This window comes from Cervus canadensis, chromosome 10, assembly GCF_019320065.1.
Source record: "Cervus canadensis isolate Bull #8, Minnesota chromosome 10, ASM1932006v1, whole genome shotgun sequence".
Classification (NCBI taxonomy): domain Eukaryota; kingdom Metazoa; phylum Chordata; class Mammalia; order Artiodactyla; family Cervidae; genus Cervus; species Cervus canadensis.
In genome coordinates this window covers 42,571,784-42,715,962 of record NC_057395.1, presented here as the reverse complement: position 1 = coordinate 42,715,962, position 144,179 = coordinate 42,571,784, and positions in this window count along the sequence as shown.

The window sequence follows — 144,179 nt, the reverse complement described above, 5'->3', positions numbered from 1 at the left end:
ACCAGTTCCACATTGAAGCATCAACATCTCTACAGCATGTGCCCTCTTACAACTCAGCCAAAGGGGAGGTCTTTGTATCATTTTCCAGGCAAGCATACTGGAGTGAGTTGCCATTTCCTTCTCCAGGGGATCTTCCTGACCTAGGGATCGAACCCGGGTCTCCCACATTGCAGGCAGATGGTTTACGATCTGAGCCACCAGTGAAGCCAACTTAGTACCATCGGGGATCTCAAATGTCTTCAAGTTGAAACGCACTCCCACTCCACCAAATTCTACCGAACTGATTTTTTTTTTAAAGATATAAATTTTGATTCATGCAGTCATGAGAAAAAAAATTGTTCTCAGAGCAGGTTCCAAAATAGCAGAAGAGATGAAATCAAATCCATACACACCTCATTCCTTACCTTACATGATGATAGAATCTGGTAAAAAAAAAAAAAAAAATCAGATGGAGGTGTGTTAGCCTGCCAGAGCTGCCATGACAACTACCACAGACTGAGTGGCTTGAACAAAAGTTTGTCTTTTCACAGTTCTGGAAGCTAGAAGTTCCAGATCATTTAACCTTTATTACTTCTGTAAAGGCTTTATCTCCAAATATAGTTTGGGGGTGGGGGGAGGGCTCCATTCAGTCCGTAACAGAGTGCAGTCCAGTTAAGTATCGCAGAATGTGGACAACCAAAATATCTGATATCTACGGGTACTGTGACCAGTTACTTTGATGAATCACAAATAATGTCAGGAATTAAAACCAATAACACTTCCTCAGTTTTATGGTTGTGTATATCCTCAGTGGACCCTTGAGAAGGGCATACATCAAAATCAGCCCTTGGCTCAGTTACTAAGAGAGTAAATACCTATCCTTTGTCCTGCCCACTGCTGAGGACCACATGGGCCAGGCTCTTGGTAGAAAGATGGAATCAGGTCTCCACCAGTCACTCAGCAGATTTGTAGACTTCATGGTGCCAGGACCCCAGAAGGAAAAGATAGCTCTCACATGGCTTGTCTAGAGAAGAAGAGGATCAAACACCAGGAAAACATGAGGCTCAGGTTGCTTCTGTAATTTTGGTGTCTTTGACACTTGGGGAGGCCAGAACGAGAGCACTTTCCTCTGCAGCAGCTAAGGCTGTTTGAGCGACAGATCATTAACTCCACTCCCCTGCTGGTCCAGTGATTAAGACTCGAAGCTTCCAATGCAGTGGGCACAGGTTCAATCCCTGGTCAGGGAACTAAGATAATTAACTTGGGCCATTTATTAGATGTTCTTCTCTGATGCTGCTGTGGCACCTAGCAAGCACAACAAGGCGACCTAGAGTTCCTGTCCCTTCTTATCACGAGCAAGAACCTGGATTTGCAGGCATGAGGGCAAGGTTACAGATGCAAAGAGGAGATGGGTCAGTTTCCCTTACCACTGTTCAACCATCCCTGCTGGTCATGGCTATCCATTCCTTGCTAAGTAAAGGGGCTGGCATGCTGAGTCAGGGATGGGAAGGGGTGATGACAGAGAAAGATGGAATAATCTTTCCGCACAGGATGCTCTTATGTCTCTGTTGTCCTTTGATGACAAGATCACACACCTTTAAGGATAAAAGGGGAGGGAACACAGGAGGAATCTAGGGATGCAAAAGGTATTCTAACTTACCAAGGTGCATTTCCCAGCATCCTTTTCTCCTAGTCAGGAAGCATGGGCAAAATAATTGTGAAGGATTGTCTGTGATGATAGGATAATAAAATGAACAGAGCCAGGGCCCAATTCACTGTGAGTAAGGCACGCATCACACATGATGTAACCATTTGTGAATCTATTTTACCAGATATGTACACGTTTTTGCACACAGATTATATGTTCTTGCCTGGCATCTCTCCAGAACAAGTAGCGCATGACTACAAAGCAAAGGGATCTGGTTTGGGGTACAGCAGTCTGTTCCTATGGAATAAAAAGTTCACAGTAGATTCACAGGAAGATTCTGAGGGCGCCTCAGCCTCACACCAGTGTCCTCCAACCACCCTAAGCCAGCTCTGGGCATATTCGGCTCCTGTCAGGCAGACAGGATTGCTCTCATTCCTTCAAAGGAGAAACTTCCTACTGCCCCACACTCACACTTTGTTAGCAAACAGGGAAGGCTAAGAGATGACCCTCGTTCCCCCAATCTGTGTCTTCTTCTGGTAGGCCCGCTCCGAGGCATATTCTGCTCCGTTTCCCGGGACTGCCTCAGGTGTGTGCCCTAGGGCCCATGGTGGAATGCTCTGTCTGTTTTCTCTTCTTACCTGTCTCTCCTCCTGCCCTCTCATAGATTCCTGGGATTCAGTTCAGTTCAGTCGTTCAGTCATGTCCGACTCTTTGCAACCCCATGGACTGCAGCGCACCAGGCTTCTCTGTCCATCATCAACTCCCAGAGCTTGCTCAAACTCATGTCCATTGAGTCAGTGATGCCATGCAACCACCTCATCCTCTGTCGTCCCCTTCTCCTCCTGCCTTCAATCTTTCCCAGCCTCAGGGTCTTTTCAAATGAGTCAGTTCTTCGCATCAAGTGGCCAAAGTATTGGAGTTTCGGCTTCAGCATCAGCCCTTCCAATGAATATTCAGGGTTGGTCTGCTTTAGAATTGACTGGTTTGATCTTCTTGCAGCACAAGGGACACCCAAGAGTCTTCTCCAGCACCACAGTTCAAAAGTATCAAATCTTCAGCACTCAGCTTTCTTTATAGTCCAATTCTCACATCCACACGTGACTGCTGGAAAAACCACAGCTTTGACTTAGACAGACTTTTGTCAGCAAAGTAATGACTCTGTTTTTTAATATGCTGTATAGGTGGAGCATATTCCCGGGATTACCTGCCAATAAACTACTTGTGCCCAAATCCTTGTCTCAGGGTTAGTTTTTGGAAGATTCCAACCGAATGCAGAATCAATTCATCTTTCTCCATATTCGTTCCTCTTTTCCAAACCATCAGAAATTTTCTCTTTTTCTGTTCAGTTCTGTTCAGTTCAGTCACTCAGTCGTGTCTGACTGTTTGCAACCCCATGGCTTTTTCTTATCGGTCTTTGTAAATTCAGATTCCATTCAACAAGATGGACATTCAGAATTGCCTGGTTATGCAGGGATGTCAGGATGTAGTTTCAGAGAAATCTACTGTCTAGAACCAGGATGCCAGAAAAATTGAATGAGAAGGTTCTTAATCTCCCCTCCAGCCCCAGTTCTAAGCCTGAGGCTATGGGTTGCAATTGAAGAAGATATGGTTTCATCCTGTCACTGACTTTTCATTTAAATTATCTTTGATCAAATGTTCCCTGCTTAATTTTTTCGATTCATTGCCTCTTGATATCATTTTGAGTCAACCCTTTCTAGAAATAATATTTCTTTGCAATTTGCAAAATCACAGGATAAATAATAATGCAACCTGATTTTTTTTTATTTCCCCCACAGAGTTTCTATCTCCAAACATTTCAGGAATGACTTTCATATTTCTTCTCTTTATAGTTAACTGTGCCCAAAAGCATGCTTATAACTCAATGTAAGACACCCTTTCCTTTATAAGCTTCACATGCAACCCAATCATACAAATAAGCCCCAATATTTATAATCAATTTAGCCTTTGTATCCCACTTCTGGCTTTGCTTATGCTAGCTTAGTCTCCATCAAAATAATGTTCAAGTTAATTCTGAAAAACGGGCATTTGCCCTAATCTACCAACAACTTCACTCCACTGTGGACATACAGCTAATGTATTTATAACACACACACACAAACATACACACAAACACACCCACATGCTGTTGTGGGTTTATTGTTTTTCTGTAGGGAGTCTGTGCTTTATTTTACTCATAATGATTTTTGGAACTTCATTTTGAAAATCCCCTTGTCAATCATCTTCTAAAATTACACTCTAATGGAATACCACAATGACTTTATACCAATCTCTGGTCTGAAACTTTACCTTGAAAATAGGCTAGCTCTGACACTGAAGGGAGAATCTGGAGGAAAGCAGTTGAAATCAAACTATTAACTTGACCTTCTCCACGTCATCCCCTTGTATTCTTGTGAGCTAGAAGTTCCTGCCCGAACGAGTCTGCGTCCCATGCCTCTCCAAGTTCCCTGCCCCCAAATAAGGAACAGAGCCTGTTAAAAGGTGGAAAATTAAGAAAATGCAGAACACATCATTAACTCATATAGTCAGGAAGCTGTGGCAATCTTTCCCTCTCCTCACATAAGGCCCACTATAAATGAAATATATATTTTAATTATTTCCAGTTTAGATATTCCCAGTGCGCTATACACAACCTCAGCGGCTAACTGTAGAAGAAAGGCAAGTTGGGCGGCAAGAAAGCAAGAAGAAAGTTGCACTTAATGCAGAACAGTTGCAAGGCATCGTCACATCGCCCTGAGCAAAACTCTTCCTTTTATTTTGTAGAAAAAGCAATTGATTTTCCCTACGTACTGCATCTGTATTCATATTCTGTTTACTCATGAGCTGTGACAGGTTTACCCAAAGCAGCTTTGCAAACCAGCTGCTCCCTCACAATCTCTGTGGTTATAATTCTTTTAAGTGGCAGGGATAACTTAAAATGTCCACGTTCCTCTGAGATGCAAGGCAGGCAGCAGGAACTGTTGACATTTTTTTTTTTTAATGTAGCATTTTCAATGCCAGAGAATGGCACAGCCATGAACCCTCATTCGGGACTTCCTTCACTTGACAATCATCAGAAAACACAAAGCAACAAAGTCCCTTCAATTCAGTCTCTTTCCAGAGAACTCTGCCAACTGGCCAGGGATAACACTCCTGACTCCATGAAAACCAAACTGGAGCCCTGAAAGCATAGAGTCGGCACCTGTCCAGCAGAACCATGGGAGGGTCACCCCCAAGAGGGACTCAGTGCAAATCACCACGCAGATGTGACATCACTTTCAAACTCTTCAAGCTACTCAGCCAGCTTCAGCCTGACCTTAAAAAACAAAAGAAAACTGATTTCTTCAAAAGTTCTTGTTACTTGTTCTTATTTTTCAAGCTTACTAACTCTCTAGTCTAAACTTTTATCACAACAATCGCTTATGTTAGATTCCCCACATCTGATTTAGCAGTGGCGTGGCGGGAGTATGTTAACGTGCATCTTGTGCAAGACCTATTTTGTACTTTGAAGACTCCGAGAAGGTTCTCCTGGTTTTATAAAGGTGTTTACAAGCACTGCTTTGGCCTGCAGCCAACTCATGATTATGAAATAAACTTCTACTGCTATTATACCTAAATATGCCCTGGGGGGAACGTATCCTAGAAATTTAAACTGTCGGGGAGTAGAAATGAAATGGTCACAAAGCATCACAAAATGGTTCAGGGTGGGGGGAAATGGTTTTTTAAGATTGATGGAGGCTTAGGACAGCCCCCTCCCCCTCAGGAGTGGCGCTCTCTGGTTGCAGGAATTCCCCCCAGGGTCCCCTAATTTTCATTTCCCTCCATGTGTCTGAGTCTTTGCACAGACTGTTCCAGGAGCCCAGGGTGTTTGCTGTCTTTTCCTAGCTTGGGGAAAGCTTGTGAGCTCATCCCAGCTCATCCTCCAAGCCCTGGATCAGAAAGACCACTGGCCAGCCTCACCCTGAGACAGTGCCCTGCACAGCTGTGGTCCAGCTGAAGCATCCTAGGTCCTCATCCGTGACTTCCTGTGGCTCTGTTCCTGCATCCTTTCCCCCAGCAGCTAAGCCCTCAGCAAATGTGCATGTCTGCACCTCACTCTAGTGTCACAAGCCCTCCGTCAGGTGCCAGGTGAAGAAATTATGTTAAACAAATAAAGATAGCATAACAGTATAAATACTTGTATGCCTATATGTGTATATGCTCATATCCCACTTTAAATACTTGGGGTGGGGAAGGAGATGGGAGGGGGGTCCAGGATGGTGGGGACACATGTATACCTATGGCCAATTCATGCTGCTGTATGGCAAAAGCTGTCATGATATTATAATTATCCTCCAATTAAAATAAATAAAAACTTTTTCAAAAACTAAAAAAATATATATGATTTCAAATCAGCTTCAAGAAGATACCCTTCCAGCCTACAGCTCTCAATTCACCATGAGAAGCTATCACATTTTTCATTTTTCTGGAAGAAGACCGACATTTTTCAGAAAAATATTTGCTTCAGAGATAAACATTATAGTGTCAAAGTTGTTTTAAAATATTCATTGAATTTTAGGCCCCATTTGGTTGCTTGTGTATACCTTTTTTATTTGGTTTATAGACTCTCTGTTGGAAAAAATGTCCATTTGGATGTCTGTGTGTATGTGTGCACGTGTGTGTGTGAGTGTGTGAAATCATCAGTACTTCTCGAATAACTTGGACAAAATGGGTTTGATTTCATAGAATAAATAAAAACATAACATATGGAGGTTAACGCTCAAGTCAAAAGAAAAAGGAGGAGAAGGGGGAAGAAGAAAGAAGGGGAAAAGGGAAGAGGAGAAGGGAGGAAGAAGGAAAGACTTAGAAATCTCCCCTGATCCCAGGTACAGTTTTCACTAAAGCTAACATTTATTAAGCCCAGGCATTTTTTAAAGCACCTTTCACATACTGTCTTATGCAAGCCTCAACCACATTCCGTGAGGCAGGTCCTACATTGTCCCATGTGTCAAAGGAGTCATCAAGGGTGATTCCCCCAAGGTCACCAGCTAGTAAATGGTAGCATCAAGATGTGAACTTGGGCTCCTGGCTCCCTTGGAAGAGTGCTCCAAACATTCCATTTCAATTTCCTCACCTTTCACTCACCATTCACTAACTCCAGACTGTCCTCTGACCCCACTAAGCTAACAGAACAGCCCTAGGGGGTGGGGGTCAGTGGTAAGTTCCATGTCAGAGGGGATATTCCCCAGGCCTCATCAGACTTGACCTCCTGGACCAATTCAATCCTGCTGACCTCCACATTCTGTGTGCTTTTATTCTGGGGCACAATTCTTCCCTGTTTTCCTTCTATATCTCTGCTGGCTCTTTCTCTGGATCCCATCCTGGTGTCTTCTTCTTTTTTTTTTTTTTAATATTTATTTATGTATTTGACTACATTAGGTTTTAGTTATGAAAGCAGATCTTTTGATGTGGCGCACTGACTCTTTAGTTGTGATTCATGGGCTTACTTGCCCCTTAGCATGTAGAATCTTAGTTCCCCCACTAGGGATTGAACCCATGTTCCCTGCATTGCAAGGCAGATCTTTAACCACTGGACCACCTGGGAAGTCCCTGGTATCTTCTTTTTAACACGTCCAGTTAAAAGTTGATGTTGCTCAGGGATGGTCCCAGGGACTCCTTTGTTTTTTCCTCTTATGCAATGTCCTCACCCTAGAATCTAAGACTCAAGTTATTTCATCTAATTCCCAGCTTCCATTATCACCTACAGGTAAACACCACATAAATGCAAAGTTGTAACCCAGACCTCAGACCTGTTTCCTGAGTTCCAGGCCATGTCAGTCCAGGTCCTTACCTAATTGGCTCCTCTTGGATGTGGAGAAGATACGTCCAACTTGCCCATCAAATTATATATTGTTGAGCCTAGCACAATGCCTGCCACACAGCAGTCAATCCATTCATTCTTGTTGAAGGAGTTAAGAAATAAATGGATGAAAACTCAAATGTCCAAAAACAAGCTTATAATCTCCTATTCCCCCAAACCCATCCCCTTCCAGCTTTCCTTCTTTCCAAATGGCACCACCTTTGAAAACTCTATATTCCTCTGTCATCTCAGTACTGAATTTCTGTCAATTTCATTTTCTAGTCATGTTTCATGTTGACCCACTTTGTCTACCTACACAGCCACCTGGGCTTACCAGGTGATGCAATAGTAAAGAATCCACCTGCCAATGCAGGAGACGAAAGAGATGCAGGTTCAATCTCTGGGTCAGGAAGATCCCCCAGAGTAGGAAATGGCAACCCACTGCAGTATTCTTGCCTGGGAAATTCCATGGACAGAGGAGCCTGGTGGGCTAGAGTCCAGGGGTTTGCAAAGAGTCGGACACAACTGAGCAACTAAACAAAACCAAAAAAAGTCACTTAAATGCCAAAAAAAGATGGGGGGGGGAGAGGGAGGAAGGTGCAAGAGAATGGAGGGAGGAAGGGAAGAAAGAAGGAAAAAGAAAGAATAAAAGAAAAGAAAGGAAGGGGAAAGTGAAGGAATTATTACTGATAACAAAGAAATATGAGAATCTGAAATTAGAAAAGCCATTCCCTCCCCTTTCCCTCATGCTATGAGACCCAGATACCTACTGAGCATCCTTTAGAACCAGGGAGCTTGCCCATGACCCAGCTCTTATGATGGGGTCAGAGGCTAAAGATGCTGCTCCGTCCTATTTCTTCCTTCTCCCCTGAATAAAGACCCCACCTTGCTACCATGTTGGAAAGGCCAGAAGAAACCTAGAAAATTTAGTCCTGACAGACTTGAGCTAAATACAGGGCACCAACAACCATCTACTTCCTGACTCCTTGTTTTGTGAGGGGAAAAAAAAAACTGTGAGTGGAGGGACTGAAAGCATTCTTCACTGGCAACGGTAAGTAATAAGGTGAGGACAGGGGTCATATCCATAGGATGGATCTGAATTAACACATAGATGCAGGTACAAATGGGAATTTATTTTATGATGAAGATGTATCAAGACAGTGATGGTAAATTAGGACAGCTTCACAACCAGGTGGAGTAAAGAAAAAAATAAAGATGAAGCCTTTCCCAACTTCTTACAACAAAGTACAGTCTAAAGGATCAACCTGGAATTTTGCCAAGCAAAAGTGGATGGACACAGATTCTGTCATACAGAGTGAAGTCAGAAAGAGGAAACAAATATTGTATATTAATGCATATATGTAGAATCTAGAAAAATGGCACTTATTTCCAGGGCAGGAATAGAGACACAGATGTAGAGAATGTACATGTGGACACAGAGGGGAAGAAGAGGGGGTGATGAATTGGGAGAGTAGCATTGACATATATACACTATCATGTGTAAAGTATATAGCTAGTGGGAAACTTCTGTAAAATAGACGGCTAATGGGAACTCAGCTCGGTGTTCTATGATGACCTAAAGGGATGGGATGGTGGGAGGATAGGGAGGTCCAAGAGGAAGGGGTTATATGTATACATATGACTAATTCACGCTGTTGTGCAGCAGAAACTAACACAACGTTGTAAAGCGATTATCCTCCAATAAAAAATAGCTCCTCAGAAAAAATAAAAATATTAGTACATGTTATTCTGTCCTGAAGCACTCCTCCCAATATTTGGAAAGAAAGTGAAAGTCACTCAGTCGTGTCCAACTCTTTGCCACCCCATGGACTATACACTCCATGGAATTCTCCAGGCCAGAATACTGAAGTGGGTAGCCTTTCCGTTCCCCAAGGGATCTTCCCAACCCAGGGACCGAACCCAGGTCTCCCACATTGCAGGCAGATTCTTTACCAGCTGAGCCACAAGGGAAGCTCAAGAATCCTGGAGAGGGTAGCCTATCCCTTCTCCAGTGGATCTTCCTGATCTAGGAATTGAACCGGGGTCTCCTGCATTGCAGGCGAATTCTTTAACAACTAAGCTACCAGGGAAGCCCCTTTGGAAAGAAATCCCTGCCTTAATGTCCATTTTTTAAACAATTGTAACTGCAGAGCAAGTACAGAAGAAGTCAAATGGAAGTATTACACTAGCTTATTGCACATTTAGAATCAGAGCCCCTTTAAACTGTATTAACCACAAAGATGAATTTGTATTAACTGCAAAGATGACTCAGTGTTTCCCTGAAGTGAACCTAGCAAGGAAATAATTTTTTTCCTGCTGTATTTATGGTTCTGAAACAAAAGCATGCATCTTTATGTTTTTAGTTTTATTCAATCCTTACAAAGTGACTCATGCTTACGACTTTAAAAGTTTTTTTTTTTCAAGAAACAGTTAAGACATAACGGAAAATACGTTTCTTGAATTTATGCTAATAGTTTCTAGAAAAACCACCTGGGCCTGAGTCTTAGGGGACAAGATATCTTGAACCCCCATTTCAATTTTTATCATAACATTTTTATGGTTGTGAGCCTTCTTGGTAATCTTCCTCTAAGACCAATCTTGACAATAACAGTTTCCTAAAAAAATAATCTTATTTCATGAGTTTTTAAAAAATTTATTGGTGTAAAGTTTTTCAGATTGACCCTGATAATTTTTAAAACTATTTCTGCATAGTGTATGTTAACATTATCTGTTCCTAGTATTATTTATATGCTTACTTTCCTTCTCTCTCTCTCTCTCTCTGTTTTACTGTTCTTTTAAAAATAGCATTTGACCTTACTAATTAAGTTAAAGCATCTGCCTCAAACGCAGGAGACCTGGGTTCGATCCCTGGGTCGGGAAGATCCCCTGGAGAAGGAAATGGCAACCCACTCCAGTATTCTTGCCTGGAGAATCCCATGGATAGAGGAGCTTGGTAGGCTACAGTCCACAGGGTCGCAGAGAGTTGGACACAACTGAGTGACTTCACTTTCACTTTTACTTTTGTTTATTTGTTGTTAAATTAATTCTTATTTATCTCCTTTCTGCTACTTGATTTAGGTTTTCGTGTTGTTCCATTTCCCACCTTTAGTATTTGAAATATTATGCAGCTGTTTAGTCGCTTAGTCATGTCCCACTCTTTTGCAACCCCATGAACAGTAGCCCACCAGGCTTCTCTGTCCATGGAATTTTCCAGCCAAGTATACTGGAGTAGGTTGCCATTTCCTTCTCCAGGGGATCTTCCCTACCCAGGGATCAAACCTGCGTCTCCTGCTTGGCAGGCAATTTCTTTACCACTGAGTCACCTGGGAAAGCTCTTAGATTTATTTATTATAAATCTGTCCTTGAAGTACAGCTTGGGATGCCCACCACTTTTTTTTTTTTTAATACAAGGTGCTTTTGTTTGAAATATTTTGTACCATTTCCTTGGTTTTCCTCCTTGATGATTTTTAAGGGAAATATACCTTATAATCCCTCAAGGGTGTTTTTGCTGTTATTTGTTGTATTTTGATTTTATGTATTTTGTGTTCCCTTCCTGGTGACTCAGACAGTAAAGAATCTGCCTGCAGTGTGGGAGACCTGGGTTGAATCCCTGGGTCAAGAAGATCCCCTGGCGAAGGGAATGACTATCCACTCCCGTTTTCTTGCCTGGAGAATTCCATAGACAGAGGAGCCTGGTGGGCTACAATGCATGGAATCATCAAGAGTTGGACACAATTGAGCGACTAACACCACTCCCCAAAAACTTCAGTTTAACTGTGAGGAATGACCTCTTAGTCTAGTCATGAGAAAACATGAAGCACATCCAAATGCAAGAGTATTGTGCAAAATTCTGCCCTCAGAACTGTCAAGTCATCAAAAACAAGGGAGCGCTGAGAAAATATTCAGAGGAAACTAAGGACCCATGACAACCCGATATGATGTGACATCTTGGATGGAATCCTGGAATAGAAAAAAGATATTAGGTGGGGAGTGGTGAACTTCCAAACAAATGTGGAGTTGAGTTAGGTGTAATGGAACCACGCTGGCTCCATGTATGACCAGCGTACTATGGTGACATGCAGTGATGAGCAAGGGAAACTGGATGGATGTTGTATGGGGCTACCCACACCACCTTTACAACACTTCTGCAAATATAAAACCATCTTAAAGTTTGAAAGCTTGTTTTCATTTCAAGTTGAACAAACCAAAACAAAAACCTCTGTGGCTTGCCCTTCACTGGCCTATCACAGGTTCACATTTCACATCCTTTCCATGGCCTTGATGGTCCAGCGTGGTCAGCCGCCCACTCCTAACTGTTGGACCTCCTGGCACTTGCCACCTCACTTTGCTCCACCTGCTTGCCCACCGTGAGATCTGCTCTGTGTCCGGGTCCCACACAGCTCACTCCCTCACCCATTGCATAGTTTACACCAATGTAAATTCTTACACCAATGTACACTTCTTCCACAAAATGATGTCTTTCTGACTACTTGATTTAAAAGTACAGCTTTCTCATGGTTCCACTTTATCCCCTTTTATTTTTTTCTCCATAACACTTAAATCAGCTCCATGTAAGACACACACACACAATTGTGTAGGCATACACAATTTTCTTTATGGTCTAGCTCCACTCCTTAGAATATAAGCTGTCTTTGTGTTTTATCCACGGATGTATCCCTAATACCTATCAAACATCTGCCACATCATAAGAACTCAGTAAGTATTGATCAAGGACAATTAATCAGATAGGATCTTTTGGCAATAACTCAGTGAGAAATAGTGACAGATTGGGCATGATATATGGCAGAAGAAATGGCCAGAGGGGTCAGCTTTGGGACCACTTTGAGTACTTTGGGCTTCCCCAATAGCTCAGTTGGTAAAGAACCCACCTGTAGTGCAGGAGACCCCGGTTCGATCCCTGGGTTGGGAAGATCCCCTGGAGAAGAGAAAGGCTACCCATTCCAGTATTCTGGCCTACAGAATTCCGTGGACTGTATAGTTCATGGGGTTGCAAAGAGTAAGACACAACTGAGCAACTTTCACTTTCACTGTCACACTTTGTGCACCTTGGGTTGAGTAGACACAATACAGATAGACTAGATGCAGGTTTTCCATGAATGACATGAGTGAAGGATGATTCTGAGGTATGTTGAAGGTGGCACCATTTAATGAGATGGGAGCAATTTCAGAGGATTTTGGGGAGCACAGAGCTATGTTTGAAACATGGTGGATTTGACATGCATCTCAAACGTTCAAATGGAGATGTTCCACAAGAGTTAAAGAGAAAACAAAGGATTCATCAAAGAAACCTTACCAAGTAAATGACAGAGACCAATTTATTAATTTAGTCAATAGGCCAAAATGGGTTAAATACCTCTATTAATACAAAAGTTTCTCAGTTTAGACTGAAAAACTGCTTTATTCAACTTGATGATCTGTAAAAGCAAGGCTGTCGAAAACCAAATGATGAATAAAGGATAGTATAGAAATGTGAACTAACAGAAAAATGGACTTTCAATAATGTCCTTCTAACAATTTTACCTCCTGATTGGTGTTTGCGACAAAGGATAACCAAATGGAAAATATTAGCTTTGTTGGACCCCAAGCTTCATGACAGCAGAATCCACACAATGGGGACGTAAGGTAGTGGGGGTGAAGGTCATGGCTCCCTTTAGTTCTTGTCATTGGCAGCCACTACCCTACTTGATTTGAGGTTCCAGAGAAACCTAAACCTGGACACCCCAAAACCCTAAACACAGGACACTTCCTTCTTTGGTTGTAGGTTCTGGGATTGTAAGATATATATAGTAGGAAGTAGAGTTGAGATGTGTTTGGGAGACAAAATCTATAGGAAACATGGGATTTACAGGATATCTATATAATCTTAAACTCAGTGCAAGATTTTTTATTTTCAGTGTCCATGGAACATTTATGAAAATATAAAATTATGGAATTTCCATGAAGAATTTTCACATTTTCCAAAAAGTAGAAATTCTATAAGCACAGGTTTATAACTGCAACCAGCACCGACATTGTTACAAACATTAAACATACAAATGATGACAATAAAATCTAACCCCTTGGAGTTTGAAATAAAAAATATCAAAATTAATGAGAGGGACAAAAAAATAAACATTCAATTTAGTCTCCTCAGAAATAATAATGGCCAGAAAATAATAAATCCTAAGTCATGCCATGTGGCAAATACTGTATTCAAAATAAAATTTATAGCCTTTTTATGAATAAAAATAAAGAATAAAATCAAATGACATGAAATTGTAACCTGAGAAGCTAGAGGGGATAAATAGCCTAATAAAGGAAAAGGAAGGAATTAATAGATATATGCTGAATTTGGTGGATTGAAGAACAGTAAAATTCATATATGAGTTCAGGTGGGGATTCTGTGAGAATTTCAGGGAATTGGAGAAGAACCACTGGCCTCAACCTAAAGGATGCATGGAGGTGGGATGTGGCAACCACCATCCATGGAAACCACTATCCATGGCAACCACCACTCACGGCAACAACTGTACAGTGAGCCGGTGGGAACCAGGGTTCTGCACCAAGGGCCACTATGAGATAAGCTGTGTCCTGGCAAAGCCCCAGAGGAACCCACATTCCTCCCTATCCCAGCCGGTCCCTGAGGCCATGATGGGTCTCAGCTCCCAGAATCTTGGGTACCACCTCAGGAGGAAGAGGAGGGACTGAGCCTTTTGTACAATATGAGAGAATCTTGAACAAAATGGACCAAGTTTACATTACTGAATTAGATTGAGAAATTACACTGATTTTGATGTCTAAAAATGAATAGATTGGGCTTTAGGGACTAGAGAACTAAATAAAGTTCTAAACATATATATATTTAGAACTAAAGAACTAAATATATATATAGAGAGAGATAGATGTATAGATACATGTATAGATAAATAGATAGATAGATAAATAGATAGATGGGCTTCCCTAGTGTAGAAGTAAAGAATCTGCCTGCAATGTGGGAGACCAGGGTTTGATCCCTGGGTTGGGAAGATCCCCTGGAGAAGGGAATGGCAACCTACTCCAATATTCTTGCCTTGAGAATCCTATGGACAGAGGAACCTGGTGGGCTACAGTTCATGGGGTCGCAAAGAGTGAGGCATGATTGAACAGTTAATATATATATGCATATATGTAATTAAATATAAATATACGTAAATTGGTTTTCCTACCTAGGTTAAGAGGTCCATAGATTTCATACCCCTCCATAGATATGAGACTAAATGTTCAACTTCTATAATAATAAAGGAAGCACAATTTATTGTCTATGACAGTGATGCTTGTTTAACCAAGATCTGTCTTCTCCACTTTCTCATGAACTTCACAGGGGCAGAGACATATCTGTTTACATAACATTGTAGGTGAGGGGTAAGGGATTTAGTAGTGTTCACTGAGCATGTGCTAAAAATTTTTTTTAAGAGGAGAGAAAGAAGGAAGAGATGATAGAGGGAAGGAGGCAGAGACAGGAAGAGGAAGGTAAGAAGGAAGAATGAGAGAGAGGAAGGGAGAAAGGAAGGGAAGGAAGGAGGGGGAAGGAGGGAGAAGCAGGGGAAAGAGGGAGACAAAGGACAGTTCTGTGGAATACCATTTGGAAAACATGGACTGTGTTTTCTGAGGTCCTTTGCCCTATAAATATTTATGTTGGAACGTTCTCATGTGTGTTACACCCAGGACAAAGTGGGGTGGGGACTCTGGACTGTAGCGTGGAGTATTGGAATACTCACTCAAGCATCTGGGGTGATGGAAGAAGCTTTAAGCTTTGACAGCCACAGCTGATGGCTTGTATCCCAATGACACAGTGGTGGGACCATCACCAGCCATATCTACTTCTCCTGCCCTCCATATGCTTATCCCCTTTCACAAGTTCTCTGCTCTCCCCTTCAGCTTATCCATCTCCATTTCTGAAATAAAAGTTCTCTAAATCATAACCACGTGTCATCACTTTATATGCTCTGCTCATTCCTTCCCTCCCTCCCCACCTCCTTTTCCCTCACCTCGTTCTGCCTCTCCCTCTTCTTTCCTTGAAGAAATATTTATAGCCAAGTCAACACCATGGCCATTCCTGGTCTGTTTCCCCTCATCTGCACAGTTTTTTTCATTGTGTCTCTGTCCTTCCCGAATCTGGAGAGCTCCCAATGAATGTCCTCCTCCAGATGTGATAAGCCAGCCTGTAGAGCGGGGCAGTCATGTTTCTGGGCCTGAATATTAGATCTTCATTAACCCAGGCTAGAAGTGCATTTGTTTGGGGAAACCCACAACATTTTAGCTCAAGACGTGCTCACAATCAACTGACCCCTCTTGGGTGTTTGTTGGGGGCCACATTGCTCCCATTCTGGGTTCATAGGACCAATTGCTATCATGACAATGTTCAGATGAACTATTCATCCCTCTTACAGTTTTCTCTGTAGCTTTCAGTCTCTCTTTGAAATCAATGAAATCTTTTGCAATCTCATAGTTTATTTGCCTAATAATAGAATGATGTGAGAATTAAATGTCATAGCCTGATAAAAGCAGGACTTAAAGAGTTGACATATTTCATCCACCTAATTCCTTTATGGATTCTATTAGTTTTCCAATGCATTTGTGGAAACTCCAGGCTTTGGAGGGTAAAACTGGGGCCACTTTCAAGCAGAAGAGACTGAAGATGGGCGTTTCCCTCGTTTCAACAAGACCAGTCCTGATCTCATATTTTTCCTATTTCGATATTATGCATGAGATAGGGGGTAGAAAAAGACAAAGGACTGCATTATTCTTAAAACATTTGAAAACCAGTAAATTTTACAATCCACTCCCTGTTGTTTACTTTGAAATGTTAAGGTCATATCACATGTTCTAGTCTCTCTCTTCATGTAGGCTCAGGGGTGAGTTTTCCTTCTCCTCTCCTGGGTGAATCTCCTATTGATTCTCCCAGCTCCTTGCCTTCCAACCTCTGCTGCATCTTTAGTTTCTTCCTCTCAATTAGCAGCATCCTCCTTTCAGCCTGTGGACTGAACATTCATTCTACCCTGGCCCCATCCCAGGCTGCTTCTGCTTCCCCACCCCCTAGCTCTCTCTGGCCTTTTAGTTGTATCTGATATTTGTGTCTCCAGTCCCTCTTCACCCAAGGGCACCACATCTACTTCTCCTGGCTTATTTCCTTGATCCTTCTGCAGCATTTCTTAAAATCTAGTGCTCCTGCTTCAAGAGTCTCCCAGGAAATCTCTCCTCTCCCACAACTGAACTCACATACATTACCACTGTCATGGCCCAGGTTTCAATGTTGTCAACGTTACTTGAATGCTTTACAAATTTGAGATATATCCACATAATCTAATCCAGTCAAACTTGTGGTTTTTGGCATCCATCTATAACATATTAGGTTGAATCCCATAAAATCGCCATTTTGCACATCAAAAATGTACTATAGCTTTGCAAGATGTCACCACTGGGAGAAACTGGGTAAGGCATCCATAAGCTCTTTCTGTATCATTTCTCACAACTTCACATGAATCTATACTTTTTAAATAAAAATTTTAATTAAAAAATGGTCAAATAATTTCATAAGATTCAACGTAATAGCAACCAGAATGTTAAAAACCAAGTGAATTATTTATTTTCCCCTTTGGGATTTCTCCATGGGCTACAAAGTGCTAATTCAGAGAGCCATACTTTATGACTGTTAAATAATTTATGAAATAGAGAATTTTCCTAGGAATAATTAAACTTGATCATACAGTAATTAAGTTTAAGCCTTTAGTAGAAATGTGGTCTTTACACAGTGCCAAATTCTTTTCACAAAAAGCTGATGTTAAAAGATTTTCATTTTGTTTATAAATACATTTTTTCATGTGTTACATAATTTTTAGAACAAATAAATCTAAAGTCAACTGCATGACTTTGGACTTGGGTTTGGATGAAAGAATCAAAACAATTTATTTTTATTCATTTATTTGTTCAGAATTCAAAGATTAAAAAGTTGACCATGGATTAGGTCAAGCATAGATTAAATGCTAAAGGATCTTTAAATTGCAGGATCTCAGTGTAAATGGGGTACTAAGGTCACATGACCTGGTCGCACATACCTTTTCTGCAACTCTACCCCTCAGAGCATCCCAAATCATCCTTGGACATTCCCAGCTGCTAGAAATGTGCTTTATTTTTCATAATAAGGTAGCACTCACACCTCTGAAACTTCGTCTTCACTAGTGTTCTAAGCCTGAGTCAAAGAGACTTAAGCTCGGACTCTTTGTGTTGGACTTGAAAATAGTTGTGCAAGGCCATCTTGCCCCCTTTAGTGAAAGTCATTCAGTCGTGTCTGATTCTTTGTGACCCCATGGACTATAGAGTCCCCATGAAATTCTCCAGGCCAGAATACTGGAGTGGGTAGCCTTACCCTTTTCCAGGGGAATCTTCCCCACCCAAGGATTGAACTCAGGTCTCCTTTATTTTGACTCTTTGCCAAGGCCAATGCTTCCTGGACTCCCAATCCTTCCTCATGGGCATGACATTATTTCTGCTGTGTTGGGTTCCTGTGTGTATTTGTTCACAATGAACGCAGTTCCTGGAATCTCAGCTGTGGTCTAAGCATTCACCTGACCCCTCCATCCATCTAGACAGCAGATATAATTAATGAAGATCTAGATGACTGTCACCCTGATCGGCTTCCCTGATGGCTCATAGCTTGTTGGGTGACTCAGCAGGTAAAGAATCCTACTGCAATGCAAGAGACATCAGAGACACGGGTTCAGTCCCTGGGTTGGGAAGATCCCCTGGAGAAGGAAATGGCAACCTACTCCAGTATCCTTGCCCTGGAAATCTCAGGGACAGAAGGCTACATCCATGGGGTCACAGAGAGTTGAACACACCTGAGCACATTCTCCACATGATCATCTCGGATATTCTCAGTTTTGGTGTCCAAATTCACTGTTAACTCTTCCAACTCTTAACTCCAGGACCAAAATCCCCTTCTCTTCTTTCCCTTCTCTCCTCCACTTCCAGACCACGTTTGAGCTCTGGTGCGTGAAGAATGGCCAACAACAAGAGAAAAACAACTCAGTTCACACACGAATGTCATCAGTTGCTCTCATGTCCTCCCACACTTGAAAGAATACTGCAGAAATAGGTGGTGAAACAAAAAGCACAATGGACCTGGGCCCTCCCCTTGATCTGGTATGATTTTTCAGGTTCAGACTTCTGATTAGCAGAGAGAAGATCAAAAATCTCTTTGAAGGAAACAGCTAGTCAGTGACCAGCTCGATTGGAAGGTGACAGGGATCATTCCAGAGTGTTTTCCATGGTGGGAGGGGAATGCCAGTCTTTCTCTCAAATTATAGAGCGAAACAAACAGTTCTTATTATTTCCAGACAAGCAATGAGGCAATGCTGGACCAAGTTAAAGTTTACAAGGAGCTATGTTATAAGGAAGAAAGGAGAGTAAGTGGTGAGGGTCAGTGTTGGGTGGCTGTAGCAGGACCAGTGAGGGTGGGGTACCCTCCCCCACCGCCCAGGGTGTTCTCAGATGTTACCTGGTGGGGAGCAGGGGACTGCAGGCCTGGAGCCTTCCATGATTCAGAGGGTGTGTGGGGCTCCAAGGAACTAAGCTCCTGTGACTGAGAAATTGAACTCTTGTTGCAGTGGTGGTGGGGAGGGAGAGGTTTACCCTTTAGTTGTGGTCCATGGGCTTCTCATTGTGCTTGCTTCTCTTCTCGTGGAGTGCAGGCTCTAGGGCCCTCAGCCTTTAGCAATTGTGGTGCACGGTCTTAGCTGCTGCTTGGCATGTGGGATCTTCCCGGACCAGGGACCAAACCTGTGTCCCCTGAATTGGCAGGAGGATTCTTGACCCTGCCCCACCAGGGAAGCCTTAGAAAGGAGTTTTATTTGAGCCAAACTGAGGCCTAGCCCAGGAGCCCACTTCCCAGATGACTCTGAGGCACTGCTTTATATCTTGACAGAATCAAAGAACATCAGACAAGTCAGGGATCTATTTCAAGGAAAAAGATAACACCTGCACAGCAAGTCAGCATGACCTTGCACTTGGGAAGGGAGTCTTATCCTCAAAGGTGGAGCAGCATGGGAGTCCCAGGAAGGCAGGCATTTCATCTTTCTTTTTAACATGGATGCTCTTTACTTTTGGCCAATGCGTGCTTTTCTCTACTTATTTAAGCAAATGTGCAATGTATGTTTGACAGACCAAAAACAAGCTATTGTAGTTGCATACAATTCAAGTTAACTCGTATAAAAGACAGAATGGCTTTCCTAGATCCCAACATGTGAAAGTTCCTGTTATCAGCTTCCGTTCAGCGTTTCCCTACTATTTCCCTCAATACTTCAGCCCAAGCTCCACTATATAACTATATCTCTGAAAAGGTTAGATTTAACCTTAAGTAGCATTTGGAAGGGGCTTCCCTTGGGGCTCAGTGGTAAAGAATCTTCCTGCCAAGGCAGGAGACAATCCCTGGTTTAAACGGGTTCAATCCCTGGGGTGGGAAGATCCCCAGGAGAAGGAAATGGCAACCCACTCCAGTACTCTCGCCTGGGCAATCCCATGGACAGAGGAGCCTGAGGGGCTACAGTCCATGAGGTCCTAAAAGAGTAGGACACAACTGAGCGACTAAAGAACACCACCACCGCAACAAACTTCTGGAAGGCATCAAAATATAAGCCATTATCTAGGGACTTGCATTCTAAGAGACGCTTCCTTTCTATCAGCAGGTGGCGCTGTTGCATGAGGCTGCGTTTCTTCTGCCTCTTGAAGTTCATCAGAGGGACCAGGTCTGAACCAGTGTATTTAATTCATGGATCAGATTTACAAAAATAGTAACCACCTTAAGGGAGTGATGAAACGATCGCCCCCATCATGGGACACACCAACTCTGCATCTCTCCTGGTCGGATGCACCATTACCTTAGGGGGTATTTTTGCCCAAAATGCATAACCTGAATTTAACTCTTGAAGCTGAGAGACAGTCACTCAACATCCAGACAGTACCCTTCAAAAATATCACAGTCGGGAAGCCAGCAAACGGTGAGGAATTGTTCCTGATTAAATGAAATTCAAGAGACATAAATAAATGTCCTGTGTGGCCTCTGAATCAAGAGACTGAAACTGCTATGCCAGACATTAGCAGTTATTGGCACATTCAAAGGTGGATTATAAACCAAACAATAGTGTTGCATCAATGCTGAATCTCCCAATTCTGATCATGATACTCTGGTTATGTAAGGGGGTACATACGCCTGGTTCTTAGGAACGGTCTCCTGAAGTACCTGGAGGAAAAGGACATCATGAAGTCACCTTTAACTTATTCTCAAATGTTCAGTTGAAAAAATATGGCTTGGATACTTTACATATGTCAAAATTATATCAAAATTAAAATTATGCAAGAAGTTATGTTTTCTCATTTCCTGGACCAGCTTCTCCTCCCAGCTACTAAAACCAAACACCCAAAGCCGATCCCGCAGAAAGCAGCCCTGTCCTCTCTGTTTCAGCCAGTGCATCGGTTGTTGTAAGTTACTCACCATTGCCCTTCGGGCTCCCAGCTTGTCAGTGTCTTCCTGGAAGACCCTAGGGGAGGTGTTACCTAATGATGTCATTCCTCTGAGATCTCATACTCTTCAATACGTTTTGTAGATTCCCTTCCAATAATCAGTTGATGAAGACATGTTTAGAAAGTCTGATCAGAATGTGGAAAATCAATCTTACCGTAAGCAGCACAGAAGCTTTAGAAGTCATCATTCAAACACTGTCCCCCACTCCCCACCCACCACCCATCTTCAGAAGATGAAGAAAAGGAAAACAATAGGGCTTTGATGACTGTCAAGTTTACAGAGCCACTTAGTTGCAGAACCAGGTAAAATTGCCCAAATTGCCTTTTGTCCAGGACATCGTTCCCTCCTTTTCTCCTCATGCTGGGGACACTGAAGGTGCAAGGTCAGGTGCCAAGGACAGGAAAATACAGAACAACCCAGTGCACTCCTATCTTATAGCAAGAAATTCAGAATATTGTATTACAGTAACATAAACATATGTAAAATCTACCTCAATTTTCAAAATTTAAAAACCAGCAATTCCAGTTCTGGATATGTATCTGAAAAAAAACCACTAATTCAAAAAGATATATACACCCCAATGTTCACAGCAGCATTATGTATAATTGTTAGAGTATGGAGGCCACCTAGGGCTTCCCTGGCTGCTCAGACTGTAAAGAATCTACCTGCAATGCAGGAGATTCAGGTTCAATCCCTGCGTGGGAAAGAGCCCTTGGAGCAGGAAATGGTCACCCACTCCAGTATTCTTGCCTGGAGAGAGGACAGAGGACCATGGCGGGCTAGAGTTCAAGGATTGCAAAGAGTCAGGCACGACTGAGCAACTAACATAACACATGGAAGCAACCTAAGTGTCCATCAACAGATGAATAAAGAAACTGGTACATATGTATGTAGTGGAATACTACCTAGCCATAAATTGAATGAAATATTGCCATTTGCCTCAACATGGGTGGACTTGGAGGGCATTATGCTAAGTGAAATAAGACAGAGAAACACAAATACTGTATGACATCATTTATATGTGGAATCTAAAAAATACAAAACACTGGTGAATAAAACAAAAAAGAAGCAGACTCAGGATCTAGAGAACAAACTAGTGGTTACCACTGGGGGCAGGGAAGGAGGGTGTGGCAATATAGGTGTAGGGGATTAAAAAAAAGTTCATTATAGAATTATATGAAATCAGGTGTGTGAAATTTTGACAATTGTCAAGTACTGTGGGATTTACTATTTCATTCCAAAAAGTTTTAAAAATTAAAAAATAATAACAAAGTAATGCGGAAGAAAAGAAGCAGGCTTGAAAGACACTTTGCACTTATCAGGACTTTTGGGAACTCTCTCCTGGGGGCTCCCTGGAAGCAGAAGCTCTCAGTTAGAAACACCGAGAGGCCCCAGGAACAGCTGAGCTGACCAATGACTCAGTCAGCAGAGCAGCCTCTGGGATCATCTCATCAAGGCCCTTCCCAGTTTCCATGGCAGCAGCAAGAGTCTGTTCCGCTGCTAACAAAGCAGACTCCTCGGTGATCAGAGGCCTCACCCGCATAGAACTTCCAGGTGCTGCTGTGGCCAGGGACACACACACATAGATGGGCCTGGCCTGTGGCTCCCCTGTCGGCCCGAGGTGTTTAAAGCCTGGAGCTTGTCAGGCCCCGCACTTTGGAAATCCAGAGGGGCTCCCCTGTTAATCTTTAGGCAAATATTTTCTCTGCTCTGCTGGCTTCGTGGTGAGTTACCGGCGTTGTGCCTCTGTGGCAAATTAATGGAGCCCAGCTGTCCGCTTGGTGGCAAGGGGACCGAGACTTTCCACCAGCAGGCAGCTTCTGCTCCCAGGGGCGGGGTCTGTCCTGGTACCAACCTCCCAGACGGGAAACGTGAATGTGGTCCTGCTGCCTCTAAGGGGAGCCAGCCCAGGACCCAGGGGACAGGGCTGCCCTGGTGGACGAGGGTCCCCGTTTCTGAATGGGAGACCCTGGGGCTGGCCATCCCCCTGCCTGGCCTTGTGTGTGCAGCACAGGAAGCCGCCTGTGCCGTCCCTCCTGGGGTCGGTGGTCGCTCAGTCTCAGAGGCTGACCACACGAGCTTCTGAACTGGCACACCTCACTCTGCGCTTATTTTATGTTTTGACTTCACTCTGAGTCTGAAATGTCCTCTTACCTTTCCACTGTGGGATACCCTACACACACACACACACACACACATACCTGTCCTCCCTGCCCCACACCTGGATGTCGACTGGCTCAAATTCTCACTCTCACAGCCACCCATACACCCCTCCACAGCGGGAACAGGTCTTAAAAATCCAAGCAAACTGTCCTCCCTCCAGAGGTTCTGCTGAGCAGGTGTGCTGCCATCGGAGGCAGCATTGCCCTGAAACAGGGTTTAATCTGCATCAGCGACACCTGTTTCTACCATATGCCTCCCATGCCCACAAACCCCAGTACATTTGATACAGCAAAACGGGGAGGATGGCACGGCAATGTGTGTCTGCAAGACCCCAGAGTGGGAGATCCTGTGTCTTAGGTTGGGTGAAAAGTGACCCCGGAGCAAGGACTTAGGCACAAGAAGCTGCTTAGAGGCATGATCCCAGGACTCTAGAGAGAGTGACCTGGAAAGCCAGACAAGGAAGAAGAAAGTGCCAAGAAAGAAGGTGTTGACCCGCTCTGGGCACTGGGGCCTCAGTCCCATGGATCCAAACACACCTCAGAACAAGTAGAAGACACCCAGTTGTCCCCAGAGACCTCCAGGAGGACAGGGAGTTCACCCCACTCCCATCTCCACTCCACCCGCTGGTGGCAGAGGGTTGCCGGGGGCCGGGGTGGAGCAGGCATTAACTGTCCTTCCCACCAGCGAGTGGCAGGACTTGTTGGCAACAGGAACAGAGGTCAAGAGAGATGGGAGAACAGAATTGCCTTGTCTGGCAAAAACAAAAACACTAATGGAAATAAAAGCAAAAATAAACAAATGGGACCTAATGAAACTTAAAAGCTTTTGCACAACAAAGGAAACTATAAGCAAGGTGAAAAGACAGCCCTCAGAATGGGAGAAAATAATAGCAAACGAAGCAACAGACAAAGGATTAATCACAAAAATATACAAGCAGCTCCTGCAGCTCAATTCCAGAAAGATAAATGACCCAATCAAAAAATGGGCCAAAGAACTAAACAGACATTTCTCCAAAGAAGACATACAGATGGCTAACAAACACATGAAAAGATGCTCAACATCACTCATTATCAGAGAAATGCAAATCAAAACCACAACGAGGTACCATTACACGCCAGTCAGGATGGCTGCTATCCAAAAGTCTACAAGCAATAAATGCTGGAGAGGGTGTGGAGAAAAGGGAACCCTCTTACACTGTTGGTGGGAATGCAAACTAGTACAGCCACTATGGAGAACAGTGTGGAGATTTCTTAAAAAACTGGAAATAGAACTGCCATATGACCCAGCAATCCCACTTCTGGGCATACACACAGAGGAAATTAGATCTGAAAGAGACACGTGCACCCCAATGTTCATCGCAGCCCTGTTTATAAATGCCAGGACATGGAAGCAACCTAGATGCCCACCAGCAGACTAATGGATAAGGAAGCTGTGGTACATATACACAATGGAATATTACTCAGCTATTAAAAAGAATTCATTTGAATCAGTTCTAATGAGATGGATGAAACTGGAGCCCATTATACAGAGTGAAGTAAGCCAGAAAGATAAAGACCAATACAGTATACTAATGCATATATATGGAATTTAAAAAGATGGTAACGATAACCCTATATGCAAAACAGAAAAAGAGACACAGATGTACAGAACAGATTTTGGGACTCTGTGGGAGAAGGCGAGGGTGGGATGTTCTGAGAGAATAGCATTGAAACAAGTATACTATCAAGGGTGAAACAGATCACCAGCCCAGGTTGGATGCATGAGACAAGTGCTCAGGGCTGGTGCACTGGGAAGACCCAGAGGGATGGGATGGGGAGGGAGGCAGGAGGGGGGATCGGGATGGGGAACACATGTAAATCCGTGGCTGATTCATGTCAATGTATGGCAAAAACCACTACAATATTGTAAAGTAATTAGCCTCCAACTAATAAAAATAAATGAGAAAAAAAAACAAAAAGATACACACATCACGCTGTTCATGGTAGCATTATTTACAATTGTCAGATATGGGGGCAACCTAAGTGTCCATTAGCAGATGGATGGATAAAGAAGTTGTGATATATGTAATGGAATATTACTCAGCCACAAAAAATGAAATTTTGCCATTTGCAACAACATGGATGGACCTGGAGAGTATTATGTTTAGTGAAATAACCCAGGCAAAGAAAGACAAATACTGTATGATGTCATTTATATGTGGAACCTCAAGCAAAGTAGTGAATATAACAAAACAGGAAGAGACTCACAGATATAGAGAGCAAACTAGTAGTTAACTGTGGGGAGAAGGAATGTGGGGAGGGGCAAGATAGGGGGAGGGCATTAAGAGGTAGAAACTACTATGTATGAAATAAATAGGCTCAAGGATATAGCCAGGGAACGTATGCTCAGGGAACATAGCCAACATTTTATAGTAACTATTATTTATAGTAACTATTATTTATAGTAACTATTAATGCAGTATAATCTTTAAAATTACTATGGTCACTATGCTATACACCTGAAACTATTAATAATGTAATATTGTAAACCAACTATACCTCAATTCTATAAAAGGAAAAAAGATGGCTGAAGGTGATATTCAAATAGATGGACTAATGAGGCCCACTCAGAGTCTCCAAGCATCCCCATGGTCCTGATAGCAGCCAACGTGTCCTCAGCCACGTGGGGGTTAACTGATGGAGATGAGTTTGAAGAAGCCCTAACGGCAGGAAGTCTAGGTTGGAGCTGACCCATGTGACAGGAAAATTGACGTGGGCCTCCAACCCAGCCCGTGTAAGGACGGCTACTCCTGCCTTTCCTTGCTTGACCGTTCTGCAGAATGTAACACTGATCTCCACACACCTGGAACTTTCTCTTCCCTTACATTCTGGGACCTTCTTCACTACTGACTCTCCTCCGTCTGCACCCCGCTTCCAGGGACCCCCTGAGTTTTTTCACCATCTCTGCCTGACCCAGGTCCTTACCAGGGCTTTGTCTTCATGACTTATCTCTCTCCTTGATGTTTTCTCTTTGGTCTCTTTGCCTCATTCTACAACTATCACCACAAAATATCAACCTTCACTTTCTCCTCAACCCGGGGTGATGCTCCGAGCTGCCCACCAATGCCTCCAACATAAATGCACAATCCACTTTGTTCCCTTGCCCTCCACACCCACCTGTCCCCCCTGCATCTCCTCCCCACACTGCAAGGCCCTGCCTCTCGTCTCATCAACAAAGGTGAACACTGTGCTCACACCACTGGCTCTCCACTCAGCCCCATGGGTCCACAGGATAAAGTGATGAACACAGCTGTCCCCATTCAATTCTCTTCTGTCTCTGGCTGCATCTTTGTTCCAGTTGATCTTTCACATATTTGCAGACTCTTCCTAAAATGTGATGATAATGTGCACCTACTCTGCTTCAACTTGATGGTGACTTTGACTTTTCACCTCCAGTCCATCTGCTTCTGCTTCACTTACTGTATAGGAGGGCATTTCTTTCTCTGCTGCTCTCTCTGTCTCCCTGTTTCTCTCTCTCTCTCTCTCTCTCTCTCTCTCTCTCACACACACACACACACACACACATACTCATCTCCACACTATTGTCCCCGATGCTCTCAGTCAAACATGCTTAACCTTCCCCAGGCCACTGTTCCATATCCAAACCTCAAGGCTGGTCTCACTTGTCCCCTCCTGGGAGATACACTCCCGAACAGGCTGTTACCCTCCAGACTTACTGAGACACCTCTTTTTTGATGCTCCTGTGGGTCCTTGGCATCCCTTTAAAGAATCCTCACGACTCTACATTACCACGTGGCCTCATCGGGCACACAGGTCTTGTGTCTTCATCTTGATAGTCCCAGCCTAGAGCTAAGCACTTGACACCGGTGGGAGCCCCCAAGTGTCCGATGAATACCTGGAAATATGAACAAATGAGGCCTGATCGTGATAGGCATGTACAGTGTGACAACAGGCAATAGTCATGTGCTCTCTGCTTTTCTCTTCCCCCAGCGTCTCCTAGAACCGACGTGGAGCCGCCAGCCCCCGGCTACCCCAGGTCCTCCTGGCATCCCCAACACCAGCTCTGGGAGGAAGAACAGAGAGGAATTCTGACTGTACCTTGACCGGCGAAGACTTTACAAGTTCGACAAAATTGATTTTTCCAGGCTTGCATGGCTTGGCATAAAAGCCAGACAGATTTTTATTGAATCTGGCCTTAGGTGGTTAGATTTTTGACCTTAACAATGTGGCCAATAGATTCAACCGTGAATAGTTTTTGTTTTCTCATTTTCACCACATAGGCTCACTTCCCCACACAGGCCAGTAGGTTCAGACGTCCTGGTCCCTTCCCTGGGATCTGTGGTCGTCAGTAAGTGGTGGGCACTTTTCTGAGCAGCAGCGTGATGACTGGAATGGCAGGAAATGCCGACCCACTGGTGTTTAGCGGCTGTTTGTGTTTCTCAGTGGCCCCTGTAATTGGGAAGCTGTCTTGCCTTCCAGTTATGCAAAGGGTAATAAAAAGAAAATTAGGGAAAGCGTATGAGTACAACAGCAGATCTAGACCACTGATATTTTGTAATTTTGCACAAATACAATACAGATTTCCCTCCCTCCAAATCCACTCAACTGTAGTGAATACTGAACAGAGAGAACTCAGAAAGCTCCACTTGAAAATCTAAGTACAAATGAGTATCTAATCTTGCCGTCTTTGAACATGATCCAGTCCACCGTGAGCACCAAATCAATTAAGGCAGGAATCCAAGGTTGTTGTTTCCTTTGATGAAAAGCATTCATCAGGAGGATGGAAACACAGCTTGCCACAAGGAAAAAGGATCCCTTTTATGATCCAAGGATTCTACCACATCTTCATGAGATTGTCTGCGGTGACCTCACCCACTCATTCACATGCTACTCTACCTATCTTTAAAAAAATTCAAAAGGAAAGGAAAGAAACATTCTCCTTCTGAGAAGACGAAGAATGCAAGGGTACATTTTCCAGAAAGGAGAACACAATCTGAACATCCCCCTTGTTTCCAAATGAAAAAAAAATCAAAGTTTCTATCCACAACCTACTTCCTGTAGATTCAGCAAAATTATATAATTAAAGGGATTATTTCTTGAGAATGAAATCAATCTATATAAATAACCTAGTAAGTCTTATTTTATTTTGATTTATTTTTGGCTGTGCTGGGTCTTCATTGCTGCCTGTAGGCTTTCTCTAGTTATGGCGAGCGGGGGGCTACTCTCTAGTTGCAGTGGTCAGGCTTCTCTTGCTGCAGAGCACAGACTGTAGGGTGGAAGAGCTTCAGTAGTTGTGATGCACGGGCTTAACTGCTCCACGGCATGTGGAATCTTCCCAGATCAAGGGATCAAACCCATGCTTTCTGTACTGGCAGGCAAATTCTTAACCACTAGACCACCAGGGAAGTCCCACTTAGTATGTCTTAATGTAAGCAAATGGTGAGGTTTTTTTTTTTTTATTTCACTTGGTACTCCTTTGTATTATGAAAAGTGAAAGTGTTAGTTGCTCAGTTGTGCCCAACTCTTTGCAACCCCATGGACTGTAGCCCACCAGGCTCCTCTGTCCATGGAATTCTCCAGGCAAGAATACTGGAGAGGGTTGCCATTCCTTTCTCCAGGGATCTTCCCAGTTGAGGGATCAAACCTGGGTCCACTGCACTGTGGGCAGGTTCATTATCATCTGAGCCACCAGGCCTTTGTATTAAACTTTCTATAAAACACCCTTGAAGGGAACAGGTTACCTAGAACCATCCTCACAGTTCAGACTCTTGGTTGGGAGACAGCATCTCATGGCCTGCTTACAAGCTCACATACTTTTCCAATGCACCTCCAGCATGTTTCAGTATTCTTTTTTTTCTTGCTACACAACTGTAGGGCATGCAATGCAGTTACATAACTAAGCACAAAAACAAAGGCTGTATATACACTGTGCTTTGTCAATGATACCGGCCAGCGTTTTAACATGTAATTTATTTACAATGTTGATGGAGTAAGAAATAGCCTCTGCTATTACTTATGCATTTGTTGATATTTGAGATCTTTGTTTTCCTTAAAGTAGCGAACTTCTTTGCACTGATTTATTGCTTCCTTGGCTTTCTGTCTTCCAGGGCGGCACGTGAAACCCGGAAAGGTGGCTGTCTCTGGACGGCGGGCTGCTTCCTCCAGGTGTAAGTCTCTCCCTTCTGGAGGAGGCACCCTGGACCTCTTTGATTTCCACTCATATCTTTTCCAGAATGTTCCTTGTGTGAACAGAAGGAGGAGAAAGGGCCAGACTCTCGGGGCCCAAGTTTAGCTCTCGATCTTTACAAGCATGTTTGTTCCTACTCTCAGAACCAGCTGGAAATGGCCAAGATGAAGTTTCGACCCTAACATTTTTCTGGCAGTCTACAAGGTTTCTGAGCTTCTTTACTTAACGCACTTAGCATCTGGACCAGCTTAACTTTCCTGCGGCGATGTTTTGGATACTTTAATGGATAGGAAGTGCCTTCTCATTTTCTCTCCTTTGGGGGAACCAAGACTCCTGCACAGATTTTCCTCTCAGGTTTGAATGAGAGGTCTCAAGTCAAAGCCAGAATTTTTTCCTCTTCTGCACATGCCATGTACCCAAGCCCCAGGAACGTCCTTCTGGGGGCGACGGAGGGCACCCTCAGAGTCCCTGTGCAGGTGGCAGGCGGAGACAAGGGCAGAAGATTAGACTTCGTGCTTCGTTATAATTATTTTTAAATTTATGATTCTTGTCCCTTTCAGTCTTGAAGGGGCGTTCTTAAAAGTATTTTTCTTGGCTACCAGCTAAGGTTTGTTGAAAACTAAAGCCAGAGTTAGGGGAAAATTTAGAGGACAGGGAAGCGGATGACCCGCTGGGAACAGTAAGCCTCATTTCCCGGCCTTGTACAGACACTGAAGGCCGAGGACCTCGGAGGGCTTGGAGTCCTCAGCCAGCAAAGCAACGGCCGGTGTTGACAGATGGGCCACCAGAGCTCATGGTGAAGCCAACTGCAGTCAGATGCAGAGAGTTGTGTGTGTGTGTGTGTGTGTGCGTGTGTGTGTAGCGTGTGGTGTCTGTTAGTCACTCAGTCATGTCCGACACTTTGCGACCCCATGAACTGTAGCTCACCAGACTCCTCTGTCTATGGGATTCTCCAGGCAAGGATACTGGAGTGGGTTGCCATTCCCCTCTTCAAGGGATCTTCCAGGACCAAGGGTTGAACCCAGGTCTCTCACATTAAAGACAGATTCTTTACCAGATCTGAGCCACCAGGGAAGCCCCAGATGCAGAGAAGACTCTCTCCTATTTTACACGGAGACAATTCCAAGATGAGGTGTAAAGGCAACTCAAAAAGTAACACGAAATATAGTTTCTCCAAGAAAAACAGAAGCCTTAACAAACTACAAAGTCCCAAAACCAGGGGCCAGTATCCTATGTGGAGAGCTGTCCCACAGTGAAGACCCTTCCCCAGGGATGGCTCAGCCCCTGGAGCTTCTGACAGCTCTTTGAAAACTTCCCTGCACATGAGGTGAGTCTCATCAACCCAAAGGGGACTCTGAGGGAAAGATTCAAGTTCTGTCCTTAATTTCTCTGTCTTCAGTGTCAGGAGCAGAGCCATACGGCCCTGGCTTTATAGTTACCAGTGGAGCCCTCTGTCCACCTCAACCGCTCCACCAGCTGGAAGGTCAAAGGACAAAGGGCAGCCCCATTTTGGAGACTGCTCAAGAATTCTAAAATACTCAGGGGTGAACTGGATGGAAAGGAAAAGGAAAAAACTCTGTGTAGAGTGGAGTGGTGGGAAATTCATTTCCAGAGGAAGTAGAATTGAATGACAGGACTTTCAAAAGAGAATGAAGCCTGCCTAATATCCTAGAACAAATTAAGGCTGCCAGAAACTCATGTGGCTTGCTTGTCAGAACACTTTTGACTAGAGTCTCATTGTAATAATTATAAATTTAGTTGGACAACTCACATCAATTCCCGCTTCTGTTATTTTAAAGATACAGTCTCCGTCACACCCTTTTAATTTTTAGAACAACATTCTCTTTGGCAAAATCAATGCGTTGAGTTTCATACTTGTGTTTTTGGATAAATTGTGGGGCAACAAATTTCCATACTGCTGTGAGAAACTTCTCAATTCATGTTTATATTTTATATTTACTTTTATAGCAATGTGTTCTACTTTTTTTAAATTACAAAATGAGATTGGGCACATAAGAACTACGCACCTGGGTGAATGTGGTATAGGCTTGAAATCACTCCCTGAGCTACACACAGATCTACCGGCAAAGGACAAAGAACTTACGGTCTGGCCAGTCACTGGCTGAACATTAAGTTATGCTGAGCCATTGGTGGCTTCTAGGAATCCAGGATTAAAAATAAAAACAAGGCAATGGGGTCAGGGGCAGCTGAGCTGTGACCTCCAGGCAACACACTTTGGAGAAAGTAGATTTTGTAGAATTAGTCCAGACAAATCATTAAACACATAAACTAACAAAACCAGCAATAGCAAATAAGCCCCCAAGGAGGAGAAGGGATCACTACTGAAAATCCAGAGACGCTACAATTTAAGATTTTCTTTTCCTTTTGATTATTGGAGGCTTATTGCTTTACAGCATTGTGTTGGTCTCTCCATACATCAACATGAATCGGTCAGAGGTGTACTTATGTCCCCTCCTTCCTGAAACCCTTTCATCTCCCGCTCCATCCCACCCCTCTAGGTTGTCACAGGGCACCGAGTTGAGCTCCCTGTATCACACAGTAAATGATGTAGATGAACCAAGAGTCTATTATGCAGAGTGAAGTAAGTCAGAAAGAGAAAGACATATAATATATGATTTTAAATGCCCAGCTTTCATTGGGAGACAGATTGAGGAAGAGAGAGAGAGATGCAAATAAACAAAACAACGTGACCCTTACCCCTTTCCTTTTCCCTGTGACCTTTTCCCTTATTTTTCCACCAGGAAAATGGTGGAAAATAGCAACTGCCTTTGATGAGGGCCAGAGGTCTACGGAAACAGGTAAAATTTTCAAAATAAGTCTTTCAACTAAGCATCTCACAGCCAGCAAGCTATCTTTCAAAAATGAAGGCCAGGAATACTTGACTGATAGAGAGTTGGGCGGTTGACCCAATTTAGGCCAATCTTAGAATTTTTTAAATTAGAAATAAGAAATGGAGTCAAGAAGTTTCCAGTAAAGGAAACTCAGACAGCCAAGATTTTTTTTCCTGGGTTGAGGGAAAAGAATGAAGCTGACAGAGAAGCAGATTTTTTTTTAATACCTCAGTAATGTCATCTGTAAAATGGGGGGTAATTGCATAGCTACTTCCTATGGTTAAGTGAAAGTCGCTCAGTCGTGTCCAACTCTTTGCAACCCCATGAACTGGGGTCCGTGGAATTCTCCAGGCCAGATTACTGGAGTGGGTAGACTTTCTCTTCTCCAGGGGATCTTCCCAACCCAAGGATCAATCCCAGGTCTCCCGCATGGCAGGTAGGTTCTTTAGCAGTTGAGCCACAAGGGAAGCCCAAGAATACTGAAGTGGGTAACCTATCCCCTCTCCAGACGATCTTCCCAACCCAGGAATCGAACCGGGGTCTTCTGCATTGCTGGCGGATTCTTTACCAACTGAGCTATGAGGGAAGCGCTCCTATGGTTATGCAGAGGCTAATAAGTCAATATCTAAAAAGTGCTTAGGAGAGTGCTTTGGACATAATAAATGCTACATAAATATAAGCTACTTATTATTATTCACTGAAATTCTAGTTTTAAGCAGGAGTAAGTGAGAGAATCTTGGCAGCACCGAAGTCTCTGTTTCTAAGATTATGTATCTTGGGAAAGTGGCATTTCAAGAAATTTTTTTTTTTAACTTTCTTCAGTATACCCTCATATTTCTAAATGAATAAAGTGTCCAAAAATGGGGGGGAAAAAGTGAAAGCCAAGGGAAATCAACTCCTCTCATGACAGTATTAGGAGCTCTGATGACCTGCTCTCCAAGGAAACTGATGAGAATTATCTTTTTAAAAACCATTTAAAGCTTCTGGATGTGGTCCTAAGGGCAAATAGCAAATGAAGAGACATCTATTGAAGAAAATCCATGGAACTCCAGTAAGAAAGCATACGGTAAATGAACCATGACCCTTCTCTCTTCCCCTGTCCCAGTTCAGCAAGATTCAGACTCCACTCCAAAAAGCTGCCACAAAAAACACAGGGTTCCCTCCCCCCACCCCTCACCAGCTCCCAGGCAGAGGGCTTTCTTCCCAGAAGGAGCAGGACACCATTTCTCATCCTACCTCAGCTTAAGAATTTGAATTCACACACACACACATAAAAGTAAAAAAGCACCAGTAAGGGGAATTTTGTCATTATATGAAACAGCATAAATGCATGCCTTTCCCATTTCTTTATTATTTTTAAAGCAATTGTATAAAATAAATATAATGTAGCATCTGGCTTAGCAGATATAGAAATATAATATACATGCAATACACTGGCCAATAATAGCACAAAAGGGGTGGAGAATACAAAGCCATTTCCTGAACTTAAAGAAGAGACTACAGATGATGAAGTCATAATTACAGCAATGAATTCTTGGATTTGCAACATTAATAAATGTAATAGATATAACAGCATCATGAAAAAGAAAGGAAAAGATCTATATAGGAGTAACGCTTCTATGAGTGCGTGCTAAGTTGCTTCAGTCATGTCCGACTCTTTGGGACCCAGTGGACTGTAGCCCACCAGGGTCCTCTGTCCATGAGATTCTCCAAGAAAGAATACTGGAGTGGGTTTCCATGCCTTCCTCCAGGGGATCTTCCCAGCCCAGGTATGGAACCTTATATCTCCTTATATCTCCTGCACTGGCAAGCGAGTTCCTTACCAGGGAAGCCTTTTCAGTTCAGTTCAGTCACTCAGTAGTGTCCAACGCTTTGCGACCCCATGAACTGCAGCATGCCAGGCCTCCCTGTCCATCACCAACTCCCGGAGTCCACCCAAACCCATGTCCATCAAGTCAGTGATGACATCCAGCCATCTCATCCTCTGTCATCCCCTTCTCCTCCTGCCCCCAATCCTTCCCAGCATTAGGGTCTTTTCCAATGAGTCAGCTCTTCGCATGATGTGGCCAAAGTATTGGAGTTTCAGCTTCAGCATCAGTCCTTCCAGTGAACACCCAGGACTCATCTCCTTTAGGATGGACTGGTTGGATCTCCTTGCAGTCAAAGGGACTCTCAAGAGTCTTCTCCAACACCACAGTTCAAAAGCATTAATTCTTTGGTGCTCAGCTTTCTTCAGTGTCCAACTCTCACATCCATACATATAACTGTAATTGTGCAAGGGTGAATATGAAGCTGATTCTGATATGTTAAGATGTAAATAACAAACCCTAGAGTGGTGGCTTGAAAAATCAGGAAATGTCATTTGGAGAAACTAATATGCTACATCAGAAAATACCCAACAAAATAGAGCAGTGAAGACAGAATAGAGAAACAAAAGTATCTGAGACAAAAAAAAACAATAATGAGACATTGAAATCAAAAACTAAAATGGTAGATGCATGTCCAACTGTATCAATAATGCAATTAAGGGTGAATGGATTAAATAATCCAATCAAAAGTCAGACCGAATTTTAATAAAACATGACCCAACTGTATGCTGTCTACAGAAGATGCACTTTATACTCAAAGATGAAAATAGATTTTTATATGGATTTCCCTGGCTGTCCAGTGGTTAAGACTCCGCGTGCTGACTCCAGGGGTTGCAGGTCCACAGTCCGTGAGGTGCGGCCAAAAAAAAAAAAATTTTTTTTAATAGGTTTTTTTTTAAAAAGGAGAAAGAAATAAAAACATGTAAAGAACATTGCCATTGTGTGGGTAAAGGGATTAAATGCTACATGTAAACTACCAATTTTTCACTTGAGCAAGAGAGATTACACTGAAGAAGTCCCCAATATTACAAACAAACCAGCATTACCAAGCATTGGCTAGTTCCGTCCTAGCATGACCTGTCCATCCTGAGGGTAACACAGTTCAGGCCCCAAAGTGTTTCTCTGAATTTCATGCCTTATAGCCTCAAAACAGAGGGTGACAGCAAAGGAACCCTTGTGGCCTGTGCCTCTGCCAACCTCAGAGACAGACTTGGCTTCAGAGGACATGGAGGTTTTACTCTGTGGAAGCACTGAGGCAAAATAAGTAAGTGAACAAAGACAAATGAATCTTTCCTCAGAAGGCATGAAGACAAATTCTCAAATAACAAAGCACTATTTCCCAATGGTGCCAGCCAGCCATTTTCTTCCTTCTCTCTGTGCTTCAATTTGTGTTTCCAGAAGCATTCTTGAATTTTCATGGTATTTTCAACATTTCCATATTTTCTCAGGGAACATTTACAATATTAAATGATTCATAGAACCTTTAATTACATATGTATAAAATGTATGTGCATAAAATGTATTTATATTAAATCTATGTAAAATGTATGTAAAGTAAGTACCTACATTTTACACATAAATATGTATGCACATATGTATGTATATATACATATACTTATGTACATACATGTATGTGTGTACATGTATATGTACCTATGTACATATGTGTATATATACATATGTATGTATGTATCAGTATAGACCTAACGTATGATTCCTTAAATTTAGGATGGACATTGAATGTATCTATTATAGGAATTGAAAGTAACACAATCAGGTTGGACAAAGGAGGCATATGTGACCTACATTTTTGCTTAATATGATAGTACGAACATTGTCTTTTACAACAGAATTTCTAACTAATCCCCCATTTCTGGACATCTATGTTGTTCCCAGTTTTTGCTTTTAAAACAAGAGTTGAGATAAATAGCATTACCATCAAAGCTCTGCAAACAGTCATGGGATAATTCTCTGGAAATTACTTGCTGAGGAACTTCCCTGGCAGTCTAGTGGCTGGGACTCCAAGTTTCCAATTCAAGGGGCACGATTTTGATCCCTGGTTGGGGAGCTAAGGTCCCATATGCCACATGATATAGTAAAAAAAAAAAAAAGTTTTTTAAGAAATTATTTGCTGATTTAAAGGTAATTAAAAATGTTTAGCATAAACTATGCTATTTTGCAGTGACTAGTAATTATGTTAGTTTAATAACTTAAAGTATTAGTGTCTTAATTATTAAAAGTCTGTTTATAATAATTGTCTTTTCAGTTTTTTCACATACATAAGCAAATTTAATTAATCACATGAAAAAAGTCATGAATGGCAGGCAATCAAATTATATCTCAGAAAATGCCTGCTGCTTTAGCTATTCTAAAAGTGGGCAATCTTAGTAAGCTGGAATTTTTTAAAAGAGACATCTCACTCCCTCAGGGAGTGAGAATAAGTAAGCAGGTGCCATATGTGCATGTATTTGTTTGTGACATTTTATTTATTTATATATTTATTACTTATTATCACAACACATATGTTTTACAATGACATTTGAGTGAGCAACCGTACCACAGAAATATGCTGTGACTTGGAACATTTCTTCAATCTATAGTTCAAATGGGAACTTTGGGTAAATACTTATTCACAAAAGAAAACTAACAGGAACAAACTTTCTTTCCATTTTTTTTAAAGTCAAGTTTACTTTAAGTGAATAATACTTGTTAATAAGGAGCAGAATCAAAGTTACTGAATAAAACCAGATAACAAAACAGTCAAAGGAAAGCTCATCTTAAAGTATTTATAGCATAACCATCTTCCCTGGTATGAAGGCTCATGTGTGCTATTTGCTTCTCCAGATTATTCCTACCAACACACTAATCCTTCTGTGCTATTTTGAAGGAAACTATTCAACCAAAGTAATATATTCTCATCTATTAAGCTTTACAGTTCACTGACACAAAACATATTTGCCAAATTGTCCAAAATCTGATCGATAGTCATATTTTGCTTCTATTTTTTGAAAGAAAATATTAATACAAATCTTCCTTGACATATAGTGGAGATATGTGCGTGCTCAGTTGTGTCTGACTTTTTGCAATCCTGTGGACTGTAGCCCGCCAGGCTCTTCTGCCCATGGAATTTTCCAGGCAGGAATACAGGAGTGGGTTGCCATTTTCTACTTCAAGGGATCTTCCCAACCCAAGATCAAACCCAAGTCTCCTGTGTCTCCTGCACTGGCAGGTGGATCTTCTCCACTGAGCCACCTGGAAAGCCCCACAATGGAGATACATCCCCATAAATCTATCTTAAGTTGAAAATAGCATCAGTTGAAGGTGCATTTAATACACCTAATATAACAAACATCACAGCTTAGTCCATCCCACCTTAAACATGCTCAGAATGCTTAGATTAGCCTATAGTTGGGGGAAACCATCTAACATATTTTATAATAAAGTATAGAATACTTAGTGTAATTCCCTGAATACAATACTGGACATGAGAAGCAGAGCGAGTGTCTAGGCACAGACCATTGTAAGTATTGGGTTGTTTCCTTCGTGATGGTGATGATTGAAGGGGGTGTTGGGGCTGACTGGGAGCTGTGGCTGCTGCCACTGCCAAGCGTCACAAGAGGACTGGACCCCATGTCTCTAGCTGGGAAAAGATCCAAAGTCAAAGTACAATCTTGACTGAATGCCTATCACTTTCGCTCCCTGGTAAAGTAAAAAAGTTGTAAGTTGAACCATCGTTAAGTTGGGGGCCCATCTATATACTTATCTTCATGTGTGTGCATGCTCAGTTGCTCAGTCATGTCTGACTCTTCTGTGACCCTTTGGACTGTAGCCAGCCAGTCTCCTCTGCCCATGGATATTTTTCAGGCAAGAAGACTGCAGCAGGTTATCTTCATGTGAAAGTGAAAGTCACTCAGTCATGTCCGACTCTTTTTGACCCCATGGACTATACAGTCCATGGAATTCTCCAGGTCAGAATACTGGAGTGGGTAGCCTTTCCCTTCTCCAGGGGAATCTTCCCAACCCAGGGATCGAACCCAGATCTCCCACATTGCAGGCAGATTCTTTACCAGCTGAGCCACAGTGGAAGCCCAAGAATACTGGAGTGGGTAGCCTATCCCTTCTCCAGGGGATCTTCCCAACCTAGGAATCAAACCGGGGTCTCCTGTGTTGCAGGCAGATTCTTTACCAATTGAGCTTGTGACAGCATACTAAATAAAATTAATGAACACTCACCAGGAGTTTCAGACTGAAGTATATATTAGACTGAATAGCACTAAGTCGAATTCTTATGACAGCATGCTGGTTCAAAGCTCAGGTAGTTTAAATACTTACGTGTTAATCTGACACTCATTACTCTGACCTGAGCACCATAAATATGCAGAAACAATACACATTAGACAGCATGAAGACATCATTTCCCCCTACAGACACTTCTTCTATATCTTCTCTTCCAACATCTCCTTGTCTGCTATGATCTGAATGCTTGTGTCTCTCCAAAATTCAGATGTTGAAACCCTAACACCCAATGTGATGTAATAGGAGGAGGGGTCTTTGGGAGCTGATGAAGCCATGAGGGTGGGGCCTCCAGGAATGGAATCAGTGCCTTTATCAAAGAGAACACCCCCTTCCATCATCTAAGGACACAGTGAGAAAGTGCCTGGTATAAACCAGTAAAAAGCTCCTCACCAGAACCTGACCATGCTGGTGCCATGATGTTGGACTTCCAGCCTCCAGGATTGTCAGAAATAAATCTCTGTTGTGTATAAGCCACCCAGTGTGTGGTATTTTGTTTATGATAGAAGCTCAAACAGACTAAGACCCTGACTGTGACTCACTGAGAAATCCTGTGGTTGAATGAAGCTCTGGTGGGTCCTTAGGAGAGGACTTTCAGGCGACAGACTATAGTGTGACTATTAGCCTCTTCTCAGACTATTTCCAAAAAAAAAATGCTGATGATGAATGTCTCAGATCTTGCCTGAGGCCATGAATTGAGGAGTCATGCATCAGTAGAATCCCCATGAGTTATGACTTCAGTCAGGGAACCCACAACTGTAACCCTAGAACTGAGCCAAGGCAGGCCCACGCGGAGTCAGTACTGGAGTGAGAGGGAGCCTCTGAGGGCGGGACTAGCCTCTCTGTGAATATTCCAGTTCTCAGGTGACTCAGGATTTCCTCTGAATCCTAAGACACTTCTCTGCAGAAGAACCTTGGTTTCTCAAAACAACTCAAGAAGACATACAGTGGCCCCCAACAGCTGTCTTGAAAATTAGGATCTTTTCTGCCCTGGCTCCTCTGAGGCCAGAGTTGCTTACCTCGTCCTTGGTCTTATATTTATTTTCTTCCAGATTAACTTCTGGCTATAGTAAAATCAGAAAAGCACTCTGACTCCACCTGCCTCCCACCCCCATTATTGGAAGTTGGACAGAAATATCACCCCTTTAAAAGAATGGCTCTGCTGGAGCATTTATTATTTTCATTAGGCAGGGCTGTATAAAAATTCTTTTTTCTTAAGACAAGGCACTAATAGAAAAGGTGATTTGTCAGGAAGTATAATTATTTTTTGATTAACTACATATTATTGCATCTGCAGGAAAGTGGTGCAATAATTACATCTCTAGACGTTTCCAATCTATATTTTCATAGAGCACATGGAGTTTTATGAAACTGTATGGCAAAGAAGGCAAACCAAAAAAGAAAAAAGAAACCCGCAAGATGGACACGTTCACTTTTAACTTGTAACAGTCTGAAAGCATTTGAAGCTGCATAAATGTGACTATGAGGAAGCAGAGGTTTTTCAGGCCTCCCTTGGGGCTCAAATGGCAAAGAATCTGCCCACAATGCAGGAAATCTGGGTTCATGCCCTGGTCAGGCAGACCCCCTGGAGGAGGGCATAGCAACTCACTTCAGTATTCTTGCCTGGAAAATTCCATGGACAGAGGAGCCTGGCAGGCTACAGTCCATGGGATCGCAAGGAATCTAACACACACACAACATGTTTTGTTTGTCCTTAGTTGTGTGCCTCCCGTAATAAAGAGAAGAAAGCATGTTGAGAAGTTAAGCTGCTCTTTATTTGCTGATTCATCTGTGCTGCCCAGACCCTCAGCAGTGAGATGATGGTGTGAAGCTGACTTGGTCTCATTGGCAATTTGACCTGGTGAGTATGCCTGGCACTGACTCTGCAACTTGTAAGCCGTCATACTGGTCAGTGTGAGAGCATTGGAAGATGGCGCTCTCTCACTGGAGATAAGGAGACAGAGATGGTGATAAGAGCCCAGATTTGTCTGTCCTTTCTTCCCTGTGACTGTTGAAGACTGGGCCATATCACAGGGAAGAGGCAGAAAATAATGCATGTATAACAGAACCTTGGGCTTCCCTGGTGGCTGAGAAGGTAAAAAATCTGCCTGCAGTGCAGGAGACCCAGGTTCCATCCCTGGGTCAGAAAGATCCCCAGGAGAAGGGAATGGCAACCCACTCCAGTATTTCTGCCTGGAGAATCCCATGGACAGAGCAGCCTGGCACACTACAATCCATGGGTCACAAAGAATTGTACATGACTAAGCAACTATCAATTTTACTTTTAATCAGAACCTTAACAAATGGACAAATATATATATGTACATATATATATATATACACACACACACCAGTTAACCACAAATAGAAAAGAGCAAAATATTTTACTAGTCAATTAATCTGAAAAAAATAGTAGTATCAGTGGATAATAGGAATCCAATTCTAAGTGTAGTAGTGTGCAAAATTATTGAATGCTTTTGAGGGCCTGTAACATGAATTATAATTTGTCACTTGGCTTGGAAGTCACCAATTCCTAGAAGGCTTTTAATCTTAAGTGACATAAAAATGGAAGTACATAGTTGTTGCTGTTGTTCAGTTGATAAGTCGTGTCTGACTCTTTATGACCCCATTTTGCTCTGTGCGCCACCATTTCCCAGAGTTTGCTCAAACTCATGTCCATTGAGTCTGTGATGCTAGCTAATCATCTCATTCTCTGTGTTCCCCTTCTCCTCCTGCCTTCAATCTTTCCCAGAAACAGGGTCTTTTCCAATGAGTTGGCTATTCGCATCAGGTAGCCAAAGTTTTGGAGCTTCAGCTTCAGCATTAGTTCTTCCAATAAATATTCAGGGTTGATTTCCTTTAGGATTAACTGGTTTGATCTCCTGGAAGCCCAAGGACTCTCAAGAATCTTCTCCAGCACCACAGTTCGAAAGCATCAGTTCTTTTTTTTTTTTTTTTTAAACCAGTTCTTCAGCCTTCTTTATGGTCTCTCACATCCATCCATCTGACTCTCCCATCCGACTACTGAAAAAATCACAGCTTCAACTATATGGACTTTGTCATCAAAGTGATGTCTCTGCTTTTTAATATGCTGTTTAGATTTGTCATAGCTTTTCTTCCAAGGAGGAAGCATTTTTTAATTTCATGGCTGCAGTCACCATCCACAGCGATTTTGGAGCCCAAGAAAATAAAGTCTGTCAGTGTTTCCATTGTCCCCCCACCTGTTTGCCATGAAGTGATGGGACTGGATGCCATGATCTTAGTTTTTTGAATGTTCAGTTTTAAGCCAACTTTCTCACTCTCCTCTTTCACCTTCATCAAGAGGCTCTTTAGTTCCTCTTTGCTTTCTGCCACAAGTGTAGTGTCATTTGCATATCTGAGGTTGTTGATATTTCTCCCAGCAATATATATGTATACACATATTTATATGTTTCAGGGACTATTTATAGATGTAAAATATATGTAATATATATTATATATATAAATATACATATCAGGCATATATAATATATACACAGACATTCCTCCAAAGTATATATACAAATGAATAGTAAGTACATTAAAAATAGTCAATATTCTTAGTCATTATGGAAATGCAAATCAAAACCACAATGAAGTACCACTTCCCACACACTAAAACAGCAATTATAAAAACAGTCAGAAAATAAATTATCACAAGAATCTGAAGAAAATTAAACCCTCATACATTGCTGGTGAGACCATAAAATATTTCAGCCACTGAAATATTGGAAGAAAGTTTGGCAATTCCTCAAAAAGTCAAATGCAGAATTTTCTTATTACCCATTAATTCCACTCACAGGTATAACCCATAATAACAGTCAAACATATACATGGACATACATGTTCACAGAAGCAGTATTCATGATAGCTAAATATCTCTCCATGGATGAATGGATAAATACATTGTGATATATACATACAATGAAAGATTATTCAGTTATAAGAATGAAGTACTGAAACATGCTACAACATGAGTGAAACCTAAAAACTTTATGCTAAGCGAAAAAATTGATGCTTTTGAACTGTGATGTTGGAGAAGACTCTTGAAAGAGTCCCTTGGACTGCAAGGAGATCCAACCAGTCCATCCTAAAGGAGATCAGCCCTGGGTGTTCATTGGAAGGACTGACGCTGAAGCTGAAACTCCAGTACTTTGGTCACCTCATGCGAAGAGTTGACTTATTGGAAAAGACCCTGATGCTGGGAGGGATTGCAGGCAGGAGGAGAAGGGGACGACAGAGGATGAGATGGCTGGATGGCATCACCAACTCGATGGACATGAGTTTGAGTAAACTCCGGGAGCTGGTGATGGACAGGGAGGCCTGGCGTGCTGCAATTCATGGGGTCTCAAAGAGTCGGACACGACTGAGCAACTGAACTGAACGGACTGAAGCAAAAAAAGGACAGATACAAAAAGTTACATATTGTATGATTCCATTTATGTAAAATATCCAGAATAACTAAAGCAGTAGACACTGATTGCAGATTGGTGGAGTTGAGTATTGGAAAGTGGGGAACAACTGCTTAATGGGTGTGAAATTTTCTTTTGGAGTGTTGAAAGTGTTTCAGAGCTAGAAAGAAGTGGTTGTACAACACTGTGAAAGTGCAAAATGCCATCAGATTGTTCACTTTAAAATGGAAAGTGTTACTTTTATATTATGTCAATTTTACCTCTATTTTAAAAAAGAATATCTAACAGAAAACTAGTGTGGGAATCTCCCAGATAGCTAAAATAAATCAGGGTATCAGAATTTGGGGCTAATCTTTGTTCTGTGATTCCTGGTAACAAAAGTAAATTGTCTCAGTCTGTTGATTGTTTGTGTACATGTTTTCATGTCTCCTTTTGTCATGAAATGATAACTGAACAGATGAGTCACTTACTCTTTGTAAAAGCACCATTATCTTCACTGCTTACGGCACCAAAATGCAGTGAAAATGCATCAAAGCAGCTCTTTGGTAGAAATTGAAAATTAATTCCAAAATTCATTTGGAAATTCAAAGGACCTAGAATAGCAAAAATAACTTTGAAAAGGAAGAAAATAGTTGGAGGACTAAAACACGCTGATTTCACAACTTGTTATAAAGCTACAGTAATCAAGACTATAGTTGGTACAAAGATAGACAAATGGATCAACAGAACAGAAGAGAGAATCCACATAGACTCATGCATATAGAGACAACCAACATTCTAGGTTCAAAGGCAATTCAGTGGTGAAAGGATTTTCAACAAATGGTACTGGAACAATTGGATGTATGCAAAAAGAATAAACTTCAATTTGTACCTCACACCACATAGAAAAATTAATTCAGAAAGCATTGCAGATCTAAATGTAAAATCTAAAGCTATAAACTCCCAGAAGAAAACACAGCATAAAACCTGCATGACTTTGAGTTAAGCAAAGACTTCTCAGCAGGCACCAGAAGCAAGGTCCATGAAGAACAAATCAGTAAATGGTGTTTCATCAAAACAAAGACTTGCTTCTGGACCTACATTGTTTCATTCATAAACAAATGAAAAGGCAAGACTCATGCTGGGAAAATATATTTGCAAAGTATATATCTGATAAGGGAGTTGTATCCATCATACAGAACCTTCAAACCTCAGTAACTTAAATTAACAATGGGCAAAACAGCTATTGCACCAAAGAAGATATATGAATGCTAAACAATCACAAGAAAAGATTTTCAACATCATTGGTCACTAGGGAAATCTGAATTAAAACCACCATTTAGCTATCTCATGGCTAAAGTTAAACATATTGACCATGACAAGTGTTGTCAAAGATGAGGAGCAAATGAGGAGCAAATGTGTACTGCTTGTGAGGATATAAAATGGTACCCCATCACTTTGGAAAACAGCTTGGCAGTTTCTTAAAAAGTTAAATATACACCTTCTATTTGATATAGTAAAAATGAAACCATACACCCATACAAAGACTTATACATGAATATTCATCCACACTTTATTTGTAATAGCCTAAAACTTGGCTATTACCAAATATCCATCCACAGGTAAGTACATAGAATGGTATGTCCATTCAACAGAATATCACTCAGTAATAAAAAGGAATGGGGCTTCCCTAAGTGGCTCATTCAGTAAGGAACCTGCCGGCGGCACAGGAGACCAGGGTTCAATCCCTGAGTCAGGAAGATTTCCTGAGGCAGGAAATGGCAACCCACTCCAGTATTCTTGCCTGGGAAATCCCATGGACAGAGGAGCCTTGTGGGCTATAGTCCATGGGGTCGAAAAGATTTGGACACAACTTAGTGACTCAACCATAATAAATAGGAATAACGTCATGATACATGCAACAGCATGGATGCAGCTCAGAAAAATTATAGTGAGTGAAAGAAGCCCAACTAAGAAAGCCCACCACCCATATGATTCTTATTTACATAAAATTCTAGAAAATGCAGGCTCATCTGTAGATCCATAGTGCCAGAAAGCCGATTTTTATGGAGTGGTAGGAGGTATTTGCAAGAAGGGGCAAGGGAGGTATTTACTAATTTGCACAAAGAAACTGTGTATTATCTTGACTGTGATGCTGACTTCATACAACAAAGCAAATCCCATTATACACTTTAAATAGGAATGGTTTGTTACATACCTACCACATCTTAATGTAACTCCTAAAAGCAGTTCACAAAGCATTTATTACTCATCAGAGGTTCACTAAATTTCTGTTCATCTGTTTCTTGCCCAATTCTTCTCTCCATTTTCTATTCACATCATGAATAAATAGAGTTAACCCTTCTACTTTTTTTTTCATTTATTTTTATTAGTTGGAGGCTAATTACTTTACAATATTCTAGTGGTTTTTGTCATACATTGACATGAATCAGCCACGGATTTACATGTATTCCCCATCCCGATCCCCCTCCCACCTCCCTCTCCACTCGATCCCTCTGGGTCTTCCCAGTGTACCAGGCCCAAGCACTTGTCTCATGCATCCAACCTGGGCTGGTGATCTGTTTTCACCCTTGATAGATTATACTTGGTTTCAATGCATGGTTTCTCTCAGAACATCCCACCCTCGCCTTCTCCCACAGAGTTCAAAAGTCTGTTCTGTATTTCTGTGTCTCTTTTTCTGTTTTGCATATAGGGTATCGTTACCATCTTTCTAAATTCCATATATATGTGTTAGTATGCTGTAATGTTCTTTATCTTTCTGGCTTACTTCACTCTGTATAAGGGGCTCCAGTTTCATCCATCTCATTAGGACTGGTTCAAATGAATTTCTTTTTGACGGCTGAGTAATATTCCATGGTGTATGTCCAAGTTCCTTATCCATTCGTCTGCTGATGGGCATCTAGGTTGCTTCCATGTCCTGGCTATCTATAAATGTGCTGCGATGAACATTGGTGACGTGTCTTTTCAGATCTTGGTTCCTTGCGTGTGTATGCCCAGGACTTGGATTGCTGGGTCATATGGCAGTTCTATTTCCAGTTTTTTAAGAGTCTCCCCACTGTTTCTCCTAGTGGCTTGTACTAGTTGCCTTCCCACCAACAGTGTAAGAGGGTTCCCTTTTCTCCACCCCCTCTCCAGCATTTATTGCTTGTAGACTTTTGGATAGCAGCCATCCTGACTGGCGTGTAATGGTACCTCATTGTGGTTTTGATTTGCATTTCTCTGATAATGAGTGATGTTGAGCATCTTTTCATGTGTTTGTTAGCCATCTGTATGTCTTCTTTGGAGAAATGTCTGTTTAGTTCTTTGGCCCATTTTTTGATTGGGTCATTTATTTTTCTGGAATTGAGCTGCAGGAGTTGCTTGTATATTTTTGAGATTAATCCTTTGTCTGTTGCTTCGTTTGCTATTATTTTCTCCCAATCTGAGGGCTGTCTTTTCACCTTGCGTATAGTTTCCTTTGTTGTGCAAAAGCTTTTAAGTTTCATTAGGTCCCATTTGTTTATTTTTGCTTTTATTTCCAATATTCTGGGAGGTGGGTCATAGAGGATCTTGCTGTGATTTATGTCAGAGAGTGTTTTGCCTATGTTCTCCTCTAGGAGTTTTATAGTTTCTGGTCTTACATTTAGATCTTTAATCCATTTTGAGTTTATTTTTGTGTATGGTGTTAGAGAGTGTTCTAGTTTCATTCTTTTACAAGTGGTTGACCAGTTTTTCCAGCACCACTTGTTAAAGAGGTTGTCTTTTTTCCATTGTATATTCTTGCCTCCTTTGTCGAAGATAAGGTGTCCATGGGTTCATGGATTTATCTCTGGGGGTGATATTTAGTTTTATTTCATATATTTTGGTCCAAGCATGATATGCAGCAATTAGACACACTTACTCCTTAGAAGGAAAGTTATGACCAATCTAGATAGCATATTAAAAAGCAGAGACATTACTTTGCCAACAAAGGTCCGTCTGGTCAAGGCTATGGTTTTTCCATTGGTCATGTATGGATGTGAGAGTTAAGAAAGCTGAACGCCGAAAATTTGATGCTTTTGAACTGTGGTGTTGGAGAAAACTCTTGAGAGTCCCTTGGACTGCAAGGCAATCCAACCAGTCCATCCTAAAGGAGATCAGTCCTGGGCATTCATTGAAAGGACTGATGCTGAAGCTGAAACTCCGGTACTTTGGCCACCTGATATGAGGAGCTGACTCATTGGAAAAAACCCTGATGCTGGGAGGGATTGGGGGCAGGAAGAGAAGGGGACGACAGAGAATGAGATGGCTGGATGGCATCACCGACTGGATGGGCATGAGTTTGAGTGAACTCCGGGAGGTGGTGATGGACAGGGAGGCCTGGCGTGCTGTGATTCATGGGGTCGCAAAGAGTCGGACATGACTGAGCTACTGAACTGAACTGAAGCCTCTACAGATGGTTAAGGATCCAGGTGCAGTTGCTGTCTGAATCAATATTCTTAATGTGTAGGGCTGTGTGCTCAAAGCATTGCTAAAAAAGGGTATTTATGGACCTCAGCCTGACCTGCTACCTCAGAATCTCCAGGGGTGGGCTTCAGGCTGCGAGGTTTTAGATAAGATCCCAGGGGATCCTTGGGTGCTCTGAAACTTGAGAGCAGAAGGACTCCCTTTGCCTTTTACTGTGATTAATTATTAATTCAGATACCTTTCCATCTTCCACATCATAGCTCAGCAAACTTTTTTTCCATAAAGGACTAGATAATTATTTTAGGTTTTGTGGGCCTATGGTCTCTGTCACAAACTATCCAACTATGCCATAGGAGCAAGAAAGCAACCAGAGCCAACACATCAACAAACACTGTGGCTGGGTCCAATAAAACTTTATTTACAAAATAGGTGGGGTTATGAGCCATTGGGCCACAGGTATCATTTTGTGGGCTCCTAGTCTAGACAGTAAATTACTCAACAGGCAAGAGTGTTGAGTGGGGTTTTTGCTCCGTTCAGGTAAGAACAAGAGTGGACCTTCTGAGGCTCAGATTTGGAAGTGGTTCTCGGCTGAATCACTAACACGCAATTCTGGATACAGATTTCTGGACCCTCTTCTCATCTTCTGACTCAAGAGCTCATGGACCAGGGCTCTGAACCTCCTTAAGCCCCTGATGGTACAAATGCAGAGCCAGGAGTGGGGATCCTGAAAAAGGATGCTGCGTGTGGTCACTGGGGTCACCTGAAGTCCCCCACATGTCCTTCCAGGAGTGTCTGTGTTGCTGTCACTGCCAGCACCTGCTCCTCCATCCTGAGCTGTCACCGGAGGGGGAGCTTCCTTTCTGATGTTGTGTGATGAAATCTAGAGCTGACCTGGACCCCAGCCCTTGGGGAAAGCAGAGGCTGAAGGATCCTCCCCAGGAAACTTTGGTGGCCCCAGATGCCAGACACGGAGTGGCAGGGTCCACACGGCCTGTTCCCACCAGTCCCTCCCACATTTCCCAACTTCCACCGCATCCCAAAGGCTGAGATTCTGGGGAACATGTGGGGAACTGAAATAAACATGTGCTTTAGAGTCAGACCAACGAGGTTCCGATCACAGCTCTGCCATGTTTGACCTGAGGGTTTTAATCAACAAATAGGAGATTGTTCTCTCTGGACCTCAGATTCACACAAACTGGATTCATGAATGATATTTGTGCACATAGTTTTATCATTCAAAGCTGTGAAGTGGGGAGAATAATAAATATTTCATAAATTGCTCCAAGGATTTGAGGAGATGATGGAGGTGAAAGCCTGACACGACCTAAACACTCACCTGATGTCAGCGTTTCTAGTGACATTTCCATTGTGGCTGAAAGGATGTGACCTCAAAGGATTATTTTTAAGACACTTTCAATTTCAGAATAGTTTCAGATTCATAGAAAAGTACTGAAGATATTGTGTCTTCCCTGGTGGCTCAGTGGTAAAGAATCCATCTGCAATGCAGGAGCCGCAGGAGATGCGGGTTCGATCCGATCCCTAGGTTGGGAAGATCCCCTGGAGGAAGACATGGCAACCCATGTCAGTATTTTGTCTGGAGAATCCCAGGGACAAGAGGAACCTGGCAGGCTACAGCCCATGGGGTCACAGAGTCAGACATGACTGAAGCGACTTGGCCGGCACGCAGTGAAGGTATTAATGGTAAAGAAAGTCCACAAATGCCCAAAACCCAGTTTCCCTGCTGTCAACATTTTACAACATTTTCCCTGCTGTTCACATTTTATTTTTATCACAACTCATAGATCAGCACTGATCCGTCGTTAGGAACTCAGTTGCACACAATAGCTAGGTTTCCTTGGCTTTCCTCTCCTGTCCTTCTCCATCTCGGGACTCCATCCAGGGCCTCACGTGGCATCCGTTGTCATGTCTGCTTTGTCTCCTCTAGACTGTGACCACTTCTCAGATTCTCCTTGTTTTCCATGACCTGGCAGCCTTGAGGAGTGCTGGCCAGGTGTTTTGCAGGAATGTCCTCTTGTTTGGGTTTGCAGGATGTTTTTCTCATGGTTAGAGGGCCTATGGGTGGTGTTCGTATTTGCCTTCTCTCTGTAGTTTCTACCCCAGTCAATCAGGTCTTTGGGGATGGGCCACACTAATGGCCACACTGATGGGTATGGCTGTCTTAGGTCACCCAGAAAAACAGAGCTGGGAGGGGGAAGATGCCATTATTCCCAGAACTAAAGCAGCAACAGAAAGGCATAGAGGAACAGTGCAATATCACTCTACAGAGCTCGGGTTAGCACACATAATACAGTTCTCACTCGTTCCACATGTGCTTGTAGTAAAGTTCATTTGGGATTTTCGTCTCAGGAATGGGTCCAGTGTAACAGTCCTTATTAATCCCTTAACTCCAGGCAATCACTATTAAGGAAAAGTCCTCACTCATTGTTCATCACCATTGTGGTGCATAATTTGCAGGCAGTTTACATCTCTGTGTCATAAAATTTAAACAACAAGCTACTCTTTCAAGGTCAATGAGCACAAACTTGAAAGATCTGAGTCAGGCCATCAATAAAATGTGGCAAAATGAAATCCAGGTGGACAATCTGTCGGGTTCAAAAGTCTGAAATGAAATATGATCACCAAATGATACAGAAAATTTCAGCAGCTAAAATCCAGCTACATGACTTAGAAAAAGTTGCCTGCACCGAAATAGCATCTGTTGTAAATGCCAGAGATGCAGTCACTATTAAGCTGTATAAAGTGTCCCTCAAGCAAAAGCATTACACATCTTCCCCAACAATTGCCAGGAGCCAAGGCATTTGCATACGATTGCAAAGTGAGTGCAGTTCAGAGGGTGGCTCTAACAGGTTTTGAGGAAGTGAAAGTCAAGCTTAAGCATAACTAAATAGGAGGGACCTGTTTGGGGCATCTTTTACCCCCGCAAAGAACTCCCAGCAATGGCAGGGTGCACATGCCTATCAAAAGCTGGGTATTTGCTCAAGTTATTAAGGGTGAAAATACAGTTTCCTCATTTGTAAAGTGAGCAGGCAGCACTAAATCATCTCCAGGGACCCTTCCAGATTGGACATCCTAACGTCCTGTAATTCCATTATCCCAGCCTTTGATATGGAATCCTCAGTGAGAAGTCACTCATTGAGCTGACTCAAATCAGGCCTGACAGCCAGGATATCATGCGAGGATCAGCCTTCCTACTTCCAGTGCACTAACTGAGTTAACTGTTGTAGGAGGAACACGCGACTCACCCAGACAAATTCCATGCTGAATCTGGTATCAATACTGGGCTGAGGGGGAGTGGGGTAAGGGGGAGGGGAGTTCATTGGGAAACAGAGCCACAAGCGTCCACAGCCGTAATGCCTGGTGAGCACAATTTAGAGAGTGCTAAGTTTAAATCGGCCTGGAGTTTTAAAGAAAAATACACATTGGGAGGGTTTTTTTCCAGGAGATTAGTTGGCTTTTTCCACACTTGCACTTTGAGAATTTGGAAATCAGCCCAAGAGCTCAGAAAGTGCCAGCAAGAGGCAGAAGAGAGCTAAGGGTTGAGGAGTCAGACGCTTTCCCAATGTCCAACACAAACCAGTGACACAGTAGTCAACACAGCCTGGTCTGTCACCCACACTGCCGGCCGCAGTTACTAGTAATACAATGAAAGATGCTGTTATCCAGGCCCTGACCCACAGCGCCAGACACTGAGATTCACATCTTACATAGCTTCCAGCTCCCTGAAGCCAGCAGCCCTGGTCCTGACAGATCCTTCATCCTTGACTCAGGAGATGCCTGAGGGTGGTCATTGAGCTTCCTTGTCCCCTTGCTCCTAAAGATGGAGTATCAGCATTACTCAGGAGCATGTTAAAAATGCAGACTCCTGGGCTCCCCCCAGACCCGCCCATGGGAGCTGATATTAACATTTCCCCAGGTGATTCTGTGTGCATCAGAGGCTGAGAAGCGCAAGCCCAGGGCTCCCCTCTCTTACTTGGGAGAGAAAGCTCTGAGCCAACTTTAGGGACTCAAGGGGCTTTTCTGGAAGCGGGCAGGGTCCTCAGCCTCCTGAGAAGTGGCCCACCAATGGAGAGTGGAAATGGGGGTCTGGATTCTTCTTCACGTAGGCAGGCTAACTTGAGATGGCCCTTTCTTGTTTATGTTCCTGCCATCCACAAGCAGATGGAGGGTCATCATTTGAGGGTGTAGGGACAGGGACGCCTTTCCCTCCAGAAAAGCTGGGCTTCCCACCTGTGCCCTGGGCACCTTGTGCTCTGGGAAGATCCCAGTCATCCACCAGGTTGGAGTGGGGGCTCAGAGTGTCACTCTGTCCCCACTACAGCGTCCATCCTCCCGGAGTCCTGACCCTGAACAGCCGGAGAGCCCAGCAGGACATGAGGGCCTGAAGCAAAGCCAGGTTCGATGCCAGAGGTGGTCCCCGGGGATCGACCTGGTCTGCTTGGTCCTGGGGAGCTGGTTCCACCCCTGGCCACCTTATTGAGAGGCTTTGGCATCTGATCGCCGACTTTCAGTTTTTGAATAGATGGACCCTTGGCTTCACCCTGCCCCTTCTAATATGGTTCCACCTTGTTCTAAACTTATTTACTCAGGGACAGTCCAAGGACAGAGGCACCGGCATGGCTAGGGGCTTGGCCATCAGGAGCTCAGGTCCACCTGGACCTACTGGATCTGAGCATTAATCGCACGCGACTCCAACAATTCACAGGCACAATACAGTGTTGAGAAGCATGCGTGTAAACAACAGCCACTCATCTCAGAAAGTCTGCTAGAGATACTCCATCCTCCCTGCAGTTTCCACAGCTCAGAGCTGCTCACGGGAAGACAGCCAATGGGCATCTGAGCTGTCCAAACATACGATTCCTGGTCTCTTGAATTTCCGTCCCTCTGAAATTTTGTGGAGGAATAGTTCTTATTTTGGCAGGGCACAGTTTACCTTGATGTTCGTACTGTAGGCTGTACTTGGCTTCATTCCAGAACACTTTTTTACAAAATATCAGCCTAAAAAACATATGGAACATTGCACGTAACTTGATAGTCTCTAGTAATACATCAAATTTGGTCCAAATCAGGTGGTCCCTTTGAAAGTTCTTGAGCTGAAAGCAAAATGCTAAAGAGAATTAAAACAGAAGCTCCACATCTCTGGCTAGTCACACTCAGACAGGGACACATTCAATGCCTTCTGGATTCTGAAATCTGAAAACGTGCAGAATGGTGTGCCGGAGCCTTGTAAGCCATTCACGAGGCCATGATGACTTCCCAAAAGCCACCGTTTATTATCATAAATCTTTGCATGTGGATGTCAGCTCTCCAATATGACCTCTCTCTTGAGAGTGGGACTCGTGACTTGAAGTTATTTGCCTTACCAGTGCCACGTGGTACCCAATACTCAGCAGAGTGAGGGTTACATTGGAAATGATGGCAGTCGTGATCACCAGGATGGTTTTGTTGTTCCCAAGACTGGTTAAACTCTTCTAGGGTATAGATTTGTCCTTGCCACTATTCTGTTTTCCAGAAAGAATTCAGTTTGTTGACAACTATGAAGACGGAGAATGTACCAGGAAGGCTTTAGGGTCCTTCAGAAATGGTTCTTCTAACATAAAAAGTTTCTTCCTTTTAGGAAGGAGAGAGTCTAGGAACCTAAGACTTATTTGGCCTAATGTGATTTCATCAACCATCATTTGAGAAGAAGATCCAGGTCTGCCAAGATAGAAAAATCATTCTCCAATCGTAGCAAACTTCTGAGTCTCCCTTCTGCTCCTTTAGATATCTCATTTCCCTACAGACATTAGTCATGCTTATTTTATCTATTTAATAAATGAACTTATACCTAGAGGAAGGAAAGCACCCAGCACGAAGCTTCAAAGTAAAGCCAAAAGAGAGGGAGTCAGGGATGGAGGTGATGGAGCATCCCTGCCTGAGAAGTGAGGCAAAGCATCATAAAAAAAACATGAGCGAGGAGAGGAAAAAGTCAACAGGGAGAGAAGGACTCTGAGCCCACTCAGTTTCTTTGATGCCAATGGAAGTTAATTCCATGATCCCACACCACATCTCGCCAATAAAAATCCAAGCCTTGAAAACAGGAAGCAGTTCTGGACCATAGTGTCAAAAAGCACTCAGCAGGTGCCTGTGCATTCCCTTCCAGCCTCAGTCCAAACCAGTGGTCCTGCTAAACCATTGAAGTTTCACGGACTCACCTCTTAGAGCCTGCATCTGAAAAGGATACCTTTTGGCTGTCTGACCCAACCTCTTGAGCCCATCACTCTTAACAAGGAACCTTTGCTGACACCCACTTCCCTGCAGACTGTGCCTCTCTCCTGGTTTCTGGGGTTCATTCCTTTTGGAACTCTTGAAATTGCCTGCTTACTTGGCATCTTTCCATTGAGACTGGAAACCCCTCAAATGTGGACACGATCTTGTTACAGTCTGACTTCCTGCTGCCTCCCACACTGCTAGGGGGGTGTTGAGCACTTGATATATGTATATTGAATGAATTAACAAATGCTCTACAATACTCATTGGTTAGCATCCTTAAGTAGGCTGTCATAAATGGGCACTTATGTGAAAAGAATTATTTCCTAAATTATTTCTCTCTTTTTCTTTACATTCATCACTTACTCTTCCTCAGAAGTAAAGGAAGGGGAAATGAAACCATGTTACAGCCACAGCTTCCTGTTCACACTCATAAAGCAGCCATTTGGGGTTGCTGGTGGGATGAAGTTTTGTGCAGGCACTTGGAGTTCTCTTTTTCACTCTAGAAGATCCCTCGAGATATGTCCTTTTCTCTCTTTCTTTTCAAATTTAAGTGGGATCTCCTAGAAACTACCACAACCATCTCTTTTCTAACCACTCATGTGGGCTCTGGACATTACCTGTCAGACCTTCTCCTGGCTGTTCGCCCAGAGTTGCTGCTAGGAAGAAGCAGAACATGGTGGGAGGAGAGTTTGGGAGGCCCTCTTTGTGCTGAGGGATTGTCTTTTCCTGCCCCTAAACTCTTACCATCCCTGTGTTTCCCCAGTCCTGCCTACTCTTCCCTGGAGTTAAAGTATCGAGCTGGTGTTGCCTCAATTCTAGAATGAGTGCCTGATTCACAAGCAAACTATTATAAGACCATACATCCTTTGAGTGAAAAATATTGCTTGACTGCAAAGTGATTTGTCAGGGCCTTGGAATTCACAGCATCTAATAGTTACCCCATTCTATGGCTGCTCTCTGACCACCTCCACCATTTTTGCAGAAGTTTGATGTTGTTTTTTTAAGTCATAGCTGTCTTAAAAGGAAAGAAAAGAAGCCTCACAATGACCATAATGATGGTAACCTTCCCCAGGAGAAACTGATGAACTGTTTGATGAACTACTGGTAGACTTAGAGCAAGTTAAAAGGAAGTTAAAGATCACCTGGATCAAATCTCCCATCTTAGAGATGGTTAATGTGAGACAGCTCCTTACCCTGACTTGATGAACTGCCTAAGGGTCAAGACCTGGGTCTTCCATCTGACATTCCTCCCAGCAGTGATTCTCAGAGTATAGTCCACTGATCAGCAGCCTCACTATATCCTAGGGACTTAGAACAGCAGACTTTCCACCCAGTCAAATCCACTGGATCAGAATTTTGGGGGTCAGGCCCAGCAATCTGTTCTCACAAGCTTTCTGGGGGGTTAGATGCACCCCAATCTTGAGAAGCACTGCCGATGTACCACACACCATTCTATGGTTGCTCAAACTCTGGGGCAAGTCTCATCACTCCAAGATTATGTTGACCAGGAAGTGGAGTAGGAAGGAATGTCCTGGAAGTCAAAGGGATCCTTGTCAGGACATCTAGGAAGCAGCTGTCAGTCCTCTACCCAGAACTTGGACATGAATAGAGATTACTCCCCTTAAGAAAGTAAATCTTGAGAAGACACAGGGAGCTAAAGGAACCCTTCAATCCAGTTCTTCTTTAATCCTTGGTTGTTCGACTTTTATAAGATTTTACCAAAAAATAAGACAATGGGAAGTGGAATAGATTCTACTCTCCTAGAACTCATCTGACAGACTCACCTGACAGTTTCCAAAGCCATTCATTAGCAGTTCCCATCAACTCTGTTCTCCTTGTGTGTAGACCTCAAGCTCACCTTCCTTCATCACTGGACAGCATGGCGTCCTTCTTGTGATGGAGAATCACCAGGCTTCTGTCCTCATTGCTCATTTCCTAGGAAGAAAAAAGCTAATCTCATGACTTTCGGCTATCAAAACTGATGGAAGAACTTTTATTAGTCCAGCTTGGTCAGGGATCCTTGGCTTATTCTTCTTCTCTTAATGTCTATGTGATTGTTGATACCTTTGTCCTCCCAGGAAATTAGCTCTACCAGGAGATGATGGTATCCATAGCTTAGACTATGATTTGCTAACAGACAAAAGAGACACCACAATTGGCCAGCCTCAATTTCCCATAAGCAAATAAGGGAGCCCTGCCAGGGTCATGTGACTGAAATCAGTGGGAGGATGTTGCCCTCTAAAGGAAGTGATAGGGAAATGGCTTCCCTTCTCCTCCTTGCAGAAATGGTATTGTGGAGAATCACAGTCAGTGCTACTCTCATTAATTATGGATGGATGTGAACTAACTTTTGTTATTAAATATTTTGCCATCACAAGAACCATCCATGTGATTAACAGATTAGAGAAGATGTGACACTGGGGCTGGGGGTAGTGGCAGGGCAGAGATGAAGTTCTTCATTAAATCAAAACAGTAAATTTTGGTAACACAAATTCCAAAGACAGACATGGTTCATGCTAATTCAGGATCAATATTTCAGAAACTGAAGGGCCCTGAATCTGTTCATCTTTTTAGATCATCATCTATTGTTCTAAATCTGTTAGAGTATTGTCATTCCCATTTTTCCAGGAAGAAGGCTGACATTCAGAGGGCTCTGTAAACTCTGTTAGTGGTCACGGAGTAGAACCAGACCTTAGGGCACCCAGACCCTAGTTCAATGCCCTTTCAATTATTATCATGTTGCTTTTAAAAAAGAAAGATGATCAGGCTACTGAGGTGAGACCATTAGCATTCTGATGACCATAGGAGTAAAAAAGGAAGATCGTCATAAGTAGGAACATTTTCATTTATATGATGCAGAGCAGGAGGTGGACACATGTGACCCACTACACTTTCTTTCTCTGAGTGAATTGCCTAGTAAGAGTTCAAGCGTGGTTCACTTGGGGGTGGACACACTAAAATAAGCAATGTTCATGGATCTGTTGCTGTGTCATATTTTATATCATGTTTTTGACTATTCTCACAATTTTCTATCTGATTTATGACAACTTGGGAAATTGCAGATGGATCTATCACTGCCGAAATATGTGAACACGTGAACATGGATGTGGAGAAAGAGCCTGAATTCACTCAAGGAGGTCACTGAAAATTTGAGGAGGCAAAACAGAGAAAACGTGGAGGAGGCCAGCAGCCAAATGAAACCCAGCAATGTGGGTCCTGAGTGGGAAACCCAGGGGGTCAGAGAAGCAGCAGCTGCACGCAGTCAGAAAATTCAGTGAGTGCTCATTTCAGTGGCCAGTTTTTTAACATATCAGTTTAATTATGATGCATCACAGTTGACAGCAATGCATCTGGAGCCAATTACAGCACATGTTAAAATCAATTATTGCATATTTCAGCGATCCTAAACACTGTAGTGAGTGAGCTGGGCAAGTCTGCAGATTTCAACTCCACTAATCATTTTTACTATCATGGTTCAACAAGAAAAGAAGTACATATAGATAGTTACTATGATATATATACATCTATTTATGCATATACATAAGCACTTAGAAAAGTATATTTTATAACCAACATCTAATGTAAAGCCCAGACACAGTAGCAACAGACAGCGAAACCTCAAAAGTGTGCTCAGACAAAAGTATAACCTTACATCATACTTTTTTTGAAGAGTCATGACAAGAAAATGAAATGCTTTGCTATCTCCAAACCCTCTCATAGTCAATTCCATCCACTTTCCCCACCTTACCAGCAAGTGTCGTCCATCTCCCAAGTGACTGGCTATTTCAGTCTAAAATATTCACCTTAACTGTTGGCCTTGTTTTTGTGGCCTTTTCACCTCCCTCAGATTTCTAGCTTGAAACATTCTCCTTCAAATTCTACAGTTTTTTCATTTTCTGTTTACTTTATTATGCACCAGGAAAGAAGTGGTTTATTGAAGAAGAGGAGGAGGAGGTGGAGGGGTAGGCGAGGGTGAACTAAAGGAGGAGAAGGCCAAAAAGTGAATGTGTTCGTTTCTACTGTACGTCAAAATGAATCAGCCATACATACACATATATCCCTCCAGTCTGGACTTCCTTCCCATTCAGGTAACTGCAGTGCATTAAGTAGAGTATAGCAACTATACCCCAATAAAAATCAATTTTTAAAAAATAATAGTAAAAATTAAAATATCCTACCAAAAAATGTGAGTGGAGGCCACACTGTCTGTCCTAGAACATTCACACATTTTTCTGGTGCCCTGTATGCCTTCAGTTCAGTTCAGTCGCTCAGTCGTGTCCAACTCTTTGCCACCCCATGGACTGCAGCACACCAGGCTTCCCTGTCCATCACCAACTCCCGGAGCTTACTCAAACTCATGCCCATCAAGTCGGCGATGTCATCCAACCATCTCATCCTCTGTCATCCCCTTCTCCTCCTGCCTTCAGTCTTTCCCAGCATCAGGGTCTCTTGCAATGAGTGAGTTCTGCGTGTCACTGTATGCCTTGGTTAGTTCTAAAACGGGTTTATTACGAAGAAGAGTTAAACCCTACAAGCCTGAATTTCTCCTTCTTGTCAACTGTGCACAACATAAGGCAGTTAAAGAAAACCCACAGTCTCTGGCTGGCTTGAGGCCTTCGAGACTCACAGGGGTCCATGGTGTGAGACTCGGTCAATGCAAATGCTCCCACCCTGGGCCGAGGGGCCCAGGCTCTGAGGTGACTGAACATTCCAAGGAAAGCCACAGGCCCGACACAGCTTGGCTCCGGGAGCAGGTGGGTGTGTATCCTGGGAAAGGCATGAGTGATGTCTGAGTCAGGATGAGCTGAGTGGTCCAAGGAGGCAGAGGAAAACAGCCTGTGTGGTTTTGTTAAGAGAGGGCCGGACTGGGTGTCGGGAACTGGTCTTCTCTGTTCAGCTATGAGTCCAGCTGGGGAGAGGCGCTCGATGCCCCACTGTCCTCCTGATGGCCCAGAGGGAAGCAGGCCAAAGATAGGAGGGACCTCCGGATGGGCTGCGACATGTGAGGGGCACCATGGAAGGGAGGGCTGATTCCTTCTGTGGTTTTGAGGATCAGGATGGCGGCCCTTACCTTTGTTGGTTTGTGACTACAGGATGAACTCCAAGTCATGTTAAAGGTCTTTCAGGCATGTGTTTGCACTTTTTTTTAATATTATTGACATATAGTTGGTTTACATAGTTGTGTTAGTTTCTGTAGTATAGCAAAGTGAATCAGCTATATGTGTACATATATTCTCTCTTTTTTTATTTCTTCCCATTTTGGTCACCACAGAGCACTGAGTAGGGTTCCCTGTGAGACACAGTAGATTCTCATTAATTATCTATTTTACACATAGTGTATACACCAATTCATCCCACCCCACTCCTCACTTGGTATCCATACATTTGTTCCCTATGTCCATGTCTCTTTCTGCTTTGTAAATAAGACCATCATTACCAGTTCCTCACCTCCAATACTTTGGCCAGCTGATACGAAGAGCTGACTCATTAGAAAAGCCCCTGATGCTGGGAAAGACTAAAGGCAGGAGGAGAAGGGGATGACAGAGGATGACATGGTTGGATGGCATCACCAACTCGATGGACATGAGTTTGAGCAAGCTCCAGGAGATGGTAAAGGATAGGGAAGCCTGGTGTGCTGCAGTCCATGGGGTCACAAAGAGTCAAACACGACTGAATGACTGAACAACAACAATCCAGAGACTCGCTGATGCAAGAAGCATTTATTTTGAACTAGTCTTCAAGATACCCACCCTTCCCCTGGTAGAGTTAATAAATTTCCAGGGAAGACAAATGTTTCAACAATCATGTGGACATTAAGGGAAGAAGAATAAGCCAAGGACCCCTGGCTTGTGTTCTGGCTAAAGGGAGGATGTCAGTTATATGGTCACATGTCCCTGTCACCCACCGTTCAGAGGGTGTGGTCAGGAAGGGGAGTAGAAGGAACCCAGAACCACACCTTCTCAAGAATCTGATGGTGATACCTCATTGTAGTTTTGATCTGCATTTCTTAGTAATGAGTGATGTTGAACATCTTTCAAGTATTTATTGGTCAATGAATCTATTTACAGAGAAGGAATGGAGAAGGAGATGTAGAGAACAGACTTGTAGACACATCAGGGGAAGGAGAGGCTAGGAGAAAATAAGAACGTATTATAACCATGACATATATACAATATCATGTGTAAAATAGACAACTAGTCAGAAGCGGCTGCATAACACAGGGAGCCCATCCTGGTGCGCTGTGATGACCTGGAGGGCTGGGATAAGTGCAGGAGAGGGAAGTTCAAGGGAGAGGGAGCATATATTTAATTATGAGTGATTTGCGTTGATGTACAACATTATAAAGCAATTGTCTGTGTGTTAGTCTCTCAGTCATGCCCAGCTCTATGCAATCCCATTAACTGTAGCCCGCCAGGTTCCTCTGTCCATGGGATTCTCCAGGCCAGAATACTGGAGTGGGTTGCCATTTCCTTCTCCAGGGGATCTTCCTGACCCAGGGATCAAACCCAGGTCTCCTGCACTGCACGCAGATTCTTTACCATCTGAACTACTAATAAAGACTACCACAACATTATAAAGCAATTATCCCCTAATAAACAATTTTTTTTTATTTTAAACTATTTATTTTAAAAAATCAAAGAATCTGATGGGCCCTTGAGCTGACACTGGAATTCCAATGTGTTCAAAGGTGTCTTGTGTTCCTGTGAGTTGGGATGCAAGTTCTGTGTGTGTAATGACCATTGGCGAGCTGGAAGGCCAGGCCCAGACATAGAAGGGGAGAAAGGGGTTGCAGGGCTTAGGGTCCCCACAGGAGAGAGAATTCACACTATAGTTTAAACACAGAGATTCTGACGAAGGAGCGACAGACAGCCCTGTAGGCAGAGTGACCCAACGAGGGCTAGGGCTAGGGAGAGCCCAGGGTCTCAATTTCCTAGCTTCCAGTTCCAACAACACCACATACCAGCTGCATAACCCTGGGCAGGTTACAGATGATACCTCAGTTTCCTCACCTGTAAAGTGGGCATAGAAATGGCACTGACTTCAATAGATTGGTCTGAGGAGTAAACGAGTTAATCTCTGGAACGTTCTTAGAGTAATTATTACTATTCATCTTCACAGTAGCCACACGTAGTGAATAATAGTTACACATTCAAAAGGGGTGTTATTGTAACACTTACCAACCTCCTTTAAAGTGAAACAGAACAGCACCCTATGGTCCTTGTCCCCCATGCCCTCAGAGCATCTTTTGTCTGTGGAAAAACTTTAGCCAAAGAATGAGTTTCCTCAGAGCAGGGAGAGTATGCAGAAACAGAGGGAAAGAGTCGAAGGAAATCAAACAATAATAGTTCAGTCATTAAGCAAAGTCAAGGACCTTTAGTTCCTTCTCAAGAGCTACAGATAATATTCTGAACCATATCCTGTGAGCTGTCTTGTAGATACTGAAATTCTCACCAGGTGGAGAAGTTAACTACCTGTTGGCCAGAATGTAGCCATGGACACAAGCTGCCACAATTCTGAGAACTGGCTTAAAGAAATGGCAACAAATTGACACTGGAATTGAAGATTAACTGTACTTAAAACAATCAAGATGATGTTGGTGAGACCACCAAGGACCGATTTCAAGATGACCATCCGAGATGGCGATACTGTTTCTGCGTGTAGCCCCTCCCTCAGCCTAAAAAAGCTCTTGCTTATTGATTGTCAGTCGGGAATCAGGGGAAGTCAGACTTTGGAAAGGCATCCACTCCCCCACCCCCACTCCCTTTCCCAACCTGGCTTCTTTATTGGCTTTTGAGTGGCAAGCAGCTGGGCCCCACTTTTGATTACAAAAGGACATTGAAAATATACCCTAGAAAGCACCTTTAAAGAGCTCTGAGCTACAACAAGTCATGATGGGTAAATACACCTTCAAATTCTTGAAGAAAACATGAGGCACCATTGCTGAGCCCAGGGAAGTGGGTTTATCAACACTGTCCAGGGCTGACATCAGAGCGGAACAAAACCAGGTCCCCATTATAAGAAAGGTCATAGCCACATGCTCTCTGGTGAGAAGAACACACTGGGGCTATTTCTAGACCTACGAGGCCTCCTGTGGTGTGCTCAAAGCACTCTAGAGTTAAGCTCTCAATGTCCTGATACCGGCCCAGGAGGGGTGATCAGTGGACACCAGCCCTGAGGCTGCCCATAACCCCCGCTGTTCTGAGTCACTAACAGCTGCTTTCAGAGCCACTGACCCTTCCGCTCCAAAAGATTATCCTTTCCATCCAATCTGACTCACTTAACAGAAAGATGGAGTTTAAATGCTGTGTGGTCTGATCCCTCAAATAAAATGCATAAAGCGTGTCGTGTGTCCATGATGCTCAGCCAACAGTGCGAACTCCTTTCCCCTCCCTGTTTCCTGGGGACTTCCACAGCCCTACAGTTGACATTTGGCCGTTGAAAGCATCTTCCGTAAAGAGATTGGTGGAGGCATTGCAGAAAGTGGAGGCGTGCAAGAGAGGCTTCATGGACTGTGAGCACTGGTGCCTCATGAACTTTGAATACCTTCTCCGTTCAAACGGAGGCAGCATGTTTCTCTGGTCATTTTAGTGATGCAAGCCCTGCCACTCACCACAGGTGTTAATGGCAGAGTAATTTTGAGGTTTCTGGATGGAGCGAGCATTCCAAGTTTGTAGAACAAACATTGAGTGGGGATCCAATGTCAATGTTTCCTAACGATTTTTACCTAATGGCTGTGCTGCTTGAGCTCCCTGGGAGGCTCTGAGGAGAGGGTTGTTGCAGTCCTATCAACCTTGCTGAGTCCCCCATGCTAACTACATCCCTGACACCACAACTGTCCTGTCTCCTCTCCACACCTCAGCAACAACATCTTCCCTCCACATGCCATCCAAACGTCGCTGAAACAGAAGAGGAGCCCCAAGATACTAGGACACATTGGAGAAATTCCCACATGACAACAAAGCATGAAGGTGTTCTCATGACAGGAGTGTTTTAGCCCAGTTGTTCTCACCACGTGATCCTGCAGTCCACCAGGAATCTGTTAGAAGTGTGCCTTCTGGGGTTCCATCCAAGACCTGCAGAAACCATGGGATAGGGGTCCAGCCATCTGTGCAATAACAAGCCCACCCATTCAAACCACCAGAGTCAACACATGAAAAATTACACACATCAAATTGTGGTTTGGAGTGAGCAAAGGCCATAAATTTTCCACACTGCAGAACTCTACAGAATGGAAGTCACATAGGTTGCTCAAGTGAGGAGAGAAAGGGACTGAGAGTCAAAAGGGCAGTAGAAACTTCAAAGCAGGATGGTAAGGAACCACCCCTGTGCCCCTGCCCATCACACGGGACAGGGAAAAGAAAAGTAATTCCGCTCCCTTGTCTGGTGGCCCAAAGGGTGTAACCTGGCCAGTGATCTAAACAGAGAAATTTAATGATCAGAAAGAGGAGTCCCTTGTGGGTAAGAAGGAAGCAGGGAGGAGGAAGGGGCAAGGATGTTTTGGAAGAGACAAGACAGGCACTTAGGTGAGTCAATATGAGCCCAGAGAGAGCATGTTTGTGTGAAAATCTTCACAACAGCTCTGGGACCCCTGTATCTGAGATGGTGGGCACCCCCTCACACCCTGGCAGACCCCAAGACACAGAGAACAGAGATAGATGATACCTAGATTCCATCACCGAGGGATTTAGACAAGAGCTAGAAACTCCAGCTGTATCTTGTGCAGGAAAAACCAGGGAAACCCAGTTCATTAAGATGTTCACTTCCGGGTTGGGGAGGTGTCTGACCTGCCTGTTTTAACCCCGTGTGAACAAAGCTTAGCTAAAGTCAACTTGGGAATTTTAGACATGCCTGGAATTCTATAGTCTAATGTTCTATCATGATTCCAAAAAAGGGGGTCTGATGAGAGCAAAAGGTTTGGAATCCATTTAACAGAGTGGCATCATGCTTGGTAGCAACAGCATTTTGTGTCTAAGATAGCCCAGCATCTACCCTGAGCCTTCACAAAATGGATATGACTTTGTAACCTAGCCTTCGGCATCACCACTTAACACTACAGTGAAGATTCAGTTCATTTGAGCACAACAATGTTTCTGCAGGAACATTGCTAGTATCTATCATAATAGACCATCATAAGGATGTGTTTTTTTTTAATCCTATTAATTGAACATGGAAAATTAACCATTGAGAACAAGCTTTATTTATGCCCATGGCTGTTTCTCAAGGAAATAGTGCTGGAGGTGGGGTGGAGACCCAGCACTAAGCGAGTGGGAAAACGATACCATCCACATTTACGATCCGACTGCTGCTTTCACGTCTCAGCTTCCTTCTGCACTCAGTGAGGGAAAATGGGGTGAGAGAACTGGAATAAGTCTTCCATCCACATGATCGTGCTTGCAAAACTGTTTTTGTGGCAACCAGAAAATAGCCATGGGGTTCATTCCATTCAAGAGAAAGAATTCTAGAATCCGTTCCACTGCCCTCCGTGATGATCAAAAATATTCGGATTGAAAAAGAGAGAGAGAGAGAAAGGAAGAAGTTGGCACTACTGACCCAAGGAGGGCAGACGACTCTGTTGTAACTGATGTTTCCCTCTCTCCTATAATCAAGCTTCAAAGGCCGTAACAGACAATGGCTAAGTTGTCCCAGATGGTAGTAGATGCATGGGGAAGGGAGAGTCAGCTTGAGAGTACACTGACATTAATGGGGAGGTTTCCTGGATGTCCAGGCAGTAGGTGGAGCGGGCCTGGCCAGGCTGGGGCTGCAGACATGAGGAAGGTCCCGGGAAACTGACAGTGAGCCGGTTGAACAAGGCTGCACAAGGCAGCCCTGCCACCGGCCTATGCAGGTTGCCCGATTCTCTCTGCAGCTGGATCTCATGTTCACCAACTCTCTGGAGCCTGGTGCTGCCAGGATGCAATATGAAATCACTTAAACCCCCGGGACTCTGCCTTTCAAGAATCTATTGTTCTTTGCCTTCTTGTTCATGTTGGGCTGCATCATAGCCAGGTAACCTCCCTTGTATGAAATGCCCCACTCACTCCTGGGGTCTGGCTGGGGAGACAGGTCATTGAGAGCACTGGCAATGCATTTTTCTTAAAAGTAAAGCCTGGTATGTAAGATACAAGCCCGGGGTGACTGTTCTGCAAAGAATTCTGAAACTTCCAGGAGAATTTCTCAAAGAATGTTGTTTAACAGGTAGCTTTCTGAGCAAGAGGCAGTTAACATATTGATTTATCTTCAGTTTTAATGACTCTTTTCTCCTTCATCTTTTTATTGTTATTAAATACGTCTACTGAGTTCAAGAGTCCCTTGGACTGCAAGGAGATCCAACCAGTCCATCCTAAAGGAGATCAGTCCTGGGTGTTCATTGGAAGGACTGATGTTGAAGCTGAAACTCCAATACTTTGGCCACCTGATGTGAAGAGTTGACTCATTTGAAAAGACCCTGATACTGGGAAAGATTGAGGGCAGGAGGAGAAGGGGACAGCAGAGGATGAGATGGTTGGGTGGCATCACCGACTCAATGGACATGGGTTTGGGTGGACTCCAGGAGTTGGTGATGTACAAGGAGGCCTGGTGTGCTGCAGTTCATGGGGTCACAAAGAGTCGGACATGACCGAGCAAATGAACTGAACTGAACTGAGTTCATATATTCTTTTTAAAGATTTTTTTATGTGAACCACTTTTTAAGTCTTTTTATTGAATTTGTTACAATATTGCTTTTGTTTTATGTTTTGGTTTTTTTTGGCCACGAGGCAGGTGGGATTTTTAGCTCTCTGATCAATGATCGAATTCATACCCACTGCATTGGGAGGCAAAGTCTTAACCACTGGACCGCCAAGGAAGCCCCCATGTCTTCTTTGTAACTACTGTTTGCTGGGACGTTCCCTTTTTCCATTCATTTGAAGAGCATTCACAGTTGCTTTGGGGCAACAATTCTCCATAGCTGCTTTCAAATCTTTGTCGGACAAATCCAGCATCTCTATATGTTGTCATCTATTGATTGTCTTTGCTCACACAGCAGAGGTTTTCCCAGCTCTTTATGTACTGAGGAATTTTGAAGCATATTTTAAACATCATATTCATTTTGTTGCAAAACTTTGGATCTTGTTTTCATCCCATAGAGAATGTCGATGTTTTTATTTTAGCAGCGTTTGACCTGGTTAGATTCCAATTTGTCTTTTGTGGGCTTGTGGTTTCAATGTCAGTTCAGTTTTCAAAGTTTTGTAGGGCAATTCCATGGAGAAAGGATAGTTTTTCAACAAACGGTGCTGGCACAGTTGGACATCACATGTGAGGAAAAAAAATTATCTAGACACAGAGTTTTCACAAAATGTTCATAGACCTAAATGCAAAATGCAAAACTATAAAATTTCTAGAAGATAAAGTAGATAAATCTAGGTGATCTTGACTTTGGCAATGAATTTTTAGGAACAATACCAAAAGTACAATGCCAGAAAGAAACTGACAAATTGGACTTTATTAAAATGAAAAACTTCTGTTCTACAAAAGAACAGAAAATAAGAGAAAATTGAAAATAAGAAAAAAATAAGAGAAAAACTGAAGACTGGGAGAAATTATTTGCAAAACACATGTCTGATAAAAGGGTTCAACATCCAAGGCAATCTATAGATTCAATGCAATCCCTATCAAGCTACCAACGGTATTTTTCACAGAACTAGACCAAAGAATTTCACAATTTGTATGGAAATACAAAAAACCTCGAATAGCCAAAGTAATCTTGAGAAAGAAGAATGGAACTGGAGGAATCAACCTGCCTGACTTCAGACTCTACTACAAAGCCACAGTCATCAAGACAGTGTGGTACTGGCACAAAGACAGAAATATAGACCAATGGAACAGAATAGAAAGCCCAGAGATAAATCCACGAACCTATGGACACCTTATCTTTGACAAAGGAGGCAAGGATATACAATGGAAAAAAGACAACCTCTTTAACAAGTGGTGCTGGGAAAACTGGTCAACCACTTGCAAAAGAATGAAACTAGAACACTTTCTAACACCATACACAAAAATAAACTCAAAATGGATTAAAGATCTAAATGTAAGACCAGAAACTATAAAACTCCTAGAGGAGAACATAGGCAAAACACTCTCCGACATAAATCACAGCAAGATCCTCTATGACCCACCTCCCAGAATATTGGAAATAAAAGCAAAACTAAACAAATGGGACCTAATGAAACTTAAAAGCTTTTGCACTACAAAGGAAACTATAAGTAAGGTGAAAAGACAGCCTCAGATTGGGAGAAAATAATAGCAAATGAAGAAACAGACAAAGGATTAATCTCAAAAATATACAAGCAACTCCTGCAGCTCAATTCCAGAAAAATAAATGACCCAATCAAAAAATGGGCCAAAGAACTAAATAGACATTTCTCCAAAGAAGACATACAGATGGCTAACAAACACATGAAAAGATGCTCAACATCACTCATTATTAGAGAAATGCAAATCAAAACCACAACGAGGTACCATTACACACCAGTCAGGATGGCTGCTATCCAAAAGTCTACAAGCAATAAATGCTGGAGAGGGTGTGGAGAAAAGGGAACCCTCTTACACTGTTGGTGGGAATGCAAACTAGTACAGCCACTATGGAAAACAGTGTGGAGATTCCTTAAAAAACTGGAAATAGAACTGCCATATGACCCAGCAATCCCACTTCTGGGCATACACACTGAGGAAACCAGATCTGAAAGAGACACGTGCACCCCAATGTTCATCGCAGCACTGTTTATAATAGCCAGGACATGGAAGCAACCTAGATGCCCATCAGCAGATGAATGGATAAGGAAGCTGTGGTACATATACACCATGGAATATTACTCAGCCATTAAAAAGAATTCATTTGAACCAGTCCTAATGAGATGGATGAAGCTGGAGCCCATTATACAGAGTGAAGTAAGCCAGAAAGATAAAGAACATTACAGCATACTAACACATATATATGGAATTTAGAAAGATGGTAACGATAACCCTATATGCAAAACAGAAAAAGAGACACAGAAATACAGAACAGACTTTTGAACTCTGTGGGAGAAGGTGAGGGTGGGATGTTTCAAAAGAACAGCATGTATACTATCTATGGTGAAACAGATCACCAGCCCAGGTGGGATGCATGAGACAAGTGCTTGGGCCTGGTGCACTGGGAAGACCCAGAGGAATCGGGTGGAGAGGGAGATGGGAGGGGGGATCGGGATGGGGAATAAGTGTAAATCTATGGCTGATTCATATCAATGTATGACAAAACCCACTGAAATGTTGTGAAGTAATTAGCCTCCAACTAATAAAAAAATTAAAAAAAAAAAAAAAGGGTTCAACATCATACATATGTCAGTAAGGAATTGCACATTAAAGCAGTGAAGAAGTACCATTTATTACACACTTATTAGAATGACTAAAAACTTTTATAAAACCAACAATACTAAATGTTGGCCAGGATGTGGGGTAACAAGAACTCTTGTTTATTGTCAATGAGAATGCAAAATGGTACAGACACTTTGGAAGACAGTTTGGCAGTTTCTTACAAAACTAAAATTTGCGTTATCATATCATTCTGCAGTCCCAGTCCTTAGTATATACCCGAATAAGCTTGACATGTACATACATACAAACACCTGCCCATGAATGTTGATAGCAGCTTTATTCATTATTGCCAAAGTCTTGATGCAGCCAAGATGTCCTTCAAAAGATGACTAGATAAACAGTAAATGCTATCACCAAATAGCATATCCACACAATGGAATGCTATTTGGTAATGAAATGAGTCATAAAGTCAAGAAAAGACTGGAAGAACTTTAAATGAACATTACTAAGTGGAAGAAGCCAATCTGAAAAAGCTACATACTATAGGATTCCAACTACATGACATTCTGAAAAAAGTAAAACTATGGAGACAATAAAAAGATGGAGTTGTCTAAGGTTAAAGGGAATGGGGAGGGATGACTAGGTGGAGTACAGCGGACTCTTCTGTGTGATGCTGTCATGATGTGTATGTGTCATGATACTTTTGTCCAAACCCACAGAATGCTCAGCCCCAAGAGTGAACCCTAATGTGAACTATGGACTTGAGTTAATATGTTAGTGTTGGTTTCTCATCTGTAACCAATGTTCCACACCAATGCAGGATGCTAATAACAGGGGGAGTTGAGGGGTGTGGAGGGGGGATATGGACACTCTCTGTACCATCTGTTCAAATTTCTGTAAGCCTAGAAGTGCTCTAAAAATAAAGTCTGATAATTAGAAAAATAAACTCAGAAGGCAACAAAAAGCCTTGGCAGTGTCATTTCACTCCCTCCTCCCCGAGGCTAGTCCAGGACTGGGCCAAACTCCATCTCCTGTCAGCTCTCAGCATATTCCTGCACTTATTACGCAAGACCCTTGTGACTCTATGGGTCACCGTCCTCAGCCCTTCCCCCCATGTCACCAGCATTTTTCAGCTCCTGGTTACTCTGCTCTGATGCACTCTTTTGCACTTGCACCTGAGTCAGGGCCGTGAGAAAAGCACAGAGATAAAGAGTGACAGTTACTTCCCCACAGTCCAGGGTAGCTCATATCCTGAGCAGCTTCCACAATTTGCTTCTCAGGATCCCTGGTGAGCTGGTCTGGGCACTTGTCCAGGTTTCAGAGGTAGAAATGGAGAGGAGTGGACTTCCTCTACCTTCCCTGGGACCAGACTCTCTCGCTCTTTATTTAGATGCTCAAAGGATCAAAACCCATTGGATAAAGATTCTATAAAATAAATTGGCCTGTACTCCTCAGATATGCCAATGTCACATCATGCAAAAAGACTGAGGAGCTGTCCAAAATTAAAGAAAACCAAAAAGAAAATTCCTCTAAAGACATTACTTCATGGGCGAACTGACAGAATTTAAAAGTGGTCTATGGATAGAACAGAGCTTACCAGGTGGCACAGTGGTAAAGAATCCACCTGCCAATGCAGGAGATGCAGGAAACACAGGTTCTATCCCTGGGTCGGAAAGATCCCCTGGAGTAGGAAATGGCAGCTCACCCAGTATTCTTGCCTGGAAAATTCCATGATCAACGGAGCCTGGCAGGTTGGCTACAATCTATGGGGTCACAAGGAGTCAAACACAACTGAGCAACTGAGCACACAATATGGACTGAACAACAGTACTGTTTCATTGCTAAATGTGCTGACTGTGATAACTAGATTATGGTTACATAAAAGAATATCCTTTATCTTAGGAAATATAGACTGAAGGGCATGCTACCTCTACCTTAATTTCAAATGGCTCAAAACTCACATAAACGGGACTTCTTGGGTGGTTCAGTAGTTAAGAATCCACCTTGCAATGCAGGGGATGGGGGTTTGATCCCTGCTCGAAGAACTAAAACCCCACATACCAAGGGGCAACTACTGAGTCCTCACACTGCAATCAAAAATCCCACGTGCTAAGACCAGACACAGCCAAATAAATGAATGTTTTTTAAAAATCACATTAACATACATTCATACTTACATACACACACACACACAACCTGTCTGTCTTAGTCAGCTTGGGTAAAACAGAATATTGGGTCAGGAAGATCCCATGGAGGAGGGCATGGCAACCCACCCCAGTATTCTTGCCTGGAAAATCCCACAGACAGAGGAACCTGGGGGGCTACAGTCAATAGAGTCACAAAGAGTTGGACACAACTGAAGCAACTTAGGTCACAGCATATGAAAGAGGAAGGATTTGGACTAGACAAATTTATATTCAAATTATGGCTTTGAGCCATTTAACTACTCTGAGTCTCTGTTTCCCTCTCTGTAAAATGAGATAATAACAGAAGCTACCTTGTCGGCTTATTGCTGACAGGATTCGACGGTATACTGAACTTAAAACACCTGGCAAAATGCCTGGGTGCATTAGACATGGTTGTCCAGAAAAACAGAGCAATTGGGACATATAGAAATATTCATACAAGTACTTATGAGGAGATTTTATTACAGGAATTGGCTCACATGGTGATGGAGGCCGAGAAGTCCCCTGGTCTTCCATCAGCAAGCTGGAGACCCAGGAAAGTCAGGGCTGTAATTCACTCCAAGTCCAAGGTCCAAGTACCAGGAGCCCCAATGTCCAAGAGAAGGAGGAGGTGGACATCCTAGCTCAGGAAGAGAGAATTTGTTCTTTCATAGCCTTTTGGTTCCATTCAGGGCCCCAAAGAATTAGATAACACCTCCAACAGTGATGAGGGCAATCTTGACTCCATCTGCTGCATGAATACATGTTCAGTTGCTTCAGCCTTGTCTGACTGTTTGTGACCCCATGGACTGAAGCCCGCCAGACTCCTCTGTTCATGGAATTCTCCAAGCAAGAATACTGGAGTGGGTTGCCATGATCTCTTCCAGGGGATCTTCCTGACCCAGGGATCGAACTCATGACTGCTTCATCTCCAGCACTGCAGGCAGATACTTTACCCACTGAGCCACCTGAGACTGAGCTAATGCTAATCTTTTAATTAACCATCCCCCCCAGATACAGCCAGAAATCACACTGTACCAGTCTCTGGGCATCCCTCAGGCCAGTCAAATCAACACATAAATTAACCACCACATCAGCCACATCATTTTTAACACTTAATCTCCACTCATGACGTTGAACATGTGAGTGTCACGTTTCAGACAGCTCAAGGTTAACACCATCCTAGTTGCCACTGAATACACAAGCAATAAGCAAATCCTCAGAGTCCACCCAGGACACTTCCTGCTTCTTTCAGAGCAAAGTTTCCACTACAGATGCTCTGGGGTAGAGAAAAAGTCACCCCTTAAATCTACTGGGGTGAGCTCAGAACACAGTTGACTCCTGCAAGTCCTATGCCAGCCTGTTTCATAGACACACAATGTGAGCCACAAAGGCAATAGCAACTTTTCCAGTAGCCACATTACTAAAAGTGAAAGGAAACAGGTATAATGAATTTATGATTTGTTATATGGAACTCAATATATCAAATATTACCACCTCGACATGTAACCAACACCCCCTCCCGCTCCCAATTATTAGTGGTATTCTGCATTCTCACCTTCTTGTTCTCCTACTGAGTCTTGGAAATTCAGTGAGTCCTTGACCTTTACTGCTCATCTCAAGGAGGATGATAAAGTTTCACCAGAAATGCTTGGACTATACTGAAAGTTCATAAAATTGACAGTTGTAGAGGTAGATTTGCCCACCTAAGTTGTCTTCCAAGAACTGAGCTCAATATCCGTGCTTAAACCTAAATTTGAAAATAAATAATTAAAATTAAACAAAATTGCAAACTTAGTTGCTCAATCACACTAACCACATTTCAACTGCTCACAGCCCCACGAAGCTAGCAGCTGGTGCCTTGAGCAGGTTGGGCATTGACAAGAGACTTCCTGGCCTTCAGAACTTTCTACTTGGATTCCAGTGACTTTCCTCTGAAGGGATGTTCATGCAGGGACCACGCATGACAAACAGAAAATCAATTGTCTCTAGTTTCTGAATTATGGACAGCGATCTCTATCAGAAATGCAGCTCTCCCAGGGCAAAATCACCCAATGTTCACTATCATGCTATTCAATCTGTCAATCAATCAATTAGTCACTAATTTGTTATAGATTAATGTGATGTTCGTGGCTCAGCTGGTAAAGAATCCTCCTGCAATGTGGGAAACGTGGGTTCAGTCCCTGGGTTGGGAAGATCCCCTGGAGAAGGGAAAGGCTATCCACTCCAGTATTCTGGCCTGGACAATTCCATGGACTGTATAGTCCATGAGGTCACAAAGAGTTGGACACGACTGAGCAATTTTCACTTTTCAATGTGATGTTTACTAAGAGCCATCCCATGCCCAGCATTGCACTTCAGGAGGATGCCTGAAGTCTGTCTTTCAAGATGAGAAGGAGATGCCAACTCAGCAAGGGGGTGAGCAGTGCCTCCTTCAGGTGTCTGTGGGGAGGGTTCAGTCCCCAGTCTGGAATGTCATCTTTTCAGAAGGCAGCCCCCACCAGGAACATCCAGAAGGAAAAGCCTCCTGAAAGTCCTGCCAGTTCTCAACCTGACCCCATCCGAGGCTACAAGCAAGCAGCACCAGCCAGAATTCCACCTCCAGGCGGAGCTCGGACAGCCCAGCCGCTCAATGTGTGCAGAGGGCTAGCCGGGTCACCTGAACGGAAGTCATCTGTGGGGTGGACATCCTCAGGGACGAGGAGGGAAGGTTCAGAAGCTTGGTCCATGCACCACCCCCAACACACATGCACTCACAAATATACACACCTACACACACACAGACACACCACATATATACACACACTCCCCTCTAGGAGTCATCATGAGTGAGCAGTCTGAAATCTGTACAAGGAGGAGAACAATAGCAAAGCTCAATGGTGGACTTGGCAGCATGAAATTGTGGCTGTGTGGTGTTCATTCATAAATTCATTCATTCATTCACTCATTATTTCACTTATGCACTCATTCACTCACTCATAATGTATTCACTTATTCAACACATATTCAGAGTCAGCAATTGCAAGGAAGTACCAACAATATTCCTCTGAAAAAGACACAGCCCCTTCCCTCTAGAAAACCACCATCTACTGGGGGAGGGTAATTAGAAGAACATATTAGCCACCATCTGGGGAACTCATGTAGAAATTAGAAGAAACTTTGCAGAGGGATGGAAATTTTTCAGTTTCACAGGAACAAGGGAGCCAGAGAGAATCTGTTGAGTGCTGTCAGGTTGCCGTGGGCTTGTTCCCAGGATGGAGGAGTTTGGAGAAACCAGTAGGAGGCAAGAGTTTGGCTGGAGTTCAGCACAGCTGAAAGTCTGGGGGCCTGGAAATGGCAGAGAGAGAATCAGGTCTGAAGGACCCTGTCCAACAGCTAAAGAGTTTGGGTTTTTAATTAGAAGTGATGTATTTCAGATATTAAGACAACGAGCGCAGTGATTCTCAATTCTGACTGCACAACAGCATCATCTGGGAAGCCATGAAATCTCCCCAGCCCGAGTTACATTCTCAGATCCGTAGATGAACATCCCTGAGAGCAAGACCAGGCATCAGTCCTTTTTAAAGACATGATAGCCTTCACTGCAGAGACTGTGGGCCACTCACTCATCTGTGTGCCAGTAAGGAGCTATGATCTTAAGTGGCACCAGTCTCATACTCATACAAGCCAACACAGTGAGGAATCTCTGTGAGGAAACAGGAACTGGAAGTGTGGGTATGGAGCCTCTCTCCAGAGGCTGCCATTGGGAGTTTCAGCTGGGCACCAGCGGCAGGCAGGTTTGTGTGCCCAGCACAAAACCTCAAAGAGATTAGAGCCTACAGGTGGGCAAGTCTCCTTAAGAAGGAAAAGGTCAGTGGCCGAGGAAGGAGAATGCAAAGGAAGTAGGGCGAATTGGGTTGCTAGCCCAGAGCCATCTCCTGAGAGCAGAGCCAAGGCTCCCAGCAAGGCTTAGCTCCCTTCCTTCCCATCAAGGACACCTGCTTGGTGATTTTAAGGAACTCCATAATGTCACATTCATTCAGCTGCAGATTCCCAACCTGGGCACCATGACAAAATGGCATCACTGCTCCTACATTAAGCAGACTCCCTCCCCTTGCCCTCCCCCAACCCCGCCCCTGGAGTACTCATGAATTTTCACAGGAACCTTGCATCTGGGGAAGCCACATGAGCAGCAGGACCTGACTTAGCATCAAATCTGCATTTTATTTCTTTTTATAACCACCCATGCTACACAGTTGTGGTGCTTTATGAAGAGAATAAAAATCACATTCTCAATTTTAATAAGGTAATCAAATCTGAATAAAACAAAGATCGACAAGGGCATTTCATTACTTCCAATCAATTCTTCAGAAGCAGATGTGCAAAAAAAGATTCAGAAATTATTCTGATTGTAATGGCCACCAGAGCATGTTCCAAAAATATAAACCTATGATCATACACTCATTCCTTTATAATGTTAAATAAGAAGCAGGCCATATGTTTATGATTAAATTTGAATTTGGAAGAAGGCATTTTTGAGACTGAATTGAGCACCAAGTCATTAACACAGAATTACCTTTCAAAACCAGCACATAATAAGACGAAACATAATACGAGCTTGTTCAAAAATACAGTGAGTTCAAAAATCTGTGTATCCACATAGGTGAGATGCAGCTAACATTTCCTGAGTGTCTTCTGGGCTCTGTGCTGGCTCTCTATAGAACCTACCATGGATAAAGTTCATATTTCATCATATCTGAAGAAATATATTGGCATCACCATTTAAAATTATAATCATTATCTATATAAGAAAACAAGGACTTCCCTGGTGGTCCAGTGGTTAAGAATATGCCTGCCAATGCAGGGGATACAGGTTCCATCCCTGGTCCAGGAAGATTCCACATGCCACAGGGCAACTAAGTCTGTGCGCCACAACTACTGAAGCCCAAGCACCACAGAGCATGTTCTCTGCAGCAAGAGAGCCCACAATGAGAAGCCCAAGCCTTGCAGCCAGAGAGCAGCCCCTACTCACCCCAACTACAGAAAGCCTCCACTCAGCAACAAAGACCCAGCATATATAGATAAATAAACAGATAATTTTTAAAAAAAGGAAAGAAAGAAAACTAGGTTATGTATGAAGAGGGGCCATTGCGATTAAAATTTTCATTATCAGGGCTTCCCTTGTGGTCCACTGGCTAAGACTTCAAACTCCCAATGCAGGGGACCTGGGTTTGATCCCTGGTTGGGGAACTAGATCCCACACATGGCAACTAAGAGCTCGCATGCCCCAACTAAGATCCAGTGCAGCCAAACTAAATAAATAAATAAATATAAATATGAAAAATTTTTAAATGAAACAATACTATCTTAAAAAAAAAAAAAACCCTTCATCATCATGATACTTCTACACTTTAGAAAAAAATGGACAAAGGAAAGATGTTTCTGTGGGTAAATGAACTTTAGGATTTTTTTTTTGAACTTTAGGATTTTAAGGGCAGTTTTCCTTCATATTTATTTCCACTGAAATTGCCAGAGATACTCACTGAATGACTGGAATTCATAAACTGTACTGGTATACCAATTCGGGGCTTCCCTTGTGACTCAGCTGGTAAAGAATCTGCCTGCAATGAGGGGGACCTGGGTTCAATCCCTGGGTTGTGACGATCCCCTGAAGAAGGGAAAGGCTACCCACTCTAGTATTCTGGCCTGGAGAATTCCATGGACAGTACAGTCTACGGGGTCACAAAGAGTCAGACACGACTGAGCAACTTACACTTTCACTTTCATACCAGTTTGAGTTATCATCTCCAAGAAGGAACCAGGGATCATTAAATTTTCCTGTCATGTGGTATCTGGGGAACTTTCCCACCATTTTACCCAGAAAAGTGTTAACGGTGAACAGAGAAGCATTAGCAGTCTTCCTCAGGTTTTCAGAAGGTTTCCTGAGTTGGGTGACATTTCCCCAACTTAAGGCAAAGGAACATATGAATATGGTCACTGGAAGGTCATGCTTCCCTCCACCCAGACTGGTACCAGATCTTTAGAATCAACGTAGCCTTCCACATGGACTTGGTGAGCTTCTCTGGCACCACAGGGAGCTCGCAAACCAAACCAATGCTTGTATTAACCTCCTCAAGAAGAACCGGCCTTCAGAACCTCTACCAACTCCAGAGGGAAAAAAAAAAGAAATTAAATTAGCATTTACTATGAGGAGTGAGAAAAACTAGCATTTACTATGAGGAGTGAGAAAAATTAGCATTTACTATGAGGAGTGAGAAAGAGACCACAGACCTCTTTAGGGACCTTCACTGATGCCTTGGGGCCTATAACAGGAAGCTGGCTGCCACCAACTGCTATCACCTGCTGTAGCTTCTTGTTACAGAGCTCATAAGACCCAGGGACTTCCTGTCATGCCGCAAATTAAATGCAAAGAAAGCCTGCCTGCTAATTCACTCCTGAGCCTCTCACAAGAGCTCCCGCTACCTGAAGGCTTTCCAAGCACTACTGAAAATGTGCAGGTGGTAAATGATGGCTGGCAGAGCTGGGGTTCTCAGTAGATCATCACTCAAGATCCTTAGCTTGGCCACCACAGCTTGGCAACCCCACCCTCCCCCCAAGTAGGGAAGCTCAGACAATTCTGTTTCCGCAACTGGTTATAAATCAAACCCTCAACAACAGCACAGATTTTTTCCTTTGCTCTCAGGAACTGAGGGGAATTCTCACCACACACTGACTTCATCAGGAGCTGCAAACACATTTTGACTTGGAGCCTTCTACTAATTGTCATATTTTAGAAACAGAAACAAGGAAAATTAATTCTCTTTTCTTCCATGTTTCAGACTAACGTTTTATCTGCTGCTTTTCCAGGCTTTGATCTCATAAAAGTGTTTTTGTTTCTCGTCCCAGAAATTCTATGTAAAATTATAACTAATCCCATCCACTAGGTTTCTTGACAAATTAAATTAATTATGCAAAATTGCTCACTTCCTTTGTCCCCTTTTTCCCAGGGTTTCTCTTGCTTAGCAAGATTCAGCATCTCTGGGCTCTTCTTAATAGAATAAGGAAAATCATAGTCTCTGTCATATCCAACCCATATCAATACCTTTATTTAAACCCTTGGAGTCTATCAACATATACTTCCATCCCCTAAGGAAAACCAAAGCTAAGGGTCAACTCTATGTCATCTATAACAGGCCCCTGAGGAACTCCTTGTTAAAACAGTGGAAAAGGAGGTGAAATCAAAAATCACATGGCACTCTTAACCAACGGCATCTAATATGTCAAAACATACAGTGGCTGGAACATGGCGGGTGGAGGGGCTTTAGAAAGACACAGCTTTCCCCTACCTCTGTTTATAAGTCCTGCTTAGGGCAGCCCAAACACGACTACTTAACCAAAAGACACTTCTTTCAAGCCTTCAAGAATCTTGTTAAAGAGATTCATAGTATTTCCAGGATACAAAAATGAAATAATTCTTTCAAAATAGCATTTTGATGAGTTGAGTGTAAATGAATTAGAAACACACAGATTAAATTTCCCTTGAAATACACATGGGTTTCAAAATTAAGGGGAATTAACTTCTATGAATGTGTTTTCAATTTTGCCTGACCTCAGATGTTTGATGCATGGTTTGATATGGTTGGCCTGGTGCCAGCTTTGCCTATCCTTACCATGGATTTTGCCTAAGAAAATGTTCTATTTCCAGCTCCCTAAGGCCTTCTGAGGGTCTTCCCTGGTGGCTCAGATGGTAAAGAATCTACCTGCAGTGCTGGCAACCCAGGTTCGATCCCTGGGTTAGAAAGACCCCTGGAGAAAGGAAGGGCCTTCTGAAGGTTTAGAGTATTACTAATATTATCTGTAGGACCTAGCCCATTTTAATAAATATTATCCTAGTGAAAAATTGCAGTTTTAGAATGGTGGCCAAGCTTAGCCAATCACCCTCTGATTTAATCCAGCTTCGGGTGGTAAAGAATCCCAAGGCAACCGATCAGTGATTTTATGAAATCTCTGAAAATGTTTTGAGATATTTGATCTTTGATAACAAGTGATTCACATTCTCTCTCACTCTCTTTTTTTTTAAGAGATTAGTGGAATTCTTTTTAAAAAATATTTATTTATTTTTGGTTGCACTGGGTCTTCATTGCTATGTGTGGGCTTTCTCAAGGTGCAGAGAGCCAGGGCTACTCTCTAGTTGTGGTGCACAGGCTTTTTCTCATTGCAGTGGCTTTTCTTGTTGTGGTACACAGGTTCATTGCCTGCAGCATGTGGAATCTTTCCAGACCCGTGATGGAACCAGTATCCCCTGCATTGGCAGGCGATTCTTAACCACCAGATCACCAGGGAAGCCCTCCCGTTTTCTTAAGGGGGATATAAATGCTAAAAATGTAAGACGGTCTTTATTGACAAAGGAATTGGAAATTTTGAAAATTTCTAATTGGTTTTCTCCCAATAGCTTTAAAATTCTTTTATCATGTTTGTTAGACAAACGTTAACTGATTTTTTTTTTAACCTAACAAGAAATTAAAAGTATAGATAATATACCCTGGTCATTGGCATGGAATGTTTGAAGACAAAGACCTTCCTTTGTCTTTATAAATAGATTTTCTTCTCACATAGTGATAAGAGCATCAAAGCAAGTAATCTAGGGCCCAATGCATTCCTTAAGCACTGACTTCATTGAAGAGCTTGCTGTTGGAACCACGCTGAGCTCCAGAAGAGTAGTCTGGTCTTGAGTTCATAGACTTTCCTATCTTTTTCACTCTGCTTTCAAGACAGAAGATGATAGAAATCATGTAGCCAGCAACAACAACAACAACAAAAAAAAAAAAAACCAGAGTTGCCTGAGGTCTCTCTTTTTTGATCCAGGCTCAGCCTGGCTGGGAAATGAGAACAGGAGGTCACAACAAGGGACCCTGGTGAGAATGTGAGGCAGCAAAGTGGGAAGTAGGACAGCCAGGGGCAGCTAGAACGCAACTCCCTGGGGACAGAGTTTCCACTGATTCTCTCCCCAAGAGGAGAGAGCTGAGGTACATATATCCCAGCTTCTGTCCATCACTGGAGTACAGGGAGCAGCTGATATTCCCCAGCTCTCTCTGCTTCCAACACCCAGCCCTGGCCATGGGAGAAAGTGCTCAGGCCAAGACAAGCGGTGTGATTGAAATGGTCACTGATGATGTAATAATTCCTGCCCAAGGTGCTACTCAGCACCCTGAAACATGCAAGTTTTAAGTGTCCTTGAGCAACTGAGCTGAACAGATAAGTGTTTGGCTTGACCAGTCAGCCAATCCCCAGATGCCAAGCCAGGTCTTGGTTCCTTAATTACTCCTTGCTCCACTTTCACATCCTATTTTTCTCTTCTTGTCACTTATTCTTCATCCCATAAAAACATCAGGCCTTCTACCCTTTTCTGTGGTTCTCTGAATCCTTGCAAATGGAGAGTACCTGCTTCATGAGTATTAGAGTCTGTACTACCTAAATTGTCCTCTTTAATCATTTTGACACTGCTGATGGGTCATCTGTAGGACCTGACATTGTTATTACAGAAGGCTGGGAATGGAAAATGTCACCAACCATATCAGTAAACAATGGATGTTGTAGCCACTGCAGCTGGACTGCGCACCCCAAGGGTATTCAGGATGGAGAAAAGCAGGATACTGGCCCCAGATAGTTAAGGTGCATATCAAAGGAATGATTTCAATGAACCCAGACTCTTGCATCTCCACATGTGTAGAAAAGTTGTTGTTCAGTCAATAAGTTGTGTCTCAAAAAAATAAATAAATAAATAAGTTGTGTCTCACTCTTTGTGACCCCATGAACTGCAGCACATCAGGCTTCCCTGTCCTTCACTATCTCCTGGAGTTTGCTCAAACTCATGTCTATTGAGTCTGTGATGCCATCCAACCATCTCATCCTCTATTCCTCCCTTCTCCTCCTGCTCTCAATCTTTCCCAGCATCAGGGTCTTTTCCAATGAGTCAGCCCTTTGCATCTAGTGGCCAAAGTATTAGAGCTTCAGTTTCAGCACCAGTCCTTACAGTGCATATTCAGGGTTGATTTCCTTTAGGATGGACTGGTTTGATCTCTATACTATCCAAGATACTCTCAAGAGTCTTCTTCAGCACCACAATTCAAAAGCATCAATTCTTTGGTGCTCAGCCTTCTTTATGGTCCAACTCATATCCGTACATGACCACTGGAAAAACCATAGCTTTGACTACATGGACCTTTTCTGGCAATGTGATGTCTCTGCTGTTTAATATGCTATTGAGATTTGCCATAGCTTTTCTTCAAAAAAAAAAGCAAGTGTCTTTCGATTTTGTGGCTGCAATCACCATCCACAGTGATTTTGGAGCCCAAGAAAATAAAATCTGTCATAGCAAAGTACTAAATTCATTAACTTGAGATGATTGGCTGTCTTTAATTAACAGAAATCTTTGATGTTCCAACTACCTGGCTTTTGTTGCAAAAACTCTTATGTATCCTGGCTCCTCCCTTACCTCTTTGGAGCAGCCCCTCGGAGCTATCTGAAAGGTTGTCTCCCAGGCTTAAGTCCTCAGTTTTTTTCCCCAAGTAAAACATAATTCTCAACCTTTAGGTTTTTCTTTTTTTTTCTTTTTTTTTCAATTGACAAAGATTTTAGTTGACAAAACTCTTAACTGAACCCGGGAAATACAGTCAGAAGGTGTGTCTTCTATTCCGACAAATCTTGTATTACTGAAGAGACATCTCTCTGGTGCTTTCAAAATTTTCTGAATTAATAAGCATTTTTATTTTTCTGGATCCATTTGGAATCAGTCATTCAAAAGATAGTGGCTATGACTTTGCCAGAAATTTGAAGCCTTCATGCCTAAACTAGTTCCTAAATTAAGTGATAAGTTGTGTCATCCCCACCCCTCACCCCAATTTGAATTAGTATAGATGTTCCGGAAGTGACAGAGTTACAGTGCTATCATGGTTAGGGGGCTGACCTTCGAGGAGTGTAACCATTCCTCCCCACTGTGTCATGGTTTCGCTTAGAGTCCTAACCTGAGTACCAGACACATTGGAAAACTTCAGCTGTTTCAGGGGTAGAAACACCCCATCTGTTTCCCCCACTCAACTGTCCTGGAAGGTACCAGGAAAACTGAAGTCCATATTCATGGGACGACATTCCAGAGCAGAAGTATTTTATTTGGAGCAGGGCAGGAAAGACCCAGGGCCTCTTCACCTTCTCTCGTTTCAGAGTCTAAGTCACGTGCAAATCTGTGGGTCCCCTACAATGCACGGATGTGGCATGTGGCTGAGGCAAGTCCACAGCCTTGCCTGGACCACACCACAGTTTGACAGTGCAGGGTCACATGTGGCAAGAAAGCCTTGTCAATTAGAAACAGAAGCTAAATAACTGCAGAAGAGCCCACACGCCCGCCCCTCACCATCAGCGGAAGACTCTCAGCAAGTCAGGTACAGACAAGGACTAGAGAAAAATCGGTGGCACTTTTCTTAAAAGAGAAAGACGAATAAAATTTGACTGCTACCACCACTGACTTTGCATCTGCTAATTCTTTAGGGCAGTGGCCTCAGAGGGTGGTCCTGGATCTGCTCCAGCTGGGAGTTTGTTCAAAATGCACACTTTGCTCCCCTCCTCTCCCCCAGCCCTGGACCCGCAGATCAAAAACTCTGGGGACAGAGGCTGGGAAGCTGGGTGTTAACAAACACCACCCCTCACACCACCCGATGGATTCTGATGCTTGTTCAAGCTTGAAACGCAATGTTCAAAGCAGAAAAAACAAGTATCAAAGTAAAATGAAAGCTCTCTCTGTTGGATTTAATGATATAAGTAGTTAAATTAACAAGTACATAAAGTTCACCTATAGGTATCACAGTGTTTCTTCAAGATTAACTCTTTTGTTTCCAGAGATCTGAGTTAGACTCAGATTATCCAAACCACATGTGGCTCAACCCAGACAGACCCCAACAGTCACCCGGAAGTGTCGTGTTCCTCCTCAGCCTCTCAGTTGTGTCCGACATTTTGTGACCCCGTGGACTGTAGCCCACCAGGCTCCTTTGTCCGTGGGGATTTCCCAGGCAAGAATACTGGAGTGGGTTGCCATTTCCTTCTCTAGGGGATCTTCCCAACCCAGAGATCAAATTCATGTCTCCTGCATTGGCAGGCGGATTCTTTACCATTGACCCACCAGGAAAGCCTTTTCTGAATGTTCCATAGCATCATACTGAGAGACCAGAGAACAGTCTGATCTTAGCTGAGGCAACTAGAGCTGCCTCCAGCATCTGCCATGAGTTATGGTCTTTCTCTTTTCCTTTCTCCTTGTCATGTGCTTTTACCCCTTAGTCTCATAAGCGTCGCTTACTGTTCTTCATCGTTGCCCCCACATCCATAGACATAGTCAGATGGGACAAGTAAAAGAAGAAAGCTAGGAGAATTTCAATCTGAATCCGGGTATGCTCACATGATAGTCGACAGCCACTGAGCAGAGTAAGTTATTTAGAATCCACTAGAAGACTCTGATTTTGGCCTACAGGTCCACAATTTATTTGAATAGATTATCACTCTGTAAATGAAATGTTTGTCTTCCATTATTTTCTACACTTTAGTTGCTGAATACATTCTCATGTTAGCTGCAGAATCCTCTTACAAATATAATCTCAGGTGGTAAATAGTCGCCTGCAATTCGGGATACCTGGGTTTGATCCTGGATTTGGAAGACTCCCTGGGAAAGGGAACAGTTACCCACTTCAGTATTCTGGCCTGGAGAATACTGTACAGTCCATGGAGTTGCAAAAAGTTGGACATGATTGAGTGAATTTCACTTTTAGATGTGGAATTATAATTATTATTATTATTGTTATTATTTTCTATTCAGCAAGTATTTTCTATTCAACAAGTATTCAACAAGTATTTGCCAAGTTCTAAGTATGTATGAGCCACTGTTCCCTATAAATGCAACCAAAAAAGGAAGAAAGAAAAACTTTTATCATGTGGTTTCAAACCTGGCCCATGAGAGCACAAGGACGTCTCTCAGCATCACCACCTTGGACTCAATATTAGGGACAAGCCCAGGTCTTCTATCTGGTCAGCTGGCCCAGGTAAAGTGACTCAGACAATCAGATTGTAGCCAGTGAGTTTGATCAGATGACCTCACATCCTTTGCCCTGAATATTTAAAACAAAAAGCAGCTATGCCTAAAAGTCATTGAGGTTTTGAATCTTGCGGTTGTCAAAGTCAGAAATACACACTGCCCAGAAGCAGAGAGAAATTGAGTAGCGGAAGCACTTGGCTGGAGACAAAAAAAATCAGTCAGTTAATCTGCAGAATTCTTCCTCAGACAGAATGAACCCGATGGTGGGAGCATCTGTTTTCTTGCTCTTCTCCGCATTCCAACCTCTGGATCCAGAGGTGCGTGTGCGTTCAGCCGTTTTCGCAACTGTTGCAAGAAGCAGCTGAGGAATTTTGCAGGGTTTAAAAACATCACATGAAACTTAAAGTTGTACATACAAAAGTGCTGTTAGGTGAGCATCAAGTTAGATGCTAAAATTGTGACTGGTTATATTTTATGAAAATATTTTTGAAACATATGGCTAAATTTTTACAAAATTCAATATTAAATGTCAGCTTTATTCAAACCATTTAAAAGACTGTACAGGGCAAATCTATGATAATGGTGCTGACATGGTTGGTAAAGAAAAAGATGTAGGGCCATAAATTTGGCTGAAAACCAGCAGCGTTCCTCATGCCATGCGAGGCACATGGTTTGAATTTGTTACTGTGAGACGTGGTCTCAGCTGGGCCAATAGCAATGACATACTTTGGAGCAATTCAAAATTGTATGTGACATTTTCTGGACTTGCCCCAAAATAGAACATCTTGATGAAACACTATCAATTCTAACTTTATGACTTCCTTTGGTCACACAAACAGTATGCTGACTGAACGTTGATAAAGAAATCAGACTTAATTTAGACAAAAGGCAAAAGGTATCAGAAAAGTTAAGTGAAAAGTAGAAGGTGCCCAAAGAGAGAATCCTGGCTTTTGAAAGAAAATGGACTTAATTTTGAATTTGCACTATCTAAAGCTGTTTGGTATGACCTGTGGTTACTATTAATGTTAATGATAATAGAAACAAATCTCTTTGGCTATTTTATTTGATGAAGGTTCATTTTTTGTTAACTTTAGATAAAATAAAAGTATATGTGAACTATGTAGCAAAGTAATTCCTCAGGAAAATAAAAGGGAGAGAAATTGGAATGAAGAAAGAAAACATTTACAATTATGAAAGGGAGGGTACAGGTACAAATCATCCCCAAGTAAGTGTCTACTGACAAGATTTTATAGATGGGCTTCCCTGGTGGTTCAGATGGTAAAGAATCTGCCTGCAATAAGGAAGATCCAGGTTCAGTCCCTGGGTCTGGAAGATCCTCTGGAGAAGGAAATGGCTACACACTCCAGTATCCTTACCTGGAGAATTTTATGAACAGAGGAGCCTGTTGGGCTACAGTCTATGGGATTGCAAAGAGTTAGACACAACTGAGCAACTATCACTTTCCCTTCACTTTCATAGCTTCTTGAAGAAAGATTTCAATAAATTGAATAATAGATTGCTTTTGGGTTTGCTTTGTAATATTCCAGCACTGAAAAATTTGAAAGTAGAACTTGAGGTGAATCTAGATATCACTTAAAAAAGTGAAAATTTCTATAAAAGTGATAGCAATCTACATGATAACATTAAATATATTTTAGTAATTATATTAAATAAATAATATGCTATTATCATCAGCATATCATCTGTGACAGCATGACAGTATTTGAATTTGACATGCCATGTAAATGTCCCTTGAAGAATTGTATTGAAGAAAAAAAAAATGAGAATTGTATTGAAAATCCATTTGCTTGGCCCCAGCAGCAGAAAGTCTCTCAAAATTGAAATTGTTTTTAGGAACTACTGAAGAACCATGATGACTGGAAAAAGTTTGCCAATTTAGCATTAATTTCTATAAATGCAAATAAAAATCTTGACTTTAAAAAAAAGGATTTGTGATTTTGCTGAAATGACAGAAAGAAAATTTTAAGAATGGATAACTTATTTATGAATCATGCACGTCTTTGTTTTATTACACATCTAAATAGCTGGCATGGGCTTCCCTGGTAGCTCAATGGTAAAGAACCCCCCTGTCAATGCAGGAGACACAGGTTTGATCCCTGGGTAAGGAAGGTCCCGTAGAGAAGAAAATGGCAACCCACGCCAGTATTCTTGCCTGGGAAATCCCACAAACAGAAAGAGCATGGTGGGCTGCAGTCCATGAGGTCCCAAAAGAGTCAGACACAACTTAGCGACTAAACAACAACAACAAAATACTTGGCATATGAACAATTATAATGAAATTTAATCATCTTTGATAGTTTACTGACTTTCTTTCACATAAAAACCATAATTGACACATAGTTTTCTATTTTGTCATTGTGAAGACGTATTTGTCAGTATGGAAGAATAGAAACTGTTTTACTGAACAGCTTGCCAGTTTAATTTATAACTTTTGAATATTGCTCTCATAACAGTTGTGCCTCTGTTTGTAACCCCACCCCTCCACCCCACACGTTAGGGGCTGGACTGGTGAACATCCAAGTAAATGAGATGCAATTCCTCTATTCACCAACTTCCATTCTTCATGTTAGAAGTATAAGAAACAGCAAAGCCAGTCTCTAGAGGGGTCCATGGACACATGGGCAGCTAGATGAAAGGGCAGCCAGTAAGCCTACTTAAAGGTGTAACTAGAGATGGTGTAGAAAGATAATTGAGTTAAAGAGCATGAGTTTTAGATACATCCTACTGTCTGGCTCCTATACAGTCTCTGATTCCAAGATTTTCCTGCCTTTCCACAGCCCCTAGCTCCCCCTGGAGTCATCCCTCCCATTCAATGTAGCCCTTCTAACTCCCATCGCGCCCCCAAGCCCCAGAACTGTCCCTCCTACCTCTGATGCCAGTACAAACTCATCTTCATCCAATTCCGCCAGAATCTCAGACTCCCAGACCCCCCAGAATCTCAGGTCTCACGAACCCCAGCCCCTTAGACTCCCTGAACCCCACAGCCTCAGTTTCCAGATGTAGGGTTGGCCTCTCAGCAGTGAGACAGGTAACCCTCCCCTCCATGTTTACTTAATTTTTTTTTTTCATAGTTGCTCAGTCATGTCTGAGTCTTTGCAACCTCATGGACTGTGGCCCGCCAGGCTCTTCTGTCTATGGAATTCTCCAGGCAAGAATACTGCAGTCAGTTGCCATTTCCTCTTCCAGGGAATCTTCCCAACCCAGGGATCGAACCAGGGTCTTCTGCATTGCAGGCAGATTCTTTACCATCTGAGCCACCAGGGAAGTTCCCACATTCACTTGAGGTGTCTCTATTCTTTCAGAGTCTTTACCACAGAGGAGTTATTAGTGATGAGAATTTCAAGAGTTCTGAGGAGTGACTTTTCAGAGCTCCTAAATCTCACATCAGCAGCTCTCAAAGACAGGGCCAATTAACCCAACCTTCCCCCACCCCCCTGTGACTCTGGGTACCTCACAATCAGAAAGTAGATGTAAGATGAGCAGAAACCTCAAATCAGAACCAACCTCACATGCTGCTTTTGCACATCTGGAGCACATTTGGGATGCGGAGAGAAAGTAGAGAAGGTGGGTGAGAGGGACGGGCCCTGCAGAAGTCGGACATCCCGGTGGTCCAGGGCCCCTTATCTGATCTTCCACTGCTCCTTTTCCCAGAAACCCACCATCCTTTCATCAAGAATTTTTGAAACACATGGATCCAAAACTGGCAACGTGCAAGGTTTCAAGTTGTTTCAAAACTTCAAAACCCGAAAGTTGGACTGAGTTCTGAGCCCCACAAAGCTCACATTCCCTCAGAAAGGTCATTTGACTGAATCGCCAAATACTCTGGGCTGGACCAGAGTTCCTGGTAATTGTTTTACATCAAAGACCATGTAACTCTTGTTTTCTGTGATTACACAGCCCTAGTTCATTCCACACAGTCACACTGTATTCCTTATTCACTCCATTCTATAGATGAGAAGATTCCTTTTTTTCCTTCATGATTCCATCCTGGTTTTTGGCACACTCTTGTTTTCAGAGGTCATTCCAAACATGAAGGGATGCAGTTATGCAATTCTTACTAATATTGGCTGTGCACTTCCAACCCATGGACATGGTTCTTATTATCAACTCAAAATCGTTGGCGAGCACCAGTGTCACTGGAATAAAAATAACTTGGACGACAAATGATGATTAAGGAAAGCAAAAATCTTTTTTAGTCAGGCTATAGCCAGCAAGATCATCGTTTCCCTTTGTTTCCGAATCAAACAGTCCGGATATCACATTGGAACATTTTTGTGAAATGCTTTGCAGTTGTATAATTTCCTGCAGCTGCCTTGCATGTTAATGATAATGAATTTAGAACAAATTGCTCTGATGTGCCCTCTCTATAGTGCTGACTTGAGATGGTGAATTATCTGCGCCTGAAAATGAAGCAGCATCTTGTGAGCATCCAGACAGATGATGCAGGCGGACCCCAGGGGTGGCAGGAGCATCAGGGAGGTTTAAAGGCTCTAGAACATGATGGCAGGCAGTATTTCTTTTTATTCAGGATTTGACTCAGTGCAGGCAAACTGCAATTCTTAGGGCACACTGTGCTGTTCAACCAAAAAGAAACGTACCAGCATCCTACACACTCAGGGTGGGTTGTGAACCTTAGTGATCCAGTGTCCAGAAGGCAGTGTCCTTCTCTGGATCACTAATTGTGAGGCTGGAGTTAGCTTTGAAATGACTGCCAGCCCACATAGCAGTTCTTCCCGCATATAAAAACTGAGAGAAGCTCGCTTTGCAGGAATTTTAAATCCACTCTATCAATATCGTGTGTCCCAGAACAAGCATTGTGCCTGAGGTCAGTCAAAAGGGAAGAAATGAAAAGGGCCCTCCAAGCTCACCGGCCAGAACATCACTTGGCAATGAATTGGAGATGAAAAACGACCAGTGGGGAAAGAAAAAGAAACAAGATTCAGAAGTTCAAGTTTAGGAGCCGAAGTCTAGGGAGATTTGGGTAGGACACACTCCCTGAGTGGGAAGATATTACTGACTTTCTCTGGAAGTCACTGCCTGGGAGGGAGAGCTGTCACCTCCTGTGCAAACTTTGGACCAAACGAACTGTGTCAACTGTGTTTCCTTTTCTTAAAAAATTCATCCTTAGAATTTTGACGGTGAAGATGTGCACAGCACCTTCACCGTAAAATACAGACGGGAAGGAGACTGCTCCATGGACCCAGGTTCAGAATCCCTTCCCATCTGGGTTCGTGCAAGCCTTTCACTTAAATGCTGCCCAAGGTTCTCCAAATCTATTATCCACCCAGACTCCTACGGCTGAGCCATCACAAGAAGGAGAGAAGAATCAAGATCAAGGTTCTCCCTGCCTTCCAAGCTAACCGTCCCCGGATGCCAGGTCAATAAATGTGGTATATTAGGAGGCGTTCTGCTGCAACCAGCCCTGGACTGATTCCCTAAACCACTTACCTTCCAAACGTCAGGGGCTCTTTCCTGCCTGTGCTCCAGATCCAGGACTCTGCTCCCAGTTTTCTGGGCAGATTGCCCATTGAGAATGTATCTGCAAATGCCCATGTTGCTTCTGATATCAAAGGGGGAGACAGCAGTGACATCTCTGCTAGAGGAGACCTTTGCAACTTGTTGCCAGAAAAACCACCTTTCTTTTTTCTCCGCTCACAGGTGAGTGATTCACTGGGGCTGACAGCAGCTGGTAGCTTCAGGGCAGCCTCGGTAGACAGAAGATGTGAGTTCAGATTGACGCTGGTGTTGGCTGTGTGTAACATGGGCAAGTCACCTAGCTTCTGCTGCCCGAGTTTCCTCATCTGCAAAATAAAGGGAATAAGAGGCCGGAGCTCAGAAAGCTGTGTGTGGATGAAAATGAGCTAGCTGCACATAAAACATTCAGAGTGGTGCTGGGTACCCTTCAGATCTCAAAAAATGCTATCATCTGCCTTTGCTCCAAGCCAGAGTATTGGGGGAGAAAGGGTGGCTCTACAGGAGAAAAAAAAGGTAATTGCTCTGACACAGTTAAAGAAGGCAGCCTAAGCCCCTACTGGGGTGACTCTGGTCATTAGCACAGCCCTTCCCTCATCACATCCCATCACGCCAGTGCTCAGTGACTTTCACTTTCAGAGTCCAGTGGACAGATTGGTGTCATTTTTTTTTAAGACTTTTTTTTTTACATGGACCATTTTTAAAGCCTTTATCGAATTTATCATAATATTGCTTCCATATTATGTTTTGGTTTTTTTGGACACAAGGCATGTGGGATCTTAGCTCCCCACTCAGGGATCAAACCCTCACCCCCTCCATTGGAAGGCAAAGTCTTAACCACAGGACAGCCAGGGAAGTCCCCACCTCAGTGTCACTTTACGCTACGTCTCCTATGTTCTTTAAGCAGTCATCAACTACATGAAGCAGATGAACAAAGGACTCAGGGCACCTGCTGGTTTTTAAAAGCAAAGGAAGAGAAGGTGGTGATAGAAGAAAGTTTCATTTCAATGGACATATCCAGAAATCTGCAACTGGAGGATGTCAAAGCTCTGAATGCCTGACCGGGCATAGTGAGCATGGCCCTTTGCAGTTGGTTCCTTGTGCCTCACAGGCGCTGGTGGCTTTAGGGACTCTGAAAGTCCCACAGCTGATACTGGGGGGGGTGTCCTGGTCCCCTTTGCCCTGACCCTCCAAAGCACCCCCCAGACATCTGTCCTTCTGCCAGGACCTGCTTCCTTTTGTTAAGGCTTTCCAGCCCTTGGGTGGAGAGACACCCCCACTCTTTCCTGGCAGGTGGGCTAACCCTGAGGCTCAGAGCTTCCCGCAGGGCCTGAGCTTGAGCTGCTCGGTCTGCTGGCTTCGTGATGCACCTCTGAGGGGCTTTCCTTTTCTTTCCTGCTCTTATTTCATTCATAGCCCAGATAAACTGCTCACACTCAAATTCTTGTCTCAGGTTTGCCTTCTGGGATATCCCAAACTTTGGGATCTCTGATCCCAAAGGTCAGAGCCCCACCTGATCTTTTCAGACTTTCTTTGCGCTTCTGCAGCCTTTGGAGTTTAGGGCCCAGCTAAGGTCCCACTGGCCTGGGAGCCAGTCTCCACTCAGACAGTTCTTCCTGGCTGATGTTACTCACCAGCTGCTACCACACGGAGCCTTAGTTCACACCCCTGCATCACCCCTGGCACCTTCCACATATACTTTCATTTCTGATTCAGAAGCAACAAAACTGTCCCTTGCACGCAGGAGGTCAGGATGGGCTGGTGGGCTGTCTATGAGGAATGGGTTAGAAAGGATATAAAAGTGACCGTGTCCATGCACTCACCTGTCACAGGTATGTAATCTCTCAGCCAGTCAGCTGGCAGCCACAGAGGCCATGCCAGCCCCTAGTTAAGGTCCCAGAGAAAAATGTAAGCCCATCTGGCAAGAGTTTTTTTTACCAATTTTCAGTGTAAAGTTTCCCCAGAAACTTTACGGGTCTCTCAGAAGGATGAACCACTTAGGAAAGGATATTCTGAAGAGACTTATATCGAGATGTCTGTGAAATAACAGAATTATATAGCTATTTATTTCTATGGGGAGGTTCCTTAAAACTCTCTACTCTCACTTTGATTCTAATGTGAAATATTATAGATAATATATTTAAAGCCCTGTAGGTATTTTAACAAAACTATTAACATAACATTCTGCTTCTCAGAATATTCCTCCAACGAACATGGAAAGGAAAATAATTTCTCGAGTTTTGGATAGCTGAAGCTATAGTATAACTTTGACACTTATTTGAAGTCTAATGCATCTTAAGACTATCTGGAAATTTCACTGAGTTCAGTTCAGTCGCTCAGTCATGTCCGACTCTTTGCGACCCCATGAACCGCAGCACGCCAGGCCTCCCTGTCCATCACAGACTCCCGGAGTCCACCCAAACCCATGTCCATCAAGTCAGTGATGCCATCCAACCATCTCATCCTCTGTTGTCCCCTTCTACTCCTGCCCTCAATCTTCCCCAGCATCACAGTCTTTTCAAATGAGTCAGCTTTTTGCATCAGGTGGCCAAAATATTGGGGTTTCAGCTTCAACATCAGTCCTTCCAATGAACACCCAGGACTGATCTCCTTTAGGATGGACTGGTTGGATCTCCTTGCATTCCAAGGGACTCTCAAGAGTCTTCTCCAGAACCACAGTTCAAAAGCATCAATTCTTCAGTGCTCAGCTTTCTTCACAGTCCAACTCTCACATCCATACATGACCAGTGGAAAAGCCATAGCCTTGACTAGATGGACCTTTGTTGGCAAAGTAATGTCTCTGCTTTTTAATACGCTGTCTAGGCTGGTCATAACTTTCCTTCCAAGGAGTAAGTGTCTTTTAATTTCACGGCTGCATCACCATCTGCAGCAATCTTGGAGCCCAGAAAAATAAAGTCAGCCACTGTTTCCCCATCTATTTGCCATGAAGTGATGGGACCAGATGCCATGATCTTAGTTTTCTGAATGTTGAGCTTTAAGCCAACTTTTTCAGACAGACTGAAACTACAATCACAGACAACTAGCCAATCTGATCACATGGACCACAGCCTTGTCTTACTCAATGAAATTAAGCCATGCCATGTGGGGCCACCCAAGACAGCCATGTCGTGGTGGAGAGGTCTGACAGAATGTGGTCCACTGGAGAAGGGAATGGCAAACCACTTCAGTATTCTTGCCTTGAGAACCCCATGAATAGTATGAAAAGGCAAAAAGATAGGACACTAAAAGATGAACTCCCCAGGTCGGAAATTCCACTACTCATGTCATTATATATTTTCTTATTCCTGTTAATACAAAATTATGTTCTGAATTATCTTCAGATAACTTTGCATTCCAACATTCCATGGAACTTGCTAGAATATGTTTCCTGAGTAGAAAACTCAAGAGAGTTTTCAAGGGTCACATACCAGCTGTCTAGCCATGTGTTTTGGTGGTGGTGGTGGTGGTGGTGGTGGTGGTGGTTGGTTGGTTGGTTAGGTTTTGTTTGCTTTTTGCAACACAGGATTTTTAAACGATTTAAATTTGCTGATAGCTAGTAATAGTTGAGGGCTTCCATGGTGGTTCAGTGGTAAAGAAACTGCCTGTTAATGCAGGAGATTTAGATTCGATCTCTGGGTTGGGAAGATCTCCTGGAGGAGATAGCAACCCACTCTAGTATTCTTGCCTGGGAAATCCCATGGACAGAAAGAGCCTGGCAGGCTATAGTCCATGGGGTGGCAAAGAGTCAGATATGGCTTAGCAACTAAACAATAGCAGCAATAGTTGAGCAATTAGGCATGTCCATATAAAGAGTTAGAATTTCTCTCTCTCTCTCTCTCTCTTTTTTTTGAAAAGTGGATTTATCTAGAATTGAGTGTTATCTCCTATAAACGGGCATTGTTCTCCCATCTGTGATGCCGGAGAAACCTCCAGAAGCCGTCGGGTTTCTAACCCCTCAACAGTCCTGTGCTATTCTATCTCCGTGCAAAACTGGCACACTGAAGATCATAGACCCGTGTGCATCTCCTTTCACTCTGCTCTTTAGTTCTTTGTAAACGCTCACCTGGTTTACCTCAGGTTGGAGAACTCCTTGCTTCCCTCAAACTTACTGTAGGCTCTGTGTCAACCTCCAGATGAATAATCTTTAGAAAACACCACTCTGAATACAGCATCTCTGCCCAGTTGCAGTTCACAATTCCCCCAGGACTTTGACCCAATGCTTGCAGGACGTCAAGCAAGTGGGAGGTTGAACAGCACCACTCAAAGTGCGGGCTTCAACCATTGCCAGGTTGTTACCTGGCCTGCTATTGGTTTGCAGCAAAGTGAGAAATCACAAGACAGATGCACGTAGAAATTTCTATTGCACTTTGACATTATTGCAACAACCAAGTACGTTTTCTGTGATTGCGGTTTTTGTTTTGTCTGCCCTCTGATGGATAAGGATAAGAGGCTTATGGAAGCTTCCTGATGGGAGAGACTGAAGGGGAAACTGGGTCTTGTTCTGATGGGCAGGGCTGTATTCCCTCCCTGTTGTTTGACCTGAGGCCAAACTATGGTGGAAATAATGCAGATAATGGCGACCTCCTTCAAAAGATGCTGTGCACACAGTGCGACACTCAGTGCCCCTGACCCTGCAGCAGGCCATCACCAACCCACACCTCCACCGGAGACTCCTGGACACTCATGGGCAAGTCTGAGTCAGTCTCTTGTGGCGTCACTGCTCCTTTCTCCTGAGTCCTGGTGTGCACAAGGTTTTGTTTGTGCCCTCCAAGAGTCTGTTTCCCCAGTCTTAAGTTCTGGGGGCTCTATGGTGGTGTTAATGGCTACCTTCTCCAAGAGAGCTTATGCCATACCCAGGTCTGCTGCACCCAGAGCCCCTACCATTGCGGTAGTCCACTGCTGACCCATAACTTCACAGGAGACACCCAAACACTCAAAGACAGGTCTGGTTCAGTCTCTGTGGGGTCTCCTGGTGCACACAAGGTTTTGTTTGAGTTGGCTTAAAACTCAACACTCAGAAAACTAAGATCATGGCATCCGGTCCCATCACTTCATGACAAATAGATGGGAAAACAGTGGAAACAGTGACTGACTTTATTTTTCTGGGCTCCAAAATCACTGCAGATGGTGACTGCAGCCATGAAATTAAAAGATGCTTGCTTTTTGGAAGAAAAGCTATGACCAAACTAGACGACATATTAAAAAGCAGAGACATTACTTTACCAACAAAGGTCCGTCTAGCCAAAGCTATGGTTTTTCCAGTAGTCATGTATGGATGTGAGAGTTGGACTATAAAGAAATCTGAGAGCCAAAGAATTGATGCTTTTGGACTGTGGTGCTGGAGAAGACTCTTGAGAGTCCCTTGGACTGCAAGGAGATCCAACCAGTCCATCCTAAAGGAAATCAGTCCTGAATATCCATTGGAAGGACTGATGCTGAAGTTGAAGCTCCAATACTTTGGCTACCTGATGCAAAAACTGACTCATTGACAAAGACCCTGATGCTGGGAAAGATTGAAGGCAAAAGGAGAAGGGGATGACAGAGAATGAGATGGCTGGATGGCATCACTGACTCGATGGACATGAGTTTGAACAAGCTCCGGGAGATGGTAATGGACAGGGAAGCCTGGTGTGCTGCAGTCTATGGGGTCATAAAGAGTCGGACACCAGTGAGCAACTAAACTGAACTGAACTGAACTGAACTGAAATACGTTGTCAGTAGATTCATCATTGAAATGACTACAGACAAGTTCGCTGATTTCCAAGGATGTGGTGTCATGTGGACAAGGGTCGTGTATAATAGGGCCACACATGGATCCATGATTGATTAGACATTCTCAAAAACTGGTCCCTCACCACTTGGAGGAGCATGGGATTAGTAGAGTTTCAATCATCGGTGATAGCTGATTTAACATTAAATCAAAACTTACATACATAATGGCATAAATACAGTCAACAGAGCATTAAATATAGTTTGATATAATTGTGGTAGAAGTTTGATAAAGATGGTCCTCGAAAATAACTTCATTCCACTTTTTAAGCCACTAGAATCCCAAACAACCTTCCAGGTAGAGTCTTCACAAGGACACATTCCTTCTGCACATTTATTGCAACCCTAAAACTCTCAGCTCCATTTGCCGAGGGGCAGGAAGAAAACTTCGTTGGAGAATTCTGAAGTTCTTCTTGCCTTTAAGTTAAGGAATGAATTTCTCTAGTGCTTTCTAACCAGGATTAAAGCAATTAGTGTGGTTTCACACGGACCCTGCTTGGCCAGAAAACAACTGAATAATTTTTTTTTTTCATTTCCATTATGAATGGTTTACCCGTTGTGACCCTTACTTCTCACTCCTCATGCCTGTGGAGAACAAGACCTTCTGGGAAACATGATTGAAGTCTGAGTTACAAGTTGGACGGGGAGGCACCCCCTGCATTGTTCCCATGTGGAGAAATCCCAGACGGTGGCCACAGCAAGGGATGACTGAAGTCCTCAGAGAGACAGAGCTGCCCCTGGGCTTCCAATGTTCTTTCTATTCACTCGAGTAAAGAAGCAAATGCCCTTGACAATCCATGCAGGGAACTAATGCATTCTGAATGTGCCCTCGTTAAGACCTCCGCAACAGAAACAGCCAATTATGTTAGTCTTCCAGGAGCCGTGTTGGGTTTATAATGACCCGCCCACTCAGGCGCCCCCATTTCTGTGGACAAAGACACATTTCCCCAGACAGGGCAGGGGTGTCGATATAGTGACAAGGACTTTTACTCTGTACAGCACCTGAGTCCATGAGAGAGCGAGCCTGGGACCTTCCTCTCATTAGCAGAATGGCCAGTCCACCAAGCCTGAGAATGCAGGTATGATAACACATGCTTGGGTTTAAAAGCAGCAACCTCTACAGGGGGGCTTCCCTGGTGGCTCAATGGTAAGGAATCCACCTGCCAATGCAGGAGACTTGGGTTCGATCCCTGGGTTGGGAAGATCCCCCTGGAGGGGGAAATGTCAACCCACTCTCATAATTCTTGCCTGGGAAATCCCATGGACAGAAGAGCCTGGTGGACTACAGTCCATGGGGTCGCAAAGAGTCAGACATGACTTAGCAACTAAACAACAACTACCTCTGCAGAGAAGGGAGAGGGATATGGCAGAGCCCCTTTCATGGGCAGACAGGAGGCCAGAGCTCTGGTACTTTAGAAGCATCACTCACATATTTGAATTCACCATAAATGCAACAGCATTACCTCCCTGTCAACATCTTGACCAAAGCGAAATATGTAGATTAATTATAAATGTTACATGTTTTGGAAATTGTGCACACTAATTTTTCATCCAAGAAACCACTTACTCTTGTAGTTATGCTGACACACACACTCAAAAATGTGGCAGCAACCACAGCTCGGGGCAGTTACGTTTGATGGCTATAATTGCTGGTTACAAAGAGGTACACTTGTTTTTATCCCTTGCGTGTTGATACTCTGACACATTTGGAAAGATTTTATGAATATACTTTCATTTCCAAGAAATAATCCTCTCCAAATGTATATATTACAGGAAAAGCATTAATAGACCTTGATGACTTACACCAGCAAGAACAAAAGAGAGGATTTTTGTGTTCACGTGATAAACGTATAAACTGTTTATCTTGAAGCCATGGCAAGATGCCCTATCAAGGGGCATTCACTTGATCATTTTTATCACATGTCTGTATCTGCTTCCATAGTGGTGAGTATGACACATTTGTAAATACCAGAAAAGCATGGTGACCAATTTCATTGCATTGGTTCAGTGGTAGACAATATGTCACTTCATCCTGGGAAAAAGGACACATAAATACCAGTGCCATATTAATCCCCTGTAAACTCAAAAGGCTCAGCTGCTTTAGGTTAGCTTTAATCTGACTTGTCTTATTTATGTCAGTTTGTGGTATTAGAAGCCCCTTCTCTTTGTCTTGCAACACAGAAGTTAACAAGGAAGATCTAGCAGGTTGACTTGTCATTTCTCCCCCTGCTGTTTTGTTTTGTTTTTTTATTAATTCCTCTTCTTGGGTCTCCCTCACAAAGTGCTTGGGAAAGCTAGGAACACGGTCTGTGAATTCTGATCTTTGACTACCACTCTGATGTTTCTAGCTGCCTCTCTCAGGCTCTTCAACTGCCAGGATGCTGGTGATGCTATTGGTTGGACTATGCATCTGGCCTTAGCCTCACGGTGGTCACCCATAGTGCCATCCTCTGGAACAGAAATATTTCCTCTCGGCTGTCTTCCATCCCCAAGATGAAGCAATGCCATCAAGACTGAGGCAAAATCTTGTCTGGGCTTACATTCCTATATACCAGCACTGCTGCAACTACAACTTCGGAAGGAAAACCAGCTGTGATGTCTGACAAGGGTGCGAAGTCTCTGGTGCACGTGGGCAGTTCACAGATGCACCAGCCTAGGGAGAGGGTGACTGGGGAAACTTTCCAAAGAGGGACTTACTGCCTTCAAAGAGGGCACGGCAATGCACGACTGAGGTGTGCTGCTGCAGTGAGCTTGGTGCTCTGGTACCCAAGGACAGCATGGAAGAGATGAAGGCACATCCATTTCAACATGCAAAACACTCCAAATGAGGCAAAGAAGCATCACTGTGTCTCAATGCAAATGTCCACTGAATTGAGATACACAGTATCTTCACATGCTATTTCTGTTCTGAGCCCATGGTCCAGGGTGGAGGTCGTTTCTAGCCATCCATTCATTTTTCCGCCTACTCCAATTTGTTTAGAACAGTTGAAGTTTCATAAAACCCCTACCACATGCCAGATAATGCCAAGGTTTCGTTCACTGAGTTTGTCCTGTGCACTTACTATGAGCCAAGCTCGTAGTAGAGTTACAGGCTCTGGAATATAAAGAGAAAAAACATGGTTCTGTCACCCTCCAGAGGCAGGGAAAGAACAGCAGCACATCTAATGAAATGGACAGAAAGTTTTGTTGAAATGAGACAATATGTGCAAAGTGCCCAGCAAATAATGGGTATCCAATATAGACATTATCAGGCATTTACTAGGGAGAAATTTATAAAGTAATTGCTGTGTGTCTTTGCTCATGTTGTTTTTTTCTTAAATAATATTTCTAAAAACTGAACAACAAATAAAAAGATTCAATGTTTTATGGTCCCTTAATTAACAAATCATTCTCAATATACTATCTCACTTCATTCTTACTAGAACCCTATGATGCAGTTTTCCACTTTTCAACTGGGAAAGTTAATGCACAAATAAATTGAATGATTTGGCAAAAGATTCTCAGTAATTGTAAGAACTATAAGTAAGCCTAGATTTTTTTTAAATTTATGTTTTCACTCCTGGTCCAATGTTTTTCTTATTTTACCAACACTGCCTGTCTTTGTTTTTCAAAGTTCCGCTTGTTCCATTGTTCAAAGCCCTGAGCAAATCTCACCTCCTCCAGGTAGGCTCCCCAGATTGCCACAGGAAATTCCAATCATGTTCTTTTCTACTCCACTTGCACTTTACTTAGACCTCAGTGATCACTTGAGTCAACTTCTCTCTCTCCCTGCAAGAGTCTAAGTGTCTGAAAGACAGAGATTGCCCTTATTCTTTTTGTGATCTCCTACAGTTCCTAGCACAATGCCTGATTCTTCACAGGCACTCAATAAATATTGTGAGAATTTCTGTAAACCACAGAAGAATTTCCAGTATGGGGAAGCAGCTGTAACTGTGGATCTCAGGAACTCTCTTGAGGAAATGCCATTGCAGTTTCAATTATCATTCAACAAACTGTAGTTGAGACAGCAAACGGTCACAGTGGAGGTGGAGAAGTTGATGATGACAAACAGCAGTTCTCTTTGCTCCAATGTCATCTGCGGTTCGCTGATAGTTGCCTTATAACCAGTCATTCAGTGCAAGTGAATATTTATAATATTTGGATGTTAATCTCTGCAGAGTTTCATAGCTCCAGCTGACTAGATGATGGGTAAGAAGGTTGGCTCTGGAATCGGGCTTCCTGGATGGAAGTCCCATTGCTGCTGCAGTCTCTGTCATCTTGGACTGTTCCTTGATTACCCCATGCCTCAGTTTAAAATAGGGATAATATTACTGTCTCAATGACAAGGATGTAAGGATTAAATTGGATAGTTCTTACCCAGTACCTAGTTTATCTGCCAATAGTCATGTTACTTTATTAAGGCTTAGAAATATTTACATGGCAAAGTCTGAAGCAGCTTAATTCACCTTAACAGGCAATGTTATTGGAAGTTTTGGGAAACCTCTGGAATTTTTTTTTTTTTAATTATTTTTTTTTTTCCAGTGGGTTTTGTCATACATTGATATGAATCAGCCATGGATTTACATGTATTCCCAATCCCGATCCCCCCTCCCACCTCCCTCTCCACCCGATTCCTCTGGGTCTTCCCAGTGCACCAGGCCGGAGCACTTGTCTCATGCATCCCACCTGGGCTGGTGATCTGTTTCACCATAGATAGTATACATGCTGTTCTTTTGAAATATCCCACCCTCACATTCTCCCACAAAGTTCAAAAGTCTGTTCTGTATTTCTGTGTCTCTTTTTCTGTTTTGCATATAGGGTTATCGTTATCACCTTTCTGAATTCCATATATATGTGTTAGTATGCTGTAATGTTCTTTATCTTTCTGGCTTACTTCACTCTGTATAATGGGCTCCAGCTTCATCCATCTCATTAGGACTGGTTCAAATGAATTCTTTTTAATGGCTGAGTAATATTCCATGGTGTATATGTACCACAGCTTCAGTTGCCCGCATACCGGTTAACCCCAACCAGACAGCACATCTGCTTTTGTCTTAGAGAAGCACCATGGAACTCCTTCGAATCTTTAGTCTGAACACCATATGGCAGCAAAACGGATACCCTGTGGTTCCCAGAGAGACTTGCCTTTTCCTTGTGTTGTAGGCACTGGATTCCTTCCGGTGAGCCCATCTGAAGCCAGTCCACACATGGCAGGGTGGGGAGTTCAAGGCTATTGCAGACCGAGGTTTGTAAGCAAAGCCTTGCAAAGAGGTATTTCCTCCAGGTGTCTATTTCAGCTTTGTATGAAGCTCAGACTCCCCTCTACCAAAGGGCTGAACTATAAATGAAAAGGCAAACCAACTCCAATGCCAGTGACGGTCACTCTCTAAAGTCCTTGTACTGAATATTCACTCTTGAATTCTATCCTCAATTAACTAAATTAACCACCTCCATCCTGTGCGATGTCTCCTAAGAAACAGAATGGAAAATTATACAATATAACGTCATGCTTTGGGAAATGACATCATTTCTGATGAGACAGGAAACTGGATATTTTATGTATAAAACATGTGATTTTGTGGATAAACTAGTTTAGAATTCATTCTGAGGGACATTGAATAAGCCCTAGCTGGGCAGTAAGGCCTGAGTTGTGTAGCTTGTGATGTTGTGGGGCTGAAGACCACAAAGGCCAGGGTCTTCCCAGGGACCCTTCAGGAAGACCTAAAAGTGCTTCCTTGTAAGCTGTCCATGGATGCCCTGGTTCCATGGATTCCTCCTGGTTCCTCCAGGTTCATCCTGGTTCAGGAGGAATCCTGACAGCTGGCTAACTTGAAAACAGTCATCAGATATTTCACTATACAGCTTTTATTCAAAATCTATTTTGTAGGAAGGAGAAATTGAATCCTGAACTTTAGGAGCAAAAGGGCAATGTGTCCAAGGAGACAATCCCATCAGAGTTGACACTCAAGCATCACCTGATCTGAGCAGAGAGACTACTTTTTAAATATCTGTGATTCCCTTTCACAGCTCTTGTTAGTAGGAGAAACCTCAAAATAGTTTACAAGTTTCTGTTACAGAACAGTCTTCTACAACATGTTCTAACAACTTAGGAGAGTCTAGTAAGAAAGCTATCAAATAGGAATCTAAAGTTATTTCACTTACTTTTGGATGCATGAGACATTTTAAATATTTTAAAAATAAAAACTAAAATTATAAACAGCACTTGCCATAGCATATCCTTGCAAAAACAGAAAGGAAGATTCTCTTTTAAAAGAACACATCTTTTAAAAAGTATTTCATGGCTTTGGGTGATAACGAATAACTAAGGCATGTTTGAAAAATAAGAAAAAGCCTTCAAGAAAGTCTGTACTTTATTATTCCATTCTCCCAGGAGTGCCACAACTTTTTATGGGTCATCTGGGGCCTGAACCCAAAACAAACATGAAGACAGTAAATTACCCCGGCAGGTACTCGATGTCTTTATCAGATTTGCCAAGTGTCAGGGAGGGAAAAACAAAGTTTCCTGGGCATCAAGAGATCAGTTCCACCAATGTGTCAATTTTCTATTAAAACATTTTGTAATTACTGTAGAGCACAGAGAACTATATTCAGTAACCTATGGTAAGCCATAACAAAAAGAATATAAAAAAGAATATATACATGTGTAACTGAATGACTTTGCAGTACACAGAAATTAGCACAACATTGTAAATCAACTATATTTCAATTTTTAAAAATGTATATTAAAAAGCTATTTTGTATCTGTAACCAAAGAGGCCCCCTTTTTTATGGCTAATTATCTTGGGAGCAGGGAGCATGCACAGCAAAAGCTGGATTCCACTCAAGATGAGGGACCACTGATTGACATGTGACTGGTGGTTAAGTACAGTGGATTTAAGGTCCTGAAATATTAGGACTCCATTTTTACTGTGTGTATTTGCTATACAGCTATGCTTCTTGGCACTATTGTTCAGCGGTTGTGCTAGAGATGAATCTATCCTCAATATCTATCCATCAGCGTTAACACTGTCCCTCTTCTTTGATGGTAAGAGCCTTGCGACCATGCGGTCCAGGTGGCGGTCATATGTCTTACATCTACACATGTTATAACCCCCAGTGTTACTATTTTTGCTTTAAACCAAGAGTTGACAAACTTTTTCTGTGAAGAGCCAAATACTTCAGTCTCTGGGGCTGTTCAATTTATGCTATGCTACACAGCTCTGTTGTTGTATCACAGAAGCAGGCTCAGACAACAGGAAAATGAATGGCATGGCTGTGTTCCAATAAAGCTTTATTTATAAAACTAAGCTACCAATCCACAGGGTTGCAAATAGTCAGACACAACTTAGCAACTAAACTACCACAAAAATAAGTATTGGGCTGAATTTGGCCCCAGGCTGTACTTTCCCAGTCCTCACTTTAGAAAGCAATATGTATTTTGAATAAAGGAGGAAATATCAACTGTTCTCTTAAATAATTTTTACCCACGTATTTATTAATTCTTATCTTCCTACAGAAGAGACCGTCCATCTGGTATTATTTCCCTACTGTCTAAAGAATCCCTTTTTGGAGGGATATGTTGTGGTTGAGTCTTTTATCTTAAAACATTCTTATTTTTCCTGTGTTCCTGCAAGATGTGTTTGCTTGATATGAAATTCTATTTTGAGAGTTGATTTTTTCCCTTTTGATGCTTTGAAGATGTTCCACTGTCTCCTGGTCTCCATTCTTTCTGACGAGTCAGCAGTTGTTGAATCACTGTGCCTCTATCACATCCTTAATATCACATTCTTCTAGCTGTACTCATGGCCTAGATTGTAGGTAAGTTGAGAGAATCTTCGAAAATTTATTGCTGGCATGCAGTAAAAGTTCAATGCCTGGTGATAAATGAAATTCAGATCAAGTTTTAGGGATCAGCTCTGAAATAGATACAAGTCGTCCCTGGAAACAATGATTCTAGCTTCAGCCCTGGCCTGGATTCCCGCTGAGACTCCTGGGGATGAGATTTGGAAGCACAAGGGTGGGACATGTGCTACTTCCTCTTTATCTGCCAAGCATGTCCCCAGTGGCTCACCAGACCCACCCCTTCTACCTCTGCCCCCACCCAGCAGAATGGCCACTGCACAGGGGTCTCCAGACTTAAGAGCCTGAACCCTTATGACCCAGAGGCCCAGCTCCAGGTCCACTACCAAGCCCTCCACCTCTCACTGTCTCAATACAAGAGCTGGGATCCATGTTCATCTGCCTGGTTGAGCCCACCTGGGGCCACTCTGTGGCGCCCAAGAGTGAGGCAGCCCTGACCCCACCCTCTTCCTGCAGTGCATTTTGTTGATGCTCATGGCCCCCCAGGAGACTCTGCATTCAGATCCTGTCAGTATTCTTTCGGATTCAGAAACCAAATACAAACAAGTTTCACTAGGAATAAAAAAGAATTGATGATCTCATGGGAAGTCCTAAGAAGTCCCAAGGTGAAGCCTCCATCAGACTTGGCAGAACCCAATCTCTTGGCTTTCCCTGGCGTGGGTCTGACTCTCATTTCCACCTTGGGTGCCCTCAGAAGGCTTTGTATTGGCCTCCCTTCCAGCCTCCAACTCAGCCCTTGCTGTCTGGACTCCTAGGTCTTCTCTCAAGTTGCTTTTAATTCTTGTCACACAGGCATACCCTGACTAGACTGTACACCTGTTGGCTCCTTCCCACGGTGGCAGGAAACCCCTGCAAGACATGGCAGCCCAAGACCCGGTCTTCAGGTCACCCCAAGGTCCCTAGGGTGGTGGCACCCATCCTTGGACCTCTGGGCATCCACACATACTAACGCGCTGATAAGAAAGGCAAGCATAGACTAAGATGACGCTATTTGCTCAGTCAAGAAAGGATGTTTACATGCTGTTCTTTTGAAACATCCCACCCTCACATTCTCCCACAGAGTTCAAAAGTCTGTTCTGTATTTCTGTGTCTCTTTTTCTGTTTTGCATATAGGGTTATCATTACCATCTTTCTAAATTCCATATATATGTGTTAGTATGCTTCTTTATCTTTCTGGCTTACTTCACTCTGTATAATGGGCTCCAGTTTCATCCATCTCATTAGAACTGATTCAAATGAATTCTTTTGAAGCTGAGTAATATTCCATGGTGTATATGTACCACAGCTTCCTTATCCATTCTCTGCTGATGGGCATCTAGGTTGCTTCCATGTCTGGCTATTATCTATGGTGAAACAGATCACCAGCCCAGGTGGGATGCATGAGACAAGTGCTCGGGCCTGGTGCACTGGGAGACCAGAGGAAGTGGGAGGTGGGAGGGGGATCGGGAGGGGATGGGTGAATCTATGTCATGTTGACAAACCCACTGAAATTTGTGAAGTAATAGCCTCAACTAATAAAAAAAAAAAAAAAAAAAAAAAAAGAAAGGATGTTTAACTCTTCAGGTGCTTTTCGTTTTGGACAACAAGCAACCTAAATCCTAATGCAATTCAAATATGTGTAAACCTCACCAGCCTCCCAGGTACCCCTGAGGTCACGTCAACAGTGAGAATTAATGTTTGTGACATTCAGCCTCTACTAGCACTGATGCTCTCTGTACTTCCAACATACTCACAAATCCAGGCTTATGGTCTCTGAAATACTCCCTTCCCCAGTGTAGACACCTGAAGGTGGGCATGGCCACCAACCACTCAGGATTCCTGGCATCTTGCCAGTTCAGCAACAAGAAAGTGGATTATTACACTCTGGGGGCTTCATGGCTGGGTCACTTGGGCTCCAGAGTTTTGTAGAGTTGAGTGAACTGACTTTTTCAGTTCACATGTACAGGCCCCTTTATCTGAAGAACCCACTTATGCCTCCTGAGTCACTGGTTTGGGTCAGGTGATGACATTCTTGGAACAGATAAACAGTTTTCACACCACATCCTATAGTTAAGTGTGGCTGAACTTGCCAGGGTCCTTTCTATGGCTAGTTTTGCATTCAGAGACCTTATCATCTCTTTCATAAGAGCTGGTTCATTTGGGGCCTCCTGCCCATGAAACCAACTCCAAATGGAGACATAGGTAATTCTCTCTTTTCCCAGGAACTCCATATTCTGCACCACATAGAGAAAAAAGAAACTTTTCTAATAGAAAACAGCACAGAAAACACAGAGCTAAAAGACGGACACATTCAATCAGAAGCATCGCTGATTCCAAGCTGCAGAAAACACATCTCAAATACTGTAAAGTACGAATGACTTCCAATTGGCTGTTCAATATCATACTGACTAGTTCTTCCTGTGGATTCTGACTTATTCACAAGCATAAACTTTTAAGAGAAAGTAAGAACATATCTGGGGCTTCCTTGGTGGCTCAGTGGTAAAGAATCCACCTGCCAATGTAGGAGACCCATGTTCGATCCTGGGTTAGGAAGGGAATGGCAACCCACTCTAGTATTCTTGCTTGGAGAATCCCATGGACAGAGGAGCCTGGTGAGCTACAATCCATGGTGTCACAAAGATTTGGACATGATTTAGCAATGAAACAATGACAACAACAATGACATATCTATCTCATGATAAGCTCTTTCCGGAAGAGTAAGGTATGATTCCTGTTGGCTTGTGAACAAAAATAGGCTGGTTAACAGAGGTGCATCCTCATTTGCAAGAAAATAGCATGTGTATTGCACCTTAAGGTTTACCAAATGTTTGTATCCACTGTGTATTCATTCATTTAATTCTCAGAGTGATTCTCTTTGATGGTATTTGTTCTCTTTTACCAATGTGGAAATAGGCTCTGAGAATATACTGGTCTGGCCTGGATGACAGCATTGGTAACTGGAGTGCCAACACCTGAATGCCTGACTTTGGAAGTAAGATCCTGTTGTATTTCCATTATTCATTCCCATGAGAAGCTGGAAATACTTTTTCCTAAAACTAATGATAGTGCAGGTGGCCCTCAGTTGGTACCTGGACAGACAGTGATTCCTGGTCTGTACTTATTTCAGGTCAGCTTTGAATACAGACTTTTTCACTCAGTTGACTTATGCACATTAATGGCTTGAGGACAAAATAAGAAAAACATGAAAAAAAAAACCAGTTTCTGGAAAATGACTTTAATAGAAAAGAAATGGACCTCATCTCTTTTTACTCTGTTATAAAATGAATGCTCTCTAACACATCCTGAGATCCTGACCTCTACCAGATGTGGTCCTTGATCTGAGATGGACTCCTCCCGCCCACACCTCCCAGAGAAGCATCCTACAGATCCACATGCAATTGGCCACAGCGAGTCATCTGGTCAAGACCAGAGTTGACTGCTCTGCCCACAAGAAGCTCATTGTAGGCACATTGACAGCAGGAGGAATGAAGAAATTGGACCAGCAAAGTGGTCTGCCATGGCCAGGAAGTGAGGAAAGAAAACTACAGGTGAAGTTCCAATGAGAAGACAGTTAGTCCAAGGCATAGAAAGTCACTTAGAAAGGCTGGGGCACAGAGGGTAGGAGAGGGCAGTGCTGAATGAGGCCCAAGGTGAGGCCAATGGCTGGATGACCCAGGCCATTGGGAACCATGGCCAGGAGTTTAGGTCTCAACCCAGAGTCAGTAGGAGCCAATGAAGGGCTCCAGCATGAGGAATAGCTGTGCATATTCTGATCTCAGAAGGATGCTTCTGGTTACAGGGAAAGAGTAGATTGGAGCAGGCAAGCCAGAAGGTGGGGAGGTGATTAGGAGGCTCAGTGCTGAGATGCTGGAACAAGAGAAGCAGATGAATCATGATCCATCACCTGCCAACCAAGCACCAAGAGCAGGTGGACACATGCGCACTCTTAATCCTAAAGAAAGAAAAATGAAAGTTATTAACACAAGTCACCAAATGTTCAACCGATGAATTGTTACATGTGTTCCCGATGACAAAAAGAAAATAGCCACAAATGGGTGCTATTGGCACATAGCAAAGTGTGTACACCAAAACCCGAGTGTACAGAACTCACACTCTTAAAATCTCCCATGACACTTTTGTTTTCTTATCTTCAGTGGAAAGTATTATCAGTGGTCTTCCTAGCCCCGGAAAAGTTGTTACACTGAGTCAGTCCCCACAGAACCCTGAGTCACCGATTCCAGATGGCCCCACCCAACAGTGGCGAGCTCTGCAGGTAGAGAGGGTCTACCCGCCCAGCACCGTCCAGAGCCAGAGTCAACAGCATGCTCACCCAGCCACCAGAAGTCATCGTCCCTTGTCTTCCTCATCTGAGTGGTTGGAGCAACATTTTATTAGAAACCGTCACCCATGCAGCTCACATAAGGAGAAAATGCACTTAGAAGGGAGTATTTGCTTTTTGGTACATGTGTCCTTTGGTATCAAGGAAATAAAATTGAGTGCTTTAACATGAGAATTCATACCTGACTGCGGAGGTGCCTGGAGCTGTGACCGTGTTCTAGGGCAAGTTGTTCTTATCCTAGCCATGCTATAGGGTGGGACGGAGTCTGAAAGGGAAGTTGGGGAGTCAGGCTTGGCCCTGGATTTGCTGTGTGACTTTGGAAGAGTCGTTGAGTTTCTCTGGGCTCCAATCTTTCCTCAAGATGATTGCATGCAGTGGTTCCCAGCCCTTTTTTTTATTCCCCAGCACATGTTTTAGAGAAATAACCCATCCCATAAGGAATTGTGTCATTTTAGCAGTAATTCTCAAGCAAGTGAGTGGAGAGGGGTGGATAAGTGAGAACTGAGGGGAAACCATGATTTAGGAAAAGTTTACATGAGGGTCTGATCCTCTTCACTAACCCCCACCGTCCCCAACATGCACACGCACATACACATCATACATATTCACATACATTCACATGCACACGGGCTTCCCAGGTGGCACTAGCGGTAAAGAACCGATCTGCCAATGCAGGAGAAGTAAGAGACATGGGTCGACCCCTGAGTCAGGAAGACCCCTGCAAGAGGCCATGGCAACCCACTCCGGTGTTCTTGCCTGGAGAATCCCATGGACAGAGGAGCCTGGTGGGCTATTGTTCATGGGGTCACAAAGAATCAGAGAAGACTGAAGCGACTTAGCATGCATGCTTAAACGCTCTCTCATAAGCTGGCTAAAAAACATAGCCATAGCCCAGCAGAGACCGATCTCCAATAGACCTACTCTGATGGGCATCCTCTGGGGGTTCCTCTTTAGAAAGGGAAAGGGGCTGGTAAAGGTGCAGGGAGGATGCACAGAGGGTTTACAAAGGAGCCTCCGTGAGGCCCTTCCCTTCTTCTCTGGAGTCCAATCAAAATGGAGCAGGCCTGAGAACACATGGCATCTTCAGAGACAGGTTTGTCTGGTTTCAGGTTACTTTCTCTCTTCACTTCCTTCCTGTACTGCCTTGACTGGAAAGATCCCCCTCCAGCACATCAACCAGCCCCAGCATGGTTGCAGAACATTAGATGGGAAAAGAGATCACTATTGGTCCTTTCTAAAATGACCCTGAGGAATGGGATGGGGAGGGGGGTTCAGGATGGGGGACACATGTACCTCCATGGCTGATTCATGTCAATGTATGGCAAAAACCACTACAATATTGTAAAGTAATTAGCCTCCAATTAAATGATTTTTTTTTAAACGGGGAAACAGTTTCCTTTCCTTTTATAAAGGAAACACAAGATAGTAGAGACTGCTGATGTCAGCGATCTTCATCCATAAGGACATTCATTCAAACTTGGTAAGCTGGGCTGTACATTGATCGAGAAAGACATTGCCCATTGATATGCCATATTCCCATCAACAGTGTAAGACAGTTTCCTTTTCTCCGCATCTTCTCAAACATTTATTTGTAGACTTTTTAATGATGGCCATTAGGACTGGTGAAGGGTGGTAGCTCATCGCAGTTTTGATTTGCATTTCTCTAATAATCAACAGTGTTGAGCATCTTTTCATGTGCCTTTCGACCATCTGTATGTCTTCTTTGGAGCAAAGTCTATTTATGTCTTCCTCCCATTTTTTGATTGAGTTTATATATATACTGAGTTTATATATATACTAAATTTATATATGTATAATATATATTAAGCTGTATGAGCTGTTTGTATATTTAGGAGACTAATATCTTGTAGGCTGTCCATCTCTCAATATATTGGCCTGTCAGGCAGCAAGCAGTACAAACTTGGGTTGAATAACACTATTCACCCTGGGAAAGCCTCATTAGGATACATCACCAAACCCCCCAAGAAGTAGCTTCCCAGGTTCTCTCCCATTGCAAGAACAAGCAGAATCTTAGATTTCTTTGTCAACCTTGTTTACAGCATTATCATCCTGCTGCTATTCAATCTCTTACTCAGAGACTGAAGGAGCTCTATTTCAAAGAAACTGAAAAAATAAAAAACCCTTGTCCAAGCCTTCACTTTCTCCAGCTTGCTCCAAGTTAGTAGCCAATGGAACAATAGCAAAGAGAGAAAAACCATGGAGCCTAGACTTGGTGGAAGACCTAAGGGAATTAATTTTGTTTTCCTTGTGAGGCACCCAGCGAGTTTTCACCCTGGAAGGTGAGCTCAAGTTGCAAAACAGTTTGCAGGTGATGGCTACGTGGACAACAGAAGCAATGGAGGACTTTGAAGGCAACTGAGACTCCTTATAATTTCTGCCTGAAGAGCACTGCTAGCATTGAGCCATCCCCCTGAGAAATTTCTCCTCTCTGATGAATGTTCCCTGGCTTTCAAGTTGAGACATTTACATCCTAACCCCTCATTATGGACTGAACAAGGCTAGGGTGGATGGGTAAATTTGACATTTACACTCAGGGAACATAACATACAAAATATAAAGAAAACTCAACCTCGAGAAATGGATTGGAAAGAGGATGTGCAGGTCACATTCTGCAGTGAAGTCTTACAACAGAAGCTCCCCTGTAACATCTTTTCAAGTGTCCTCCTGGGATCCATCTGTGCAGACTGCTAAAACTGTTAACATACCCAATTAGGTTTTAATTTATCTCAGTTTCCTCAGTTCTGCCATTAAAAGTCACACCACAGAGCCATCAGACAGAGCATTACCAGCCTCACGGTTTGGTCAGGTGCTGCCCAGTGAGTCGAACTCGACACCAGCTGCAGAAACTGGACCTCAGTTCCAGCTAAGAAATGTTGAAATGGGTCAGAAGCATTTACCCTGGACATCTGTGTGTCGCATAACCTAAGGATTTGTCTTAACAAAACAAATAAAGGCTTTCACATTCCCAAGGACAGAAACCATTTAATCTACTTACACGGCTCTTTTAAGAACGTAATACTTTGGCAAGACATATATGTCAAGAAAGCAACAACTCGAGATTTATAGAGGCTAATTTATGTTTGAGTCTGTTAAGATGGATTCCGGGCAGTCCTGCTTGCTCAGGGCAGAATTTCATGCCCCCCCACCCCACCCCCACCGCAGGCCGCCGCTTCATCTCCTATTGTTCCTGTTTATTGCAGCAGTGAGCCTCGTGAGATCACTGATTGCTTAGCACCAGCTGACGGCCGATCCATTTATTACGGAGGGAATCAACACCTCCACTGAGGTCAGCAAGCTCCCTTTGGTGCTCATACTGTAGGTGATGAAATCATGTATTTCTCTACAACGTATTAGATTCACTGGATTGACTAGGGATCAATTTTTGTTTAACCAACTGTGCAGGTTACTGGGTAAGAAGTTTCTTGGTGCACCACTGTGGTATTTCAAAACAGCAGTGAAAATAATTATCTTAATATGGGGCCACTGGGTCTTTCTCGAACACATGTTGGAGGAGCGCTGAAGACAGTGCTTAGAACTAAAAATACCAAACACATGGAAAAGTCGTTGGTCTCCCCCGGCACTGTGGGTTCTTTATGAATTAGGAATGGGACAGTAAACGTGTGGGATCGCTCAGGCCACCAGTGGGCCCTTCCTGCCATCAGTGAACTTGCGACCTTATTTCCTTGGAGGGCTGTTAAAGTGAAGTCAGAGGGCAGAAGAGTTATTTGCAAGTACCCTTTTCACTTGTGTGGTCCGAAGAACTAACAGATTTATCCAAAAGATGGACAGTGTGAGCGGGGTGGAAGAAGCAGCTGGTTAATTCAACATTCGGCTCAAAACACAAAAGCCAGACAAGGACCAGAGCTGCTGTTTGGCTTTGGTGGACAAGTCCTGTTCTGAAAAGCAAGCTTGCTCTGCTGTGTAGACTGACAGCACATGGGAACCCGAGACATCCTTACCAGGCAACGTGCCACTGTGACAAAGGATGGGGCCCTTCTCTCCCATGCTCAGGGTCCACCGGAGCCCTGCATTTGCTCCTGAGAGGAAAGGAGAGGGGGGCAGGCAGGAGGCAGTTAGGAGGGGGGAACTCAGTCTCTGTAGTAAACTCTGGCCATCTGGAGGGGTCCAGCACAGATTGATTTGAAAGATTTGTCCAGATATCTCTACCTAACAGAAAAGAGGGCCAGTTTCAGGCAGAGGCCTGGAGATACAGCAGGAGATGCCAAGGAGTTGAACGCAAAGACTGCTATAAGTAGAGCATCCGTCTGTCTCCCAGGTTCAGAGCACCTCTCACAGAGCCCCAATGGAATTCTTCATAACTTTCACCCCAGATAAGCTGATGTGGACTTTATATGCATTATAATCTAGGAGATCATTACTCTCATGATGGAGAAATTGGGACAGGCTTATTGGCCCTTCTACCAGTGAAGAGAGGAATCTCAGGAGATGAAATTCCAAAGTGGAAGGCAAAGCCCCAAAAGCTTTATATAATCATCTCTGAGTTCAGAGTGCTCATAGTTTCTGATTTCTGAGTTTGATTTAATCTCTAAGAGCTGAAAACGGCCAAAATTTCCAGTCTTTTTCAATTGGCAAGTTGCAAACTATTATAAGTTGTGGGATCAACTTACGGATCCCAACAGACAACTGTCAAATAAGACAGAATGAAAAACAAAGTAGAACATCTCAGAGAACTTTGCCCATAGGAAAAAAAAGTAAATACCGCCTTGACATTTTGTTTCAGTTATGCATCTGTATACTAGGTCTCAAAGTAAAATGCATTTCTTACTCTGGGTCTTAAGAAAAAAATATCTGAAAACCACTCTTTCAGCCCAAAGTTTTCCAAACCCTAGAGGAGGGTGTTGGAGGTATGCAGAGTCTTGGAGATAGGCATAAAATACGTATTCCCTAGACCTGACTCAAGCTTAATTCATCAGATTGTCTGGGGTGGAGCCCTGAAACTTCCCAGGCAATTCTGATATAACCAGTTCATAGACCAGGAGATGGAGCAGATAGAGTCCAGCTAATGAAAGCCCCTGCATTCCAGAAGGGCTGAGGTCCCCAAGACTTCATGGCAGGTCAGCAGGACAGCCCTGCCAGGCTGGTTGTCACCCACCAGGACCCATCAGGTAAGGAGTGGACTTCAGTACTTTTACACCCAATGAGATCTTCAGAACTGCCATGTGAAATATTTTTAACGTTCAAGAGAGCAGCCCTTTGTATTGCATGTGTTAGAACATAGAACCAACATCTTTACGGCTAGCCAACTTTTTCTTTCTCTGGTGAGTTACTATGACATAGCATGTCAGCCCCTGCCTCTCGCTCATGGGAACATACAGACCCTCAGTAAATAGCTGCTGAATTAATTAACAAGTGAAAAATGCATTCAGAGATCCTGAATTCATCTAAAGCAGGTTAAAAAAAAAAAACCACTTCACCTTCTAAGAGTCTTAGTGCTAAAGAAACCTGTAATATCTATCCTTCAGCAGACTCTGGGTTTTCTGGGACAACACCATTTAGTTTCTGTTTTCTCTTGAGTGGTTTCATTAAAGTTTGTACTTGTTCACAAAAACATTTTAATTTTCCTACTTAAAAAATACAAATTACTAACTGATGTCGACTCCATCCATCTTTCGTCAAACTTGAGATTCTAGGGCATCACTGTCCATTAGAAATATAATGTGAGCTACACATATAATTCAAAAATTTTAAATTCACATTCAGAAAGTCTTAAAAAAAACATTTTATCAGGTGGCTCCGTGGTAAAGAATCCACCTGCCAATGCAGGAGATGCAAGGCCAATCTCTGTGTCAGAAAGATCCCCAGGAGAAGGAAATGGCAATCTACTCCAGTATTCTTGCCTGGAGAATCCATGAACAGAGGAGCATGGCGGGCTATAGTCCATGGGGTCACAAAGAGTCATGCATGACTGAGCACAAGCACCAAGCAAGCACATCTGAAATATCATCATTTAAACACACAGTGTGAAAAATGTTAGTGAAATAAATTTTTTCTTATTATCTTTGAGATCCTAGGTGTATTTGACAGTTACAGCACAACTCAACTCAAACAAGCCTCATTTCCAGTGCTCAGTAGTAACATATGGGTCCTAGCTGCCATAGTGGTCAGTACAGATCTGAGCTTTATGGCTTGTTGCAGATATAAGACAATGGCTCTAAAACCATCTGTAGGGCAAATAGTGGAGCAAAAATAATGCCAGTCCACTTTACAGAGAAAACTCTGGTGTCATGTGTGAGGAAACTAGATCTAATATTCCTGAGACTCCATCATCACCTCGAACACTTGTCCACTTGAGTCCACTCGTCAGTCCACTCCCTTTGAGAGGCAGCTGCTGTCAGTGGCCAGAATGTGGACACTGCCATGAAGCCTCCTGAGCTGAAAGCCTGACAATCATTTGTACGTCTCTAGCAAATTTGTCTCCTCTGACTGCCTCATTTCCTCATCTATAAAACTGGCATAATAGTACCAATCTCATACCACGGTTTGGAGGATTCCCTGAGGTTAGACAATAATGCAATTAGAATAGTGATTGTAAGCACTTTGAAAGAAAGAGCTATACTATTTGTCAGAATTAAAATAAAAGCTGTCCAAGTCAGTCATTAGAGCCATTCACCAAATATTTCCATTTCCTTCCAAGTGCAGGGCATGCTTCTTTGCCCTGATAAAGTTATATGTGGCCACTGACTTATTTTGGCCAATGGAATGTGAGTGGACGTCATAATGTGTCACTCCCAGGTGGACATTTTAAGAGCAAGTACTTGGCTCTCAAAGAGCCCAATCACAGCCACCAGCCCTGCTCCAGATGGTGCCACTCCATCAGTCTGAGGCCCCAGAAAAGCCCCTAGTAAGTCCGTTTCTCACATAACATGAGAAAAATCTAAAACTTTTTCTTGCAAACCATGAAGAATATTTGCAGTTCTTCAAATATTGGGAAGTATTTTTTAAACTTACCTAGCCCATCATATGTAATGAATCTTCACTGCTACTTGCTTGAGGGTTTCACCAAGTTAACTAACTCATTCTACTTTCTCTAAACACACTAACTGATGTCCACACAGAATCCTCAAATCTATCCAGGTCCTCTTCAATCCTTGGGACCTATGTACCCACCAGTAGGCTTGTATACTTCATAATTATCAGTTGTGTTAACTTGTGTACAAATTGTAGTCATTATTACATTTAAGTATTACCCACTGATAACCAGTCAATCCTAAAGGAAATCAGTCCTGAATATTCATTGGAAGGACTGATGCTGAACTGAAACCCCAATACTTTGGCCACCTGATGTGAAGAACTGACATTTGAAAAGACCCTGACACTGGGAAAGATTGAAGGTTGGGGGAGAAGGGGACGACAGAGCATGAGATGGTTGGATGGCATCACTGACTCGAAGAACATGAGTTTGAGCAAGCTCTGGGAGTTGGTGAAGGACAGGGAAGCCTGGTGTGCTGCAGTCCATGGGGTCGCAAAGAGTTGGACACAACTGAGTGACTGAACTGAACTGAACTGATTACACACTGATGAAATTTGAGTGAATAAAGAAAGAGAGCATTGTATCTATAAGTGCTCAGTTGAATGCTTTGAATAGACTGAATTAATATGAGTTATTAAAACACCTTCAATTTAGTTGTGCCTGAAATAATTAATGCTGGGGTGAAGTATGTATCACAAAAATATAAAATTATCCCACACCTATCTCTTTCAATTCTTGCTCTACTTTAGAGAAATCCAAACCAGAAATTGGAAAATATATATTTTGGGGTGTGGTCTTTGCAAGAAAGGCAAAACGGAATTCCAAGCAACCACCACACCCACAAAGCAAAGGCTTGACCCTACATCAAAAGACGGATAAATGGGTATGTGGTCTGATGCTTTAAGTTCAATGAAAATATTAGAGGTTTGTATGTATCATTTTTATGTCCACCACCCAAAATCAAATACCTGGATTAACTAATTACTACTCTTAACACTATGAAATAAGGTGTTTTTCTCCTGTAGAAAGATAATTGGATCTTTATGAAATTCAGCAACTCTGATCACTCCCCTAGACACAGAACATTACTTCTTTTTTGTTTTGGGTTATCTTTGGCATATTGTAGGGGCTTGCCTGGTGGCTCAGACAGTAAAGAATCTTCCTGCAATGCAGGAGACCGGGTTCAATCCCTGGGTCAGAAAGATCCCCTAGAGAAGGGAATGGCAAACCACTCCAGAATTCTTGTCTGGAAAATCCCATGGACAGAGGATCCCGGTGGACCACAGTCCATGGAGTCACAAAGAGTCAGGCACAACTGAGCAACTAACTCTTTCACACTTTGGCATATTATACTTTTGGGAAAACACAATCTGAAAAAAAAAATCTTGCTGATGGGTGATGCTCTAGGTTATAAAGGTTCTGCAGGGAAACAGAGGATGGTCCCACAAAAGTTGCATCTGTTCCATCCACCCCAACCCTTACATTTGTAGAATAGACATACCTGCAGTTTAACCACTGCAGCTATGAAATGATGCTCGAAAGTAAAAGGAAGCACGGGCCTTTCTCCTTACAGTCCCCGGAGCCCAGAAACACATGGTCCTATTCTAGCCATACTTCTAACACCTAACATGAAGCACATGAAGCACCACCAACTACTTTCAGCTGTTCCCCAGTGATGAAAAGTTTCAGACATATGGTCCCAGAGATTAATATCTGTGCAGCCCAGAAGTCGTTGGGAACATGTGGCCTGAGACAAACGTAAATTCTGAGCCTGGTGTTTCCCTCTGTGGACCTCTCCCTCCACACCTGGACTCTTAGAATGAGTCACCAGTAGGCTCTGGGAGTGAGGACCACGAAACAGGGATTAGCACGTGTGGAAATTCTGAGCCACCAGTCAGAGACTCCTGGAGGGGCTGTTCTCCTTGGTGAACCCCAAATAAAGTGGGCTTCAGGGGAGGGCTGTTCTTTCGAGGGATCTTCCCAAAGCAAAGAGTCTCCCTGGGCAGTTTGGGGGCCTGTGTTCTAGGGATAGTCTCATGAAATAAGTGATAAAAAAAACTTTTTTTCTAGATTCTTCCACTCTCAGGAGAGGATACGTTATGTGCTGCAATCCTGCATCTCCTCCAGCTATTTCACTATCTCTCAAACAATGTTGCCCCAGCTTTCTGTGACATTAGCCTAAAGATGTTCCTTGAGAAAAAGAGGGGAAACCCTAATACACAGAGTGCCAAGAATTTTCATGGCTGCCTGTACCAAGAGTTTTGAGAAGATTCACAGAGCCATGGCTCCAAAAACACTATTTTTAAATGATTTCAGTTATGGTTAAGAAAACTGCTTTGTATTTTTTTAGAAACACAAGCCAGAAATGATAAGTCAAAGGTGGCATTTCCAGGTTAGGCTTGAAAGTTGGATATTTATTACCATGAGTGGAAAATTTTTTTCTACCCGGGGAAAGGACATATGGCCTTAAGGCAGCTCATGAAGACAGAGAGAGAGACACACACACACTAGAAAATTGGCTTAAATCAAGGGTAAAATTATGTTATAACAAAAGTTTCATATTTGTGCTGGTTTTAAAAACACTTTGAACAACTTCAGTTAAGTTTTTGAAAGACTAGAACTGTACTATCAAGTGATTTAAGCTCTTAAGGAAAGTAGAACTTTAATAAAGTGAAGCTCCAACGTCCTTAATACAAATATTAGACAAAATTTTATTTCCAGAGAAAAGAACAAGGAAGATGCACTCCCCACCATTTCCCAACCACATAAATCATGCAAATGATCCATTCTTTTTGGGATGGTTGCAACACGTGCTAAGTGAAGAGCCCATCACTTTGATATAAAAGGTTGCAACGTGCACGAAGATAAGAGGCTCAGGAGAAGAACCTGGTAGAACTGGATCCCCTGTGGTCTCCAGGGCAGGGAAATAGAGGAGCAGAGTCCTCCACTTGGGCCCTCAGGTATTCCCAGTCTTCCTTAAAAGGAACAAAGTACAAACAAAGGAGTTTTTTCTTTTTTGGTGCCTTTTTCTTCCAACAAATGGTGGATTGCTCAGAACACACTTTTCTACCCACCTTGCAATGACACAAGAACTGGGAGGTGATCAGAGCCCCAATCAGTAAATGTTAGGTAAAGTTTTTCCATTTCCTTAGAAAAGAATTGTAACATAAGCTACTCCAAACTTTAAAAGATCCACTAATATTAATAAACTCAGGCCAATGGTCTAGCTCATCATTCACCAAATTCCTATGTCCAGGGTATGAAAAATCTTGCCCTGTTCTCAGACAAATACAACTAACCTGAACTTTGTGCTCAGTAAATTGGCTTTTAGGTAACACCGTTGAATAAATCATCTGGGTCTCCATTATCTTGTTTTAAGAAAAATATTGAATTATAGGCAAATACTTAAGAAGCAACTCTTGGCTAGAACCCAGAAACTGACACAAGTCTACAGAGAGCAGTAAGTGACAAGGTGCCTACCTGAGATGGTGAGGAGGATTTCTTATTTAAGTCTTTCTGTTTTTTCATTCAAAACAGAGAACACCCAGAAGGACAAGAAAGATTTATGGTTTGAAGCAATGTTGGTCAAAACCCTTTGAAAAGAACGTATTCATAAATGTTCTCTCAACAAGCTTAACTAAGTTTATTGCCCCGTGATTTTTGTCTATCCTTTATAAGCACATCGGTATTACTGTTTTCATTTAGCAAAAGGAAAAGATGTGTTTTTTAAAGAGTTGATCTTTACTCAGAAATTCATCTAGATTCCATTAGAAAAACAATCCACTTAACTGGGAAACCAATCAGTAGCTATAACAATTAGATTTATCTATTGTGTTTGTTAGCCGATATTTCACAACCTGAATCCAAGTCCAGAGAATTTGGAATCCCTGAATGAAAAAATAAAATATCCTTACTGTTCTCAAAAAAGCACCATTCTTTGCTCATCTTGCAAAAGTACATGTTTACTGTAGCAATTTGAAAAAAAAAGACATATTATATCATAAAGGATAACTGCTGCTGCTAAGTCACTTCAGTCGTGGTCAACTCTGCGACCCCATAGCCCACCAGGCTCCCCCATCCCTGGGATTTTCCAGGCAAGTGGGTTGCCATTTCCTTCTCCAATGCATGAAAGTGAAAAGTAAAAGTGAAGTCGCTCAGTCGTGTCCAACTCTTAGCGACCCCATTGTCTGCAGCCTACCAGGCTCCTCCATCCATGGGATTCTCCAGGCAAGAGTACTGGAGTGGGGTGCCACTGCTTTCTCCAATAAAGGATAACTAGCATCACTCAAATTGCCATTAAGTACAGCTACTGTTATTTCAATATAAATCTTTCCAAAATACAATATAAACATAAAATTCAACCGAAATATAAAATTTAGCCAAAGTGGGCTCAAACTGTTTTGGAGCCTGTACTACATTTTCCTTTATATTTCATAAACATTTTATGTTCCTTGGTAGAATGAGTTTGTTGGCTTTACAATATTCTACTGCATTGTTGTAATTCCCTATTGTTAGAGATATCATTGTTCGAGATTTTTTTCCCTGCTATAAACAGAACTATGGTAAAACAGCTACATATTCCTTTAGATTACTACCATAGACTAAATTTTTTCTAAAAGAGAATGTTTGCACCTGGCACTTTTTCTAAGATTCTGATATCCATTGCCAAATTGCTCTCCAGAAATGTATGTGAGTTGATACCTCACGGGAAGTATGAGAGAGTTCTTTTCCTTGGACTTCATTGACCCTGGTTGTTACACGCATATTCCAATCTATACCAAACCAATAGGCAGAAAGATACTTTATTGCTGTTTTACTTAGACATTTCTATTTTTTTTCTTAATTGCTCCATCATGTTCCCTATGTCTTTTCTGTGGTTGATATTCACAACATATCAACCATGGTGGTTTTGAGTACCACCATGTAAAAAAGTAATGCAAAGATACACCAGATGGCACAGAGTTCATTTGCTAGACCAACTACATAAATTCAGGGTATTTAATTTAATTGCCATCTTAAATATGGAAAGAGAGTATGACAAGAACAGAAAACTATGGTGTGGTATCAAGGCTTACAGCCATGCCTACAGTGAAGGATAATGGAGGCACATTCATACAATGGATACTTTCAAGCTTTCCTTAGTTATCCTTCCTCACCCATCAATGGTTCCAAGCTGAACAACCCAAACTGTGTGTTCTCTGGAACTGAGTGAAATAAGAGGCTATGAGACAACAACAGCAAAAAAAATTCACACTTAAACCCCAGCACACTGCTTTTAAGTCCATTACTCCAGAAACGCCTGGAGATACATCTTGGAATCAGGGGGAGAAAGTGACTTCTCTTCCACAGTCTGAGTCAGTACTGGGGCTGCTGTAACGATGATGGAACAACCACATTTTAAAATGCAAATATCACAACAGCATCTGTTCTTCTGAATTTTATGTCCTGAGAGGCATAGACAAAGAGACACTGCATCTATTTAAAAAATAAGAAAATAATGCAAAGTACCTTAATTTCTTAAAATCAATAAGAAAAGACTGCTTCAGCATCATTAGACCCATAAAATTGATAATATAGTCTCTACACACGAGATTATTCTTTATTGCAATGCATGAACATTACCTGAATTTTAAATGTCATTTTTATTCAAGTGATTGAACGCACTAGAGACAATTAGCTATGTGTACAGTAAAACAACAAATGCTAACTATATGTCTGCTTTGTTGTTCAGTCACTAAGTCATGTCTGACTCTTTGTGACCCCATGGATTTCAGCATGCCAGGCTCCTCTGTCTTCTACTATCTCCCAGGGTTTACTCAAATTCATGTCCATTGAGTCAGTGGTGCTATATGTCTGCTACTTTACATCATTACAGGAAAATCCTTGCAATAACCCTAAGGGAAAAGTACTCTTCTGATTATTATTCCCATTTACAGGTTTAAAAATGAGCAAGCAAAACTGAGAGTTGGAAAGGGAAATTAAGAAGTAATCCAGAATCTGAAACTACCTTCTGCTGCTCCCTTATTCTTCAGTTATCGGGGCAGTGGTGTCAACAGAGAAAAAACACAGTGTCCAATGCCCTTATATCTTTACAAGCAGATGGTGAAAAACAAGGAAGCTGCAGAGAGCTTGCTATCTGAAAAATAAAGTCATTTGCAAATAATGGAATATGGATACCAATCTAAGGACCATACTTCCTCTTTATCTCTTGAGTTTGACTCTAAAATATCACCAAAGAGATGTACAAATCCTGCAGACTCTGTACCCCTAAATCTCTGAAGTCAGCAAGACAGGAAAAGGTTGAGGTGACCGGGATTATCCATCTTGCTTCCTCCCTGCTAAATCAGTCATTGGGCTGTTACAAGTGGATGGAAAAAACCTTGTAATCCTCAGGTGTGCCATTTAACTCATAAATTATAAGATTTCTAGGACATTTTATATTACAGTTGACACGGCTCCATGGTATGTTCGAGGATATTTTCCAAGAGAAGCCACTCTATGAAAACATTAAAATGGCCTTTTCACACTCTTCATACTACAGAAAAAGAAACAGATCCAGTTACTTAGTTATGCAGCTAATTCCTACCCAAGTTTCAGTCAACTAAGAATCCTCTACTGCCTTCCACAAAACCACCATCATTTCCTTATGGACCCAGAGTCCAGTAACTGCTAACGGTCAGTTATTTCCATTTGGGCTGTCTGACCCACATACCTTATCAGCCTCTCAGGCTTCAGTGTTCGATTGTATCAAGCTGAACAGAAAAAAGAAAGAGAAAATATGGTTTGAGGTTTTTGAAGTTTATTTATTAACTGACCTATAAATGATAGAGTTTTTTTTTAATGGAACAAAGACATTTGGAAAAAAACTTTTTAATGAAGTAGGACTTTCTAGTCCTACTATATAATGCCTGAAGATGATCCTTTAACATATTGTGAGAATAAAATGTAGACTCATATTTCAGGGTACGGTCAAAATCCTCTGAATTATTAGGCTGTCAGTTGTCTCTTTTGGAAATTTTCATGGAATATTTAGATAATAACATACCAGCAGCTCCTGTTTAAATGCTACTAGAGATTGTTTTCTAAAAAAGAGAGAAAGTCTCTTCCCAACTAAATTACTTGTCCTTCTAAAATTAAGGATTATACTGCCTCACACAGTTTACAGTAGCCAGGACATGGAAGCTACCTATATGCCCATGGACAAAGAAATGGATAAGGAAGATATGGAAGAATCAATATAGTGAAAATGAGTATACCACCTCAAGCAATCTATAGATTCAATGCAATCCCTATCAAGCTACCAATGGTATTTTTCACAGAACTAGAACAAATAATTTCACAATTTGTATGGAAATACAAAAAACCTTGAATAGCCAAAGTAATCTTGAGAAAGAAGAATGGAACTGGAGGAATCAACCTGCCTGACTTCAGACTCTACTACAAAGCCATAGTCATCAAGACAGTATGGTACTGGCACAAAGACAGAAATATAGATCAATGGAACAGAATAGAAAGCCCAGAGATAAATCCACGAACCTATGGACACCTTATCTTTGACAAAGGAGGCAAGGATATACAATGGAAAAAAGACAACCTCTTTAACAAGTGGTGCTGGGAAAACTGGTCAACCACTTGTAAAAGAATGACACTAGAACACTTTCTAACACCATACACAAAAATAAACTCAAAATGGATTAAAGATCTAAATGTAAGACCAGAAACTATAAAACTCCTAGAGGAAAACATGAGCAAAACACCCTCCGACATAAATCACAGCAGGATCCTCTATGACCCACCTCCCAGAATATTGGAAATAAAAGCAAAAATAAACAAATGGGACCTAATTAAACTTAAAAGCTTTTGCACAACAAAGGAAACTATAAGCAAGGTGAAAAGACAGCCTTCAGAATGGGAAAAAAAAATAGCAAACAAAGCAACTGACAAGGAATTAATCTCAAAAATATACAAGCCACTACTGTAGCTCAATTCCAGAAAAATAAACGACCCAATCAAAAAATGGGTCAAAGAACTAAACAGACCAAAGAAGGCATACAGATGGCTAACAAACACATGAAAAGATGCTCAACATCACTCATTATTAGAGAAATGCAAATCAAAACCACAATGAGGTACCATTTCACACCAGTCAGAATGGCTGCTATCCAAAAGTCTACAAGCAATAAATGCTGGAGAGGGTGTAGAGAAAAGGGAACCCTCTTACACTGTTGGTGGGAAGGCAAACTAGTACAGCCACTATGGAGAACAGTGTGGAGATTCCTTGAAAAACTGAAAACAGAACTGCCATATGACCCAGCAATCCCACTTCTGGGCATACACACCGAGGAAACCAGAATTGAAAGAGACATGTGTACCCCATTGTTCATCACAGCACTGTTTATAATAGCCAGGAAGCAACCTAGATGTCCATCAGCAGATGAATGGATAAGGAAACTATGGTACATATACACTACGGAATATTATTCAGCCATTAAAAAGAACTCATTTGAATCAGTTCTAATGAGGTGGATGAAACTGGAGCCTATTATACAGAGTAAAGTAAGCCAGAAAGAAAAACACCAATACAGTATACTAATGCATATATATGGAATTTAGAAAGATAGTAACAATAACCCTATATGTGAGAGAGAAAAAGAGACACAGATGTATAGAACAGTCTTTTGGACTCTGTGGGAGAGGGCGAGGGTGGGATGATTTGGGAGAATGGCATTGAAACATGTATATTATCATATATGAAACAAATCGCCAGTCCAGGTTTGAAGCATGAGACAGTGTGCTCGGGGCTGGTGCAATAGGATGACCCAGAGGGATGGGATGGGGAGGGAGGTGGGAGGGAGGTTCAGGATGGGGAACACATGTATACCCGTGGTAGATTCATGTCAATGTATGACAAAACCACTGCAATATTGTAAAGTAATTAGCCTCCAATTCAAATAAGTAAATTTATATTTAAAAAAAAATTTTTAAGATATGGTACATATATGCAATAGAATACTTCTCAGCCACGAAAAAAGAATGGAATTGGGTCATTTGTAGTGATGTGGTTGGACTTAGAATCTGCCATATCTAGTGAAGTAAGTTACAAAGAGAAAAATGTGTGTGCTCAGTTGCTTCAGTCAGGTCCAACCCTTTGCAATCCCGTGGGCTGTAGCCCACCAGGCTCCTCTGTCACTGGGATTCTCCAGGCAAGAATACTGGAGTGGCTTGCCATGCCCTCCCCCAGGGGATGTTCCCGACCCAGAGATCAAACCTGAGACTCCAGCGTCTCCTGCATTGCACACAGATTCTTTACCACTGAACCACCGGGGAAACCCAAAGAAAAAAATAAATATTGTATATTAATGCATGTATGTGGAATCTAGAAAAATGGTACAGATGAGTCTATTAGCAGAACAGGAATAGAGACACAGACATAGAGAATGGACATATGGACATGGGCAGGGAAGGATGAGTTGAGAGAGTGGCATTGACATGCTTCAGGTTCAGAGATGGCTGATGAAGGGAGCAACCAGAGAACAAAGTCAGGGAAGTGGTGGTGGGAACACAGTAGAAGCAGCTGTGTAAGTGACTCTCCTCCTCCCCCTTCCCCAACAGGCACGGCAGACACAGGGGTGTCAACTCAGGAATGAGAGTGAGCACGGACACTAGATCACAGAAGTAGGGTTGAAAACTGTCCAAACACAGAAGACCAGGGGATAACCAACATATGAAAACCAATCAATATAATATACCACATTAATATAATGGGGAAAGTATATAATTAGGAGACTAATGCAGAAAAAGCATTTAACAAAATTCAAGATGCTTTCATGATAAAAAGGATCAATAAACTATAAATAGAAGGAAATTCCTTCAACATGATAAAAGCTGTATATGAAAAGCCCACATGTAACACTATATACGTGTTAGCCGCTCAGTCATGTCTGATTCTTTGTGACCCCGTGGACTGTAGCCCACCAGCCTCCTCTGTCCATGGAATTCTCCAGGCAAGAATCCTGGAGTGGGTAGCCTTTCCCTTCTCCAGGGGATCTTCCCAACCCAGGGATCAAACCCAGGTCTCCTGCATTGGAGGCAGATTGTTTACCATCTGAGCCACCAGGGAAGCCCTGGTAACACTAAACTCAATGCTAAAAGACCAAAAGTATTTCCCTCTAAATCAGAAACAAGACAAGATACCCACTTTCACCACTTTTACTCAACATGGTATTCAAAGTTCTAGCCAGAAAAATTAGATAAGAATAAGAAATAAACAGAATTCAGATTAGAAAAGAAGTAACATTATTTCTGCTTGCAGATGTCATGATACTAAATGTAGAAAATTCTGAAGATCAGACACACAAGCAAGACTGTTATAAGAATGAATTCAACAAAGTAGCAGCATACAAAGTCAACATGCAAAATTCAGCTGTATTTCCAGCAATGAACAATCCTAAAAGGAAATAGAAAAAAGTTCTATTTATAGGTCAATTATTTCACATGGTGCATATTCCTTCTTCTATACTACACAGTGACTGTTGACTTTGTTGTTGTCTGTCTGTCTTGGTTAGGCTTTCCCTGAAAGCAAACCTCAGACAAACAGGTACAGGCCAGTTACCTAGGAAGTGATTCCAGGAATCAGGAATGAGGAAGGAAGGAGAGTGAAGACAAGAAGGAAACACCGGTTGATGAGCACCATCGAGGTTGCTGCTCGGATGCCAGTTTGGTGAAGACGAGATTTCTAAGGTCAAGCACAGAGTGACCTTGCAAATGTGCCTTGCAAGAAGAGGGGTGGTGGGCTTCCTCTCCAGCTTGCCTCACCCACTGGGTGCCAGCAACACCTCTCCCATTTGACCAGTTCCCCTCGGAGAAGTGGGGGGAGAAGTCTGCACTCCCCCCAGGGGGACTTCCAGTGGCAGGACTATCTACCAAGTGATGGCTGCAGCCAAGGGGAGTAATGGGTAGGACGGGGCATTTACTAAACTGCTCAGGATCTCAAGTCCTCCATTTGAAGGTAACATTGCCTTCTCTTTCTTGGGATGGAGCCCAAGCACCTAGAACCATGTCCACCACATTGCAACCACTTCATAAATATTTGTGAGTGTCTAATGGACTCCAGGACTGTTGTAACTCAAGTGATTAGAGAACCAACACTAGTATTAAAATATTGAAGATCAGCCAAGATACCAGGTCACCAGAGCCAGGTGCCTTAGAGTAGCATAAAGTGTTAGTCACTTCAGTCATGTCTGACTCTTTGAGACTTCATGAACTGTAGCCCCCCTGCCTCCTTTGTCCATGGATTCTCCAGGCAAGAATACTGGAGTGAGTTGCCATTCCCTTCTCCAGGGGATTTTCCCAACCCAGGGATTGAACCCCTGTCTCCTGCATTGCAAGCAGATTCTTTACCATCTGAGCCACCAGTGAAGAGTAGCATAAAGCAAGAGCCTAAAAAGGACCAGTTACCAGGGGGCCAATGGCTTAGAGATTGAAAACCTGTGGAGCTGAACTTATTCTGACTCCTGCTTTCATCCAGGCTGTGGGACTGCCTAGATGTCATCCTTGTCAGGGGCAGCAAGAAGGGGGATCTGTCAGCTACAGACTGGAAAAAAAAAATAAAGAACATGCTGTTGGTAGCTGTTAGTTCATCTGTGGATCAATTACCTTCTCAACTATTCTGACTGAAGCCTTTAGCTAACAATTTTTAAAACTGCCCTTGAACCTTTCTTTTTTCCAGACAATGCAGCTTCCATAAGGCACAATTGGTTGCAAGAAAGAAATGTCACACATTGAAGCAGGCCTTGTCTTTGATCATTGCTATTTTAATCTTCAACTCAATGATATTAACATATGCATTTATTATTGTGCTATTTCGATTATCTCCCTGTACCACTTTAAATCTTATTTTTGCTCAAGCACAAGAATGTTCTTTCCATTGTTTCCAATGTTAGGAAAGAAAAGAATGAAAGAAACCCCTTAAGCTTACTTACAGCCAATACATTAAAAGTGGACCTGATTCATTTTCGAAGAAGAGGTTTTTGTAGTAGGGAAATGTGACCATCTCTGTTGGCAAATGTTTTCACTGAATTATACACATCTTCAAAGAAAGAGAAATTCCCCCAAACTATTTAAAATCGTCATAACGGACCTCCCACAAATGATAACTTCTTTAAAGTAGAAATTCCCCTAAAGATGTACAAATCTTCAAAAAGGAATACCCTTCAAATGATTAGAACCTTACCAAACTCCATCTGGATTTGAGTTCCAATAATAGGGGTCAGAACCTTGTCCATACCTAGTAAAAAAAAAAAAATACTGTAAGAAAGCACATTTTTTAGTATTTCCAGATGTAGACGGAACATTTTTCGTTTTGAAATACAATGAGAAAACTTTTTCATGCTATTTTGGAAACGATATATAGGCCGAAGCAGGCAGAGAAAGTTATTTGAAAGTAGTCAGGCCAAAGACACTTTAAAGCAGGTTGAGTTTGAATTCAGAGCTAGAAACCAGTGGTCTGTCCTCCACTCTTGGCCCCCATCATTTTTTCAGGCCACTTTCATTGGTCACAATAGTGATATTAGATGAACGTTGTTTTTGAAGTTGGGTTCAACTCTAACATGAAGAGTAAAAAGTAACTGAGAGACAATGAAATAGAAAAGCGACAGTTGACTATAAACGAAAGCAGGAAAAGTATTAAAAAGCCATCGTCTGCACCTAGACAGACATGCAGACCCACAAGTACACCCGCACATACCTCCGTTCTCGTTTGGCAAATTGGTCATCTGTGTTTGTTCAGCGATGCATCATTTACAAAAATATTAACGGAAAACAGCAGCTCCATCTTGCTGCCTGTTGGCACACAGGATTCTGTGTCTCCAGTGAACTCTGTTGATCATCTGTCAGAAAGTGTATGGAGGTCTCACCCTGCCCCCCACCCCAGTGAACACACTCCCAGCAGACGCTGCCCCACGAGCCTCAAAGACTCACCCTACAGAGCTGTTTTACCCTGTACTTTTTCTCTCCAAAACACTCCTTAGACAAAGTCAGTTGGAAACTAGCAAGAGAAAAATGAGCTTGCATACAAACATTTGCATGTCTACACAAATAATAGTTTTTGAATTTTTATTTTATATCATGCTTTTGTGTGTTGCTAGTGGGTTTTGTTGTAGGAATTGGGGGTTGTCAGGTTTTGATTTTGTTTTCCTATTGCTATCAGTTTAGTTTGGTTTTTGTTAGCCTACATTCCTACATCTGTTTTCTTCAAGATTGTCCTTTTCTGGGCCTCTCTCAAGGCATTGCCTTGCTACGAACTTACTTGCAAAATCAGTGGCCAGCCACAAGCTGCCAGAGCTTAAAACACCACTCAACCCATGCCCAGAACCTGGAACACATGCTGAAATGTCCCAAGGTAGGACCCTTACAGATGCAAATGAACAAAACAGGAGCAGAGTTCCTCAGTCTTTCTCCCTGGACCAAAGTTGAAGAACTAGAGACCAACTCTCATAGGGGCAATTTCTCTGGACCTTGCTTTTTAAAAAAAAATTTCTCTGGCCCTTGCCTTTTTAAAAAAAAAAAAAATTGACTACACCCCATAGCATGTGGAAATTTACTTCCCTGATGAGAGACTGAACCTGCTTCCTCTGCATTGGAAGGTGGAGTCTTAACCACTGGACTACTAGGAAAACCCCTGGCACTTATCTTTTTCCTTTATGAGCCCTGTCTACTCAAGGGCTATTTGTTGGGTACACACACCAGCCTAAGGCAGGCAGCAGGCACTTCCAGGGTGATGGGAACAGCTGGATTCTGAAGCCTCAGTGGACCAGGTCCAGCCCAGAGGAGTGACTGCACCATGGAGGTGGAACACCTTGAAGGCATCCCAAATGATTCCCCATCCCACAGCAGAAATCCTCCACTCCTAAAAGGAGGATAATGATACTGACAAGTCAACGGTTGTTTGGGGGTCAAATCAATTGATGAAGGGGCTAAGCTTAGGAATGTGCAGGACATGTAGGAAATGACCAGCATGACTGTTCCTTTGACCCCAGCCCTCTGCCTTCAAGTTCTCCCCTGGACATCTTGTCCCTTCTATTCAACTCTAATTTCTATGATTCACAGACTTTTCCCATCACCCCCAAGATGGGGCATGGTTTTCTCTTTCCCATGGCATGGAGGAATGAGATGGAATTTCATTGTTTGGTGTTTCATTCATCTTAGACCTGGCATCCTTCTCATTGCAGAATTCTTGGTGCAGTGCTTTGAGCAAAGCTAAATCCATGGGCTTGGGGACTGAGCCAGTGGTGGTGGCTCCTGTGAGCTCAAGAGGGCCAATTGCTAGCAGTCAGGAATTTTGCTGGCTGGCACTAAACCATTGGTAGCGTGAAATGGGCCATGTGCTGCGAGAGGAGTACTTATACCATGGAAATTGCAAATGCTGCAAATTGGGACATTGTGCTGTGGTGTTGTGTTGTTGTTGGGGGGTTTGAGAGGCAGTTTACCTGCACCGCACCCTGCACCTCCTCTGCCTCATTTTTCATCTGACAACGTTCTCCTTTAGCCAGCTCTCAGCCTTGCCACCACCCAGCTCCCAAGTTTTGGAACGTATCTCTGACATTGACTTTCCAGATCCAGCTGTGTTGCCTGGGAAATCTGAGCTGGGGCATCTTCAAACATATGGTAGATACCACCATCCTCCTCGAGTGGAGACTGACTCCCGCAAGCAGAACCAGGAAGGCTAGGGAGGAAACAAAGGTTGGGGAAAGAGAGGTGAGAAGGAGTGTGTGCTTCACAGTGGAAGAAAGGGAGGTCGGGAGGGGACCTTGGGGGAGGTGTTCAAAAGAAACCTCCAAGTGGTCTTGGGAACAGAGCCCATGTCCAGACCTGCACCCAGGGCTTGAGGCAAGAAGATTCACAAGGCTCCAAGAATGAAACTGTTTTCTTTCTTATGTTTTTCTTTCTCTTTTTGGCCATGCTGTGCAGCATGTGGAATCTCGGTTCTCCAATCTGGGATGGAAACTGTGCCCCCTGCATTATGGCTGAAGAGTCTTAACCACTAGACCAGGGAAGTCCTGGGAACTCTTTTCTTATGTCAGACCTTTCTCCCGTGGCATGCTGTGTTTCCTGGGTTTCCTTCTTTGAACAGCCCCCATTGTCAAGGAACCCATCAAGGAAACTGGAAGAGAACTGAGAGGTACAAGGGAACACACCTTTGCTGCTCTCTCCTTTCAGTGAATCATTGGACAAATGACTCAGACCCACCCTTTCTGAACAACCCAGAGCCCAGAGGTGCCATTACTTCTGGCCACTTTTTTCCTTCTTTCTTATAAGAAACTCCAAAGTGCTGATCAAGATGACTAGCCATGTGGTGCTGTGATGGCTTGGGCTCTTCAAGCATCAACTCAAAGTCTTATTAACTCAATTTCATTGTCTACAATGAAAACTTGTCTACCATCCACTCCACTGTTTTTCTCCAGTTTTGATCAATTATTCGCACAGTTCAAAAATGTGAATTTTGCCCCCCTCTTCAAAATAGCTGCTGAGGAAAACTTTTAAAGCCCTGTTTTGAACAGGAAGACAGCCAACTCATCAATAAAGAATGGTCCCCAGTTTTCACATGGGAGATAATGATAAACATGGGTTTTTAAAAGGGAATCAGCAAGTGTTCAAGTTCACTGTGGTTGTTTCATTTTTATCCAGATATTTTAGTTCTTTCACTGAATTAGCCAGGCCATCAAGTTCAGCTTCTCTTTCTTTCTGCAACTCACCTATGAATGATAAAATTCATCAGACGAGGGCAGAGATTTACCCCACTAACTTGTGGCAGGTGATGAAACAGGTTCATCATTTGTCTCAGCATCGGATCACCTGTCCATTGCCACCTGCCAACTGCCGCCCAGCAACCCCCAGAAGGACCAACCCAATCCCATCTGCCCCAAGGCACTGTGATGTTTTTCCTGACAGAACCTCCCTCTGCAGCAGCCCTGGCTCTTGTTTAGATGTGCAATTTTCAGAAAGTATATTTATAAGCAGGTACCTCTTTGGCAGTGGAGGTCTACGCAGCTTTGTAGTTTCCTCAGTGTATTTTTGTACCCTCTGTCATGAGGACCAGAGGAGAAACAGTGTTTCTGCCCTAATCAGTCTCACAAAAATACTTGGCACACTTTTGCAGGCTGTGTAGACTTGACCCACCGAGGGCTCTCACTTAGAAAGAAACAACTGACTTCTTGGTGGGTTTCTTCAGACTGTTTTGTTGTGTGAGACATCCAGATTTCTCCTCTCCCTTCACAGACATCCCATGAGTCCATGAGTCCCTCCAGCTGTCCTTCTCCTGGGAGGGAGGCTCTGATCCTGTCTGAACTCCTTTGGTTTAAAAGAGTCATTGGGTTTAAACATGTCTCTCCCCTTTTCTCACATCCACTCAGATAAACAAGGGATGATCAGATGTTTCCTTTGTTCTAGACCTGTGCTCCAAAAGGCAGGCAGACCAAAAAGTTCTCCTCAAATTTGCCTTTTACAACATGAGTGGTTTTCTCCAAAGCAATCTGGTTCTCAAACATAGTGGAGAATCTTCAGAGGAATTCAGGCAAAATTAGCCTTCAGTTCGCTTACCCTTCTGCTACAAAATATTCCACTGTGTGGAACTCCTTTTGAAGGGAAAAACTCAGACCATGGCTAATTTTGAGATATACTTTACTTAGCAAATCAATGATAGAGGAAAGTGTATATTGGGGATCTTTGGTTGCAAATAGCAAAGGTAATCATGTCTAAGTCTAAACAGAGAGCAGGAATTTTTGGAAGAGAGACCATATATCTTGCAGCCTAGATGAAGACTGGAGAACTAAATGGAAACAAAACAAAACCCAGGATAAGCTATAGGAAAACCTTAGACACTGAGACAGCAGGAATTAATTGATTTCTTCATCCATATGACTTTGAAATGAGTAAATTCCATCATTTTTTTCCCCTGGGTGCATCTGTGTTAGAGTCAGTGTGATTGAAGTAAGACTGGCTCAAGTCAAGTTCTTGGCTGGCTTGGCAATTTGTTCTAAGGTGATGAGATGGAAGAGCTAGAAGAAGGGACTTTAGGGGCCCCACCTGCTTCCCCGGTGGAGAAGGAGGTGGTTTGTATTTTCCCTCATTCCAAAATGACATACCATGGAGGAAGGGTAAACCCCCAAAAGGAATAAACTCAGGGCATTGTTCAGAAGGGTAAATATGGTGGACAATAGAAACCAACAATGACATACATCTTCCAAAACTGGACACTAGGCTTCCCAGGTGCCCCAGCACATAGGCTACCTCCAGGGTTAGCCCTACTTTCTGAAGCAATAGCCCCCAGTTTTTGGAGTCTTGGGAGCTAAGAGGTCCTGCTCTCCCCTGATTCACACTGTCCATAGAATCTTCTTTTGTAACCACAAGGTCACAAGCACTGCGTCAACTACAAATCAGCACTTGCCACAGGTACTTGTCATCTACCTCTACAAGGATTAAATCACATGCTGCTGTAGCCGCTGACCTTCAACACTCCTGAAGAGAGTTCAGGGTGGAGAGAAGCAATGAGGTCCTCTGTGCTCTGGAAAAATTGGCAGGATAGATCTTCGGATAGCTTGGTATTTTCAGGAGCCAGTTTTATGAGCCCAATTCTTACATCTCCTCATATCTAGAAAAGCCCTAAATTCTTTCATGGTGATGTCTGCTCCTAGTGACTAGCAGAAATCTTCTGCTAAAATATGTGTTTGATTGCATGTATTCCCCCTTCACCAAAATCACACATATACTGAACCGCCCCCTCACACCTCTTTGGAGCAGTTTCTCAGAGCTATCTGAAATGCTGTCTCCTGGGATAGAGTTTTCATTTTGCCCCAAATAAAATGTAACTCACAAATCTCATGTCGTACATTTTTAAGTGACAACTGCACCAGCCCCTTGAATGGCATATTGGTAGGTAAGACCTGAGATTACACTTATGCATCAAATGAAAGAGGCAAGTAGACAAAATAAACAGAGAAAGCAAATCACAGTACATTAAGAGGAAAGGTGGGGGCCAGGACTAGACTGCCCTGGAGGGGAATGAGGGGCAATCTAAGGGAACTTCTTGGAGGATTCAGAATTAGTCCTCCAATTTTTAGGAAGGAAAAAGACTCAAGTTCGTGACTGTCCACAATGAAGGGAGGGTGGACCATGGTTTGGGGCCAATCAAAGGTATGACACTAGGGGTGTGTTGAGGCTACAAGAAGAGTGGTTTGAAAGAAACACAGGACTTGGGTTGACCCAATACTGTGTTGTCAACAGGCTTCATAGGAAAACCAACAATGCGGCAAGGAGTTACCAGAAATTTAAGCCCCATTGAATCAGACAGGAGGCTCAAGGTCACTGTGTCTCATCAACTCAGACAAATTAGTGGAGCCCTTTTGCTTTATGAATTTATAAGATTCTCAGCCAGAGGAATGTAACACCCTTTTGTTGCCCCAAAACTGGCCAGCTGCAATAAAATCACAGAGTTCATCATTCTCCAAACTCCCCAACCTCTGCCAAAAAAATAATAATAATGATTGCTGATATTACTATTTTGTGCACTGGATGAGCGTTTCCAAAAACAATAACAATTAATTTTCTCTGGTGGTGTTAGCCAAAAAAGCAGTGAGGTGCCAGGTTTCCATGATCTTCTTAGATCATCTGGCGCCTGTGAACAATGGCTGCGAGGAACCAGCCCTCAGAGGCTAGTAAAGCTGTGTTATAACCCCAACGTTCGGGGTTTCACATCTTGGCCATCCCACATCACAGCAGGTAGAAAACCCAGGATGGAAAATGTCAGCCTGGATACAAGTTTCCTCCACAGAAATATTGCCTCCACATAGCAGAAATCCTTAGAGATCTTCTCTGTGGAAAGCTTCAAAAACACACCAACCTTGGCTTCAGATGCTTTTTTGACGCTGCTCCAGACATATTTAAGAAATGGGTCTAATTTTGAAGGATATATTTGGGCAGCCAACCAAGGACTAAAAGGAATCAGCTATCCTGATTTTATGTAAAAAGAATTTTTTTTTAAATAAAGGCAGCCAAAACTCTGAAATTTCTGAAGGCATTTACACCCATCTGTCAGTTGTTTTTTTAAAAAATATATTTATTTATTTATTTATTTATTTTTGGCTGTGCTGGGTTTGCATTGCTCTGTGGGCTACTTTCTAGTTGTGGTGAGCAGGCTTTTCATTGCGGTGGCTTCTCTTGTTGTGGAGCACAGGATGTAGGCACGTGGGCTTCAGTAGTTGTGGAACACAGCCTTAGTTGCCTGCAGCATGTGGAATCTTCCTGGATCAGGGATCAAACCTCTGTCCCCTGCATCGGCAGGCCAATTCATAACCACTGGACTACCAGGGAAGTCCCCATCTGTCAATTCTTAAATCGGGTTTTCAAGGTACTGTGAGAGCAATGAGCATGCTACATGGGTCAGGGCAGGGACTTCCCTCTCAGTAATTTCTAAACCATCACTCTAAAGAGGATCCTACATGTGAGGGGCACAACTTATCTCTACTTTCAAGCTTTTTTAAACCCTAGGAAAACCCTTTAAAAAGTAACATTAACAGTAAAATTTGCCAGCAAACAATAAGAGCCTTGTCCTACTTCCTGAAATGAGAAGCGCACATCACATTTTTTCCTAAACTTATTTTTCTACAGTTATCTTTTCTAAAGTAGTTAAAAGATAAAGTAGTTAACTTGTTGGATGGTAGTCAAGTGCTGAAAGTGAAAAACTGTTTCAATAAAGCTGACTTTTAAAATAGCTAGAACAAAAGCAAGAAGAGAAGTGGTTAAGTCACTCCTCTGAGCACCTACTGTAGAAAGGACAGTTCTGAGAATTAAAAAGAATTTATAAAACAAGTACTTTGGCCACCTGATGCAACAAGCCAACTCATTGGAAAAGACCCTGATGCTGGGAAAGATTGAAGGCTAAAGGAGAAGGGGGAGTCAGAGGAATGAGATGATTGGAGTGAAGGACAGGAGAGCCTGGCATGCTGCAATCCATGGAGTCGTAGAGTTGGACATGACTTAGCAACTGAAAAACAACAAGCAACTTAAAAGCAGCTTAAATACAGATTGTAAACAAGGTGTGCATGTATGTGTATATGTACAAAGATGATTGGCAAGTACCAAATGCAAAGTCATGATTGCCACCAGTTATTGAGTGTGTCTCAAGGGGCAGGCTCCACACTACATGTGTTAGCTGTTTGTAGCATTGGCTGGCTGTCCATGCTCCAGCCAGGCTCCCATGGCACTGGGTTCCTGTGGCACTGGGTTCCCATGAGTGCCAACCTGCCCTACTCATAGGACCAGCATTCTGCACTAAGGGCTTCCACTTCCTGCAGAAACACAGCCCCTTACTGGGCAGTTTGTACAGGCAGGGAATTACCCCTGGAAGCAGCCTCAACCAACAATGAACAAGCTTTGGTGGATAAAAATTTAAAGTACAGAAAACTCAGTCTTTTCTTTCTGTCTTGGAAAGAAAGTTTGCTTCATAATAGAGTAATCCAAGCAATGAAATCTATCAAAGTAGATCCCTCCTGGTTGCCTTCTACACGATCCTTTTCTTCCAAGTCCTTATCCACTGTAATTAGACAGTATTTCGTTATCTATTATCCACTTCCCCCACTAGGCCAGAAAGTCCACGAGAACAGGGACTTTTTCTGTACTCTACACTGTTTGATAAATAGTAGCTCAATAAATATTTGCTCAATGAATAAATGAGTGAATAAATTTCACCCAAATATACTTAGACATTTTCTCACACATGAAGTTCTTGATAATATAAGGCAAATAAAAAATACCAGACATAGATGTTCTTTATCATCTTTCAGATTTAGCTCAACAAGAGACTGAGCCACTAGCTTCTCTGGCAAGAATTTCAAAGATGAAGCATCAGATTCAGGCTTATTTTAATTCTGGTGAGTAAAAGTCCAAGTCTGAGATACAATTACATACAGGCATGCATAGGGCACATCGCCTGAGGGCACCCGTTAAAATTCCCGGGAGAACTTTCCGACCTTGCAATCAAATGCTTCAAGGGACAGGATCAAGATCAGAGGAGAATCTGGCATAGAATAATAGCCACTCTGACTCTACACGTGTGTGTTTTAGTCTGTGAATCACTAACAAAAAGTGTGAAACACTAATGGAATGAAAATTTTAAAACCATGAGGCCAAAGGGACAGGTCTTGGTGCCCTCTTTTTTTTTTTTTTTTTTTTTAATTTTTTTATTAGTTGGAGGCTAATTACTTCACAACATTTCAGTGGGTTATGTCATACCCCATGGAGTTACATGTATTCCCCATCCCGACCCCCTTCCCACCTACCTCTCCACCCGATTCCTCTGGGTCTTCCCAGTGCACCAGGCCCAAGCACTTGTCTCATGCATCCCACCTGGGCTGGTGATTTGTTTCACTATAGATAATATACATGCTGTTCTTTCGAAACATCCCACCCTCACCTTCTCCCACAGAGTCCAAAAGTCTGTTCTGTACTTCTGTGTCTCTTTTTCTGTTTTGCATGTAGGTTTATCATTACCATCTTTCTAAATTCCATATATATGTGTTAGTATGCTGTAATGTTCTTTATCTTTCTGGCTTACTTCACTCTGTATAATGGGCTCCAGTTTCATCCATCTCATTAGGACTGATTCAAATGAATTCTTTTTGACAGCTGAGTAATATTCCATGGTGTATATGTACCACAGCTTCCTTATCCATTCATCTGCTGATGGGCATCTAGGTTGCTTCCATGTCCTGGCTATTATAAATAGTGCTGCGATGAACATTGGGGTGCACGTGTCTCTTTCAGATCTGGTTTCCTCAGTGTGTATGCCCAGAAGTGGGATTGCTGGGTCATATGGCAGTTCTGTTTTCAGTTTTTTAAGAAATCTCCACACTGTTTTCCATAGTGGCTGTACTAGTTTGCATTCCCACCAACAGTGTAAGAGGGTTCCCTTTTCTCCACACCCTCTCCAGCATTTATTGCTTGTAGACTTTTGGATAGCAGCCATCCTGACTGGCGTGTAATGGTACCTCATTGTGGTTTTGATTTGCATTTCTCTAATAATGAGTGATGTTGAGCATCTTTTCATGTGTTTGTTAGCCATCTGTATGTCTTCTTTGGAGAAATGTCTGTTTAGTTCTTTGGCCCATTTTTTGATTGGGTCATTTATTTTTCTGGAATTGAGCTGCAGGAGCTGCTTGTATATTTTTGAGATTAATCCTTTGTCTGTTTCTTCATTTGCTATTATTTTCTCCCAATCTGACGGCTGTCTTTTCACCTTACTTATAGTTTCCTTTGTTGTGCAAAAGCTTTTAAGTTTCATTAGGTCCCATTTGTTTAGTTTTGCTTTTATTTCCAATATTCTGGGAGGTGGGTCATAGAGGATCTTGCTGTGATTTATGTCAGAGAGTGTTTTGCCTATGTTCTCCTCTAGGAGTTTTATAGTTTCTGGTCTTACATTTAGATCTTTAATCCATTTTGAGTTTATTTTTGTGTATGGTGTTAGAAAGTGTTCTAGTTTCATTCTTTTACAAGTGGTTGACCAGTTTTCCCAGCACCACTTGTTAAAGAGGTTGTCTTTTTTCCATTGTATATCCTTACCTCCTTTGTCAAAGATAAGGTGTCCATAGGTTGCGTGGATTTATCTCTGGGCTTTCTATTCTGTTCCATTGATCTATATTTCTGTCTTTGTGCCAGTACCATACTGTTTTGATGACTGTGGCTTTGTAGTAGAGTCTGAAGTCAGGCAGGTTGATTCCTCCAGTTCCATTCTTCTTTCTCAAGATTACTTTGGCTATTCGAGGTTTTTTGTATTTCCATACAAATTGTGAAATTATTTGTTCTAGTTCTGTGAAAAATACCGTTGGTAGCTTGATAGGGATTGCATTGAATCTATAGATTGCTTTGGGTAGAATAGCCATTTTGACAATATTGATTCTTCCAATCCATGAACACGGTATGTTTCTCCATCTGTTTGTGTCCTCTTTGATTTCTTTCATCAGTGTTTTATAGTTTTCTATGTATAGGTCTTTGTTTCTTTAGGTAGATATACTCCTAAGTATTTTATTCTTTTTGTTGCAATGGTGAATGGTATTGTTTCCTTAATTTCTCTTTCTGTTTTTTCATTGTTAGTATATAGGAATGCAAGGGATTTCTGTGTGTTAATTTTATATCCTGCAACTTTACTATATTCATTGATTAGCTCTAGTAATTTTCTGGTAGAGTCTTTAGGGTTTTCTATGTAGAGGATCATGTCATCTGCAAACAGCGAGAGTTTCACTTCTTCTTTTCCTATCTGGATTCCTTTTACTTCTTTTTCTGCTCTGATTGCTGTGGCCAAAACTTCCAACACTATGTTGAATAGTAGTGGTGAGAGTGGTTGGTGCCCTCTTATAAGACGTGGTCAAAGTGGACAGAGCTGTTCTTCTGCACCTGGCCAGCCAGGATCTTGATGTGCTGACCCAATGTGGTATGGCCCATCACCCCTTCTCCAGGCCCACATCCATCCCCCAGCTCCCAGGAATCAGGACTGACTGACAGCTCACAGTGACTGTAAGTCCCTGGTCTGCTCGAAGCTGTGCCCCTCTCAGGGGCTGGCCCAGGGCAATGAGCTGTCAATGTGGAGATTTAAAGCCCAGCCCTGCTTCTGAAGGGCCATCTGAGCTCCAGAGTTCCCCAGGGCAGGACCAACTTCTTGAGCAGTGGGCCCAAGCTCAGAAGGATCCCACACTTGCTTTAATGCTCCATGGTTACCATCCTAAAATTCTTAATCATCTTATTTTTGAGTTTGTGTTTCTTAACTGAAGTTCATGGGGACCACAGAGTATGCACTTGAGCAGAGGAGACAGGTAAAATGTGGCTGGTCTCCTTTAATGCAAATTGTCACCTGTCAACAACTATAAATTGGCACATGCCATTGGGAATTGCCATTTACCTCTACAGGATTAGATCATGGGCTACTAATCTCCAACACTCCCTGAAAGGAATCCAGGGTGGAGAGTAGAAATGAGGCCCAAGGAACTGGCAGAACAGGTTTCTAGATAGATATTTTCATGAGCCGATTTTATGAGACCAATTCTTGCATCGCCTCATATCTAGAAAAGCACTAAAAATCCTTCATGGTGACAACTGTTCCTGGTGACCAACAGAAACCTTCTGCAAAAAAATTTGTGCCTGATTGCACATATGCCCCACCCAATAAAATCACACATATGCTGATCTCCCCACTTACCTCTTTAGAGCAGTTTCTCAGAGCTATCCGAAATGCTGTCTCCCAGCCTGTAGTCCTCAATTTGCCTCAAATAAAACTTAACTCACATTCTGCCTTTTTTTTTTAAGTCAGCACACCTGATTTACCTGTAGGATTCTCAGCTCCCAGGAGCACCCAGGTGTTTTGGGGGACCAGGATGCACAGGGGTTTGGTACAAATTAAAGTTCAGCACGTCACATCCACAGCTGAGGAAGCAAGTGTGCTGACAACCTCCAGAGGCTGCCTGTCCCTTCAAACCAGAACTTGCTTCAAACACAGAAAGAAGGAAGAGCTTTCTAAGAAACATGCATCCCACCATATCCTTTCTTATACTGGCTAGTACACATTATTAGACACTTGCTTCTCCTTTCAGAGTATTAGCAGAATATACACAAGTCAATCATGAAAGAAAATCCACCGAGTTAGTTTTGTGCAGCATTTCCACTACTCTGATAAGAAGGAAATAAATACATAAGCTTGCATGAGCTACAAATAAAAATGTGTGTTTTGGTGATTCTCCATCCAAGTTAAATGCTCTCATGCTTGCGTTTAAAACTGGCAGTGCATAATATGGGAAAATTCATGCTGATGGTTAAACATTTCATTTTTTTTTTCCTTCGCTTAAAACAGAAAATAAAAATCACCATGACAATTTGAGAGAGGATCGAAGAAAGGAAAAAATGTGTATTTTAGTGTCTGCTCTTGGAACCAGGGGCTTGCACTTTCCTTGTGCTCTGGATCCACACGTCACAAAGCCAGCTCTGCTCCCAGGGACCTGCTCCCAGGAACGAGCAGAGGCCTCAGTCACACTTTCTGCCCAGCCTCACCTCCCATACTTCCGGAGGCTGCATCTCCCCCCAGACCCTTCCACAAATTCTTCTCTGTCTCGGGTTCTACTCCCTAGGAACCCAGCTAAGATACCCGATCCTGGCTCAGCCACAAGGCTCCTGCCCTCAGGAAAACCAGGGGGTGAGACTCAGTGAGCAGTTCCCAGACAAAGAAGAGCTAGAGTCCGAGGCCCAGCCTTGAGGGCTGTGTCTTTATTCAAGTCTCCCTTGGACTTGGGAACCCTTAGGATTGTTTTTAAAGAAGTTTGTTAATCCTTAGAACTGTTCTAAAACATTGTGATCATTCAAAAAAGCTAAAAATGGCCTCTTTTTTGTTTCTTAAATGGAGCTATTGTTTTTTCAAATAGCATAGGCTGCAAGGCTGTCCCTCTAGGATTCTGCCATCACCACTGCTGCCCTCAAGACTGTGGTTTCTTCCAAACTTCACCCCCAGTGACACCTGGGGTGATCCCAGCAGAATGGAGCCTGGTGAAGGGGATGGAGATGATTGGTGGGGGCCACCACTCCCCACCTCAGCCTGGCAGAGCCTCATAGAGTCATCTAGGAAACCAGGAGCTGGTATTCATGTAAGTCACAGCACAAAATAAAGAATGATTGCTAAGAAAAGGAAGAAAAATTCAAAGGACTTCTGACCACTAAGGGAGGCAATAGTGAAGAAAAAACTATTAGCAAATAGTAGATAGAAAATTGTTATATTTTTCTCATACTGAAAGATGGAGACTGAATGAGAATTCTGTAGAAGTGTGTGTTCATCTCCTCACCCCACAGCTGTTTGGAAACATTTTGCAAAACACCGTCCACAAATACTATTTTGTTTGTGAGCGCTTATTTTGACTTCTTTTCTCTCATGCTTTGAAGAAAATTAGTAAAATTCTTCTCAAAGCCCTTTCCTTAATCAAGGTAATTCACCCATGATGACCTTGGCCAAGGTCATCAAGAGATGCTTTGCCTGCTCATTCTCGGTGCTCCAACTGCTAGGTGAGACACTGTGAAGCTCCTGGTGTGTATCAGGTCTGTGCTGAGGAGGCCCTGGGGATACAGTGGTGAACAAAACAGGAACAGTCCCTGCTGCATTGCTTTGTTTTTTGTTTTAAGAAAAAATTAAAATAGGGAGAGTATGTCCACTTTTTGTGGTGTTGGTTGGTTTCAATGTTTTTAATAAAGTATATAAGCTACAATAGGAAAAATAACCTTAGGGAAGAGAAGCTTAATCACAAGGCAATTGTAGAAGAAAAAACAGAAACCCTCCCTGATTCAGGATTGATGTAACTCAAAACTATTTGTGTGACGCCTTGAAGTGTTCTGAGTCTAGAGGATACATTTTAATTACAGTTTTACATACTTTTATAAAGAATCCAAAGTTCATTTTACTTATGAAGGAACTGAGTTGTGATTTTTGCACACCTAAAATCCACACTTCGAGTGCTTTTTAATTCATAATAAGGCAACCAAGTCCCAGGATGGTAGCATTATCTGTCATCTTCTTCAGTCTAGGATAGATAGGTAGAGATCTCTGCATTCATAATTCTTAAAGGTCAGTGCATAAAGTACATCAGGTGTACGGAAAATTGTAAAGATAAACTTTGATAGAAGACCAGTTCTCTCTCATGGTGAGTGCCTGAATGATTTAATTTTCTTCCTTACCCTTATATACATTCTTTAGTTTTTCTTCAATGAACACAATTGCTTTACTGTTCAGAGAAAAAAGCAAGTGAAGAAATAACAAAGACAGTGTGTGCAGATACCCTACAATCATAGCCATGTAAAAATGTGTGCACTCATGAGAAACAGTATCCACTGGGGCGAGGGGAGAGGACAAGAGGACTATGAATACGTCTCTTTCTCTTATGGTTTTATTTTTCCAAAATTCTTACTTCAGGTAGGAATGTCTTAAAGCTTCAAGTGAGAGAAAACTAGAAGATCAGCAGGGTCTTCAGCTCCAGATGACGCCAAGAGGGTCCAGACTCTGTCCTCCCTCTGACCCCCTCCCAGGTCAGCACTGGTCCTGCCTGCCCTGTGCACCACATCCTCACCTCAAGTAGGAAGCAAAGACAGAGAAATAAAGGGCATCCTTTCCCCACACGTCTGTGTTTTCAAGGAAACCAGTACTTCTCGGAGTCTTCCAGAAGATTGTCTTTGACATGACCTTGGACAGAATTAGATGTCCTACCATCATCCCAGAATAAATTCTATAGACAAGGTCAAGTAAGGCACCAAGATGGGTTCATACTAGCCTTGTGCAGTGGAACTTTTTATGATGATGGGATCTACTCCACGTCAGCCTGCTGCATGATGGTCACTAACCATGTGTGTCAATTAAGCTCTTGAAAGGTGGTCGATGTGATGAAAACCTGAATTTTTAATTTTGTTTACTTTTCATGAATGTAAATGACTTCAGGCAGCAACTTAGTAGATGGTGTGTGCATGCATGCTCAGTCATTTCCAACTCTTTGGGGGTCCCATGGACTGTAACCTGCCAGGCTCCTCTGTCCATGGAATTTTCCAGGCAAGAATATAGGAGTGGGTTGCCACTTCCTCCTCCATGGGATCTTCCCTGCTCAGGGATCCAACCTGAGTCTCCTGTGTCTCCTGAATTGGCAGGCAGATTCTTTACCACTGAGCCACCTGGGAAGCCCTATTGGACTGTTGCCAGTTTCGACAAATCACAATTTATCCCATCTCCTATTGGAATCGAATTCGCAAAAAAAGCAAGAGAGGAAGCCGTGGTTGTCGGATAGAACCCACTAACACCATCTTAAATCAAACTTAGTAATTTTACTGGGTTTTTTCTCTTACCTTTTTTTATTTCTTGGACCAATTTATTGATTGATTTCTTACTTTTTGGATGAGAGGCACATGGGACCGTAGTTGCCCACCAGGGATTGAACTTGTTTCCCTGCAGTGGAAGCAGTCTTAACACCTGAACCACCAGGGAAGTCCCTAAACTTTTATTTTCAATAAAAACAACAAATAAGGCAGTGCTTCAAGTACCCTGAGTTTTAGAATTCTTCACATTTCTCCATTTCCAGAAACAGAACTGAAGTAGACACAACAGGTGCTAGAAAAAAGGGCTGGCTTTTCCAGTCCAACTGTAGCTAAGTATCAGGCCTCCTGTTGCATTATTGATGGGTGAGAATCAACTTAGTGTTCAGTTTCCACATAAGATGGTGGGTACTATGGGATGCTGGAAGGCTAAAAGTAACTGTGGATTGGCGTATCCAAACTTCATTTAACTCTTTGTTTTAGCCATGCCCATAACTGTGTGAGGCTCTGACCCTGTAGTGGATGTTGGTCTCATCTTCCTCTCTTGCATCCCATGACAGCTTACCGCTTCTGAGGAGCATGTGTGACCATTTCTAACAGTGATGCTGATGAGCTACGGGGACAAACGCTTCCATCTGGAAACCCATAAGTCTAACAACTGGTTTTCATCACCACCACCTAAACCTGAATCCCACCGTGGGGAACCAAGGTTCATTGAGACTGTTGCTGGCCAAAATCTTGGCTTTCTCTGCCAACCAAAGCCAAATAAGAAATACAGAGGCAGCGCCTGGAGGAAACAGAAAGGTGGCTTTAATTCTCAGCTGGCAGACAGGGGAACACAGCAGATTCATGCCTCAAAAATTGTGCCCCCCTTCTCCATGAGGAGTCTAGGGGCTTACATAAAATGAGGGCTCACAGTCAGGAGCCAGTGATGAGGAACAAAGGTGTTTAGGACCTTGATTTCTTCCTCTTGCATTTTTTCAAAAACAGTCATAAGCTGGTGTCTGTAATCCAATAATTGAGTCTGGCAGTTTGGTGGCTCTGTGGCCTTCTTTCTGATATGTAAAAAGAAGAACTATAAGGGGAAGAGTGTTGTAAGGATAAACACCAGATGCAGGATGTATTTAGCATAAAGTCCAAGGAAAATAGGTGCAAAGTGTAGTTTTTGCAGAGTTAGGGGCAGAAAAGCAAACTTAGTTACAGACATACAGTTAGGAGAAGTTAAAGTAAAAACAACTAGGCATGTTCAAGCCTACTCACTGTTCTGTTTTTATCTTCCTTGTTCTCAGGAAGGGAAAGGGGAAAAAAAAACCCGTTCCTCTTTTTCCCTTCTCACTGCAACAAGACCTGGACTTCCTCCTCTCTCCAGAAGCTTGGGTTTCTGAAAGTAAGTATGAAGACAGAGCTTTGGATATAAAAGCTTACGAAGGATCAAAACCTATGAAATGTAAGGGGAGAACGTGGGATTTGGCAGAGGAGAAAGTCTAGTTGAAGTCTGGTCATGGTAAAGCTTGGGCATGACAACGGGGACCTCCAGTCACCACACATCGGGCAGAAGCTGCAGGACTTGTAGTCTCCTTTTTGCAGATGGTCACAAGGTGCAGACCAGCCTGGGAAGACTGCAAGCTCAGGCAAAGCTGCTCTCTGTGGCTGAGGCAGACCCTGCAGGAGTCCTCATCAGGGAACCCCCCTCTACTCACACCTCCACAGCTGGAGGCATGTCCTGCCTTGAGGAGGAGTCTGAGCAGTGCATCTTTGTGCCTGCAACACATGCCCAACTTCCTGTGGCCATCTTTATGGAGCGGAAGCACAAAATAGCCCTTTTCTGAAGAGTTAATGAAGCCATCTTTGTGGCTGCAGTTCAATATGTTTGACCAAACTGCCCACTCTTCTAAGTAGGTCTGGAGTCCACTGCGTGCTTGCACCCTAGAGGGCAGTCAAGCCTTAGGCTGGTTTTTATTTTTTTTTCTTTAATTTCTGATGTGGTTTTTTTGGTTGCATCATGTTCCAAGTTGTAAATATGCACATTGAATGGACAAAATGATCTATTGAATTAACTGCTTTTCTCCATTCTACTTCCAGGAGCCCTTTCAAGAAATGTGACCCAATTGTTGAAGGTCTTTTTTGAAAAATTTCTATTGTTCTTTTCCCTTGGCTGTTTTTACATGCACACACCACATACGTTCAGCTGAGTGCAACCGTCTACTTTGGAAGACATATCAGTTCTAATAAGCGTGTGATGATTTGCCAAATGGGCAGTAAAATAGCTTTCTAAACATTTTTTTATGAAAAAACTTCATCAGTATCTATTTGAATATGCATTCAATCAATAAGAATACTTAATGAATGCTTATTAGGAAGATGCTTTCAAACTATGCTTTTAAACTGTGGTGCTGAAGAAGATTCTTGAGAGTCCCTTGGACTGCAAGGAGATCGAACCAGTCAATCCTAAAGGAAATCAGTCCTAAATATTCACTGGAAGGACTGATGCTGAAGCTGAAGCTCTAATACTTGGGCCACCTGATGTGAGGAGCTAACTCATTGGAAAAGACCCTGATGCTGGGAAAGATTGAAGGTAGGAGGAGAAGGGGGAGACAGAGGATGAGATGGTTGAATGGTATCACTGACTTGATGGACATGAGTTTGAGTAAGCTCTGGGAGATGGTGATGGACAGGGAAGCCTGGTATGCTGCAGTCCATGAGGTACATTGTAGGACACATGTATTCCTATTGCATTCTGTGCCTGCTCACCCTTGCCAGCGGATTTGGGTGCTGAGAGCCACTGTCATAAAGAAAGAAGAAAGGAGATGGAGAGTAAGG